Source organism: Martes martes, assembly GCF_963455335.1.
Source record: "Martes martes genome assembly, chromosome: 10".
Lineage (NCBI taxonomy): Eukaryota > Metazoa > Chordata > Mammalia > Carnivora > Mustelidae > Martes > Martes martes.
The window spans coordinates 60917397-61058031 of record NC_137898.1 but is presented as its reverse complement, the minus strand read 5'-3'; the positions used below and the strand labels follow the sequence as shown (position 1 = coordinate 61058031).

At 53.0% G+C, this 140635-nt stretch overlaps 3 protein-coding genes across 3 annotated transcripts; 2 read left to right on the top strand and 1 right to left on the bottom strand.

The window, feature by feature from the left end:
- The first annotated feature begins 23238 nt into the window (after positions 1-23238).
- GDPD5 (glycerophosphodiester phosphodiesterase domain containing 5) lies at positions 23239-106076 on the top strand. The gene is made up of 17 exons (XM_080815847.1): positions 23239-24015; positions 53577-53660; positions 64381-64557; positions 79561-79664; positions 82748-82841; positions 83472-83531; positions 89733-89831; positions 90140-90233; positions 90588-90733; positions 95307-95389; positions 96427-96577; positions 97093-97311; positions 97766-97923; positions 98161-98308; positions 99550-99632; positions 102377-102489; positions 105076-106076. The coding sequence occupies exons 3-17, from the start codon at positions 64441-64443 to the stop codon at positions 105222-105224; spliced, it is 1818 nt and encodes a 605-aa protein (XP_080671973.1). The 5' UTR covers positions 23239-24015; positions 53577-53660; positions 64381-64440; the 3' UTR covers positions 105225-106076.
- Positions 106077-111376: 5300 nt separating this feature from the next.
- On the top strand, positions 111377-118889 carry KLHL35 (kelch like family member 35; the record flags this gene model as incomplete). Its single annotated transcript, XM_080817721.1, has 6 exons — positions 111377-112269; positions 113433-113617; positions 115246-115364; positions 115975-116163; positions 117544-117732; positions 118701-118889. Exons 1-6 carry the CDS (start codon positions 111401-111403, stop codon positions 118887-118889), a joined length of 1740 nt encoding a protein of 579 aa, XP_080673847.1. The 5' UTR covers positions 111377-111400.
- Positions 118890-130114: 11225 nt separating this feature from the next.
- RPS3 (ribosomal protein S3) lies at positions 130115-136074 on the bottom strand. The gene is made up of 7 exons (XM_080815701.1): positions 135956-136074; positions 134647-134777; positions 134112-134205; positions 133627-133721; positions 131538-131725; positions 130883-131079; positions 130115-130189 (listed from the first exon to the last, which is right to left on the bottom strand). The coding sequence occupies exons 1-6, from the start codon at positions 135983-135985 to the stop codon at positions 130886-130888; spliced, it is 732 nt and encodes a 243-aa protein (XP_080671827.1). The 5' UTR covers positions 135986-136074; the 3' UTR covers positions 130115-130189; positions 130883-130885.
- Positions 136075-140635: the final 4561 nt, after the last annotated feature.

The following is a 140635-nucleotide window of genomic DNA, read 5'->3' as shown; positions in this document are numbered from 1 at the left end:
ACTGACTTTATGTTATCAGTAAGTCTTCTGATCAACAATAAGCTATTCGTAGTTAAGTTTTGAGGGAGTCCAAAGTTATATGTGGAATTTTTGACTGTGAAGGTGTTCAGCACCCCTAGCCCCTGTGTTGTTCAAGGGTCAGCTGTATACAAATGCATTACGTATTCACACATTTTTAAAATTTTAAATTATTTGTGTTCTTTTTGGGAAAAAAAAACAGCTTTTTGGAATTTAGCCTAGGGAAATTATTTTTGAAATATGAGCCTAGGAACATATACAAAGATGCTCATTACAGCCTGTGTGTGTAAGGGCCAAAAATTGGAGACAGTGTCAGTATGGGACAGACTCTTGGCAGCCATCATAATGGGGGAAACTGTTTTAACCCTCAAGCAGAGAAAGACAGCTCAAAGGATTTGGTGGATTAAAAAATAGAGCAGCTGGGGCGCCTGGGTGGCTCAGTGGGTTAAAGCCTCGGCTCAGATTATGATCCCAGGGTCCTGGGATCGAGCCCTGCATCAGGCTCTCTGCTCAGCAGGGAGCCTGCTTCCCTTCCTCTCTCTCTGCCTGCCTCTATGCCTACTTGTGATCTCTGTCTGTCAAATAAATAAATAAAATCTTTAAAAAAAAATAGAGCAGCTTATAAAACAGCATGTTTTTTTTTTTTTTAAAGATTTTATTTCTTTATTTGACAGACATAGATCACAAGTAGGCAGAGAGGCAGGCAGAGAGAGAGAGGGGAGGAAGCAGGCTCCCTGCTGAGCAGAGAGCCCGATGCGGGGCTCGATCCCAGGACCCTGGGATCATGACCTGAGCCGAAGGCAGAGGCTTTAACCCACTGAGCCACCCAGGCGCCCCTATAAAACAGCATGTTTATGAAAATTCTCTGTGCAGAGGGACAGATGTGTGGAACTTTGTTCACATTACCCCGAGAAGTCCACTCTTGGTATTAGATTATTTCCACTTAATTTTTAAAACATTTCTGCTGTTCAACATTGTCTTATTTACTTATTTTTAAAAATTTTATTTTTTAATGTCCGTATCCAACGTGGGGCTTGAACTTATGACCCTGAGACCAAGAATCCCATGCTCTACTGACTGAGCCGGGCAGGCATCCCTGAAGTCATTTTATTTTTTTCAATGAATGTGTGTTAATAAAAAATATAAAGAAATGTGTATAAAACTCATAGAAAAAGACCAGAAGGAAATACTCTTAAATGGTTTAATACTGTTCATCTTTGGAGATAGAAGTATACATTATTTCTATTTTCTTCTCTCTGCTTCTCTGAAAATTTTCAATAGCATATATCATTTCTATAGTCAGTTTCTAAAAATCAATAAAGTGAATAGGGAAGAAACATCCAGTGGGAGGTGAAGCCTGACCTGAAGGCCACATCTGAGTGGGGGGCGGGGAAGTGCAGGCCAATGGCCAGTGGGCTCAGGGCCCCTCACTGCAGCTCTGGGGAGGATGGGAGGCGGGGGCTGGAGCTCTTCTGGCTAGGCCTGGCATTTTCCACCCCCACCACTCCAAGCCTGCTGGCTTTAGGCCTCAGGCTAAAATGAGCTAGATCCCAACAGTACTTCATGGGAAGCCGCCAAGGCAGGCAGAGAAGGTCCTGACAAAGGTTACTATGTGAGGGGTCTGGAGTATGTGTGGGTAAAGCTGCAGAAGATGATGGCCAGCTGGGAGTATCCCAGGAGCTTGGGGGCGGGGAACTTGGAGCTTCCTCCTGAAGACAATTTAGCAGGGAACAGACAAGGTCAAGTTGGTGTTTTTGAAGATTTTATTTATTTATTTTAGAGGTGGGGGAGCAGGGAGGAGCAGAGGAACAAACAGACTCGTTGAGCCAGGAACCAACGCAGGGCTCAATCTCAGGACCCTGAGATTGTGATCTGAGCCAAAACCAAAAGTCAGGTGCTTAACAAGCTGAGCCACCCAGGCACCCACACCTTCTTTTTTTTCTTTCTTTCTTTTTTTTTTTAAGATTTTATTTATCCATTTATTTGAGAGAGAGAAAGAGGTGTTTTTAAAGTAGTTCTCTGCCTGCTGCGTGGAGAGTGACAGAGGCCAGGAGGAGAATGTCACAACAGTCCCAAGCGAGGTGCTAATGCATGCACCCAGGCAGGAATCACAGGACTGGAGAGGTCCTGGTGGCAGACTGAGCATGGAGGGGCCAGGAGCAGGAGGAAGGAGGGCTCTGGGGCCTGCAGCCTGGGGGAATGGGTGGCCCATGGTCCCCTTCCTGAGATGGACCCTGGAGGGAAGGTGTTTTCTGTAGCTTGGAGAATCTGGGAGGCTGTAGCATCCATTATTCTGGCGCTCAAGAGAGAAGGCCAGGCTGGAGAGGACGATTTAGGAGTACCGGACATCACGGGATGGGAGGTGTGGGTGAGGGCTGGTCCAGAGCGAGAGAAGAACTGAGCCCGGGGGAGAAACAGGGCCACTCCAGGCAGAGGGGCCTTCCCTGCCACCGTCAGGAAGGAGGATCTGAGTGGAGCTGGCCGGGCCACCCTGAAAGGGGGCCGGGGGTCGGGGAGGGAGGTAGTGGGAAGAAAGCCTTGCAGGATGCAGTGGAGAAATCGTGCGATGGTCCCCTCCTCCCTCGCTGGGAATGCCGAGGGAGGACCGGGCTGCCCCATTCCACGGCGAGTGGGGTGCGTCCGAGCCGGGATCTGTACACTCGGCCCGACCCCATTGGCTGGAGGGCGGGAGCCGGCGCAGAGACACGCCGCGCTGATGCAACGTGGGCCTATGGTTGCCGGCCCCGCAGAGGGGATGCAGCTGTGCAGGCCTCGGCCCAGAGGTTCCAGCGGGGAGGGGGGACCGGCTCTTAGGGGGGCCGGGGGAGAGGCCAGAGCTCTGGGACTGCAGCCCAGCCAGGCTCCAAGGCTGTCTGTTGTGCGTCTGCTCTGACTCACGAGGGAAACACGCCTTTCATGGAAGCACTCAGAGCCCTCAGCTGGGTGCGAGTGCGTGGGGGCGCGGGCTGGGGGAGGGGCCGCGAACGAGGCGCACGCTCCGCAGTCCCCCTCCAGCTCAGCATTCCTGAGGCCAGATGCGGAGGAGGGGAAGGGGGAGGGGAGAAGGGAGAGAAGGGGGAGGAGGAGGAGGGGAGGAGCTGGGCACCTGCGGAGACCAGGCTGAGCAACGGGTCTTGGGTTTCCATCTGTGCTCAGCCTCTGACTCTGCATGTGACTTCGGGCAAATCCCTCATCCCTCTGAGCCTGTTTCGCCATCTCTTTAGCTGGGACAGACAGTTATGGAAAAGGACTTGGAGATTCGCGGCTGGAGCGGGAAGGGGGGGTCACCAGGAGTAGAGATGACTAGTCCGAGTCCCCACACCAGGCACAGAGGAAAAGGAAATGGCATTTATGATGCCCACTGTGTGCCTTCTCTGTTAAGTCCCATAACCCTGCTGTGAGGTAGGCCTTTTTAATTCCCACTTTACAGATGGGGAAACTGAGCCTCAAAGAGCCCAAGAATGATAGAGCCTGGATTTGAAGCCAGGTTTCCCTGCTTGGGGTCTGGAGTTCTGTCAACTCTAACAACTTGGGTCGTGCCTGAGGGCATCAGGAGGCTGAGGCTGGCTGGCATCACTGATGACCGGAACTCAGAGTTGCCCAAATCTTGGACACTTTCTGTCCTTAAGCAATGAGCCTCACGTGGGATGCTCAGAGGTATGACAGAGGGGGACAGGGAGAGGGTATTAGAACCCAAAAGTACCTAGCCCCATGCAGGAATGAAGGGCAAGGAAGACTTCCCGGAGGAGACTGCCTGGGGTTGAGAAGGCACTCATAGCAAGCTCTGAAGGCTTGGGAGGGTGAGGAAAGTGAGGTGCTCACCTCAGGTGCACAACTGATGGCAACACCCAAACCCACAGTAATCAAGGTAAGTAATATTTTCAAAAATCAAAATCAACACACACACACACACAAATCCATGATGAACAAAATATCAAAATTTTAAATAAAGCCAGAACCAAGCCAACATCATGAGTGTACAACCTGTGTAGTCTCCAGGGGCCCCACACTGTTCTGTTGCCATCTTGAAATTCCAAATAATTTTTGAGGAAGGGGCCCCACACATGATGTAACCCGTCCTGGGCGAGAATAGTAAAACAGTCCTGTGTCCCACTGTATTGGAGCCTGAGCCCAAAGAGGAAAAAATAAACATTTCTTTTTGCATTAACTTTGATTTTTTTTTTACAAAAACTGTTATTAAAAATATTGCAAATGTTATTTCTTGATTATTGAGGGTTTTGATGCTTTTATTTTTATTTATTTATTTATTGAAAGGTTTTCTTTACTTATTTGGCAGAGAGAAACAGTGAGAGAGGGAATACAGGCAGGGGGAGTTACCCCGGGATCATGACCTGAGCTGAAGGCAGAAGCTCAACAACTGAGCCACCCAGCTGCTCCTCTGACGCCCCTTTGAATTTGCAGCAGCCGGGTGAGTGCCTCCTGGCCTCCCCCTAGTCCCACCCTGACTAGAAGTTGAGGAAGGGCAGCTGGGGTAGAGGGAGCCGCAGGGCAGTGGTCAGAAGCCGGCCCGGCCAGCAGAACTAGCCTGTGAGGAGTTTTGGCAAGGCTGGGGGGGGGGGGGTGCGGAGGAAGCTGGTGAGCCACAGAGTCCTTGCAGGAGAGGCACCTGGAGGTCTCCCTGCCTTGCAATCACTGTCTAGAGCCTTAGTGCCCTATCTGGGAGGTGAGAACAAGGCTTCCTTTCAACAGCCCCTCTTCCAGGTTGTTCTGAGGGACAAAAGGAAAAAAAGTCACCCTGTAAATGGGAAAGTACATGGCCAAGTTCGGTGTTGAATGCCACTCTGCTCCCACAGGCAGGCTTGGGACCCTCTCCCCTCCTCCCCCATGCCTCAGACCCTCTGTCCCTCTGTCCCTCCATTCTCCTTTCTCCCTCTGCAAAGGCAACAGCGCAGCAGCATCCTATCTCCCCCTCTCTCTGCCTCCTGTTGTGTTATCACATCTCTTTCTCTGACTTGAACCCCTGTCCCTACCTCCCTCCTACAGGGACCCATATGGTTGTGTTGGTCTACCAGGGTAATCTCCCTATGTAAGATCCATAATCGAATCACCCTTACCATGTAAATGAACATATCCAAGATAAGGACCCAGATGTCTTTGGGGGACCATTGTTTTGCCTACCACAGAGGCCAACCCTGTAAAGGCCTTTGAGGAGAGGACAGCAAGCCCTCCAAGCAGAGGGAACTGTGTGTGCAAAGTCTTCAAGGCTAGGCATGTTCTCAGAATAGCAAGAAGGCCACCCTTCTAGAAAGTCTTGTTCCAATTAGCTTGATTCTAATCAACTTCATCCATGAGGTCAGTCCCACCTCTGCAGATGAGTGTGTTGTGCTCCAGGAACCCTAAGCATCCAGGACAACCCCTACGGAGCAGTCCCTGGGCACTTCCGGTCATCTCCTCCATCCCCTGGCTTCTTGCTGGCCAGCCGTTCACATGCTTAGAATGAGAGCCCTGGGTGTTTGAAGAAGGGTCCTGCCTGGGCAGCCACCTAGAGCTGGAGGCCACACTGATTCTGGTCAAGGAGTAGGCCTAGCCTCTGGTACTTGCACATAATCCTGCTTTTTCTTCCCTGCTGAAGGCCAGGGTTGTGTGGCTAAGGGAGGAGGGGGCAGGAAAGGCTAGGCCTCTAGCAGAGGCAGCGGCCTTCAATGGTCACACTGTTAGCTCTGGACTGTGGTAGGGAGGGCGCCGGGGTCTGGCTGAATGAGGCATCTGTGATCTCTAGGTCAGGGGTTCTCCTGGAATATACTTTCCACCCCCTACCTCTGCCTGTACAGTTGGTTTCCTTAGCATCCCTCGTACTGTCCCACAGAGACCACAGCTGCCTCCTTGGGCCACTGGCTGTTGGATGGTGGTCTTTCCTGTTAGAACTGAAGCTCTGAGAAAGCCAGACACTGTCTGTCTTGAACACATCAAGGCCCAGCACCCAGCCCAGGGCTTGGTTCAGGGAAGTTGTTCCATAAATGTATGGAATGAATGAATGAATGAATGAATGAATGAATGAATGAGGGACTGTTGCCATCCTTGCTTCATCTGATCACCTCTTCCCTGGACCATTGCACCAGCTTCCTCACCAGTCTCCCTACCTCTAACCCCTGCTCCACACCATTTCAGGGGGTGATGCTAGCATACCTAGTTAAAACCCTCCAGAAGCTCCCGAAACCAGCTAAGTAGCTGCCAGACTCACTAGGCATTCACCCGCTAATTCTCTTCCCTGCTCCTGCACTATCCGCTGAGCACACCAAATACCTTCCAGCCTGTGTGAGCTTCCATTTGTGGGTTCCTAAGCCCAGATGCCCTTCCTCCTCTTCCCCCCACCTGGGTGACTCCTACTCATGGTTCAGGAGACAAGCTCCTCCAGGAAGCCTGCCCTGACTACCCCCAGTTTCCTCTGGGCTCCCATAGCCTCCCCATTCCACTCCGTGCTTCCCACCATCTCAGCACCAATTCTGTCTCCTTCTCCAGACCCTAAGCTCCTCAAAGGTAGGCACTGAATCTGACCTATGTTTTTGTCCTAGCAAGGGCCCTGGACAGGGTCAGGCATGGAGCAAATGCTCAACAAAAGTTTGAAAGCTCAGCCTCCAGAGCGGGAGGCCTGAGGCCTGACTAGTGGGCACTTCTGCCCTCTGGTGGCCATCTTGGATCACTGCGCTTTTCTGTGTCCTATTTATGAGCCTCACTAGGGTAATGGACGGGCTCCTAAAACAGTGGTTTTCGAAATATGCCGCCAGGGGGCGCCTGGGTGGTTCAGTCTGTTGGGCATCTGCCTTCGGCTCACGTCATGATCTCGGATGATCTTGGGATCTTGGGAGCCTGGGATCCTGGGATCCAGGGATCCAGCCCAGCGGCTAGCCCAAATCGGGGCTCCCGGCTCAGCGGGAAGTCTGCTTCTTCCTCTACCTCTGCCCCTCCCCCTGCTGCTCTTGCTCTCTCTCTGTCTCTCTAAGAAATAAATAAAACCTAAAAAAAAAAAGAAGAAGGAGAAGAATGTGGCCTCAGGACCACAGCACCAGCATCACCTTGGAACTTGTTAGAAATGAAAATTCTGGGGCACCTCACTGGCTCAGTCCGTGGAGCATGTGACTCTTGATATCAGGGTCTTGAGTTCAAACCCATTGTGGGGCATAAAGCATACTTTAAAAAAAAAAAAAGTGGTGGGGGGGAGAAATGAAAATTCTTGGACTCCACCCCAGACCTATGAATCAGAAACCCTAGGGGTGGGGCCCAGAAATCTCTTTTAACCAGCCCTCCAGGGGCTTCTGATGAAAGCTAGTTTGACAAGTCACCTCCCAGGAGCCCCATGCAGTGGAGTAGACAAGGGGACCTACCTGTTGGGGCTGCCAGCTAAAACAGAGGACTCCTGCTTAAAGGTGAATCTCAAATAAACGATGAAAGATTTTTATTGCAATGATTGCACCAGACACATTTACTTTTTATTTTTATTTTAAAGATTTTATTTGTTCATTTGACAGAGAGAGAGACACAGCAAGAGAGGGAACACAAGCAAGGGGAGTGGCAGAGGGAGAGGGAGAAGCAGACTCCCCGATGAGCAGAGAGCCCGATGTGGGGCTCGATTCCAGGACCTGGGATCATGACCTGAGCTGCAGGCAGATGCTGAAGGACTGAACCACCCAGGTGCCCCACACCAGATACATTTATACTGAAACATTGTTGTTCATCTGAAATTCACCTTTAACTGGGTTTCCTTCGTTTCTCCCCCTTCTAAATGTGTAGGTTTTTGTTTTTTTAAAGATTTTATTTATTTATTTGACAGACAGAGATCACAAGTAGGCAGAGAGGCAGGCAGAGGAGAGAGGAGGAAGCAGGCTCCCTCCGGAGCAGAGAGCCTGACTTGGGGCTGACCCGAGCGTAAGTCAGAGGCTTCAACCCACTGAGCCACCCAGGCGCCCCTAAATCTGTAGGTCTTAAGCAAAGAACTCTTCTCTTGGTTTAATGCTCTGGTGTCATCATCTTGAAATCCTTTTTTTTTTTTTTTAAAGATTTTATTTATTTATTTGAGAGAGCACATGAGACAAAACATGAGAGGGGCAAAAGGAGAGGGAGAAGCAGGCTCCCCACTGAACAGGGAGCCCCATGCAGGACTCAATCGCAGAACCCTTGAAGTCTGGAGCCAAAAGCAGCCGCTTAACCGACTGAGCCACCCAGGCGCCCATGCATCTTCCAATTCTTAATAATTTTTGGACATGGGGCCCTGCATTTTCATTTTGCACAAGTATTGAGTCATAGTAAGGACCCTTGCAAAGCCTTATCCAGAATATTCAGAACCAAGAGCTCAAAGACAGAAGGGGTCTGCCCTCCAGCCGCTGAGCCATACCTCTAAGTTTTCCCAGACACCCTGTCTCCCACATCCCCCTTTGCTCCCTGGCCGGATGGGTCAAACCCTCATCTTCTCTCCCCAGAGTGTACTGTGTGTCTCCTCATTGTCTTGCTGTCCCCATCCTTACCCCTTCTCTTCCTGGTTCCACTCAGTGAACTCCCCCAAATGTTTGCCATGCCACCCTCCTGCTCAAACTTTTCTCGGGTGTCTTCTAACCGCTGTCTTCATTATACCAGCCACCTGCCATTAAGAGCACCGAGCTGGGCACTTTGCAGCCTCGTTTCCCATGTTCAGGGCAGGAATCCTGCCTCTGGCCCAGGCCTCCAGGTGGGAGCACTGTGGGAAGAGCCCTGCTGTAGCCTTGACTGGAAGGCTGAGTTTCATCTCCAGCATAACAGGAGGGTTGTTGCCTGGGACAGCAAGAAGAACAGGTAGAGAGGCTCCAGAATGACTTATCGAGCACCTCCTTTGTGCCTGGCATTGTTCTGGGTACTGGGAGAGAGAAGGAGAGAGAGAATCTTAAGCAGGATCCAGAACCAGTGCAGAGCCTGTCACGGGGCTCGATCCCACAACCCCAAGACTGTGATCTGAGCCCAAATCAAGAGTCAGGCGCCCAGCTGACTGAGCCACCCAGGTGTCCTGCACACGTTTACTTTTTCAAAGTAATATTAAGACTCCAAAATCTGGGGCGCCTGGGTGGCTCAGTGGGTTAAGCCTCTGCCTTCGGCTCAGGTCATGATCCCAGGGTCCTGGGATCGAGCCCCACATGGGGCTCTCTGCTCAGCGGGGAGCCTGCTTCCCCCTCTCTCTCTGCCTGCCTCTCTGCTTACCTGTGATCCTCTCTTTCTCTGTTAAAAAAGAAAAAAAAGACTCCAAAATCTTTCTAGTCTAGAATGAGACCCTTCCTTCAGGCTAGTCTTGCCTCAGAGATAGGAAACCTGGAGAGAATGCTGCTCTCCTACCATGACCATCTCTAGCTACCCATGGTCCCTCCAGAGTGGAGAGCAGGTGGGAGAGAGGGCAGAAGAGGCCCTCCTTGCCTGACATGTTGTAACCTGGCCTGGGAACCCTCTGGCCATGGTGGATGTCCCAAGCTGATCTTAACTCATGGGATTCTCCTGGAGATTTTTCAGGAAAACTCCTCCTCTGGGGCCCTCTCACTTAGATTTCCCCTGATAAAGTAGGGCCTCCACCAGTTTGGCACTTCCCTGTTGGTTTCCAGCTGTCCCCACTCTGTCAGGATCTCACCCCCCCACCCAAAGTGGTCCTCAGGCAGCGGGACACCAGCTTCGGTGGGCAGGCCTCATCTGGTCCCCTGGAAAATCAGGCGTCCTCTGCCTAGTCTACCCGGGCTGTGAGCCATTCCCAGCGGGGCTGCGGCTCTCTCCACTTTGCCGTCGCACACGGCCCCTTCCTGTTAGATGGCGCGGCATATAAGAGCCCTTTTGGTCCCAGTGTCTCCCAGACTCGAGGCACCTAGGTCAAGCTCTCTAAACAGTGTTCTGGAAGACCCCTCATTTGGCTTCAAGGAGGGAAGGGAAGCAGAACAGAAAGACAATTATCTCTTAATCAGCCCCTGTACCACGGCTGGGTGATGGCTTGAGGCTGGCCGGACCAGTCTGGGAGCCTTCCCTTTGCCGCTCCTGCAGGATGGGCTGGCACTCCATTTAGGACTCTGGGTGCTGGGGACCTCTTGTCCTCAACTGGAGCCCTTGGCGAGACACCAGCCATAGTATGAGCCGCATTCCCACCCCAGCCTATCAGGTGATAAGAGAACCCCCGACTTAGTTGCCAGAGGCTCCTCCATCACCTGGGCTTGCCTGGCAAAAACTTGCTCCTCCGCAAGCCTCCAGTCAAGCTCTGCCTCCTCCAGGATGACCTCCCTGATTGCCCCATGGAGCACACTGAGACTCTCCTCCTCCCTGGGGCTCTCACCCTACCTTGTTCTCTCCTCCTATAAGAATTGTTCTAGTTCCTGTACTTTTGAAATGTCTGGTGTCATCCTTCCGCATCAGATTGTGAGTTTCTTGAAGAATATCCCTGGATGACTTCTGGTTTGTCTCTGGGTCCCTGTTATCCAGCACAGAGGCTGCCGGAGACCAAGGAGTAGTAATGCAAGAACGGCAATGATGACAACCGCCACTGAGGGTTAATTGCATGCCAGGCCCTGTGCCAAGCTTCATGGTGAATTATCACCTTAATCCTGTTGGAGTCTTATGTAGTAGGTACTATTATCCCTGTTTTACAGAGGAGGAAACTGAGGCTCAGAAGGGGAAGTCACTGGCCAAGGTTACACGGCTTGAAAGCAGGAGAGCCGGGAGTAGACACAAGTCCTCCTGGGTGCGGGGCCCCTTGTGCTATACTGAGTTGGGGCTCACTCATGCTTGATAGGCACCGGGATGGGGCAGGGATGGCTGGGCCCCCTTAGGTCAGCCTGATGGCCTCAGAGCCCGCCATGCCAGGACTCTGTGCTTTCTTGGGGGTCGCAGGACATGCAGAGAAATCAGTGGATACAGAAGGGTCAAGATGGGCGTGGGAGCTGCTGACTTCTGAGGCCAGTGCAAGGTCAAGTCAGGGATCCTGGGAGGGAGAAAACACATCCCTGGAAACAGACAGCTTGTAATGGCATAGGGTCTGGGTGTCACAGTGCAGCGATGGGGGTTGCCTGGGCCGCAGTTCTGGGTGACCACCTGTCTGGGTTTGCCCATGACTGAGGGGTATGGGGCTTCTAGGACTAGAACTGTCCAGGAAGCAGTTGTCACCCTGCAACTTTAGATGTTTCTGCTCATTAGATGCTTGTGGGCCCTGGAGGAAACACTCCTGGGAAGACCAGGTGTCAGTGCGCACAGATCAGTCGGCCTGGCTGTGGCCCCAGGGGCTGGTGGAGAGAGCAGGACCAGCTGTCAGAGCATTGGAGGCTGACACCCACTTCAGCCTTACCCCGGTCAAGGGCCTTAGGCCACTTGCTTAAATGACACCCCTGAGCCTCCTTTCCTTTTCTCTCCAATGAGGTGGGTAACATCCACTTGGTGGGGCTCTTGGGAGGATGTAAATGAGATAACCTGGCAAAAGGCAGGCATCATTGCAAGATCAGGTTCAACTGAGAAGAACAGATCTCCAGAATTGTTCTGGCTTAAACGAGAGTTCATTTCTCTCTCAGATGCAAGTCTGGAATAGATGGTTCCAGGGTGGGGGGAGGCTCTACTTCATTGAGTCCTTGGGCATTCAGGCTCCTTCTAGCTCATGGCTCCTCCAACACTAGGTTATGGCCCTTGTCTTCAAAGACAAAGATGGCAGCTAGAGCCCCAGGCATCACATCCATGTTCCAGGCAGCAGAGGAGGGAAGGACCAAAGAAGGGCACATCACACTCCCTTTAAGGGTACTTCCCACAAGTTGTGCGCAGCAATTTCACTTACATTCCACTGGTCCTAACTTGAGTCCCAAGGTCACAGCAAGATCCGTGAGATGTACTTTTATTCCAAGGGGCCTGGTAAAATCAGGAGTGCTATTTTTTTTTTTTTTTATTTTACTTGTTTGACAGAGAGAGAGAGAGATCACAAGTAGGCAGAGGGGCAGGCAGAGGGGGAGAGGGAAGCAGGCTCTCTGCTAAGCAGAGAGCCTGATGTGGGGCTGGATCCCAGGACCTGAGATCATGACCTGAGCCAAAGGCAGATGCTTAACCACCTGAGCCACCCAGGTGCCCCGGGAGTGCTATTCTTATGGAAGAAGGAGGGTGCAGATTTGGGGGAAGTAGCAGAAGGGCTGACTGCATGCACCTGGTACAGGGCCTGACTTACATCAGAAGGGCTCAGCAAATGTGAGCTCCTTCTCTGCAGCCTGAGAAAGCTTAGGGCTCCAGCTCCCAAACTAGCACAGAGCCTCCTGGGTGCCTCAGTGGGACACGGAAGGAGGAGAGCAGAGCTGGGACCGGCTGGGATGTAAGAGGCAGGGACATCCCCAGGTACCACAAGGCTCAAACTGTGTCCCCCCACATCTGAAGGCCAGCCCCCTAGGAGCTCAGCAGTGGGGTTCTGGGGGGCAAGGAGCCCTCATAGCCAGGCCAGAAGCTGGAGGCAGGAGATGGTCCAGTAAGGGGAAAGGGCTAGACCAATGCCAGGCAGGACACCAGAGTCCACCCATGTGGCCTGAGATCAGGGCAGAAAGGCAGCGGGCAGGGGGGTCCCTAAGAGCCAAGCCTTTACTGATGGCCACCATAGAGGAGGAGAACACCGCAGAATCACATTTGTCCGGTTTTATTTTAGAAGCAAGCTAACAGATGTTAAGTCATCTAGGAAAAGCAGCATCTGCCAAAAAACAGACCCCAAAATACACGGACAGTGAAACCAGTCAGGGAAGCCCCACACTGGCTCTTGCCCCGGAGATGGGAGTCTTCTTCCTAAGGACGCGACAGGGATACTATCCGTAGTATTTATGGGTACAGTAGGGTTGGTGGCATGTAAGATCTTCCCAAAGAGAGGCCGCTGAGTGCCCTACTCCCCACACAAGCAGTTTGGAAATGGAGGCAGGGGAGTTTTGCCTAAAGATGTCAGTCCAGTCTTGGAAGCTTGAGATGTGCTGGGCACATTCCTTCTCCTGGACACCAATCGGCAGCATGTCATTTATTCCCCGAGCTGCATGTCCGTCCACGCCGTGTTGCCTGGCCCGCCGACCAGGGCTGGAAGAGCTGGTGCTCCCGGGCAGGGGCCTGGGCTTGGGGCCCTCCAAGGCTGCCTGATGCTTAGTGCATGTCTGCTGATCCCAGGACCCTGCAAGTTTCCATGCACGCATACCAGGGCCTGCCCTCCCAGGCAACAGCTTCTGCCCTCCCATCTCCAAGACCCCTCCCCCCCCCACCTCCCCCCTTATGGTCTTGCCTCCTGAGTCACTGAGAGAAGGAAAGAAAATGGACATTTTGCTCTCTCCCACCCCTTCAGCTCTCCTTTCCTCTAGATCCTTCCCTTGGGTGTGCGCACGTTCTAGTTCTAGCTCACGAAGGCCCTCTCTGTTTCCCTCCTTCCCCCAGTCTTCCCTTTCTCCAACAGCAGAACTCCTCAGAGGAATGGTGCGGACCTCTGTCTCCAGTTCCAGCCTCCTCTTCTTTCTTATGCCTGCCCTAACCAGCATTTCTCCTGTCCACCGAAGGTCCTTCCAAGGTCACTCCGTACTGTGGACCCAGTATGTGACTAGTTTGACGCTGCTGCCTGTCCCTCGTCGGGAGCCGTTCCTCTCTTAAGTCCTGGGACTCCACATACCCTACAGTTCCCTCCTCCTCTTCTCCCAGACGCCCCCTCTCCATCTCTGTTGTCTGTTCCTCCTCTTCCCCTGACATGGGAGGCTGGGGCTGGTCCCTAACCTTCTCTCCAGCATCCACCATTTCCTTGTTGGTCTTATCCCACCTCGAGGTTTTAAATACCTTTTCTTTGCCCCAACTGCCATGTTTCTGGACCTCTCCCAGACTCTAGACATGTATCTCCAACTGTGCACCCACCATCTCCACTTGGATTTCTCAGAGACATCTGAGAATTAGCACATCCGGATCTGAATTCTGATCTGACATCCCAGAATGTGACTCCCTCTCACACTCCCTGCTGGGGCCCTCCCCTCAGCCACCTGTCCTTTGACTGTCATATCTGCTTCAACCCTACTACCTACCTTGGTATGTTTCACACATGAGGCAAAAACACTGACAGCCTCCTGCTTTGAACTCTGCAGTGCCTTCCCAGTTCAACTGGATGGAGACTTAAATTCTTACCATGGGCTCTAGGCCCTCTGTGCTCTGATCTCCGTGACCTCATGGACCCACCTTTTCCCTCCCTGCCCCACACCACCCCCTCCATCACCTCCTTCTTTCAAGACACACTGGCCTCCTGGCTTGAACATACTAGCTGTGCCCCACCTCAGGGTCTTTGCACCTGTGGTCAACTTTGGGGTTTTTTTTTTACTCAAATGCCACCTTTCCTGACCACTCCATTTAAAATGGTAAATCCCCTGTTCACCTTTCATGTTCTCCTCTGTGTGTGGTGTTCTTTCTTTTCTCCATAGCACATATCCCATTCTCTTTTTTTCTTCTTGCTTATCATCTACTTCCTTCCACTAGAAAGTAAATTTCATGAAGGTAGAGATCTTTCCCTGCTGTACCCCCAGCATTCAAACAATGCTAAGCACAAAATAGTCACTCAACGTGAACGTATTTAAAGAATGAAGAAAAGCAAGGAGCAGTGACTATGTGAAGGAGTTGCTCTCCCTGCCCAAGGGGGCTGGGCACTAGAACGGGGGTGACAATGACTATTGTTGAGAGTCCCAAGATGTACCAGGTCCCGTGCTGGGGGCAGGGTGTGGCAGACACAGACACTGACAGTTACAGAGACAAGTGATAAATGAGGGGACAGAGGGAACCCCCAGAGAAGCCTGTGGCAACCCACAGGAGAGCTTACCCATGAAAGACTCCTCTGAGGAGGGGACCCTGAGCCCTGCCTGAGTCCTACCTGGCCACTCTCTGCCCAGCTCTCCTCTAAGCCTCCTGGAAACTCTGAGGGAGCAGTGAGATAAAGCTGCCTCGATGTGGGATCTGAACTACCTGGGTTTCCATGTTGGTTTCCCAGCTAGGTGGCTTTGGGCAAAGCACTTCCCCTCACCAAGTCTCGGTTTTCTCCTATGGAAAGCGTGCCAGCTGCTGACCGGAGCTTCTCCTAGATTCCTTCGGACGTCAGACCTCAATCAGGTCATGGAAGCTGGCCACTCAGATCTCCGTTCAAGAGAGCCCACAGCACGGAGTGGAAGGAAGCCCGGGACCTCTTGGCCAGGGACAACATCACCCATAAGACTGACGGACCATTCGCAAACTTTGATGTTTACAGTTGAAGAAACAGACCAAGCGGAGTAAACTGTCGTTTGTTCTCCATTCTTCCTTCTACTGTTGCCATGGTCCACCGAGAGTAGAGGTACGTCCTTGCTCTGCTGACGTTGGCTTGGTCGTGTGACTTGCTTCAGCCAGTGGCATGGGGCTAGAAGGGACCGGGCGACTGTTCTGAGCCCAGGCCTTAAGAGGCATCACGTGTTTTCACTTGTACCCTGGGAGTTTCTGTCATCCACCTTGAGGAAAGCGTGCTCTGGGGAGCCAGCAATCCCAGAATGAGAGGCACGTGGGGCAGACCTGAGCCTGAAAGACAGCCGGAAGCCTTCCCTGCCATCCCAGCCCACCTGCAGACTGTGAGCAGGACGGAGGAACGTTGCTTATAAGCCACTCAGAGATTTAGTTTCCTGTTATGTGGCTTTATCGTAGCAATAGCTGACCGAGGCCCCAAGGTAAGAGAAGTCCTATCGCAGAAGGCCACACTAGAAGTCACAGTGTGTGAATCTGATCAATGCTATGCATATAGAATTGTTTAGTAAAAGAAAAGTTCAGAATATTATCAACAAACTTCATTGTGACTGAACAAAAGACCCGTTTGTGTCCTGGTCAGTATGGGACCAACTGGGCAGAGGGTCTGCCAAGCACCTTGTTTCCGAGATTTGCCTCTGCTCCTCCACCCACATTTGCAGACAAAAACACCACAGTCCTTTGCTCTCAACCTCTATGATGAGAAATGAGGGCATAGTCAATCTAGGCCACATGCCTTCTTTCCAAGAATTTTGGAACTAGGACAGAGATAGAAAACTCAGTTTCTCTTTGCGGGGGGGTGGGGTGGACCATAATATTAATTTAGGACCTGTTTGATGGCCCTGTTTTTGCCTCATCCTGAGGCCTGACAGCACCTCTGCCCTTTGAGCTTGGGGGACTCCCCAATAACCTTCCACTGAATTCCCCTTTGGGCTGAAACTTGTTCTATTACAGAAACTGAATCAGAAGAAAACTCTGTGGGAAGCAATAGGGGGCATTTTGAGTTGATGAAATTTTCTTTGGTATAGTTATTACTATGATGTGGTATGTCTGTTTACCCCCCACTAAACCGGACACTCCTTCAGGGTGGAAGATGGGGCCTGGTTCCATTCTGCATGTTCCTGTTCCAGCTTCAGGTCTGGTGTGGTCTGGGTGCTCAGCAAAGTTTCATTGAATTGAGTCATTACAGGAAGCCACAGCTAATATCACCTTTCCTGTGGTGTTGGCTGGTTGAAGGATACTTTTATTCCCATGGTCATAGCGTTACACCCAGCAGCCAAAAGGTGGAAGCAACAGATGAATGGAGAAAATACATACAGTGGAATATTATTCAGCCCTCAAAAGGGAAGACAATCTGATCCATGCTACAACACAGGTAAGCCTTGAAGCCATCATGCTAAGTGAATAAGTCTGTATGACTCCACTAATATGAGGTAACTAAAGTAGTCAAATTCATAAAGACAGAGCAGGGAATGGTAGTTGGTAGGGACTGGGGGTTGAGGGAATGGGGTGTCGTTGTTTAATGGGTACTGACTTTCAGTTTGGTAAGACAAAGAAAGTTCTGAAGACGGATGGTGGTGATGGTTGCACAACACTGTGAATGGACCTCATGCCACTGAACCGGACACTGACAGTGAAACACAAATTTTATTTTATGTATATTTTACTACAATTTTTAAAAAAGGAATAAAATGCTTGGGCCAGTGCCTAGTACACAATACGCACTCCAGAGCAGATAGGGGAACACTTTCAGATCCAAACTCCTTTTGTAACGATCCTAAGGTGTCCTTTGCCTTTTTCACTGGGGTGATGTTTCACAGATGGGGCCAAACAAGGGGGGTGTGACTAGGGCTGCCCCCACACCCATCAGAGTGCCAAACTGTCCTAGAAATAGCCATATGCTTTGCTGCCTTGCCCTCACAGTAAAACACTGCCAACATCACTCAAGAAAGCAATAACATTATTTTATTGATGAAACAATAAAATGTATCCAATTCATTATATATTGAACCTTGAATATACACCTTTTTAATATTCTGTGTGGCCGGGGCGCCTGGGTGGCTCAGTGGGTTGAAGCCTCTGCCTTCCGCTCAGGTCATGATCCCAGGGTCCTGGGATCCAGCCCCGCATTGGGCTATCTGCTCGGCGGGGAGCCTGCTTCCCCCTCTCTCTGTCTCTGCCTGCTTCTCTGCCTACTTGTGATCTCTGTCTGTCAAATAAATAAATGAAATCTTTTTTAAAAAAATTCCGTGTGGCCAAGAAGAAAGTATCATAAAACACTTCCGCTGTAGACAGAAGCATCATGGCCGTCTCTGGGAAAAGCGTCTGTGCCATTGTTAGAATTGTGAGCTAAACTAACCACTTTTTTCATGGAACAGCATTTTGACTTGGAAGAAAAATTGACAGGCAAATTATGGTCACGCTGACTTGAGTATCTGGCAGGCAGTTCTCAAAAATGAATAAATGAGCCTGACAGTTCGAGGTAGACTGACAGTATTTGCTGCTAATGATAAAATTCAACCTTTCAAATGAAAATTAGAATTCTGGAAAACTTGTGTTTACCAGTGTAAGCCTGACAGCTTCTCAATCTGTAAAGGTTTCTCTGATGAGATCTGCAGTGATATTCATGAATATGATTTTTTTTTACATTACATGCTAAAATTTGTCAGTATTTGAAAGATAAATTGATAAACTATTTTCTCCCCTAACGGCCAATGCATGCTCTTACAAAATCATGCATGGGCAAGAGATACATTCAAAGTGCAAAAGAAGGGCACGTGGCAGGTTCAGCTGGTAGAGCATCGATCTTGGGGTCATGAGCTTGAGCCCCATGTTGGATGGAGAGCTCACTTAACCAAAAATGCAAAAGAGACCAATGAATATTCATGTAACTGAAGAAGAAAATTTCATTGCTATGATTTCAGATTCTAATAGCAACTGTCAAGAAATTTATGGAGTTTGGGTTAGCATCAAAGAAGAATATGCACAATTATTTGAAAAGACCATGAAAATACCTCTCCTTTTCTAGCTACAAATTAGTAGAAGCCTGTATTTTCTTTGTAAGCTTCAAATAAAACAACATATTGTGCCTAATTGAAGGCAGAAACAGGAGAATCCAGTTGCCTTCTATTAGGAAAGCATTAAAGAAATTTGTAAACCTATGAAACAATGCCACTCCTGTTACTAGTTTTGTTGTTGTTTAGGAAAATATATTTTTCATAAAAATATGTTAAAATTTAATATGATTGTTATTTTAAGTTAATTACATAAATATTTTTAAATGTCTGTTTTAATTTAGAACACTGGAAATACCAATATAAGCCACATAAAGAGAAGTTCCGTGGAGTCCTCAATAATTTTTAGGTGTGAAACTGTCCCTGAGATCCACAAGTTTGAGAGGGAGAGCGCAAGTGTCAGCCCTTTGAACAATTATGCTGCACCAACCCATATCAGACACCAGGAGGCAGCAGAGACAGTCAGAGAAAGTTATCCCCCTTGTCTGTCTGTAAAGCTATTAGGCACTTTTTGGGTGTGACCCGTGCCATTTGCTGCTGAAGACACAGAAGAAATCCAACATGGATTTCATGGTCCAGTGGTAATGCAGTCGACAATGGGAGAGCCAAGATCCCCGCTCTTGTGAACATCAGGAGGTGCTGGTAAAGTCATAATGATCCCGGTTATTCCCACTGTCGCGTGGCAAGGCCTGCCAGAGGGAGGGAGCCCACAGGATCTGGGGTCAGAAAGGACCCTGAAGCTCCCCATCCTTTCAAGGCTGGAGCCAAGGATCCAGCAGAAGGAGAAGCAAGTCAGGTACAAGTTTTTACTTACCCGAAAGAGATACTGCCCAGAGCCATCCCCACTCCCTTCACCATGTGAAAGAGGCCCGCACAGATCTATGCCTCTCACCTCTGTCTCCCTTCCACTTTCCACGGCCACGCTTCCCAGCCTCCCGCCTTGGCTCCTGCTTCCATGAGGCTTCAGGCCTGATCATCCTCACCTGCCCGAGCCGCTCTAGCCACCACCACCACCACCTGGAAGCTGGGAAGTGCTGTGTCTCCTGAGTCTCTGGTCAGTGCCCTGTCTCTTTCCAACACTGCTACTCCCTCCCCTCACGTGGCTTTAGGCTTTAGGTCCTCCTCCGAAAACAAAAACCCAAAGCCTCCAACTCTACCCCCTGCCCCAGCTGCCACCCAAGTGTGACCCCCCCTTTGCCAGCGACCCTGGAAAAGGCTGCCCACACTGTGTCCAGGTGTTCCTGCCTCCGCCTCTCCCGGAAACCACCCTCAGTCCCCAGCTGCTGACCCTAACGATTCAGCCCAGACGCTCCTAGCCTGTGCCCTTCTCCCCTTCTCTGACCAGTTTTTCCCTGACTCTGTCCTGGCCTCCATCCCCTGTGGGGTTTCCTGTGGCATCCTTGTGAACCACATTCCCTCCCTGGGGTGGTCCCCTCTTACCCCAAAGACAGGCCCAGACCCCAAAGATTCTCTATCTCCCTTATCTCACATAGACACCACCAGTAGCTTGCCTCTTCCCCCCTAAATGTTCGTGACCCTCCATGCCCACCCTGAAGGACGGAGGAAATTCCACGGCCAAGGATTCCAGGCTGGCAGAGGCAGAGAGGTCCAAAAGCAGCACGTATGGGGAGTTCGGCTGAGCCTCCAGGACCCACCAGCAGGAGTCCCCCAAATCTGGGGACAGCGCCTGTACGTGGTGGGTGCCCCACAAGGATTTGTGGGAAGCAGAGCTCATGAGGTGTGAAGTCATATAATTTGGTGGCCTTGTGTTTAAGAAAAAGAATGCAAGATTCCTACTATAAATGTAGGCATGAAAGTGAGTATTTGTGATGAAAATACAAAGGATCTGTGCAACAGAGTGGTGGCTACAGCGGCTTCACTGTCACGGTCCTCTGGTCAGAAGGCTATGAGGAGGATGGGGGGCTCGGGGAGTGCCGGAGCACAAGACTGACAAGGTTAGCCTCTCCTGTCAGTGCCAGACGCCCAGGTTCAGAGCCCGCCTCTGAGCCCTTAATCACCCTCCCAGCCAAGCAACCAAGACCATGACTCTGTCACCCTTTGTGGGCCTCTCTGGTGGCAAAATGGCCCAGATTCTCCCAGCTCAGGAGACTTCCGTCCCCTTGGGAGGGTAGCCAGAGGACGCATGTGGGTGTCTGAGAACTCTTTGCTGGTCCCCTCCTGGTGACCTTGGGCTCTCTTCTCCTGGGCCTCAGGGGTGATGGCAGGGCTGTTCTGAAAGCCTCCTTTTCATTCTGGCATTCTGTTCATCTGACCCGCCTGGGAAGCTCTCCCAGCAGGGGCAGCCAGAGAACGGAGCTCTGAGAACCTCATTCATTCCCCAGGGCTGAGGTCTTCCAGGGGCCTGCTCCACACTGCTGGCTCCTGGTGGGTGGGGCCACATGGCCACAGAGGTGCTCCCAACCCCCATGGGGCCAACTAGACAAGAAATACGTCACTACCACAACTTCCAGCCAAGAGATCTTATACCAAAGGCAGACTCCCTGGAGGAGTCCAGGAAGGCTTCTCAGCAAGGTGACACTTGATTTGAGAGATGGAACATTTACTCTACCTTTACTTCCTGAGCACCTACTGTGTGGCAGTCTCGGGGCTAGGGTCTAAGGATATAACAGGAAAGAGGCCACGTGGGCATTTGCCCTAATTTGCCCTCTTTGGTCCAGCAGGGAAGTAGAAATTACTCAGGAGTGAAAAGGGGGATGGGGTCCCAGGCAAGAACAGTAACAGCAACCCCGTCGAAGGGACAGACTGTATCCTGCTTGTGCACAGAGCTGAGAGTTTAGTATATTGGGTGATGAGGCTGGTGATGTTGGCAGAGAGCAATCATGGAGGGCCTCTAACACCAGACTAGGGATTTAGGATTTGATCATGCTGGCAACTGGGAGCCATAGAAGGTTCTGAATAGAAGGAGAAGTCGAAGGTTTCTTAGCAAAATAGCCTCCTCGCAGTCCTCCTGCCACAGCCACCAGTGTGAGCTTCCTGGGGCCAGCCTCCCCACCCTAACCCCTGGACTTCGCTAAAAGAGGGTGCCCCTCCCCCAAGCCTGGACTTCAGCCTTCAGCTTACCCTCTTCCTTGTTCCAACCAGACTCAAAGGATGGGGTACTCTCAAGAGGGGATGAGGCAGAGTCTCTGGCTCCAGACCTCCTTGAGGACTCCAACCCTTCACTGTGTAGGCTCCAGAGGATTTGTCTCCTGGGGGTGTTAAATGTTTTCATGCTACCTGGTTTCCCTACAAAGTCTTTCCCATATCAATGCCTGGCTTAAAAATTTCCAGGACACCCCTCTGACAACCAGTAAGTCCAGGCTCCTGCTGGCTTCGGGATCATGAGCAAGATCCCAACAGAGTTCTTGGACTCCTGCCTTTGCATATGCTGTGTCCTCTGCTAGGAATACCTTTCCCTCCACCTCTTAAGTCTGGTGCCTGTCTGCCCAGTCCCTGCCAAGTAGCCGCATCTTTAGATCCCTTTTACAGATGAGGAACCAGAGGCTCAGAAAGGTCAAGTAACCTGGTCAAAGCCACACATCTCTGCCCTAGAAAGTGATAGTGATGAGTGGCTAGAATCCCGTGCCAGGTATATGGTCTTGGGAACATCACTTGGCCTCTCAGTGGTTTGGTGTCCTCATCAGTGCAACGGGGTACCATACTGTGCAAGGTTGATACGGGGCTTACAGAAAAGCTGTCCTGTGTGGCCTCCATTCCTTTGCTCCCCAGACCAATTAGTGGCTCTCACATGGCCCCAGCAGCATGTCCACGACTCATTCATTCGTACCTCAATAATCTCCAACCCCTGCCCTGCGCCCTGCCCAGTCAACTGGAGACTCTTGGAGATAATCAGACACAGCTCCTGCCCATGGTGCGGGGGAAGGAAAGGGAGGGGAGGAGAAGGGCTGGAGCAGACGGCAGCTCCGTCACTACTGGAGGAGAGTGTGTGTATCTATGTGTGTTATCCTCACACACTGCTAGTGACTTGATATTTCCTTTTTTTTTAATTTTTAAAGATTTTATTTATTCGTTTGCTAGAGAGAGCAGAAGCAGGGGGAGCAGCAGGCAGAGGGAGAAGCAGGCTCCTCACTGAGTGAGGAGCCCGACATGGGACTTGATCCCAGGACCTGGGATCATGACCCCACCCAAAGGCAAACGTTCAACCAACTGAGCCACCCAGGCATCCCCTTGACTTCATATTTCTAAAACTGACAATGATTCTCCTTCCCGCGGATGAGCGCTGGGAAGGGGGTAATGTTGACGAAAGATCCGCTCTTAAGAAAGAAAAGATCCGCTCTTTATTTTAAAAAACTTGTTTTTCACCGCTTCCTGAAATCTGAGTATTTCACAGCTTCCAAGATTCACCTCCGCGCCCTGAGCCCTAGAAGCTGAGGAGAGGGGAAGAGTCATGTGAGGGCGCTGTCCCAACCACCCCGGAGAGGTCCCCTATTCCTGGGAGACTCCACTACCCCCCAATAATCCACCTGACCTCCATCCAGCTTCTTTTCCGACCCCAACCCCTGTTCTTACCTCCTGACTCCCCACTCCTCAATACACGGCAGCCCCCACGCCCCCATCCCACACAAACCAGCCGTAATCGCCTCTGCCACCATCCGGGTCCCCAGCTGACCCTGTACCCTGTTCCACTCTTTAAAACCCCCCCACCCCTCCATTGTCCTCTCCCCAGCCGCAACCTCGTCCTTGTCTGCCCCGCCCTCTCCGGGGTAGAGTACACATTCCGCTGAGCGCCGCTCTTTTCCCACTCTCCCATTGGCTCCTGCTGCCGGACTGAGCGGGGGCCGGAGGAGGGGTTCTGGGTCGTGCCCGCCCCCTGCCCGTGGTCCGGGCGGGGGCGGGGCCACCACTGACCCCACCCCTTTCTGGTGGGGCCGCGCCGACTGGCGCTCAGGCGCTGGGCGGCGCTGCCACGGTTGGGCTGGGCTCCTGCTCGGGCTGCAGCTCCTGTGGGGGTGGGCCGCGGGGATGACAGCAGCGGGGGTGGCAGCGGCTGCCGCACGGAGCTGAGCGAGCGGCGAACGAGCCGGGGGGGAAGAGGAGGAAGTGGAGCCGGAGCCAGGAGCTTCGGAGTCAGCCGCCGCGCCGAAGTCCGCCCCATTTTGCAGAGCGAGCCGAGTCCGGACCTGGGAAGACTTCCCCGCGGGGCTCCGGCCGCGGCGGCTGCGAGCGTCCTCGCCTGCGCCTTGCCCTGCCCCGCCTGCCCCAGCCAGAGGTTCTGCGCCGGGACGCTCCCAGTCCCGCGATCCCGGGCGTTGTGGCCGGGACGCCCTGAGCCCCCGACCCGATTCAGTGCACCTGGGCGGGACGCTCCCGGCCCACCATACGGGTCCACGCTTGCGGGCTCGTTCCCAGCCCTTTCTATAGTGTGTGTCGGAGCCCTCCGCCCGACACCCGGGTTGAGGCAGGTGCCCAGCAGCCCCCCGGCTGAGTGCAAAGGGGCCCAGAAGTCCCCAGTCTCGGGCTCCCGAGACCTGAACCTTCAGCTGCCTTCGCCCCGGTGCTTCGGACTTGGGACTGTGCGAACGCCCAGGAAGCCCCGGCCCGGCTCCAGCGCCCCGTGAGGAGTCCCAGGCGGGCTGGGCAGTCGGACTGAGCCGGACCGAGCTGGTGCTGCGAGCCGAAGCTGCCACCTTTTCTGCCGCCTCGGACGAGGGGCTCAGCGCTTGCCCCGAAGAAGGGAGCACCGGGCTCCCCACCCTGGCGCGGCGCCGGCGAGAGCCGAGAGCTGCAGGTGAGAGAGCCCCGGATGCCGGGTAAGGGCGGCCTTCGACCCCAGCGGGAGAGCGCCGGGGCCAGCAGCGGGCGTGTACCGGTCACTAGCTGGGGCTGCAGCTGGGTAGGAGAGGGCGCGGGAGAGGGCGGAGGAAGGGAGAAAACAGGCACTTATTGAGCGCCCATTGTGTGCGGGTCCGCGCCCCACCCTTGCGCAAATGGTCCCTCCTGTGCGGCTCACTACTACTCCGCGAGATAAAAAGGTGTTGTGTATTGTTGCGGGCTCTTACAGATGGCGAAGCTGAGGCTCAGCGGGGTTGAGTGACCCTGCTCTTTCACTCTGAGGATGAGAGAGGGTAGGAGGGTTAGGGTGGAGAGGGAAAGAAGCAGGGAGAGGAGAGAGAAAGGAAGTGGATAGCTGCCAAGCAGGAGGCGATGGGGAGGGGTCAAGGTGGGGCCACTGGGGCATCCAGAGGCTTCCTCTGACCTCCTTCCCTCCCACTCCCTGGCCAAGTCACGTCTGGGGAAAGGTGACCCAGAGTTGAGGGCAGAGGTAGGAAGCTTCCCAGTTCCACAGCTTCCCTCCTTGTGGGCCCCAGACCAGGGAGCCATGGCCCCTTGCCCCTGTGTGCCAGACTCTAGGGTCCTTAAGACATGGTGCCATCCTGAGATGCTGCTTACATGTTGGGAAAACTCACTCTAAAGGTCCCCAAGTCAGAGCCCATCAGAGCTGGGGAGGTGAGGTCCCAGCACGCACCAACTCCCATCCTTCACATTGTCCATGGGACATGGGAGGCTGGTGGGGTGGAGGGCCCCAACTGCCCTGGAGCCTAGAGTAAGTTAGTGGTTGAGGCAGAAGTACACTTTAGGAAGCCTTCCCAGACATCCTTCAAGGTATCTACTCCCACCTAGCATCTTCTGGGTGGGTGGCTGGGGTTTTCCCAGCCCTCATGTGAGGTCAGGGTGACCACTTCTGAGACTGCTTTGAGAGTCTTGTGTGGTTGTTGCTGGGGTCCAAGACAGACCAGCAGCCTCATTGCCTTTGGCCCAGACTGGAGGTCCGACCTCAACTACTCCTGGGCAGGGGAACCTGCCAGACATCTCTGGCCCTGGAGGGGAGGGGCTTGCTCAAGGTCTCAGGGCTGGGACTGCCAGTCTGGGGGCACAGTCCCATGAGTCTGGATTCCCAGGCAAGGGCTCCTTCTGTTGCCCCTTGGGGCTGTGCCGAAAGAGGGGTGTTGTGAAAGATAGCTTGGCATGAACTCTGTGGGTTCTTGTTCTGAATCGGGAGGGGGAGGGAATGTGGCCTTGGTCTAAGCCCTGTGGCCTTGGCTGGGACTAGTTAACCCCTGCTGTGCCCAGCTTCCCGGAGTCTAGGGGAACCACCCTGGAAAGCCCCTGGGAGGTGGAGAAAGGTGGGGAGATCAGCTGAAGGCTGGAATCTTGGTCGAGGGGCTGGAGGGGTTGGGGGTACCAGAAGAGAAGGTAACTGAGGGGCTTAGGATTACCCCCACTCCCATCGGTCAGGATTCAAATTCTCATAATAATCCCTGCATCTAAACAAAGCTCCTCTTTGGTGAGATAATTTCACACCTGTGATCTCATTTCATGGCATGGTGGGAAGAACCTGGAACCTGGAGTGAGTTAGAATGGGGGGCTGGGGAGGCACCTGGGACCTCTCCGATGCATCCATGGCTCCAAACCTCACCTGTAAAATGGGGTCAAGGCAGGCTGTTTGTTATGTGCTCAGATAATGGGGCCATCACAGCTGGCAAACTGTCAAGTGCTCAGGAGATTTTCATGTCTGCCAAGACTGGGCTTGTTACCAACGGCTACCACGTGTGGGAAACTGAGGCTCAGAGCGATGAAGCCACTTGCCTGGGACCTTTGAGTTTGCTTCAGGAACTGAGTGTTGACTCATGCCAGGTGCTCTGGAAGCTACCCAGATGGAAAAGGCAGTGGGGCGACTAGCTCCCAATTGGGTGGACTAAACAGCGCCGGCAGACGCGCTAAGTCAGACAGACCGGGTGGGCGTGAGTCCGAGCTTCTTCCCACTCGCCATGTGGCGCTGGGCAGAGCTCTTCACTCCTCAGAGCCCCTAGCTTCTCTGTAAATTAGAATTTCTCCTTTCCAAGGCTGTCCTGAGGATGAAATGAGATATAAATGTATATAGCACTTGGCCGAATACCTATTTCCTTCCTAAAGGAAGGAAGCTTGAATTTTGACCAGGAAATCCTCAGGCTTGCCTTAGATTAGAAGGCTCTGTTGCAGGCTCACAGACTTGGGTTTGCTCAGCTAGGACTCCTGTATGGGTCACGCTCCCCTGTTCCGCAACCCTCTACAATCTGCTTGGGGACCAGGCAAGGGGCCTCTAGATTCTGAGCCCCTCACCCCAGGGCTGTTGGCTCCTGGGGTTGGGGGCTGCTGGTACTCATTCTGTCTGTGGCCCATTGTCTGGCCTCCAGGGCACAAAGGTGTGGTGAATAATTTATGGCTCCCCTCAGGAACTGGGAGGCAGGATCAGGGAAATTGTGCTCGGAGCTTCTGAACCCCTCCAGAGCAGGTGGGTGGTTCCTATCAGTGGTGGAAGAAGTCTTGGGTATGGGGGGAGGGGAGGCAGGACCCCCAAAATATGACCTATCTTCAACCCTGGCTCTTCTCTTATTGGAGGCGGGGGCAAGGTGGACCCGTAGGAAGAAACAGAAGCCAAGCTAGAAGAGCTAGGATCAAGCTGTGGGCCTCTGATGCCAAGTGGGTGGTGGTGGCTGGCAGGGAGAGGCCCTTGAGGACTGGAGTAACCCAGAAGGCTTCATCAAGGAGGAAGGTGTCTGGGCTAGGACAAGAGGCAACTTGCTATGGCGAGTAGGGGTCCCGACATTAGTTCAAGGTTGAAACCTGGCTGTGTGAGATGGTGAACAGGACACCGACCCCGCCATACCTCCGTTTTCTCCTCTGTGAAATAAGCGTAGTTATGGGTCATATCCATAAAGCACATGGTGTGATGGGTACTTGGTGAAAGGGTGCTTCACTGTGAACTTGAAACATGGGGTGGGCTTGCAGAAGGGCAGACGAGATGGTGTAGTGAGCAGAGAGGCAGGGAGAACTCTGGGGTCATGGGCTCAGCGAGGGGTGTGGAGACGAGGAGCAGGTGGCCAGGGCCTTGAATATCAGACAGAATTCACCTTTCAGAAAGCCCTATGCAGCCCCCGTCTTCATCTTGTCTGTAAGATGAAGGCCCCTTTGTTGTGCGTTTAAGCCCTTGGCTGGCACAGCCGCTGCAGGGACCTCTGGCTTAGTGCTCATCACCGGCTCCTGGACCTGTCCCATGGAGGCCTATCCCTGCCCCTTTGCTGCTGCTTTGCTCACCTCCCTGTCTCTCTAGGCCCAGCTCCAGTCATGATTTCCCCCAGAAACATTCCTGGATTACCTAAGCCTCTGGTCACATCTCCTCTGAAATTTTAACACTTCCTGGGAATAGTAATAAATAATACCTACCCCTGCATCACATTTTGCAGTGTGTAGGGTGTCTCTCCGTACTCATAGCACTATACTGATGCTATTGACAGTAGCTAATGCCCTTGAGTACTCTCCATGAGCCACTGTGCTAAGCACTTTGTAAAGATTTTATTTATTTATTTGTCAGCGAGATATTGAGCACAAGTACACAAGCAGGGGGATCGGCAGGTGGAGGGAGAAGCAGTCTTCCTGCTGAGCAGAGAGCCCAATGTGGGGCTCAATCCCAGGACCCTGGAATCATGACCTGTGCCGAAGGCAGAGGCTTTAACCCACTGAGCCACCCAGGCGCCTCCATGCTAAGCACTCTATAGACACTCTCATTCACAGCTCTGGGAGGTAGCTACTGTTATCACCCAGAAACTGGGTTCCAAGAGGTACCCTGTCTTGTTCAAGGTCACACAGCTAGACAGCAGAGAATGAACAATCAGCCTCCTATCTGGCACTGAACAAACGTCCTGTCCCCTCAACTTTCCCCAAGAACCTCGAGAGCATACCTCACATGTAAAATGCCTGGAAATGAGCCTTATTCTCAAGGATAAGGAAGGGCCAGGTGTCCAGGCCCCGGGTGTGTGACTGGGTGTGAGTCGGCCCTCCTCTGGGTTCCTGTTTGCCCATTTGTGTGGGGTGGGGTGTTCTGAGCCCCCAGGGCTGCAGCCTTCTGCAGTGTCCTCTGTGACTCTGGAAGGTAGAGGAGGAGACCACAGCAATCAGGGCCAGAGGATGTGGTGTGACAGGCAGCTGTGATTTTTGGCCTGGCCACTGTCTGGGCCAGCAGGCTCTGTAGTTAGCTGCTGCCTCCCCTGAAGGAGGGCGGCGGCCTGGGCTACCGGCAGCACAGTCATTAGCTGGACGGAGAAGACCCTGTGATTGGGAGCCGATGGGGCCATGCCAGGCTGGCGGGGCCACGGCAGGGTCAGAAGCAGGGCAGCCGGCCGGGCAGCTCCTTCTTCTTCCTTCACGGCCTCCAAGGTGGTAACAAGTACTCACTGGGCACGAGAACTTTGGAGGCCAAGGCTTGCCCTTCTTCCTATTGTGGTGGTCATGGGAGTAGAGCAGTGAGGATTCCAGCCACGCCCAAAGATGCCTCCTCCTAGAAGCTTCCACGACTTCCCTGAAGCAGGGGGAATCTGAGCTGCCTTTTCTGCAGACCCACGGCCCTCACTCATGGACTGTGGTCTACGGAGGGGGGCTGTGCACATCTGCTTCCCTTGCTGGCTTGTCAGAACTAGATTCTCCACCTCTCCAATTCTCCCCTGCTGACTGAGCTCCTGGCACAAAGTAGTGACCCCCTAGTCAGGGGAGGCAGCCCCTTGGGCAGCCTGCTCAACCCCTATACCTCTGGTCCCTTCCCTGTAAAATGGGGATAATGATAACAGTGGGCGGGGGGGCGCTAAATGAGATGATGGAAGGGAGGGACCCAGCCAGGTCTGGCACTTGGGCCCGTGCTTGGTCAACCTGAGTCCCCTCCCCTGTCCCCTGGGTAGCCCTGTGAGGGAGTGAGTCAGAAAGAAGCTGATTGAAGAGTCTGGCCAGGAATACCAGGAGAGAGGGTGGAGGACTTCCAGAGGAGGACATTCTGCTGCCTGGGGGGAGGACTCCGTCAGAGAGCTGGAGTTCCTGTACCTTCCCCTGGGGGCAAGCAGCTGTCACACACCAAGGGCCCGGAGCTAAGTTCAGGATAGGTGGCAGCACCGGGGGCGGGCAGCAACCTGGTTCTTCTCAGGCCTTAGCAGCAGCAGGGGCCCAGTTGGCAGGAGCTGTCTGGGTCCTACAAACTGGACCCTACAGGTAGCAGAGGCTGGGCAGAGAGCGAGTCCTTCCTTAAATGGAAGCAGTGTTCATTTGGTCTGTTTCGGGGCTCTCTGTCTCTGCCTCACACATGCACATCCAAAATGTGGTTCGATTGTTGGGGATTTTCATCTGCGGGTAGTGTTGTGTGTGTGTGTGTGTGGTGGGGGGGACACAGATACTAAACAAGTGGGCACACAGATAGAGTGAAGGGTGAGCTCCTGGGGCAGGGCCCATCCCATCTGTGTTTGTGGATGGTCATAGTCATGCTCAAACCACAGCCTGAGTGCACATACTCATTAACCATGTGACTTGGGGAAGTGATTTACCCTCTCTGGGTCACAGTGTCCCCGTCTGTAAAATGGGGACAATTATAGCACCTGGTGCATAAGGTTAGGGTGAGGAGTAAAGAAATTATGTGTATAATGCACTCAGAAAATTACCAAGCACGCAACAAGCACTCGAGACCTGCTATTGTTAGCTCTATCCCCAGCACACAGCAGGGAGTTTGACGGAGATCAGGAACAGCCTGTGGAAGGAATCCCAGGCAAAGGGCAGGTGCTCTGTGGAATGAATGAATGAATGGCCTGGGAGGGAGGGGAGGACACAGGAGCAGTGACAACATAGCATGGGATAGAATGTGGCAAGGAAGGCCAGGGGCTGCGGTTGTCCAGTGCTGGGTGGGGAGAGTATCAGGAAAGGCTTCCTGGAGGTGGTGTCCCTAGAGCTGAGTGTGAGCATATCCTTTAACACACACAAGGACCACGGCGCCATGCACTTCCTTCAGAGAGGAGAGACTCCTGTCCCAGGGGAGCTGGCGGGGGCAGAACTTGGGCAGAAGACCCCACAGGCTTCCCTCTTCCCAGGACCACATGCTGTCTCACCACCTGTGACATTCTGCTTTGAGGGCACGAGGAAGGCAGGTGCAGAGGATGTGTGGGCTGCCTGAGAGTCTCAGCTTTTCCCAGGCCTGGGACAAATCTCCCATGGAAAAGAATAAACAGGTTTTGCTCAGAATTGTTTCCTCTTCTTGCCGCCACAGCACTCCCACCCCTAGAGGTGGTCTTGCAGCATTATCACTCCGGCAGCTGTTTAGTTTTTAAATAAGTGGACGCTTCTAAAGGAAAAAATGCCGTGAAGAATTTGTCTCACCCTCCCATGCAAGAGGCTCAAAGACACTGACAGAAGCCGGGATCTCCAAGTATTGTAAAGGAGTTCGCCCCTGAGATGTCCTGAAGTCAGGGGTCCCTGGGGCTGTCTGAGCTCCTGGTTGGCTGTGGGGTCTTGAGGACAAGACCTCACCCTTGCTGTGAAATGGGCTCTGAGTAATAAAGCCTTTCTCTTCTTTAGGAGGCAGGCGAGGAACTTGTCGGGTGGGAGAGGCTCTAGCGGGCATCTGGGCCCATGACTCTCAAATTTTGCTGCACACCAGAATACTTTAGGAAACTTTTAAAAGTCCTGCCTGGGCCAAAGACCGAGGCATGAGAAGTTTTTAAAGCTTCCTGAGTGATCTCCACTCCCCAGGCTTGACAACCAGCCACCACCCTCTGGGGCCTGCGTTCTTCTTTGGGGTCCTCAGAGGGATACCTGCACAGCCCTGTGAGATCAAGCTCATGGCTTCCACTCTATGCCCTCCCCGGGAGCTCCCTGCCTGGAGAGATGGAGGAGAGAGAAGACTTTGCAGTCTGATAAGTCTGGGTTCCAACCCTCCTCTGCTCCCTGCTTGGCATTTTCTCTGAGCCTCTGTGTCCCCCCTGCCCCAACTAGTGCTCTTCCTCCTGCCCCAGCCACCTGAGGCTGGGTCTCTTAGATAGAGGTGTGAGGAGGGACCCACACCCTGTCTTGGAGCCCTTGCCTACTCCTCCTTCTCTAAGAGATAAGACAAGGCGGCAAGCATTTTGTTTTGCTGGGGTTTGTTTTAATGGCCAAAGCGCCAGACCCTCTGTAACAATGAAGCCTTGTCCGAGTCTGCTTGTTTTTCCAACCTGGACACCCAGCTGCACCGCCCGCTTGGGGCCCTGTCCCACCTGGGAGAACTGAAGAATGTCAGAAGGTTGTTTTTTGTTTTTTTTTTTTTCCAATCTAGGGGAGGGTCACGGGGAGACATTGGAGGCCTCTGTCTGGCCCTCACCAATAATTGACCCCATTTAAGTCAGCTGTCTCTGTTGGAAGCCAGTTCAATGAAATTATTTCAAGGGAGTCACCAGCATGGGTTTTGTAGGCTGAAGAACTTGCATTTGCACTCTGTCTTTGTCGGTCACCGGTGGCGTGACCCTGGGTGCGTCATTTCAGCTTTTTGAACCCCGGTTTTCTTCTCTGGAAAATGCCTAAATAGGATGTCCTTCTTGGGCTGTAGTGAGACGTGAATGAATGGCTCGGTGCCTCCTGCAGAGTGAGCACTCAGAAACTGTCCTCGATTGTCCTCCTTTGGAGCCCAACGCTGCCTCCTAGGCCTCCCTCCCTGGGCCTGGCCCCACCCCTGCCTCCTGCTTGCTCCCTGTGCTGGGACAGCAGAGGCCTACGTGCTCAGTAATAGTAATGAGTCCCCCTTAGCTGCCCTGTTCCCCTCGTTCACCCCTTGTGTATTTAGAGGCAACTTTCAAGGGCTGTTCAGGGAGAAGGCTGCAGAAAGAGGGTCGTCAGGGGTGGTGTTTGGTCTCCTCTGTTCTGGCCCTGCCAGAGGGGGTGTCTCAGCCCAGGGTGAGCTGCTCGGGCGAGAAGTAGGGGCGTGGCAGACCCGTAAAGCGGTGGGCAGCACTCAGAGCTCACAGTCCCCCGGAGTAGTCACTGCCCAGGGCTGAAGTGGGCCAACGTGGCCAAGGGAGGAAGTGGCCAGTGATAGGGACTGGGGCTGTGGCCCGCAGTAGAGGGAGTCAACCCCGGAGACCCATGGTGGTGAGGTGGAAAGCCTCAACTATCTCTCTTCCTTCCTCCAATCTCCCACTGGGGCTCCCCCATGGGTGAACCTACCCAGAAGCTGATGGCACGGAGCCCAGTGCAGCCCAACCCCTGGGGATCAGGCTCCCCGGCCCCATGGAGTCCTGTGGGCCCACCCTCCTCAGGAAGCAGTTTAAGGATCATGTGTTGTTACTTGAGCATCCCCCTTCTGACAAGGATCTCAGCCCCCCACCAAAGATGAACCAAAGCATTCCACCTGCCGCAATCCTCCCAGAGAGGGAGCTCTCGGGGGGAGCCCATCTTTCCATCCCTGCTCTTACCAGTGGTACCTTAGCCCGCCTTTGAGATTGGCGCCTGGGCCTCTGCCTACTGTGCCTGCTGCTCTGTTGGGCTCCACCCCCACTGGTCCCGGGAGGCTCTGTTGGGCTCCACCCCCACTGGTCCCGGGAGGACCTGGCTCTGAGTTTTGTCCAGCCTGATCACCTGAACAGCCTGTGGCTCTGTCCCTCCTTGTCAGGCAGTGTGGAGTCGTGGTTAGAACACAGGCTCCGAAACCAGACTTTCCTGAAATCCTGACTCCACCATAAAAGCCTGGAGAATGACACATTGTGCCCCTTAATCTCTTATGCCTTGGTTTTCTCAGCTGTGAAATGGGGGTAACAGGGTACGTAGGGTTGCTGTGAAGAACAGATGAGTGAGGACGTGTGAGTACTCGGGACAGTGCCCAGCGAGCAGGGAGTGCCCAGGAAATGACAGCCTTTACCTTGATCACAAAAAATACAGCGGGAGCCCAGAGCTCACGGTGTGGCTGGACCATCAGTGAGAGGACAGGGACTGTCACCGCTCTCAGTCTAGACTCTGCTCTAGTGACAAGGCTCTCATAGGGTCATGCAGCCTGGCAATACTGTGGACACTCATGTATCAGCTATCCACCCCCCCACCCCCAGTCCTCGGCTGCAAACCATGCCCTGTGAGAAATGGCTTCTCATTCTGTCAAGCCTCAGTTTCCCCATCTGTGACAGAAAGCAGTTGGACTGAATGTTGCCAAGTTGTGCCCCCAAGTCCATCTGTGTCAGAAGAGGAATCAGGTTGTCCCTCCCACGGAGGATCTCTTGGGGGGCGGGCAGGGGATGGGGTGGAGGCAAGTGGTCAGGACACAGGCCAGTTCTGTTCGTCATGGGCGGGCTGGGTAGCCATGAGCAGGAGGCAGAGGAGAAAACAGGAGCTAGAAGAGAATGAGAGAAATCAGGGGGGCTTCATGGTAAAGTGGGTATATGAAATGAGTCCTAAAGGTAGGCTAGGCCCTCTGTTGGGCCAGATTGGAGGGGAGTGAATGCATGGCCCTAGGGGAGCAGTGAATGGGGTGTGCAGCTACCAGAGCTCACAGCAGGGACCCAAAGAGAGAGTGGTGTGGTGGGAAATCAGGCTTCTGGATTTAGGCAGACCTGGGTTTGAATCCTGGCTCAGTTTCGTATCGGTTCTTTGACGGTGGACGGGTGGCTTGGCCTCTCTGACCCTCCATTTGGGGGGAATGCGGGCTTCCTGTCAAGCAGGGAGCTGGAGGCATGGTCAGAAGGAAGATGTGTTCGGGTACATGACATGGAAGAATGGAAGACACCTGTGAGGCCCCCAGCGCACAGCATCTTGGGGGCGGCTGCACAGGCCTGGGAGCAGAGCCCTTCTTTGCATCCAGCCTCCCCTGAACCCTCCCTCCTCCCTGACGGAACGCGGTGCCTCTGCCACAACTTGCCCTGGGTGTCTGAGGAGGGGGGCTGAGATGCCCGGAGTGGGTGTGGTAGGGCCTTGATCCTCAGAGGCCTTCCTGAGAAGGGAGGTGTGCGGCTTCCGAGTCTGTCCTGGCTGCAAGGCCCAGCTCTGCCTCTTTTAATCAGGACTTGGAAGACACCGGGCCGGTCACTCTACCTGCCGGAGCCTCGGTTACTCACCAGTGAAATGAGGGCACCAGCTCTTACCTTGCAGGCCTGTTTCACTGCTGAAATGACCCTAGTGGGTGAGCTCAGGCCTCTTGTGTTAGATGGGACTCCGCAGTCTTCCTCATGCTTCTCCCCCTCCCCCGGTCCGTTCTTAAGGCCGCCTCAGGAAGTTCTTTCTTATGTTTGACTCAGAGCCATTGTGCTGTAACTGGAACCTCCTCCCTCTTGCTGAGGGCTCCACAGAGGTGGACTGAGCTGGGCCTAGAGGCCTGGATCCTGGTACCTACTTGACCTATCTTGCTGTATGGCCTGGAGCCAGTTAGCGACCTCTCTGGTGAGGATGTCTGTGCCCGGGGTTCAACTCTCACCCGTGAAGATGTATGCAGTTCTGCCTAAAGACTGTGTTCTTACCTCTCCCCCGACCTGGGCCCCAGCCACCTGGGGAAGCCAACAGGTTAGGGTCCTGCTGGTGCTGGTAAAGGCCGAGGCCACTCTCAGATCAGGGCTCCCAAGGGCAGCTAGGGAGTTCAAGTTTAGATGGGGGATTCCTGGTGAGTGGGGTAGCACCCTCCTCTTCAAACCAGGGATTTTGAGAGCCTGGATCTCCTCCTACCCACCCAGCTAAACTCACTCAAATCAAGGTCAGTCACATTTCTTGAGTCCCTCCTTGGAGAGTATCTTTCCCTCGTGAAGTCTGCTTTAATCCCTTATGTTGTGGGGGGAGCCTGAGGCTCAGAGAGATGAGAAGACTGGCCTGGGCCCCACAGCCTCTCTGTGGGGAGCGGTGAGGGCGCCCAGAACTCCTGATTCTGCCCTGGCGTCCCCCCTGGCACCTGGGCCACTCTGTGTCCTCTAGGTCCTTGGCCGGGTAGAGCACCGGGGAGCTGTTTCTGGTCTGGGATGGGGGCTCTGGGAAGAAGTTGGCCAAGGAATGGAGGAGGCAGAGGGGTCGAGAGCCCAGGAGTCCTGAGCTGCGGCCTGTTCTGAACGCCCCTGTGAACTTCAGTGTTTGGTTTCATGGAGGAATCAAGATTTGTTTCTTGTTGGCTTGGGATACCTAATAGTTTACGTTTTTTAAAGCACTTTGATATCCATGGTGTCACCAAATCCTCAGTAATCAGTGAGAGGCAGCCTGGGACTTCTCCGGGAGGGCCAGAGAAGGTGAGCTCTGGAATCTGACAAACAGGGGCTTAAATTCCAGCTCCCACCAACTCTCTGCCCTCGAGCAAGTGAGTGAGCAGCTGAGTCTCAGTTTGTTTATCTGTGAAAGGGACAATCATTCCCCGCAACAAATAGCAACAGCTGTCTGGCTGGCTGTGCCCGCCAGGGTGGGATAACATCTGTAACCACTGGCCCAGCGCCTGGGGCAACATCACAGTTTTCATGGTATTTAGTATCTCCCCACTTTATAGACCAGAAGATGGAGGCTCAGGGAAGGAAGGTGACTTGCCTGAGGTCACAAGGTCATTTAGCCTGGTCCTCCAGACTTCCCGTCTGGCTTTTTCCTCCTCCAGCTCTTCCCTTTCTGTTTTCAAGTGACCTCACACCTCATTTACCCAGTCTTCAGCGTGATGCTATCTGAGGAGGCCCTGAGTCCGCCCTCCCCCACCCACATACCTAACAGTGCTTGCCTGGCACACAGTAGGCACTTTTAAGATGTTTTTCCTGTGCACAAATATGTTGGTAACTTGGTAGGAAAACGTAAGAAGTATTTTTCCAGGCAGCTAAGCTTGTGTCCCTAAAGTTTCCTTCTGCTCCCTTATCCCTTTTAAAAACAACCTTTTAATAGTTTGGGTTGGAAACCTTTATAAAAAGGATAGATCACTTCCTTTCCCTGCACAATGCCGACCGGCATGGTTAACCTCTCAGGGACGGGCCTGGGGCATAGACTGCGTTGCTGCGAGCGCCAAGCCCCGCTGACCCCTACACCCAGCAGCCGGGGCTACTGCACCTGCTCCATGAGAGTGTCGGCCTTGGCAGGCTTCTGGTTCTTCTCACCCTGACCTTCATTCTGCTGCCCACAGACCAGCCTCCAGCCATCCGGTACCTTTCTTCCCTGTTGCGTGTGCGTGTGCATGTGTGTTTCCTTTCTGATTTACTATTTCTACCAGTTGGGGACTAAGAGATGCGACAATTGAATTTATTGGATTCGTTCATTCATTTGTGTGTTCATACCTTTTCAAATAGACCCATTCTGGGTCTTGCTAGGGAATCATCCATCCGTTTATCCAGCCACCCTCCCTCCCTGATCAAGGACTTCTGCAGTGTCTTGTGATCAATCCAGACGTGACCACAGCCTCCAGGCAGTGTATGCGGGGCGAGAGCGATGTACCTCACACATGCCGGTACAGGACCTCTGGTTTATACCCTGCCTCTGCGTGCATCAGCACACTGAGTCTTTGCAACAACTCTGAGAATAGCATTCGCCCCGTTTTGTGCACGATTAAAGCAGAGCTCAGCAAGATGAGGTCTCCCGCCCGGTGGCCAGCAGTGAGCACAGAATTGCAAGGGGAGCTCAGGTCTCCAGCTTGTCCCGTCCCCTGTTCCTTTTCCTCTGTGTTCCGTTTGTCAGCTGGATGATGTCCCTTTCATTCTCTGCTTCTGTCCCGAAAGATGGTTGGTGGTGGCTTAGGTCAGACCCATGCCTCTGTAAAAAGGCTGGTGCGAGGAAGAGTGCCCTTTAGTGCCCATACCTTGTCCTGCAATAGATCAGCACAAACCCTCCGGGCCACACTTCCCCAACTGTGCTCTCAGGAGCCCTGCTTCCCTGTGATGGTCGGGGTCCTAGGACACACGCGCACACAAATTCGGGAAACGCTGGATCACATTGGTTGAACTAGGACTTCTCAGGGCTTTCAACGTGTTGATGTCAATTAGGGATCCCAACAGGCAGTACAGTAGGCAGCCAGCCTTCCCCAGCCTGCAACTCTTTCGTCACAGAGCAGACTCTGGGACTCATCGCCTAGAGGGGACACTTGGGGAACCGCTGATCTACAAACCCTCGCTTTCCCATCTTGTACACGAGGCCTCCAGCTAGAGCGGCTTCCTTGCCCGAGGCTGTTTGCATTTTGACAGAGGATCACAGGGAGCATGGTTTAGCCCCAGGAAGGAATCAGTAATAACGGCAGAGTTTCGGAGAGAGGAAGTGCAAGGTGGAGACCCTCTCATTCTTATTCTTTCATCCTCCACAAAACGTATCTCAGACATCTACCGTGCCGGGCGCAGAGCCAGCATCTGGAAATGCCAAGATGAGTCTGACTAAGAAGCTTCCATTTCATTTCCCCGTGCCCGCCAAGGGTTTTTAAAGAAAGCCAAATTCAAGCCCTAAAAGGAATAAGTAATTCTTCTCGTTTTTCAGGGGTCTTTGTGGTGGGTGTGGGTTGACGCTCTCTTCATCTGGGCTTTAGTCCTGGGTCCTGAAGGGCGTGAGGGAGCCGCTTCCAAGAGCAGTTACCCTGGGCAGAGGGCGCAGAGTTCATCAGGGAGGGTAGGAGTGTGGGGAGGTCCCGAAGGGGGAAGGAAAGAGGGAGGAGTACTTCCTCTGGGATTGAGCTGGGGAGGGGGCAAGGCGGGGGGGGGGGCTGTGGGGAAATCCCCAGAGAGGCTCTTGAAAGAAACACAGAGGTTATCCTGGGAGTTGTCAGGGTGGCAGGCTCTGGCGAGCTGGGAAGAGCATTCTTGGAAGACAAGAGCCTGAGCAAAGGTAGAAAGGTGTCAACAAGTGGGGTACGTATGTAGCCAGGGTGATGGGGGAAGAGGGAGGAAAGGGGGTTTGCTGGAGATGGGGCTGAAGAAGCTGCCTGGGGGCAGATCAGGAGGGTCTGAACACCAGCTGAGGGGAAGCATCTGGAAGCACCGGACCACGTCACGTTCATCCCGGTGTCCCCTGTGCCTGGCGGTGCCCCGTTTGCAGACTGGCTGGACCCTTCCGCTGTGTGACCTTGAACAAGTCCTCCTGTCTGGACCTTGAGTCGCTCATGTTCATGTCAGGCAAAGTCACCTAGCACTTCCCTTCCAGCTCTGAAGGACTCTCAGGAATTCTTGACGTGTGTGCAGGGCAAGGCCAGAGCGTTTCTCCCCTCCCGCTGAGGTCCACTGGGCTGCCCCAGTTGGGCACAGGCCAGAGGCTCCCTGGGTATAGGGCAGCCCATTTGCTGGGGTGGGGGTCAGGCTGGCTCTGCTGGTGGAATTCGCTCCTCTCTCCCCCTTCAGCAGTTGGGCAGTGGGCTCAGGACGAAGTGTCTCGGTGCCCTCCCTGCTGGATCTTCTCAGTCCCCAGACTGTGCTCTGGGACGAGGGGGAGTTGAGCCAGCCTGGGATTGACGGTTGTGCACATGAAGCAGTTTGGTGCAGGGTAGGAAGTTCTCCTCCTTCCCTCTTTGGAAAAATGGCTAAGTTACTTAACCTCTGAGCCTGTTTCCTCATCTGTAAAATGGGAACAGTCATAATTCCCACTCTGGCCTTTTGTGAAGATTCCATGAGATAAAGTTTATGGAAATGCATAGTAAACTCACTTACCCCACACAGGTATAAACCATTTTGTCAATAACATGTATTTGTCCTATTTCCATGATCCCCCGGGGCCTCTGGCCCACTCACTTCTTTCCGGAAGCCGCTCCCCCCCCCCCCGCCCCCGTACCTGCTTACTATTTACCATGCAGTTTCTCCTGCTGAGTACATTTTATCCAGGCCAAAGCGATAGGAGCCCATGAATTATGTACAAGCAGCACACACAGGCCTGGGCTATGTTTGCACTCCTGTGCTGGCGTGCATTCCAGCAGGAGGAGAGACAGCCCTGCCCTTCCTGTGTGCTGGGCCCTGGACCAGATACAGCCCCCTGCCCAGCTGCCTCCCAGAGGTCTGCAGAGTGTTAGGTCCTGGGCCCCGGGGAAGGGTGGGGAGCACATGTAAAGAAGTCCTTCCCCCCAGCTCACCTGTGCTATTCAGGAGGCTGGATCCCATAGGTCCTACAGGAGACTCTGGCCTGTGTCCCTGGGTAGGTGGGGGGGAGGGGAGTGGTTGGGGTCCATGGGCAGAACGACAGTCACCCCTCCCTCCCTTCCACTTCCCAGAGGGTATCAGGAGGTGTCAGTCAAGGTGGCTCTGATCGCTGGTGTGGATGCTGCTTTATTTCTGGGGGCTAGGTGCCCACTCTGGGGGACAGCCTGCAGCTTGTCACACAGATGCTCGGTCAAAGCCACTCTGCCCGTGAGGAGGCACAGGGGGAGAGGAGTGGGCTATGTCCAGCATCCCTTCCCTCAGCGTTCTGAGGGGCCTTCTCAATGCTATGGTTCCTGAGAGGCTCCCAGATGGTGTCCTGGCTCAAGTAGGGCTGGGGTCTCCTGAGACAGCTGGACTCAGCCAGCACCCAGGGGTGTCACAGACGCTCCCTCCGCTTAGGTTGGCGTGGGGGCAGGGGAGCAGGAACAGGCAGGCAGAAGGATATAATGGAACAGGAACGTCAATTTAAGCAGTTTATTGAAAGAAGAGCCGGGAAACATAAGCATCAATTGTCCCCCATCGTAAAAAGGCCTGACACGCCCCAGTTCCTGTCCAGCTCTATCCAGTGCCTCTGCAACCTTGGATATGTGACACAGGCTCAGCTGGAAAATGCTGATGACAAGGCCAGCCTCACAAGGCTACTGTGAGGTCAGATCAAAGCCCCCAGCAGGTGGGACATTCAGTAAGGTGCCGGGCACATAGTAGGCCACCAATTCACAGGGAGGATCTAATTGTGGCCCAGAGCAAAGAAATCGGATTTTTAGATACTCAATGTGGTCTTTAAGCTGGAGAGAGAACATTCCATTAAAGATCCTTGGAAAGGTCAGCACAGCTTAGATGTGTTCTCAAACCTACGACCCCAGCAGAGGCGCTTCTAAGTCGCCGGGTGTCGGGGAACTTCCTTCTGGGACCAGGCCAGCCTCTGTGGCCAGGTCGCCCAGGGTGCGAGGCCTGACTCGGCGTATTGCCAGTGGCCCAGGGTGAGTCCCTAGTCTCCCCATCTCCATGGAAGGAGGGGAATGGGCACCTAACTCTCTGAGTGGTGAGATTCAGGTGAGAAATGATCGGTAAAACTCTACTGGGAAAAAAAGCACAACGGACACATGTGGGTGCTTGGGGGCTTTCTGCAGGAAGGTGGCCCCAGGTGCCGGCCAGCGGCTTGGGGCAGAGAACCCAGCCTCCGCTTCCTTCCTGGTGTCATGGCTGTGCTCTGCAGCCCCCCCTCGGTCTTGGGCTCCATCCGGGTCAGGGGCTGCTGGCCACCTCATGGTCACAACTGACCCCCAGGCCGGCACCCCAGGGCTAGCCGTGCTGCTGGCAGCTGGCAAGGCACTAGGCCCCTGCTCAGCTAAGAATAGAAGGCTTTGTGTGAATTAAGCAGCAGCCAGATCATCTCAGTCCTCCTAGCCCTGCCCACGGGGCTTTATTAAGCGGGATCTGGGGCCATTGTGGGTCCTCCCAGGTGGAGGAGGGAGAGGGTGGGTGAAGGGTGCTTGGGCTGCCACAGGCTTCCCCAGGACTTCTCTCATGTTTCCACGTGAGGATGATTTGATTTTTTTCCATAAGTAAGGCTCACTGCTCCTCCCTTCTCGTCCCTGGGGCTGGCTGGGGAGCATTACCCAGTGTTCCTGGGGGAAAATCTCTCTGAGATGTGTTCAAACAAACAAGCTGGCCTCTGAGAGGAACAAACGGATCGATGAAAGTGGCTTTGTCTTCAAGGAGAGCTGATGACGGCGGTCATTTATTGAGTGCCTACTGTATGCCAGAACCCGGGCTCTGCATTGGGGCCCTTGGCTCGTCTAACCCTCACAGGGGTGCTGCGGAGAGGTGTCCTCATGCCCACGATGTGCCAAAGATACCAAGACCCAGTTAGTACTTGGCAGAGCTGAGATCAGAACCAAGGTGCGTCCTACCTTGTGAGTTGGGGGGAAAGGTGAGAGTCCCAGTTCCTGGAAAGAGCCCTGGGCAGGGAGGACTTCATCTCGGAGCAATGACTTGTGCTTTACTTTACATTACTCCAGGACTGGATGGGGAGGACAACAGAGTAGATGCAGGCACCTGTTTGTTGAGTTGGAATGAAACCAAATCCCGTGCATCTCAGGCTCCCCTTCTGGGAAGTGGACAGAAGCTGCTTGGGGCAGGTTCATGAGGCCATAGCTCCATATTCCTGGTGTTTTGATCAGTGAGTGTCCTGGTCCCCCCTTCTCTGCAGGGCCCTGGTGCCTCCCAGCTCCCTCAGTCCTTAGAGATTACTCCCAGTGTGAAAACTGGAAGGAGTCTTAGGTCATGCTCTGGTTGTACAGGTGGGAAGGCTGAGTCCCAGGAGAATAGAGACTGGGCTGAGGTCATGAAGTAAATGGGGTGGGAGCACACAGTAGGCGTTTAAGAAATCCCTTCTTTCTTCCAATGCTTGCTTCCTTTGGGCTGAAGGGCTGGAGTGGAATGGGGGATAGAGTCAGCCTGATCCTAGGAGGGAGGGAAGGAGGGAGGCAGGGGCCAAAGCTGCAAGCCTGTAATCCCCCAGTCCCATCTGTGCTTGCCCAAACCTTGTCTAACTCAAAGCCCCCTCTTCTGTGAAGACTGCCTGGACTCCCTCCCCTAACTGCCCTTATAACCTCCCTCTCTACCCTGAGAGTGGGAGATTTTTTAAGCTGTGGTAAAAAAACATATAACTTAAAATTTACCATCTTAATAGTTTTTTCTACTGATTTTATTTATTTTTCAGAGAGAGAGAACAAGCACAAGCAGGGGAATGGCAGGCAGAAGGAGAAGCAGACTCCCTGCTGAGCAAGGAGCCCAATGTGGGACTCGATCCCAGGACCCTGGGATCATGACCTGAGCTGAAGGCAGAGGCTTAACTGACTGAGCCACCCAGGTGTCCCCCAACTTAATAATTTTTAAGTGTACAGTTCAGTAGTGTTAACATTATTCACATTATTGCACAACACATCTCCAGAACTTTTTGGCTGACAAAACTGAAATACCCAGGGCACCCGGCTGGCTCAGTCATTAAGCATCTGCCTTCAGCTCAGATCATGATCCCAGGGTCCTGGGATCCAGCCCTGCATCGGGTTCCCTGCTCAGTGGGGAGTCTGCTTCTCCCTCTCCTTCTGCCCCTCACCCTGCTCATGCTCTTCCTCTCTCAAAAAAATAAAATCCTTAAAAAAAAAAAAAACCTTAAATACCCACTAAACTACAACACCCCATTTCCCCACCCACCAGCCCCTGGCAACCTCCATTCCATTATGAATCTGATTATTCTAGGTGCTTCATATCTGTGGAATCATACTGTATTTGTCTTTTTGTGACTGGTTTATTTCACTTGGTATAATGTCCTCATGATCTGTCCATGTTATAGTGTGTGACAAGATTTCCTTCCTTTTTCGTGGCTGAATAATATTTTGCCATAGGTGCATACCACATGTTTATCTGTTTGTCTGTTCTTGGACACTTGGATTGTGGTGAAGAGTGGGAGTTTTGAAGGTGAATGGGCCTGGTTCGAACCCTGGCTTCCGGCATCGTTTGAGCTGTGAGTCTCAGTCCTTCGTCACTCACTGCTGAGCCTGGTAGGGTTGCAAGGATTAGAAATCATGCACGTAAAAATGCCCACCAAAGCAGGTTCCCAGTTGGGGTGGTATTCATCCTCATTATGCACTTTTCATCTCTGGATGGATCCCTTTTGGGCTTTTTGGGACCCACATACCCAAGCTCACCTTAACCCTCCTCCACGAGGCCAGCTCAGCATTTGGTGGATGAGCAGCTGGAGAGCTCCTGGGCCCAGAGAGGGGCAGAGACTCACACAAGTTCACGCAGTGGGTCAGTGGCCATGCCAGGATTACACTGAGGTCTCCAGCCTTCCCACTCAGGGAACTTCCTGCTGCGATCGCCAGGCTCCAGGAGCCTTGTTCTCTGGTGGGCCTGGCTCTCCAGGGGCCTTTGTATAATCCTGCAGCATGCAGGGCTGGGGAAGGCCAGGAGCAGGAAGATGAGCATCTCAGGCTCCTCTGTGTGGGGCCAGAGGCTGGTGGCATCTGCCAGGCTCCTCTGATGGCCACCTTCTCCCAGGGCTGCAGACGGTAGTGCCACCCCAGTGATGAGGGGCTTGTGTCTGACTCCTGCACAGGAGGCTTGTCTGAGGCTCAAGCTTGTCTGAGGTTCTGCCTTGCACCTGGGAGCTCACGCTCTGCTTTCACTCACCTGTTCATTTGCTTACTCCTTCACTCGGTCATTTATTCAGCAGCCGCTCCCTGAGGCCTGCCGGGGGGCCAGGTACCAAGCAGACCTTGAAGGCAGTTAGTACAGCATAGCAGTGAATATCGTGCTTTCTGGGGCTGAACTGCCTGGGTTCAAATCCGGACCCTGACCATTACCAGCTCTGTGACCTTTGCCAAACAGCTTAGCCTCTCTGTGCCTCAAATTCTAATTCCCTAAAGCAAGGATAGTGATGTTCCAGTTGCTATTATTACAAATCAAAACCACCTCAGAGTTTCATGACTTTATAGAAGAACAACCATTTTGTTATCTCAGTGTGTATAGGTCAGGAATCTTAAGGTAGACTCAGCTGAGGGTTTCTGGCACCAATACAGTCAGATGGCAACTAGGGCAGCGAGGAGCTGGGGCATCTGGTGGTTGGCTGGGCCTCTCCCGTCGCAGGGCTCTGTTCCTAGCTGTGGGCTCATGTGGGCTTCCCCATGAAATAGTAGCTTTGGAGTGGTCAGGTGGTCCTCACAGCGGCTCCAGCAGGAGTATCCCGGTGAGGGTGGCAGAAGCTGCATCACATTCGATGAGCTGGCCTGGGGAGCCTCATGGTGTCCCTTCAGCCATTAGTCCGAACTCCCCGCCCAGATTCAAGTGGGGGTAGCATAGACCCTACCTTTCCCTGGGAACATTGTAGAAAGAGCATGTAGGATGAGATACTGCTGCAGATGTCTCTGAAAATACAGTCTCCCATGGTTGTGAGAGTTAGGTTAGTCAAAACATAGGAGCCGTCTAGAACACTGACTAGGCATTGTAAATAAGTGATAGCTATATATAATCAAGGGTGATTTTAACCATATGCAATTTACTCATGGAGTGCTGACTTTAAGACCTGATGCCCAATACAGAAGCCAGTTCACTGAACTGCAGCATTTCCCACTTGGGTGTTGAGGGATCTATAGGAGTTTGATGCACAGAGGGAGATAGCTGTGTAACAGTGTGGAGTGTGGTGTTCCTGGGGCAGAGACTTAGCTCCAGGTGGCTGGGGCTCCCCTGAGATGAGGTGGGGGGGCTGAGAAGGTGAGAAAAGCTTTGCATGTAGGGCTTCTCCCAAGGGGTTCTTGGCTGTTTCTCAGGCAGAGATATGAAAGGCTGGAGAAGGGGCCTGGCTAATGAGGGAGCCAGTTCTGAGGTATAGTCAGCAGGATTTGGGAAGGTGCTGGGCTTAGGGGGTACAGGGAGAGGACAGGGATGTTGGGGTGCATGCCCAGGTGTTTGCACAGGGCATTTGCATCCATTTTGCATGTGATATGTATACCCACCCTCACTTGCCTTTTTTTCCCCTTCTGGTATATTGGATACTTTGCAATTTTCCTCTGCTGCAAGGGGAGATGGAAGGGTGGGAGGGTGCCTGCCTTGGCAGAGGGGTCTGGGGGAACCTAGAAGCTAACCCTAAGGAAGCCGGCAGGGCCGGAGAACACCCAGTGGCCTCAGCCCTGCTCCTCTCCTGGCCTCTCCTTCCAGCACCCCTTCCTACTCTGCAGCCTTGCAGGGTCTGAATGGAACAGATCCTGAGGGTTGTGGTGTCCTCCTCCCGCTCACATCATGGATGGGGAAACTGAGGCCTGGGGACTTGCTCCACATCCCATGGCAAGTTAGTAAAGGAGCCAGCCCCAGATGCTCCATGTGGCTGCCGCACTCAGGGTGCCTCTGATTCTGTTCAACAGGAATAAGAGCTCTGTAGGCCTGGGTTCCTTCCTGTGAGCCCCTCCAGCCTCTGCTCTGCTCCTGCAGCCTCCTGCCAGCCATTCTCCGTGGCCGTGGCCAGTGCTCCGTCCTGAGGGCGGGGTGGCTGGGCACAGGATTTCAGTGAAAGAAAGAGAAGAAGGGCTTAGCAGTCATGTGGCTCTGGGAAAGTCACCTGTCTCTCACCTGTAAAGGAGAAGCCCCCCATCCACCCCCCAGACCCTTCTGTCCTGACGATCAGATGGACTTGCCAAGGCTGGCTTCTGCCTCTGATGTTGGTGCTGCCTCTGGGGAAGGGAACAGCCAAGGATTACTTGGCGGGGCATGTGGGCCGCCACGGGGAGGCAAGGCAGGACCAGGGCTGGGAAAGGGGACTTAGTCCTGATCCTAAAAGCTCTGAGCTATGACCAAGCTGGGCCAGCCCTTCCCTTACATGGGAGAAGGGGCCCAAGGGAAAGATCAGGGTGGGATCTGAGCGGGATCTCCTCTGGGGGCCAACTCCCCACCTAGCACTGAAAGGGCGGGCTTCCTGGAGGAAGAGGTTATGGAAACTGAGGGGGAAAGAAGGGCCGAAGCTGCAGAACTGTGTGCTATTGCCGCCGCCCCCTGTCCCAGGCCCCTGGTGTACGGAGGTGAGAGCCAGCCCCGAGCCCCAGCCAAGCCAACCTTGACTCTTGGCACCCATGGTGCCCATGAGGGAAGCAGAAGCCCAAGCCCATGCTGCTTCCAGGATGCTGCGTCTGTGGGCCTGTCTACACCTCCACGAGCCTGTGTTTGTGCGCGTGCGTCCATGTGTATTTGCCCGGGCTGCCTGTGAATGTGCGCTCTATATTTGTGTGTGCCTGCATCTATGTGTTTGTGCATGTGCTCACACATGGATGAGAGGGGCCCCTTGCTTTCCTGCACGTCCTGGGGAGTCTCGCCTTAACACGGCAGACAGGTTAGACTGTGTCTACAAGGGGCTGTTAGAGCTCCTGGTTTTAAGCCCCCCGGGGGGGAGGGGCAGAGCAGAGACAACCTTTACCCTGGGAGGTGTGCAGGTACAGGGTGATCCAGAGCTCGCCGATGGGGCAAATTCAGCAGAGAGATGAGTTCCCCAGGTCTGGGGACTCTCTCCCAGGGGCTCTTGTGTGTAGAACTTGGGCGGGACGCTAGGACCCACAGTCAGATCAGGCACTGCCTCTGCCCTTCCAGAGCCATACGGGGGCGTCAGGACGCAGCTGGACACAGCGTGGCTGCCGAAGCGGGCTGTGCAGGGCTCACAAAAACAGAAAGAGGCATGCCCGATCTACCAGAAGAGTCAAGGCTTCCTGCAGGAGGAGTTCAGACTGAGACTTGAGGGCTTTTTGGTGGGAGCTGAGGGGAAAAGGTTGGGGAACGGGTCTCAGGTAGGCCTAGGGGCTTGAGGAAGGTGGGTGGGAAGGGTGATTCTCATTTGCCAGGCCTGGAAGACTGGAGAATGGAGGTTTCTTGAGATAGGGACAGGGGTGGAGGGCGCTTAGGGGAAGGTGATGAGTTCCTATTGGGCCACCACGGGTATGAGGTTCCCAGGCCAGCATGACCAGGGGTCACTGAATACTCGGGCTTTGAGCTTGGTCCAGACAGTGATGGCACTGCTGGATGATCTTGCACAAGGAGAAGGTGAAGGGCAAGGGAGGACAAAGGGCTTGGGAAGAAATGCTGCATGAGGCCTGGGCAGAGGGAGGGGCCTGGAGACAAGGAGGGAAGCCAGAGCAAGTGATGTCCTGTATGCCAGTAATGAAGGATGTTTCCAGAAGGAGGGTGAAGCCCACCATGTCAGAGAGGACTGAGAGCTGCCCAGTGGGCTCACTCACGTGGAGGTCATGGTTTAACCTGGCAGGAACAGAGGGCTGTGGGTTTAGCAGCAGGTGGGAGGGAGGAAGAGGGGACATGAGTGTAGACAACTCTTTCAGAGGTTTGGATGAGAGGGAAGGAAGGAAAGAGAGTGTAGGCTGGAAAGGGGTGGAGGGGAACCAACTGGGTGAGACTCACGCCTGTTCATTGCTGCCTGGAAGGAGCCAGCCCAACAGAGGTTGGAGGGAGGAATGGGTGAGACTGGCTGGGAGCACCTTCTTTAGTCCTCTGCAGGGGTCAGGGGTTTTTCCTGAAGGGATGGTTGCATGGAGCGGGGGAGAAGGAGGTGGCAGCCCTCAGTCCTGCCCTGAGCTCTGCCAGGCTCCAGGACCTCCATCCACCTTGGGGGTGGGAGGATCGGGGAACCCTTTCCTGCGGAGACTTTTGGCATCCTAGGAGGCAGGAAGCCCGCAAACCGAGCATCCTCATAAAGCAGGTTCCAAGTCAGCGATGACGCTCAGGGCGGGGCGGAGTTGCGCTCCCATGTTTTTCTGTCTCAGGGCTCTAGGGTGACTTCGGAGCTGCTGCAAACAAGAAAAGCCTGGGAAGGTCAGGGCAGGGATCCTCGGGCTTCCAAGGAGGACACACCCGGCTCCCTGGGGGAGCCGGGGTGGGGTTGGCCTGAAGGGAACTGGAGCAGGTGTTCACAGCCCGAGTCCCCCTCCTTGTCCTCCTGTCCTCCCCGTACACCACCTCGGGGCTGGCTCCTTCCAGGGGCAATCAACAGACGAGTCTCACCCAGTTTGTCCCCCTCCAGCCCTTTCCAGTGAGCACTCCCTTTCTTCCCAGTGACCGGGAAGTTCTTCCTCTGGGTCTAGCTGAAGTCTGTCCTGCTGCGTGTTCCCTTCTGGTGAACTTGTTCAACCCTGCTCCATGGAGCCAAGCTGATCAGCCGGCCTCTTTGAGTGGCGGCCAGTGTTTTTACAACTTGTTTTCATAAAGTTGGTTTGAAGTCTCCCTGCATTCCCAGAATGTCAGACCCGCCCTGATTCACAAGGATTGACCAAAACAGGATCTGAGCCAACCAGAAGAATCTGAGGACTTAGTCATTCTCCTTGGATCATCTACAGATCCTCCTGCTTTCCTTCTAATAAAAAAAATGAAAGTTAGCTCAGATGGCCGGGAGGGGACAGCGTTGAGGGCTGTAAGCAGGTCAGACCATGCTGGCTGGTAGAGGGGTCAGGGCTCAGGCTTTGCCCATCTCAAGTCCATTTTGCTGCTTGCCATATGGGGAAGCTTTAACAACTCAAAGTCTGAGCCTCAGTTTCCTTGCCTCTGAAATGGGAAAATTAATGGTACCGATCACCTAGCTGTCTTGTGTTGGGTGATCTAGAAGCAGACCATGAGGCAAGGATTCAGGTGAGAGTGATTTATTAAGAAGTTTTCTCAGAAAAGAAGCTGCTAAGGGCATAGGGAAAGTAGAACCAGAAAGAGGAGGAAAAGCAAGAGGGGAAGGGTGCTTGGCTCAGTCTGCATGGGAGCTCTGGGGACAGGGGACCAGAGCTGACTGCCAGAGCAAGGATGCTGGAGAGCTCAGACCTTTACCCAGGTGGTCGTGGTAAAGGGGGCCTCAGGGAATGACTATGACCACAAACAAAGGGATTCTGGCAGGCTCTGGGTGGTCTGCCCACACACTTCCATACATGTTGGCCGCTAGCAGGGATCATGCAAGCCGGTATGCCCCTGAACGGTAAAGGGATCCAGGGAACGTGGGTGGAGCATGACAGAGACCTCTCCTGAGAATTCGTCTGTGGATTATATTCCAATAGAGCGTATATGGAGCTGATCACCTGGAGTCTGGCCCAGAGGAAGTTCCAATAAGTGACAGCTCTTCTCGCCTGTTAGAAAGGGGGGTGTGGAAGAGGTGCCACACGACAGCGTGGTCCGCACGACACGGGGCCTTCTGAGAGCTTCCTTGTGCTTCCACTCTTCCCTCAGGCCCACGTGCTCTCTCTCGGCTTCCAGAAGTAGAATCCCACAGAGCTCCCCAGCTGGGAGACCTGGCTCCAGCCTCCAGCCCTGTGTAACTTGGAACCTGAACTAAGTTCACCATGGTTGGGATGGACTGTGCTGGGTAGCCGAGTACTCCGTCACTGCTGTTAATCACTAGCACATCTGACAGCCGTCTGTGGGGCTCTGTGCTGAGATGCTCAGGGTCTTATTCTCACCAGGCTTAACGTCTAGGGCACTGCAAGACCTATCCTGAGGCCCCGGCTCCTCCCCGCCTGCTCGCCACCCCACCCTCCCTGCCACCGCCCCGAGGAGCAGGGGGTAGACAGGCAGGCCCTGTGCGAAGTGTGCAGGGCCCAGGGCAGAAATACAAATAGAGGCCCGTAGATCTCTGTTGGGTATTTGAAGGTTATAAAACAAGCCCAGACAATTAATTTGATTTTCTCACCTTGACAATTATATCTTCATGATAGAAATTGAAATATACATGTAAAGTGATGATTTTATACAACTGAAATTGACAAAATAGCAAAGAAAACTGAACGTAATTATAAGTACACATCTGGGTGTTTCGTTGGTAGGCCAGTGATGTTTCAATGAGAGGTAAGACATTACTCCTTATTCATTTCATAAAATATATTTGTTCATTTTAGCAAGATTGCCACAGGTATAGTGTTATAATCAAGACTTGCACATCATTTGAAAATTAGGTACCGATAGTAACAGTCTAAAGGATCAAAACAAAATGCAGTTATATTTAAGGTGCATGGAATTTGAGTATATTTCCATCAAAAATGTAAATTAAATGCAAAGAAAGGAGAACTTGTCTCTTCAAAAATAATTTTTATGCCTTGAAATTATGTATGGAAATCAAAACTATACACATTATAATCAATGAATATCAGATTTTAAAATAAAATAATTTGAATAGAGATGAAATATTCAACTTTTTGAACATTTATAGAATTGAAACCATTCAGTCCCAGCCTTTCATGTCAATGTAAAGAATTTGTGTCCCATTTCATGTCACGTTAATCAGAGTGATGTGAATTCTAAGATACCGTAGCATGTTCTTCATCCACTTTGTGCATTTATTGTGGGTACCACCCTTTTAGAACCACGAAGTGAAACAGGGAGAAAAGCCAAAAATAAATAAATAATAAAGTTGCTCGGCATTCCTGGGAAACAGATACTCTGTTATGCAAGAAGCCATTGCTCATTGCAGTCTGAGAGAAAGGATTAGACAAGTTGAACTTGCCCCTAAACCTTCCTGCCTCTCGGTCCCCTCCCATTCCCCCTGACCTGGGCCACCACCACCTAGTGTCCCTCTCCCCCATCAGTAACAAAGTGACCCAGAGTTCTTCACCTGGACAGAATCACTTTTTGTTCTTCATGCCCAAGGAATGGAGAAGGGGTTTAGAGGAGTCTGAGTGGCGTGAGGGGAGCAGATGACGCCTGCGCGTCCCAGGGATATCCCATGGCTTCCGTATGCTCTCTACCGTGTTCATTTGTGAGCGTGTTTCTGTGATGTGTGGGCTGTGGGCAGTGGCCTTTCTTCCCTGTGCCTCAGGGTGATTCAGGGGGTGGGAGGAGATCTCATCGGTGAGATCTCTATCGTACAGCTAAGAGCAGATAAATGATGGAGCTTGTCCTTTGGCCGGCGTTTCAATCTATGTGTCTTCATTACTCATGCCTTCCTTTCATTCATATATGCATTTTCTCATTTATTTAAAACCCATATTCGCTGGGCGCCTGGGTGGCTCAGTGGGTTAAAGCCTCTGCCTTCGGCTCAGGTCATGATCCCAGGGTCCTGGGATCGAGCCCTGCATCAGGCTCTCTGCCCCGCAGGGAGCCTGCTTCCCTTCCTCACTCTCTGCCTACTTGTGATCTCCGTCTGTCAAATAAATAAATAAAAAATCTTTAAAAAAAAAAACAAAAAACCATATTCGCTTCCTCCAACCCTTCGTTTCATTGTGGAATGCCAGGCCATAGGCAGTCTTGTTTTTTGTTTTCTTTTAAAGATTTTATTTATTCATCAGAGAGAGGGAGAGCACATGCATGCATAAGTAGGCTTCCTACAAGGAGTCCAACGGTGGGACTCGATCCCAGGGCCCTGGGATCATGACCTGAACTGAAGGCAGACGTTTAACCGACTGAGCCACCCAGGTGTCCATTTAGGCAGTCTTGAAATGCTGCCCCACATCCTGCAGATGAAGGAATAAAGGCTCAGAGAAGGGCACTGATGTACCTAAGATCACATAGCAAAAAAGCCCCTGGCCACGTTTCACAGTCCAGGGGATGGACGCCATGTTTGAGTTTCAGGTAAAATCCAAATAGGTGTTACTGTATCCCAGGCAGCTTCTTCAGGCTCTGCTCCCCCAGCCACTTGCTGCTCAGGGCCCTGGGGGATCCTGAAGGGGTTTTGAGCTTGAAGAGCCACTTCCTGTTTGGGGCCAAGCACTTCCTTGAAGTGACTCATGGGCTCCCACTGGCCCCGTGCTGGGAAACCAAGGTGGGGGTGGAGCCGGGCCCAAGCCATGTCCCCTTCTTTCTGCCTGCCACCCCAGCTGGGGTACCCCGAGACCACACAGTGCCAGAGACTGGAGGTAGGAGGAGATGGAGATGGAAGGAGGCCAGCGGACTGTTCTCACCCAGCCTGCTGGGCAGGGCTCTGAGAGTGCAGGGAAACCCGGGCCATGGCGGGCAGGCAGGCAGCCTCCACATCCCGCCATTCCCACATCTGGCTTCCAGGCTAGCTACCAGCCATGTGCGGGCTGACAGCAGAGGCTGGGACCCCTCAGAGAGAATCTGTGTCACTTTCTCTTCAGTGCAGAAGGACGGTGAGGTGGAAAGAGCATGAGGCTGGGAGTCATCAACCTGGATTTGTGACACCAACTTTCTCATGAATTTACTCCCCACCCTTCTCTGGACCTCAGTCTCCACGTGTGGAGGAAGAGTTGCTGGCTGTGGCGTTCTGTGATGGCTCGGTGTCTCAGGATGCGTGTGAAGAGATTTGGGGTTGAATTCTGGCTCTGCCACCTTGCTGGCTGTGTCCGTCTCTCAGAGTCTCCATTTTTAAATTTGAAAGAAGAATCACTTTAAGCATTTTACATAATGTAATCTTCACATCAACCCTATGAGTCAGGTTTAATACTGTTGTCACTGTTGCTATTTTATAATAAGGAGATGGAGGCACAGAGAGGTTAGGTAACTTGCCCAACGTGACACAGTAAGAGTCAAGATTCTAACTTGGACAGTTTGACCCCAGTGCGCATGCATTAACAACGGTGTTCTTGGGGTGCCTGGGTGACTCAGTTGTTAAGCATCTGCCTTTAGCTTGGGTCATGATCCCAGAGTCCTGGGATCAAGCCCTGCATCAGGCTCCCTGCTCAACAGGAAGCCTGCTCCTCCCTCTCCCACTCCCCATGCTTATGTTCCCTCTCTTGCTGTCTCTCTCTATATATCAAATAAGTAAATAAAATCTTAAAAAAAAAATGGAGAATCTCAGGTCCCGGTCTAGATCTCCTAGAAAACACTGTGTCAGACTGCGTTTTAACAAGGTCTCTAGGTGATTTGTTTGCACGCTGAAGTTTGAGAAGCCCTGCTCTATTTATAGTCCATCTGTCACTTAGGGTCCTAATGGGAGACGCAAGAAATAAGAAAGCTTTGTAGATGGTAGCACTGAGAGAAAGCTGGGGACTACAGGTAGAGGGAGGCAGGGTTCGGGTGCCCGGGGGGTCTGTGTCTCAGGAGCTCAATGTCACTTCTAAGCTCCATCCCCCTCTGGTCTGAGGCTGAGCCTTGGTCGTGTGTTTCTTGCCAGCGTGTGACTCCAGGGCCCGATCGCATCAGAGAGTTCCCATGTTGGCATGGGCTTGGGCAGCCACCCCTGTCGTGGGTCTGCACAGCAGCAGGAGGCCAAGGTTCCAGGCCTACCTCTGCCTCTGACTCTCTGAGAGGCCCAGGGAGGCTCCCAGCCATGCCAGCTCTTGTGGGCGATGTGGCCGCATCCTCGCAAGCCTGCAGCACTGTCCCAGGGCTGCCTCCCCTCTCCTTTTCTTGCCACGGCCTATTGGTACTGTCTCTCCTCCCAGTTCCTAGACAGGAGGGCTGCCCCACTGGCTGTAGGAGCTGGGGATGGGGGAGGCAGCGCATGAGTCAGAAGTTAGCCATATAATTGCGGTGCCCCAGATCCCGCCTCCAGCCCCCCAGCCCTCCCTCGGTAGCTGGGTTAGAAGAGCAGCTGGTTCGGTGACTACCTCCAGAGAAGCAGGTCTCTGGGCTGCACAAAAGGACCTCAGCCCCCTCACCCCAGGAGCCACAAGCAGCCCCAGTCTCTCACCAGGGCACCTGGGACTTGGATTGCTTTTCTGTGGGTTCCAGAGGGGGCAGGAGTGGTTTGGGGTACTGGTTGCCCTGGGTTTGGGGTTAGGGCTGATTTGTGGGCAGCATGCGTGGAGGTAGGATTGCTTGTGTGGGGTCTGGTGGCTCACAGCTGGATCCCCCCGTCAGCTCGGCAGCTTCGCTGGGCAGCGACAAGGTGTGGCCCATCCCTGGGGCCCACACTCAGCACAGGGTGGGCACGCGTGGGGACTTGCAAAGGGTCAGGTGGGAGAGGAGAAGGCAGGGTGGACTGATGAGTGATCTGACTGGGTTTGTCCCCTTGTCCCCTCAGCTGTCCCAGGGAAGTGACATCACCACCTCCGTGAACAGGACATCCTCAGGAGCCCCGGTCACAGCCACTGATACCTTCTTCCAGGTAAAGAAAAGCGAAGGGAAGTGTGGTGCAGGGAGGGGGAGGTTAGAGACAAGCTACAGAGGGCAGCACGCTGGCTGCTAACGGGGACAGTGCTGTGCAGTTTACAAAAAAAACCAGAGTAATAATAATCAGAAGCCCTCAGTAGAGCTGTCTGGTAGACCATTCCTTCCTGTGTACCAGGGACTTGCCTAAGCCCCTGACACATATTAGCTCGTTTCATCCCCACGACAACCCATGAGGTGCTATTATTATCCCCACTTTATAGATAAGGAGGCTGAGGTCTGGTGGTATTATACCAATTAGTAGGTGGTAGAACTGGGTCTCAAACCCAGGCAGACAGGCTCTCAGTGCACATTCTCAGTCCCTGTGATTTCCTGCCTTTAGAGCCATATATTAAACTAAGTTTCCTTGACCTTCAATTTGGGAGTTTAAAGGGCTCCCATTTCCAGGAGAGATCGGTATTTTAAAAGGTAATCCTAGAGAAAGTGATGCTTCAGCCAAAGGAATGAATAGCAAATGGTGGAATTGGAGGTCTTGAATCATGGAACTGGCATGAACCTTCAAGGCATGCTGGGCCAGCAAATTCCTGCAGCTTTCTTCCTCAGCATTCAAGTAAGTCCAGTTTTCTTTGGTTACGGAAGGGAGACCTAGACATTTGAAAGGAGGGAAGAAAAGGTTAGGCCCCGGGTTCTCAGACATCCTGGAAGTAGAGGGGCCCCTGTCCTTCACAGGACACCACGATGAAGAGAGACAGAGTGACAGGAAGTCAGTATTCTGTGCTAAGGCTGAGGTCATCTTGTTCTAGACCCAGAGCAGATGTGTGTAAACAGATCTCAGGGGGTTAAGCAAAAATTGTGGGAGAAAATACTTAATTGAGACTTTTTTTAGTAACCTTTTTTCCTGTCAGTTGGGAGAGGCTAATTATTCTTCAGGAGCATAAGTGGAAAGGGCTCAGAAACGGCTGCGTGGTTGCGTGGTTTAAGAGGCTCTGATCTCCTTTCCTTCCGCTGCACATTCGACCAGCTTTTCCGACTGACAGATAACCCCGCGGCCTCCTTGGTGCCAGGCCCAGCGCAGAGACACAGGCCCCCTGCACAGTGACTCCCCTCGCGGGGATGGGGACTGGGGTATCTTGTGTCCCCGTCGCCCCGTGCAGGGTCACAGACACTGGGCTCCTCAGAAAAGCTTGGCTAAATGGTTCTGAAATCTCTGCCTGGTAGGCAAGGCAGCTACGGAAGCAGATAATTACTGGGCACAGAGGCCTGCCATCATGTCTGGAGAGTTCTGCCAGATGACGGGAACACAGAGACAGGAGGCGGTGGGCTTCGGGGGGGTGGGGAGGCGCGGTCAGACTGAGCTTTGCACAAGGTCCGTTTGTTAAGATGGATAGGACTTGAACTGGGGTTGTGGGGAGGGCTTTCCTGACAGAGGGCCCAGCCTGAGCAAAAGGTGTGGAGGTGGGGAGACGGGATAATGTGGTGTGCTTGGAGCAGAATGCTGTGAAGAGGAGTAAGGGGGAGGAGAGGCTACGCAGGTAGATATGAGGGGAAGGAAGCAAGAGAAAGATTCCTTAAGTGGTAGGCCTTGCTTCTCTTCCCAACCCCAAGGGCCCGCTTGGGAAGCCCGTTTGTATGATAACTGCTGTTTTACATAAATAAATAAAATAAATCATTGCTCTCCATTCCCTCCGGGGGTAAAAACTGGGCAGGGACAGATTTGCTCAGTGCAAGTCTCTGCCAGACTCAGCTTTCTCCTTTTCCTCCCATTTGGGTGCCCCCCTTCATGAGGACCCAGGGAGAGGCCTCGGAAAAAGTCAGCCTAGTCCCTGTGATTGAATCACCGTGCTCCTGGGAGGGACTGGGGTGTCAGCCGAGATGAGAGGTTGATGGAAGGCTCCCCCTCACCAAGCCCCCAGGCTGATTCTTGAGGCCCTGCCAGAAGCCCTGAGAATATTTGCTCACTCTGCTTGCTCCAGGGAGAACCTGTCAGTGCCAGTGGGTAGCAGTGGTAGGGGTCCCGGCAGCTTCAGCGGGGGGAAGAAGTCAGCCCTCCAGGGAGGGAGGGGCCTGTCACAGGATGTATGCAAGCCCATGCAGGCCGCTGTGCTGGGGAACCACCCCTAGGAGCTGTACAGGGGATTTCTGCATGAGAAGGGTGGCTGGATGGAATGTTCCAGATCTTTCTCTGCTGACATTTGAAATGGTCTGAAATCCAAAGATAGTCTGAAAATCCAAGGATAGTTCTTAGATCCCTGTTGAACTGCACCAGAATTTCGTGATTGTATGAGTCTTGAGTGAGTCTATTCTAAGACCCTGGTTTTGAGAGCTTGAAGCTAGAGATTTTAAGTTCCGAAATGCTAAGCTCCACATTCAGGGCAAGGCCAGGTCATTCCCGTGAACTACTCAGCCCACACACATAGTCCCGACTTGGGAAACAGTGGTCCCGCCTATGTCAAGAGAAGCCGGGTCCCCCAGGCAGGGTCCATTCCTGGCTCCTGTCCAGCCGCATACACGCCCCAAACCCCCGCCTCTGTCCCTGTAGGGCCTTCACTGAAGCTCGGCACACCTATCCAGGCCTCCACCAGCCTCTCCTCCCCACCGGTCCGTAAATCCCGGATCTGGCCAGATGCTTCCCTGCGGAGCTGGCCAGATGCTCTGTGAGCGGGTGTGTGGAGGCCCGTGTGCGCTGGAAAGCCCTGGGCACAGGCTCTAGCTGTAGCTGCCGTTTGGGCAGCATGCTTGTCTCCTCGAGAGGAAGGTTCACATCTCATTCTCTGTGAATCATTCTTGGCTCCCAGCGGGGCCTGCCACAGAGCGGAGGCTTCTTAAGCATAGACTGAGGGAGCTCAAGAGCTTTAGGTAGGGGATAAATCGTCCCTGAGGCCACAGTTCCAAGGAAGCCATCCCATCCCGAGGGAGAAGCAGAGAGCCCTTTCTGCAGGAGGACGGCCAAGAGGGGCGGAAGAACTGGGAGCCCATCACCGGGGTCTGGAGCCAGCCCGAAATATCAGTCTGGCTTGGCCTGCTGGGAGGGGAAGGGAAATCAGAGGTCTCCTGGCACGGAAGTGTTGGATAAACAGGCAGCCCTGGCACCACGGTGGAAAGAGACGAATAATGACCCTAATTACGACCTGATTGATTCTTTGAGCCTCCTGCAGAGCCCAAGCTTTGGCCACTGAGCCAGAGCCAGGGATTTGTCTCAGTGGGTTTGGGTTTGGTATCTTGATGGGTGACCTGGAGGTGCCCTGCTACCCCTGGGCTCCCAGAGGGTGAGGAGTCTCCTGTTGGCAACAGCCCCCCCTCCCCCAGATGGTGCCCACATGGGGCTTCACTTGCTGGCTGGAGCCTGGGGCCACCCTCAGCCCTGCTCATGCCTCTCAGCCACCAGGCTTTCCTTGTGCTGTCCCCCTACCTAGAGCCCCCGTGTCCCCCCACTTTGCCACAGATCCTTCCTTATTTCTGAATTCCGCATAAGTCTGCCCTGTCCTAGAAGTCACCCTGCAATGATTAGCGCCGGGATCTGAGGAGGCACAGGAGTTAGTGAGACCCAGAAGAGACCCTGACGTGGGCAGGGAAGGTTTCCTGGAAGAGGGGTTTTTGAGCTGAGCTCTGTAGGAGTTTTCCGGGCCTTGAAGATGGGCAGAGGGGCCCAGAGCAAAGGCCGTAGACAGGCACACCTGCACTGGGCACAGGCGATGGACGTGGGGCAGTGAGGAAGGACCACAGGGAGGCTGTGTTCCCTGAGGACTATGGGGAGGCGTCCTCATAGCCCTGTGCCTTTTATGCCTGGGGTTTTACTCTAGGAGAATGTTGGGGTCATCACTGTGAGTTACCAAGCCTGTGACTACCTATACCATGGTCCTCGTCAAAGATGGTGGAGGCATGTTGGTGAGGGCAGCCCTGGCCTGGGGCTCTAACCATGTCACAGGCCTTCCTGCAGCTGTCATTGTTGTTTTGACTGTTCTAGTCAGCAGCCCGCTCAGGGCTCCCAGCATTACTCTTGGGAAGGGAGGGGCCTCTTCTCAGACTGGGCAAGGACCGTGGGGTTTGTCTTTCCCTCCTTCCTGTCCTGCCCTGTCTCCGGTTTTCTCCTGAGGCTGAAGAGAAAACAAGTGGTTAAAAGGCTATCATCTGGTGTCATGTATCCCGAGACAGGAAAGCCGAGGCCAGAGGCTTGTGGGGTCACCCAGCTTGCTGGTCACCCAAGGCTAGGTTGGGGTTGAGGCCAGTGAGGGCAGCTGTGGCCAAGGAGAAAGGGGGCTGTTCCTTGTGCACTCGTGTGCCCGGCCTCCCTCCCCGAGGCCCTGGCAGGCTGCCGGAGAAGCTCAGGTCTCCTCCTCCTCATCAGGGGTTTCCCTTTTCCTCCCTTGGGTTCTCGGCCCCATTCCCTGCCCCTGCTCCCCTGGTGCCAACCAAAATATTGGGCTTGGCCCTTTGATGTGCAGTTTCCTGGGCGTCGTGGCCGGCGCAGACATGGAAGGCAGCAGGAATGTGGACAGACCTTCCCCCTGGGGCTGGGGCCACGGAAAGACTTGACAGTCCTGGGTTCACATCTTCCCTCCTTCCCAGTTAGCAGTTTGGCCTTGGGTGAATTGCTTAGTCTCTCCCTCCTGGCTATCTGTCTATTCATCAGTCGACTGATATAGTTATCAAATTGAATGCATAGGTATTTAATTAATGCCTTTGGGAAACATTTTTAGGTTTACGGAAAATCGATCACAAAGTAAAGAACTGCTCTATACTCTCCCCTCCTCCCCCCGCAGATGTCCTCCTTATTGACATCCTATGTTGGGGTGGTACGTTCGTTCCAACTGCTGAGAGAATGCTGACACAGTGTCATTAACCAAAATTCTAGTTTCCACCAGGGTTCACTCGTGCTGTGGGACATTCTATGGGGTTTGACAAATGTCTGATGACATGCGCCCATTATTACGGCATTGTATGGAATCGTGTCATTGCCCTAAAAATCTTGCGCACTTCTCCCGCCCTCAACCCCTGGCAACCTCTGCTCTCTTTAGTGCTCCCACAGCTTTGTCTTTTCCAGCGTGTCATGGAGTTGGAATCGTGCAGTTGTGTAGCCTTTTCTCAGACTGGCCTCTGTCACAGAACAACACGCTGTTAAGATCTCTTCATGCGTGTATGTGGCTCGATTGTGCATTTCTCTCTGTCACTGAGACTGATTCTGTTGTCTGCGGGGGACCGGTTTGTTCATCCATTCACCTAGGGCCCATGTTTCCAATGCATAAAAGAAGGCCATGGAGCTCGACTTGGGAAGATTGTCATCAGGAGATGACACAGGTATAATCCATGTCACTTTCTGTGACTAGCTTCTTTCACTCTGCCCTGTGTTTTCAAGATATATTCCTGTTGTAGCATATATCCAGGTTTTGTTCCTTTTTATTGCAGCCTTGGATCCTTTTTTAAAAGAATTTAAAAAAATTTTTTTAAGATTTTATTTATTTATTTGACAGAAATCACAAGTAGGCAGAGAGGCAGGCAGAGAGAGAGGAGGAAGCAGGCTCCCACAGAGCAGAGAGCCCGATGCGGGGCTCGATCCCAGGACCGTGAGATCATGACCCAAGCCGAAGGCAGAGGCTCAACCCACTGAGCCACCCAGGTGCCCCATTTTAAAAACATTTTAAAGATTTATTTAGATGGACGCCTGGGTGGCTCAATTGGTTAAGGGGCTACCTTCAGCTTGGGCCATCATCCCAGGATCCTGGGACAGAGCCCTGCATCGGGCTCTCTGCTCAGCAGAGCCTGCTTCTCCTTCTGCCTGCTGCTCCCCCTGTTTGTGCTGTCTCTCTCTCTGTCAAATAAATAAATGAAATCTTTAAAAAAAAAAAAAAAGATGTATTTATAGAGAGCGCAGGGGGAGGGGCAGAGTGAGACAGAGAGAGAAGCTCAAGCCGACTCCACGCCAAGAGTGGTGATCGCTGCAGAGCTCAATCTCATGACCCCGAGATCATGACCTGTGTTGACATCAAGAATCAGACGCTTAACTGACTGAGCCACCCAGGTGCCCCTGCTTGGGTCCTTTTTGGTGTCATTCCATCTAGTCCCCCATTTCTCAGGCAAGTAAAGTAAGGCTCAGAGAGAGCTAGTGAGCCATCCAAGGTTGCAAAGCAAGTCAGTTGAAGACCAAGGTGGAACCTGGGCACCAACAGCTGGCCTGAAATTCTTTCCACTCTCAGGAGAGAGAACAGGCTTGGGGGCTGCAGGCAGCATGGTCCTGGACAGTGAGGGTAGTAGTCATGTGAGGGAAGAGCAGGGACGAGGGTCAGGTCTGTGCCCGAGATGTCAAGATGGGAGAGGAGCCTGAAGGTGTCAGTATCATGCTCCTGCTCCATTAGCAGGGGCTCACTGCATCCCAGGCCCAACCCCTTGCAGGCCCTTCCATGTATAAAATAGGAGGCTGTAAAAGTTCAGGGCAGGGGCCAGGAATTTGGACAGAAAATGGAACTTTGGACTGAGGGGTGCCCTTGAACATCAGGCTCAGAGGTGAGGGCTTTCTCTTATCCCAGAGCCAGGAGGAGGTCCCAGCTAGGGATTTCTTGGGAACTTGGCTGGTATTAGCAGTCCTGGAGGTGTCCTGGAGAAATCGATCAATCCTAAGTAATGTCATTAGCCTTGGCAGGAAGGGGAGGTATCGGGGGGAGGCTGGGGAGAGTCTGGTCTCTGGGAGCATGTCTGACTGCTCAGTGACTGAACAGCACACCCCTGTTAGCAGAATTTCCAGGCCCCCACAGGAGTCCAGTCCGGAAGGTCCCCAGTGCCCCCCACCTCTTGTGGCTGGTCACTGGGGACATGGGCATAACTCAGGCCATTCCCTGGGGAAGGCAAGCCTGTCAGCCATGTTTGCCCAGGGTTCCTGGGGAAGACTGAGGGATACTCGGGACTATGGGAAGCTGGGAAGCCCTGTAACCAAAGCTGGAGCTCAGGGGAGACTCCCTGGAGAAGGTTAACATCTGAGCTGAGACTCAAAGTGTGGGGAGGTGTTCATTAGCAGAAGGAACAGCGAGTTTTGGAAGGTGAAGCTGGGAGAGTCAGAGGCCAGATCCTGGCCATTTGCCTGTGAAAGAGCTCACTCTGGCCACAGGGCAGGCCTTAGACTGGTGGGGTGTGACCCCCCCGTAGGAGGCCAGAGGATTTCCTATTGAGAGAAGAGATGAGACCCAGGCTGGACCAGTGGCCAAAGGGCTCAGGAGAAGAGGCTATGAGGGATGTTAGAAAAAGGCCGAGGTGGTAAGGAGGTCAGTGTGGCCTGTGCTGGGTCTGTAGGGCCTGGGGGACACCCCTGGAGGCAGCTAGGAGCCACTGGCTGTCCCAGTCAGGAGGGAACGATTGAGTGGTCTTGGCCACACCTGGTAACTGAAGCCCCGGGAGTGGACGAAAAGGTCCCCGGAGAGCATGCAGAGGAGAGAGAAGAGACTTGCCTCCCCAGAATTCCCCTGCAGTGATGAACAGTGTGAAAACTCACGGGGCAGGGGGGCGGGGAGGGGAGGCAATTCTCAGAGCCACGATCAGCTGAGCCCTGGGCTGAGGCCTAGTGCAGGCAGTTCTGCTTCCCTAACATGAAGTGGAATTTCCATTCCTGTGCCTTGTAAGGCTCAGTGTGTGGGAGCGGGACAGGGGAGGGCCGAGGACATGTGGGAATCAGTTCTGGGCTCTGGGAATCCCGGGGAGCCTGGATGTGGGCTCCTGTTCACGGAATGCCCACCTGCTGTAGCTTGGTCCCTGCAGCCATTTGCTCTCCTGGCACCCTCCCCCCTGTAATCTGGCCTCCTATAGGAGTCCTGGCAAAGGCCATTACCCATTTTACAGATTGAGAAACCAAGGATCAGGGAGGAACCCCGGAGGCCCCAGCTACAGAGCAAAAAGGTGAGACAGATATGATTGATCTGACCGGTAGAGGCCTCATCTTGGGGTAAGATTTGGCCTTCTACCCCCTCTGCAAGGCTGCAAATGCGGGAGTACATTTGTGAGCACACACTCCTTCCGGAGCTGAGAGCACCACCCCACCATGGTCCCTCGCCTGTCCCCATCCCCATGGGACCTAAATCCCCAGACTGCAGCCGCACACCATCCATACTGCCCTTAAGCGCTGGGCTGGGCTTGGCTCCCAGAGCCCCGGGCTGCTGCACCATGGTCCACAGGCCTCCCCTGGGAGCCACGGGCCCAGAGGCTACATCACACAATTCCCAGCAATTAGGAGGCTCCGAGTCAGTCAGTCGATATTCCCAGCAAAGCCCTAATGTATTCCCCACCCCCTTTGCCAAGCCGAGGCTGTAATCCCAAGTGCTGAGGTGAGCATTTGGTGGGGGGTGAGGTGGGGGGATGAGGGTAGGTAGAGGCCCTGAGTGAGGCCAAGGTGGAAGTAGTGGGTGGGCCTGAGGCCCAGCCTGCCCCTCTGGCGAGGCCCCTGGGGCACTTAGAGACAGGCCTCAGCCCCTGGCTGCCTCCTGGAAGCGTATCCTGATCCTCCGTGCACAATGCTAAGTGCCTACAACCTGCCTTTCCTTTCTCCAGAATACCAGCTCATGAGCCACTGTGGCCAGCCCGGAGGCTGCCAGGGTCAGCAGACTGCCCCCAGCAGACTGCCCATCAAGGGCTGGGCAGTAAGTTCTAGGCTTTGCGGGCCCTTCAGTCTCTGTCACAACCACTCCCCTCTAGAGTTTCTGTTGCAGCAGCCATAGACGATATGTAAACGAACAATGTGGCGCAGCCAATAAAGCTTTATTTATGGACACTGAAACTTGACTCTCCCATAATTTTCATGTGTCACAAAATATTGTTTTCTTTTTTTTTTTTTTTTTTTTTTTTTTTTGCCCCTGAACTATAGAAATAGAGAAAAGTCATTCTTAGATTGTGGGCTATACAAAAACAGTCGGCCACTCAGATCTGGTGCCTGGGTTACACTTTGCCAACCCCCGGGTTAGAGCAAGGCCCCTGGAGCCAGACTGACAGGTTCTGCTGTGTGACCTTTGGCAAATGGCTAAACCTCTCTGTGCTTCAGATTTCCCATCTGGAGAATGGGGGTGATAATGATGATATATGGGGAATGTAAAATGGTATGCTGCTTTGCTGTTTTTATGAAAACGACTCTTGGCCGTTCTCCAGAAGGTTAAACATGGAGTTGCCGTATGACCCAACACTTCCGTTCCAAAGCGTGTGCGCACATGAGAGGAAAGCACGCTCACACGATAACTTGTTCATTAGCGGTGTTATTCCTGACAGCTTGAAAGTGGTAATAGCCTAGAGGTCTCACAGCTGATGAATGGATAAAATGGTCTGTCCATTCACCTGAGTGTCCTGCAGCCCCTGAGGAGGAAGGCAGCACTGACTCCCGCTACGACAGGGTGAGCCTCAAGAACCATTAAATGAACGAAGCCAGACACAAAGGGCTGCTACTGTATGACTGCAATGACAGGAGAAGTCCAGAAATGGCAAATCCATAGATGCAGAAAGTACATTAGTGGTCCGGGGGAAGAGGAGAAGGGCGACGGAGAGGGGGAGAGGCGGTAAGTGCTAATGGGTCTGGCTGTTTTGCTGGGATGAGGAAGATGCTTTGGAATCAGTGGTGATGGTTGTATAACTTTGTGACTACACAAAAAACTGAATATGCTAAATACTGAATTGTACCCTTTAAAAGGGTGAATTTTTTGGCTTCTGAATTTGATCTTGATAAAAAGCTAATTCCTCCCAAGGTCGCTAGAAGAGCGAGAGGCTTTGTCTGTCCCTCACTGGCCCTGTGGGGCCCTGAGGGCATCAGTGTGCCTGTTGCGCTCACGTTGTTCACATTGTCCCCAAGACCGAGGACAGGACCCCATACGTACCATGTGGCTTGAGTCTCAAGTCCCACGGACCCAGGGTTGAGTCCTGGCTCCTTGGGAAAATCACTGGGCTTCTCTGAGCCCCAGGCCCCTTGTCAGGGTGTGTGAGGCACCCGAGCCAGAGGCCATGTGGCCGAGGCTAGCCCCGAGTGGCAGAGCCCCCAGCAGGCATCTCCAGGGTGCCAAGCAGGGCTGGGCCAGTTGCTGCTGGTGGCAGCGACTCAACCCACAAGACAACTCTCCTTGTTCCCACAACCACAACAGGATTCCCTGAGCCCAAAGCCGTGAGCACTGTGAACGAGAGCAGATTCTCAGACCGGCCCCAGCCCGGAACTGGCCTGCTTGCCCGGCACCATCCCTTTCTCTCCCTGAGCCTCAGTTTGTCCAGTTATCCATTGGCTCCAGGACCCAACACCTGCCATGGGAGGCATACCAGGGTCACCCCATGCCTGGCCTATTTTCAACCAAGTACATCGGAGGCCGTGACTGAGAAAATAAAGCTGAGGATGGCTGAGGGCCTATGGGAAGGGGTTGTGGTTTTACAGGAGGGGGCCTGGGAAAGCGTGATTGAGGAAAGAACATTTGAGCAAAGACCTAAGGAGAGGAGGGGAAGGATGGCACCCTGTGGAGCTCGAAGGGAAAGGCATTCGGGGCGCAGGAAGCAGCAACAGGTGTGGGGCAGGTGTGGCTGGGAGTGACTGGGTCTGGGGTGAGGGGTGGGAGACCAGCCCGGGGGCGCGGCCAGTGTGTGGGACTCCAGCTGTATAGGCCTCACGGCAGGGCCCTGGGCAGGGACTGGCACCTAACTGGGTGGCAGAGATTTGGGCTGTGTCTGGGGCCAAGACCCTGTGCCTCCCCTTCCTCACAGGCCTGTGCTTCCTCCCACAGGAGCCACCAGGGGCCTCCATGGGCGCCTGAGGGCCGGGCGCCGGGGCGGCAGGCGAGAGTATGGTGAGACACCAGCCGCTCCAGTACTATGAGCCCCAACTGTGCCTCTCCTGCCTCACGGGCATCTACGGCTGCCGCTGGAAGCGCTACCAGCGGTCCCATGATGACACCACGCCGGTGAGCCACCCTGGGATGGGGCGGGGGACCTGGGGTACCGCAGTGCCTGGGGGAAGGCTCTCAGCTCCATCACTCTGCCACGGGGCTCCAGACAGGTCAATGCCCCCCTGAGTTTCAATTTTTCCTTCTGTAAAACAGGCCCATGGACATTTCAGAATCTACCTGACTAGGTGGGCAGGGAAGTAGGCCATCCTGTCCCAGATGGAGCCAGTGAACTCTCCTCTGACACCTAGGACCTGGGCTGCTCGTGAGGTCTGGGCAGAAAGGGGCGCACCTAGGAGGGACACTCCAAGAGGAAGGGCTCTCACCCCCACCTGCCCCCTGCTAAGGTGAGCAGAAGTTTTCAGCTTCCTGGCAGCTAGGCAGGTGGGCAGGCAGGTGGCTGGAGGGGAGGGTGAGGAGGTGGGCCGGGCCATCCCGGAACCTGGGAGCTGGCAGGGCCTTGGGGGTGGGCCGGGCCATCCCGGAACCTGGGAGCTGGCAGGGCCGTGGGCTGGCACCAGGGCATGGTCACCTGAGCCACAGGCCTGTCCAAGCTGGCAGCCGGCACCCCAGGCCAGACCCTCAGCTGAGCTGACGCTTCCGTCCCTGGGGCACTGTGAGCCACCGGATCTAGTTTCTTCCCTGAAGGAACCCAACTCCTTCAAGAGGGAAGGGAGGGAGATAAATAGTATTTATCTAAAAGCTTTGCTGCCTGGAAAACAGCTCTCCTCCTCTCTCCTGCTTGTCTAAACAAAGAACCCAGGGTCCAAATTGAGCCAGACTTGAAACAGGCTGGAGTGGCCACCAGTGTGGGTGACCCAGCTGAGGTCAGAGGCCAAGTATCACTGGGGGCAGGGGGGCTCTCTAGATTGGGGGAGCATGGGGAAGCTTGTCTACCTTCCTGCCCTCCTTCTCTGCCTGTGCTGGGGACCAACAGAGCCTTGGCCTGAGTCAGGAGCCTGGGTTCACAGTCCCCAAGGGGTAAGAAGCAAGTGCTACCTGGTGAGCACACGGTCTGACATTACCACGTCCCCACTCCAGCCCGGAGAAGGGGACATGCCAAACAGAGGCAAGGGCCTGCTCCAGGCCACTGGGCAGGTCCCAGGGACAGGGGCCAGCAGCAGGTCCTCCCTGAGTCGGGAAAGGCAGGAGTCCAGTGAGCGGATGGCCCCAGGTGTCTGTGCCGGGTACAGTGCTGAGCCCTGACACGGCCCCTCTCGCTTCTTCCACCCAGCCCTGGAGTTAGATGTCATTGCCACCGTTTTGCACAGGGAAGCAGAAGTCAGGGATGCCAGTGAGGGGGCAGAGCTATGATCTGGACCTGGGGCAGTGACGCTTAGGGAGGAGGACAGCTGAGCTCCCCAGCAGTGAGCAACTTGGCTGTTGTCCTCATCAGAGTAGCTGCTGGAGGAAGGCAGAGCCCCCAGGACATCTCACAGCCCTCTATGGGCCCAGGGCAGGCCTATCCCAGGCTTCAGAGTCAGGAAGTGATAGGGCCTTGCTGCGGCCAGCATGGGGCCCATGGTGGAGGAAGTGGTTGGCTGAGGCCGGTTTTGAGCTGACTGGGAGCCCAAGCGGGGCTGTGTCTGCAAATGCCAGCATCTGGGGTGCCAGGGATGGAGCAAGGGTGGGAGGGGCTACAGGAGGCCCCAGGCCAGCTTGGCTGCGAGGGGGTTTTGTGGCAGCTCTGGGTGTCAGGGCCTCTGCAGACTGGGGTGAGCTCCCCTCAAGCGACCCACTGAAGCTCCCAGCTGAGATGAGCCTCCTCCTCCTTCCCTGTCACCCACCTCATTCCGCTTCCCCACCCACTTCCTGGGTTCCAGCTTCAGCCTGCTCATCCTTTCTCTCTCTCTCTCTCCCCCCATCCTCTTTCTTCCCAGTCCCTCCTTAGATGCCCGGGTGGAGACCATGATGAGGGCTGGGCCCTCTGGCCCGACACAGGGAGGGGAATAGTGACCCGGTGTTTCAGAGTCGGGGCTGGGGCTGAGCAGGTGTTCCATAAGCTTTGCTGAACAGACAGGCCCGGGAGTGAGCTCTGGGGGCACAGGCTGGGTGTGAAGGGGCATTGCTAAGGCAGTAGAGGAAAGGCCCCCAAAAGGGACAGGGGCTCCACCTTTGCCTATGTCTCTTCTCATCCCCACCTTCCCTTGGTAAAGACCTTGGGGACCCCTCTCCTCCGCCTGCCCAGGCACTGCCTCCCCTCAAGTCCTCTTGAGGGAGCCTCCCTAGCACCTCCCAACTCAGACAAGCCCTGAATCAAGTTCTTCTGTGAAGCCAGACCTCTCTGATCCCCATCTGTGAAATGGGGCGACAGACTGGTGGTGAGTCACAGGAGTCTTTCATCATGGCCCTGCTCAGGCTGGGAAATAAAGCCCAAGAGTAACGGTTAACACTTATTGAGTACCTATTGTATGCAGGGGAGCAAGAGCTTACAAGAGTTGCCCTGTTAGGTCTCTGCTGTGGGGCGGGTTTTACCGTGATGCTGATGGAGAATTTGAGGCTTCAAGCCACGTCACACCTGGAGTCCAGGATAGATTTACGAGAGGAACCACAGGAAGATGAAGGCTGGAGGGGAGGACATGCAGGTTTTGCGTATGTGATTAAGTGAGAACTTGCCAGAAGGGGAAGAAAGGAGGGGCAGGAGGAGGATTTGGGAAGTTGCCAGAGGGAGGAAGAGCATAGGACCAGGAGCCCTACAAGTGGGGCAAGAGTGGGCGTGGCCTGAATGCCAGACTGGGAGTCCTCCAAGGTTCTGGGATGAACAGGGACCCCGCCCTACTGGAATGGATCCTGCGGGCGGCCTCCTTCCTGTCCCCCCAGCCTGATGCAGTCCCACCTCCCCTGAGCCTTTGCTCTCACTGTCCCCTAGCCCCAGGACTACACACTGGACACATAAGGGAACAGGAAACTGAGGACCAAACGGGAGAGGTGAAATGCCCTCTTCTGCCCCCAGCCCCTAGGGAGCAGGAGGCTGGCTCACTCGACAGCTAGGAAGGGGAAGTGAAGCTTTTTATAACTGGAGATAATTAATTGGTTGTTGTCTGTGACTCATTACTCTAATACTGCCAATTAAGGACTGGGTAGGACAGAAGACAGTTCTCAGGCTGTCCCCCAGGGCTCCGTGAAGACTGTGTGTCTGGGGGAGGCAGCACAGTGTCCAAACCAGCTTCTCATGTTATCGAGGGGCATGCAGGTCAGTCACCTGGGGAAACTTCCCAGCCCAAGATGAGGAAGGAGACGGACATCAGCTGTCATCTCTCTTGTATTTCTGTAGTGCATTTGCCTTTCGAGGTCTGTTTTAAGCTTGTTTGACCCCTCTGTCTCCCAGAGAGGGCTCCAGGAAGAATAAGTGATCTGTTCAAGCCACAGGGTTGGAGGCCAGGCATGCGCGGCCCTCTGCTTGCCTCCCCAGGCCTGTGCCCCCCCCACCTTGGGCTCCACACCAGCGATCTTGTCTGGGACGCACCAATTCCAATTCCTATTTCCTCAACAAGAACCAACACAGCCAGGCCACCCAGGGTGCTCACTGCTGAGGCCCAGGAAAACCCCAGACAGGAGAGCTGGCCTGAGCTGCTGTCTGAGAGTTAGTCCTGTCTAGCCGGATGGGGAAGTGTTCGAGGCACGGGGTGCTGTGGGTGCCAGAGCTTCTTGTGCTTGGGAACTGAGAGCAATCTGGCCTCCGTGTGGCTCTGTGTGAGGAGGGAGGTCGTTGCTAGGCGCTAGGCGGTGGCAGCCTGAAGCTGTGCTGGGGAGCCTGCTTCCCATCCCGGGCAGAGGGAGCACAGCCAGACTCAGGCTGGGCAAGGACCAGTCTGGTTCTCTTGTGGAGAGTGCGCGGAGATGCTGGAGGGGAGGTGGGGGAGCAGGGAGCCAGATAGCGGTGCTGAGGCCTCACCTGGGGGAGGCATATGCAGGCTCCTGGCAAAGGGAGGGATTCTAGAGACGCCTGGAAGGTGTAATCAAAAAGCTATCTGTGGAAGAGACTGAGGGAGTCCTGTATGATGCCTCCCATCACCTGATTTCTAGTCTAGCCAGGTGAGGCCATTCCAGAGACCAGAGATGGAAATGGGAAAGAATGCTGTGTCCGGGGGGGTGATTGGGAGGGGAGAGTGGTCTCCACAGAGTCCAGGAAGAGCGTAGTGGGGGTGGGACACAAACAACAAAGTCCCCCCACCCCCAGTGGCCTAGATCCTATGACCAGAGCCCCTGCAGCCACACAGGAAGACCCCTGCTGGGGGAAGTCCATCATTTCCCCCCCCACCCCAACCCCTCCCAGGATGGCCTCACCTCTTCATAGCACTGGGCCTGTACTCAGGCTGCCCTCTCGCTTGCAATGCCCCTTCTCTCTTTACCTTGTGAGGCTTGTGGCAAATGCCTACTCCTCTAAGAGTTATCCCCTTAAACAAAAGAAAGAACCAGGCCCCCTCCCCTGGGCTCCCGTAGCACCTCTGGCCTGGGCTGCCCCCATGGACTGTGACTTTCTGTGTCTCCTAAGGGACTCAGTGTTGTGGAAGCAGGGCCCAGGTCTTGGGGCAGGGCCAGCAGGATGACTGAGCTGGGGAGCAGAAGAGTAGCGAGGAAGCCAGTTAGGGACCAGGCCTGCCATCCTGCTGACTGCACCCAGAGGGACAAGGCCTCCGGTGAGCTCTTGGGGATTGGGTGGTCTGGGAGGGGGCGAGCATACACTTGTAGACAGGTGCATACTGCCTTCTGGTGCTCCTGGCTGTGGTTGGCAGATGAGGGTGTGGGTTTCACCTCGGGACCTCCCGTGCCACCCTGGGAGCAGAGACTGGACCCTGCCGGCAGTGTGCAGGAGCCCCGGGGGTGGAGACTTCCCCAGCTGGGTCCCCTCCTCACTGTCCTAGCCCCACCAGGTGGGCCTCGGGGGGAGAGTGTGTCCCACTCGGGAATCAAGGTGGGGTCCCTGGATAAAGCCGCCTTTGCCATAGGCTCCAGGGTGTCACTGCTGTCAGCTGAAAGTGCTTGGGTATCCCTGGCCATGGAGCTGTGGCCTGAACTCCACCCTGCCTCCATCAGCGACTTAGTGTGGGACTCTAGGCAAGGCCAGACCCTCTCTGGGCCTCAGCTTGCTTATGGGTTAGATGGAGGTGCAGAGTCATATGCCCCAAGGGGGTACCAGTGCACCTCACATCTTGTACAAGGGAGACCGCTGTCCCAACCTTGGTGAAAACGTGTTCACCCTATAAACTTCCCTGTTCCCTTTTCTGGTGCTTTGGTGAAAAGGGGCTCAGCAGGTCAAAGGGGTACCTTCTGATCTCCAGTTTTCCCACTCCTAAAATGGGGATTTAAAAAAATAAAATAGGGGCACCTGGGTGGCTCAGTGGGTTAAAGCCTCTGCCTTCAGCTCAGGTCATGATCCCAGGGTCCTGGGATCGAGCCCCGCATCGGACTCTCTGCTCAGCGGGGAGCCTGCTTCCTTCTTTCTCTGACTGCATCTCTGCCTACTTGTGATCTCTGTCTGTCAAATAAATAAATAAAATATTTAAAAAATAATAATAAAATAATAAAACAAATAGAGTGGGGATAAGACCTGTGTTATCCTCCTTATTGCAGCAATAAAGCCACACCCGTCTTGGCCTTCCGGAACCCCGACGCTCCACCCAGCTCCTCCCTGGCCAGTGCCCAGGGTGCCTGGCAGTGTGGCAGCGTGGCCGTGCGCACTCCAGGGGAAGCGGCTAACATTCTGTGACCATCGTGAGTGTCTGCTTAGGGAGCCCAAGCAGGGCGGGAGACAATAGGGGGCACTGGCACCCAGCACTCTGCAACCCTGGCATGGCCCTCTAAGAGTCTGGGGTAACCCCTCCTAAGGTCCCCCAGCGCTCCCACTCCCGTCTCCCCATGGGCTGGTGTAGCCCACAGGACGTGTGCGGAGAGGCCGGATGCTGCAGGCTGGGCCTGGTTCCACCGTCCCGCCTAATGAGCCGCTCTCAGTGGTCCCCAGCAGAAGCAAGGGCAGTCAGAGGCCTAATTGCCTGGCTCTCGGTAACCCAGAAAAATCAATACGGCCTCTTGGGCTGTCAGGAGCTGGCTGTGGGTGGGGACTCTAATCCCTTTCCCTGCTTTGGCCCTAATGCTATAAATCTTCCCAGGCCACCGGCTCCCCCCAGATCTCCTGGGTCAGGGCCAGAGTAATCCTGCCAGGGCCTGCCTGTTGTAGGGGGGTGGGCAGAGGGGGGGCTCCCCACACCCTTCCCAGCTGACATCTCCCAGGCTTTTCTGGTACATTAGTCCCCCTATTTGGCACATGGCATGGGTGAAACAGGCTGATGACTGGAAGAGCTGGCATGCCCGAGACCTAACCTGCAAGAGGGCAGACTCCATGGGTAGGCACCCCTCAACCTCTCTCCTGGCTCTGCAGGGCCATGTGGTGCCAAAGACCTTAAATCAGAGTGGGGACCCCAGGGGCGGCACAGAGTGCAGACCTCAGCCAGGCAGCGCCAGGCAGCGCCCACCCACGGGGAACGGGCTGCTCTGGGACAGACTAGAAAGCCTAGAAGCAGCGCGCGCACATCATGAGCACGGAAATGATGCCAGACTTCACAGACCGTGCAGGGACAGCTGAGGCATCCATTTGGTGGAAGTAAAATTAGATCCCTGCCTCTTACCTCACACCCAAATACATTCCAGATGGATTAAATTGTATTTTTTTTCTATTTTTAAACTCCTCTTTTCTATTTAGGAAGTACACATTTGTTGAAAAAATTCAAATGACTTGGAAAGATGTAAAGTAGAAGGAATTCTAATCTTAACATTTGAGAGAAATGGCTTTCCAGCCTCTCTCTGTGCACGCATACGTCCACGTGGAGCCATAGACAGAAGCAGACAGAGAGCTGGGCAGATTACAGATTTGAATGTAAACAACAAAGCCAAGAAATTACCAGTATAAAATACAAGTCAGATATATAGACTTAAGCTACCTTTCTTTCTTTTTAAAGATTTTATTTATTTATTTGACACAGAAAGAGAGGTCACAAGTAGGCAGAGCAGCAGGCAGAGATAGAGGGGGAAGCAGGCTCCCTGCTGAGCAGAGAGCCTGATGCAGGGCTCAATCCCAGGACCCTGAGATCATGACCTGAGCCAAAGGCAGAGGCTTAACCCACTGAGCCACCCAGGCACCCAGAGCTACCTTTCTTAAACACAATACCAAAGACAAAACCTATAAAAGAAAAGGGGGTAGATCTGACTACATAAAAATTTAAAAAAATTTTTTTTTAAATTTTATTTATTTGAGAGAGCATGTGTGTGAGAGCACAAGTCGGGGGGGAGGGGCAGAGGGACAAGCAGACTCCACTGAGCGTGGAGCCCCATGCAGGGATAGATCCTCAGACCCTGAAATCATGACCTGAGCTGAAGTTAGACACTTAACTGACTGAGCCACCCAGGCACCCCCAAAATTTAAATTTTTATACAAAAGTCATAATAAAGTCAAGGCGTCTGGATGACTCAGTTGTCAAGTGTCTGCCTTCGATTCAGGTCATGATCCCAGGGTCCTGGGATCAAGTCCTGCATTGGGCTCCCTGCTCAGTGAGAAGCTTGCTTCTCCCTCTCCCACTCTCCCTGCTTGTGTTCCCTCTCTCGCTGTCTCTCTGTCAAATAAATAAATAAAATCTTTTAAAAAAATCATAATAAAGTAAAATGATCAAATAAGAGAAAATATACAGTATAGATGCAAGCAAATACTCTGACATAGAGAAAGCGTTTATATGCCCATAGGAAAGGAAGCCAGTTCCCCCAAATAAAAGCTGCTGAGATCTGCGCCATCATACTTCTACTCCCTCCCTCTGCCCCAATCCAGGCCCCCTGACCTGTCATCTCAGCAAGCCCTTTCCTTCCAACTTTATTGTAGGCATCTCCTCCTCCAGGAAGCCCTCCAGACTGTCCCCTCTCCTGTAATTGGCTGTGTTCTCCTGAGCAGCCCTATTCACCACACTGGTTCCTAGGACTGGAGTTGCCTGCTGTCTGCTCAGTCATCTGTGGGGGTTGCTCCAATGGGATTCCAAGCCTCATTCACCTCCCACTGTGCAGGGCTCAGCACGCGTGTCTAGGGTGACTAGAAGAGAGTGGTGGCAAGGACACAGAGGGGGAGATGCTGGGATTTGGTTTGGTATGGAGTGTGAGGTAGGGGTCTAATTTTTTACCAAATGGATGTCCAGATGTCCCAACACCATCCGTTGAATGCGCCATCCTTTCTGTACTGACTTACCATGTCTTGATCTTGTGTCCTTGCTTCCAGGCTATTCCCCTTCTTCAGGTCTCAGTTTCTCCATTTCAGAATGGAGTCTGTAGAGGATGAGGCGAGATGGTCTCTGAATTCTTTTTTAACTGAAATTCCAGGGTTCCTGGCCTGGCACTGCCTATGACTCATTTGGTGAACTTGGGCCAGGCCTTGCCCCTCTGAGCCAACTTCCTCCTTGGTCAGACAAGGATAATTACCTGTCCTACTTACAATTGCTCTGGGATAGTTGGAGCTGAAGGCACTCAGACCTGGGTGCAAATTCTGGCTTCACTCTTAGGGTTGCCCTTTGTGGCCTTGGGCAAGTCACTTCCCCTCTCCAAGCCCTGCTTTCCTCCAGCTCTAGCGCCTGCTTTGCAGAGCCGAGAGAAGAGAGGGTGAAAGGAGATGGAGCAGGCAGGGGGCTCTCGGGAGCACCCTGCCCCCACCCTGTGAAGAGCTCACGCAGGGCTCTGTCCTCCCGCAGCTGGCACTGTGGGGCTGGGAGTGGGCACGGGGCATCCGTGCACCCCGCCGACCCTGGCACCCACCCTGGGCTGGGGGCAGGTGACCTACTGGCTGTCCTCAGCAGCCAGAAAAAAATCTGGTGTAGAGCAGGGGGCGGTGGGGCGGGGGGGAGTCTTGATCACTGTCTTCACATAATTAAAGGGCTGTCAGATGTGAAATGATAATTAAAGGAACGACCGTGGATTTGGCAACTTTCAGCTTACATCTGTAATCACATGCGGGCCTGGCAGCCCTCCCATGACGTGGAGGTGATGTCATCCCCATGAACAGAGGAGGAAGGTGAAGCTTGGTCCTAAGCTCGCAGCACACAGCCCGAGGCTTGTGGGGAGGAGGGCTGAGAAGTACAGTCCAGGGGCTCTTGCTTGCATTCCCCCCACCCCCTGGCCATCTGACCCCGATATTTCTTGCCCTTTGGCTGGACTTGTTCTGTGTGGTATCAGAGAGCCAGCTTCAGGGAGGCCGCGGAGGGGGCAGAGGTCAGTGGCACCTCAGGGAGGGACAGAGGGACATGCAGGTCCTTGCGGGTCTGTGCTGCCTTGCCAACCTGCTGTCCTCATTTTACGGTGCAGGCAGCTGGTGCTCAAGACAATAAACATACGTCTTCTCCTGGTGGCCAGTCTGGGGTCTGAAGCCAGTGTTGCTGGGCTCCCAGAGGCAGCGTGTCCCTATTCGGCTGCTGTCTCTGAAGGAAGGACATTCAATTCAGAGGGAGAGCGGCCACCCTTGGAGCTGCAGGAAGAGACTCAGGGTGGGCACCTCTCCTGGAGGCTCAGAGGCAGTCTCTGCCCCGGGAAAGGGGGGGGGGGGTGGTGACAGCTGGGGAACAAGAGGCCAGCACCCAGTGCTGGTTCTGCCATCCTGTGACACTGAAGTCTGTGGCCAAGCCAAGGCTGGCTTCTGGACCCTGGGTGGTGGGGAGTGGGGGGGTGGTTGAGGGGGTGCATCCTGGCTCAGGGCTGCAGCGTGGGGCCAGCAGGGGCCTGAGGTGAGCAGCAAGCTGCAGGGCCTGGGCCCACACTTCCTGTGCAGGGGATGTGGCTGCAGCCCAGGCTTTGTGGCTGCGTGAGCCCCTGCTGCTTACAAGCTCTTTCGGCAAGGCACGTTTTTCTCTGAAGACAGAAGGCACTGGGGTGGGCGGGACAGACACAGAGAGGGGTGAGGAGAAGACGTGACCATCAACAGGTGACAGCGAGGAGGAGAAGTGGCCTCTGGGAAACTGGCACACTGTGGCTTGGTGCGGGATGGAGGGACTGGCCTTCCTGGGGGGGAGCGGGGGATAAGCATGGGAGGAGATGAGGCAGGGGGCACGGGGCTGGATGCCCTGGCCTCTGGGCCTGGGGCCTCTGCGGTTCTCTCTCCCACTGCTGCCAGCTCAGGGACGGAGCAGCCTAGTGAGCTCACAGCCAGGGCCTGGCCCCTTCTCCAGCTGCTCTCCACTTCCCCTTGTGCCCGGTCAGTTCAGGGACTACCTGACCTTTGTTCTGCTCCGGCAGCAAGAAGGTTCTGAAGGAAGGCGGCTGTATATCACAGGACCTCCTTCCCTTGGTTCCTGGAGGCCTGCGGCCTCAGCCTGAGGCTACGTCTGGGTTGGTGATGACCTTGTCCGCTACTGGCCCGAAGCCTCTCTGGGTCAGTCATGCTGGCACCTTCTTCTGTTCTTCACACCAGGTCCGAATGCCACCTGTGTTCTGTGGGCCCAGGTCACCCAGACCTAGTTCAGCCATCCCTGCCCTAAAGGAGTCCACAGCGCAGGGAATGGTACCCTTCTATGTACCTCCCCTGTGCCACTGACCTATACCATCTCACTCAGTATCAGCCCTGCAAGGTAGGGGGTTATTTTCCCATTTTGCAGATGAGGAAACTGAGGTCCAGAGGGATTCACTTGCCCAAGAGGCAGAGACTGGTCCATCTGCCTCCTGAGCCCAGGCTCTTTCCATCTCCAAATTTCAAAATAGGATTGAAGGCCAAGTTGCTGGATACCGAGAGTCTGTGCAAAATTGCTCAGGAAAAGGTCTTCAAGGGCTGGAGGGATGGGGGCGCTCCCTGAAGGACAAGGAGATTTGGCCCAGTGTGGAGCCCAGGGAGAGAGGAGCGAGGAACCACAGTGACCCACATTGGGCAACTATACCGGGTCCCAGCTGGCAAGGGTGGGTTTGGGGGAGAGGTGTGCAGGGCTGGCTCTCAAAGGGGACCCACAGAGGACTGCCTCCATCAGGACGCCTGGGTTCAATCCCACCTCCAGCTTCCCCTACTAGGTGACCTTGGGTATGTTGCTCAACCTCTGACTCCCCTCTACTCATGCATATTTGAGCCTTGGTGAAATTAGCAAAAGGCTGCCCTCCTCCAGGGCCATGTCCAGTGTCTGCTGGGAAAGGGCCATGATAAAAATACACACTGATGGTAAGCATGACGTGAGTGCCCCTTCTTAGCGATGGGGTCCACTGCTCGCTCAGCTGTATGTGCTGGCCCTTCTCCGAGGCTTGGGGTCTTCATTTGCTCTTTGATGGGGATAAAAACCCACAGATAGAGACCCCTAGGCCCCATACAGACTGGGAGAGGTGAGGGAGGGCCGGTGGGTCCACCATCCCTTGCAGCTGGCCATGACCCCAGAGCGCACACCTCCTGGGAGGAGGCCCAGGAATCTCTCCTGTTGTAGCCCCGACAAGGGACCTGTGCTGCTGTCTGGAGCCCCTTTGTTGGTGGAGCTGCTGCTGCCCGCCTCTTCCTCCACCGGTTCCTGGCCTTCCCTTCCCCTTTCTTCCAGCCCCTACCATCCAGATTTTTCCTCTGATTGTTCTTACAGTGACCTGCCACCTCCCCACTGGGGTTGGGCCTCTCCATCCCCATCTACAGGCTCCTTGTGGCCTTGGAGCCCCTACCTTCCAGCTCCCAAGATTTTCATCTCTAGGGGGTCCCCAACCCCAGCTTATGCCTGGTTCTGGTAATGGGGTTCCTAGCTCCTTGTTGCTTAGGCCTGGCCCCCATCTCCACCGTGTCCTGGGTGTCTCACCCACCTGCCATCTCAAGTTTTCTCATCCGGGACACTGTCCAGGCCCAGGCAGGGTAGTGCTTCAGTCCTGCTCTGTCCTCCCTGCCCCGCTGTCAGGATCTGGCCAAGTGGGGACAGTGGTCCTCAGTCCTCCTGTCTGCTGTGGACCCCCCAACCCCTGTGGTCTCCCTGGCCACCTGTCGGAATTGCTCCTGGGTCCTGCATCGAACCTCACCCTAAGCCCCCTTCCCAGCCCCTGGAGTGGGTTCTCTAACCTGCCATGGTCCCTGAATTCAGGCTGCTTGCCTGGGACAGGACCCATCATCAGCTGAGGCTCACCCCTCACCCAGAGGCCCCTCAGAACATGGTCTACGGACCACAGGTTGAGGTGGACGATCTCTGTGGACAGATGGCCCCCCCCACTGCTGGCAGCTAGGGCTGCACAGAAGCCCACGGGTCCCTCTGTGGGGGATGGGTGGTTAGCCCCCAGTGAAACTTCTGGGCGGGTGTCCTCATGCCGGAGTGGGAGAAAAGGTTTCTCAGCTATCGTTTCCTTATCAAATCTTTCTTGTGCTCCCACCCGACCCTGGGAATGTGAGGACCACCCAGACCTTGAAGGTGCTTACGGTGGAGCAGAGAAGACCCACAGAGGCAGTTACAGAGCTGCAGGGTCTCTGCCCGAACAGACATGGGGGCCAGGGTTCTGGAAACTCTGGAGAGGAGGTTCTCCCTGCTGGGACAGAGAAGGCTATAGGGAGGAGGAGGGTCGCCCCGTGAACCAGAGACGGCTCGCCTTCTAAGTGGAGGGTATGGCTTGTGCAGAAGCATGGATGAGGCCTGTGTGAGGAACTGGGGGCAATTCGGTGCGTGGCCTCTAAGGCCCAGGTGCGGGCACAGAGGACAGCTGAAGCCAGTGAGACTCGAGCTGGGGCATGACCAGAGGTGGCTCGGTCTTAGAAGACCGATGTTTAAGCTCGCCTGGGACCAGCCAGCTATAGTCTGCAGGAAATGGGGGGGGGGGGGGGTGGCGGCGGTGAATGAATTCATATTTGTGAGCAAATGAGGACTGGAGGCAGCAAGAAGAACTCTGAGAAAGTTGAGGCCCAGGGGATGCTAGGCCTGCCAGGCTGGGGTGCGGCTCCAACAGGGCACTCCATAGCCCTCAGCCCCCATGGCTGAAGCCTGGCCCTTCTCTGTTCCCTAGAAGTGTGCCAGCCGTTCATGGGTGGCTGTCAGGGTTCCAGTGCTCCAGGAAGACCCATGGCTTGCCCTGCTCCCATCTGGGGTTTCTCCATTCCTGAGCAAGGCTGAGCCTTGTGGGCCTGGAGCCAGGGCTCGTGCTGCTCTCTGGGCGGGACAGACACAAGTGGTCACCTGTCTGAGAAGCCACCACCTCCCCACTTTCAGGGAGCTATGACCTCCACGGCTCTGTTTATGTACAAAGTGGGGCGAAGCAAGGCAGCCTGAGCTCTGCATGTGACAGTGAATGGAGGAGGCTGCTTTCACTGTCACCCAAACTCAGACCCTCTTGCCCAGGGCGAGGCATGGATTGGGTGCTGGGAGTGGAGCGTCACAGCGCCTCCGGGTTCGAGGGCCTTTCCTGCATGCCGGGGAGGCAGAGTGTGCTTAAAGATGCTGCTGGAGCACTGATGGCTTGAGGGCCTGGTTCTGAGCACTTGGCTCCTATTATCTCATTTAATCCTCGTTCAACCCCATGGCGTATGTACTCTCACTGTCCTCGCTGCACACGCGAATAAACTGAGGCACAGAGGGGTTATGCCTGCGCTGATACAGCTTGGGAGACAAGGAGTCTGGCTCCAGACACTGTACACACAGCCGCCCCACAGTGGTGTCTCTTGGTGGCACAGGATGGAGGGGTCCTAGGCAGTGAACGATCTTTCCCTCCTCTTGTATGTGTTCCTGCCTGCAGTCATAAATTATAAGGGCATGTATCCTTGCAGACCCTGCGGTTGATTGGGAGACCTGGTCCCAGGAGCAGCTTGCGGCACACAGGGCATGAGTTTAAAGACAGGGGCTCTGATGCTGCGGGAGGGAGCAGTGTGGTGGTGGAGGTGGAATCCAGGAAGACTTCACAGAGGAGCTGACATGTGCGCTGACTTGAAAGGCGAATGGGAATGTCAGGCAAGTAAGCCAGGGTGAGAGAACTGGTAGAGGAAGGGGATGCAGCTAGGGAGGTAGGTGGAACACCCCCAGAGGGGCCTCCCTGCTTGGCTAAGCAGTGAGAAGCCATCAAGAGGTTATACCATGGCTAGAGCCATGCCTCTGGGCCAGAAGGGTCAAAAAAGCCTAGAGGAGCCGCAGGGAGCCCGCAGGAGTTCCGGGTGGTACCAGGCGAGAGACACCTCGGCCACTGGAGCCCTGCAGCCCCTCAGGGTGGGGGTGGTCTTGGTTCTTTCTCTTCTGCACTGACTTCCTGTCACCGGCTGCTGGATTGTTCTGATGACCTCAGCAGTTTCCCGGAGAGCAGGATGTTCCCAGCTGGTTGTGCTTCTGAGATAAGGGGACAGACGAAAGCAGGGGTAAACCTGAGGGCCCAGCTGGAAGTGCCTACAGACCTCTCCGGAAGCAGCCGTGTCAGGGCCTCACCCCCATCCCTGCAGGAGACGGGGGGCTACATGGCCCAGGTCCAAGGGGCTGGCACCTGGTACGGGGGGGGGGGGCAGAACCCTCTGCTTCAAGTTCAGAGACTGGGGCACTGGTCTTTATGCCTCTGCTGGCTTGCTGTGTGACTAGAACAAGTCACTTCACTTCTCTGGGCCTCCATGCATCTATGGGGAGCATGGAACAGAGGTGGGAAGGAACACCTGCATTGCAGGTGTATGTGGGAAGGGAAGGTGAGGGATATGACCTCACAGACTGCAGAGGACCATGCCAGTGCAAAGGCTTAGGGCAGACATGGCCTTTGCTCCTGGGGGCCATCGCCAGAATGGGCATACTGCTCCTGGAAATGGGCAGAATGGGCAGATATGCTCCCTGGAAAAGCTCAGCCAAAGGGGCAGAGAAGATCCCTGGGGCAGACCCCTGACTCCACTCCTAGCTCCCTACCATTTTGTGGCTTTGGGCGCTGTGGTATTGGGCAGGTTGCTTCCCGCTCTGAGCCTCGGGTCCCCATGAGGATGAAGAGGCTAGTAATCTCTGCCTGGCAAGTGTAGCCATAAAGGGGGAGGCAGGAGGAACATTCTAGGTGGGAAATGACCCAAGGATCCAGCCCCTGACCTCATTTGACCCCTCTCCTTGCTCTCTCTTCCAGTGGGAACGCCTCTGGTTCCTGCTCCTCACCTTCACCTTTGGCCTCACACTCACCTGGCTGTACTTCTGGTGGGAGGCCCACAACGACTACGATGAATTCAACTGGTGAGTGGGGGTTAGGGAGGACGGGGACACAGTGCTGGGGCCCTGGGCTGGAACTGGGGGGCTTTGGTTTGAACCTGTCTCCCAGGCTGGCCCTCAGAGCTCTCTGTGTGGCTTTTGGGGACAGAGTCCTCTGGAAAGCACAAGGGTTATAGGAGCAGAGACCGGCTGGGGGAGAACAGGGCTTCCTTCCGTGTGCTCTCATAGGAAACAAGAACGGAAGACTAGGGCAGGGCTCAGCCGGGGTCTGGGGCCTCTGGACCTCATCGTAGATAAGAACGCCAAGGCCCAGAAAAAGACCAGGGCCTCAGCAGGGGAGGTGATCCCAGATCCCAGGCATCTGAAATCCCTGTGCAGGACCTTGGGCTGGGCTGGCAGATGCTATGGTTCCAAGATAGCTCAGCATCCTTTATGGGCATGAGCCTCAGGTCCAAGGGCAGGGCTTTCTGAGGCTCGTACCTGGATACACAAGGGCATCTGCTTCTTCCTCACCCCCTCCGTGGCCTGCCTTTGTCAGACAGTGGAAGGCACGAGAAGGGGAGCAGGTTCCCTGGGTTCTAACGGGGGACTCCCCCACAGACAGGTGTGGAAACCAAGGCCCCACGTCACGCAGGTACTGGGAGCAGAGATGGGGCTTGGAAGCCAGGCCTCCTCGCTTGCCATCCCCTGCTGTCTTTACCTTCCTGCTGGATGTTCAGCTCAAGCTCAGTTCATTGTGACCGTGAGCACACTCAGCCGAGCCCCTCTTAAGCTCAGTTTCCTCTTCCATAAGATGGATTAACTCTCCCCTCATCAAGTCTTTCTGAGGATGGAACGAGACTGTGGCCATGGGAGGGCTCAGAGCTCCATGTCACCCTCAGGGCCACTTCCTGGGAGGCCGGAGCTCCAGCTGGAAGGCGGCCATGAGGTTAGAATGTGGGATTTCTAGGGCTCTGAGCTTCTGATGGGCTGTGGTGCTAGGATTCTGGGCTGATCCTATTAATGAGCCAGTAATGGAGTCTGGGGATCGACTCTCCTCTGCACGGCATGAGGCTGTGGCCCTATCATTAATGAGTACAATAAAGGATGTGCTGCTGTCCCCCTGCAGCCTGGCAAGATAAGCCTGGGTCCCAGAGGTGGCCTCTGGCCTTTATTAAATGCCATCGATCAATTATTCATCCTCCCAGGTATCCAGAGCATAGGCTGTGTAGTGCATGGCTGGAAACATTGCCTGCCGGCCCTCCATGGCAGACCCTGGACAGTTCTCCTGAACTGGAGGGTTGCTGCCTGGGAGATCATTGTCGTGTACACCTCTGTCGTGTACAGATGGGGAAACTGAGGCCCCGAGAGGGCAGCACTCACCCACAGCTGCAAAGCCAGTTAGTGCCAAAACAGTTTGGGGACCATCTGAGGGGGCTGAAGCTTAGAGAGGTTAAGTAAACTTTCCAGAGTCACACAGCAAGATGTGGGCAGATCTGGGACAGGGACTTGCGTCACACTGTCCACAGAAGTTCCTCACTCTGCCCAGGGAATAAGTGCCCTGTTACTGGGCAGTTCAAGCAGAGGATGGGTGTAGGGGGAGAGTGTAGGGGGAAGGCCTGCCTGGGACTTAGGGAAGGCCTGGAGACCCACAGCTCCCTCACCTGTCACTGTGGCTTCTTAGAGTCAGTGCTGGGATCCAGGAGACCCTGGCCCGGCCCTCCGACAGTATCTGGGGATCATTCACGCAGTGAGAGGATGTGAGCAAGAAGCAGGTGGTCAGGGGGGGATGTCGAGAGCTGGGGAGCGACCCTGTGGGCTGTTGCTCTCCAGGAGGGCTCCCTGCCAAAAGTGAGAGACAAGTGCCACCAAAACCTCTTTCAGGAGTCCTTCCCAAGGAGCAGGTCCTGCCCGTCTTTGGCCTCGGTTTCTCCAGCTGTATGGTGAGAAGAGTACACTCAGTGGTGTAAGCAGTAGGTTTTCCTCTGGAATCTGAAGATGAGGGCGGGGGTGGTGGTGGTGCCGGGGAAGGCAGGTGCCCCCAGCTTGTCCTCCTGGTGTCCCCTCCCAGGCCCAAGATGGCAGCAAGCCAGAGACTGCCTGGTGCCGGCTCACGTTCTCTGATTACCCTCAGTGCACCGCGCCTTCTCTGAGCCTCAGTGTCCCCAGCTCCAGGGAGGATGTCGGTGGTTCAGGCTTTCTGGAGAGCAACTAAGCAGCACCTTCCAGGAGCTTTAAAAAGGGCATTCCATTTGGCCCTATAATTCTATTTGTAGGTGCCTATCGTAAGAAAATAATAATACAGAAAGCTATGTGCAAAAAAAATTGTGTGTGTGTGTTCATTTATAAGAGTGAATCATTGGAAACTGTTTTCATTAGTAGAAAGTTGGCTACATATGGCACATTAATTCAGCAGACCACACGGCTGTTCAAAAGTCACGCTTCCTCAGGATTTTTACTGACATCAGTAAATTCTTGGGTGAATAATGAGAAGAGAATTGATTGAGTACTTACCACGTGCCTTGCCTCACTTCGTGCTCAGGAAGCCTGGTGAAGGGCACTTTGTTCTCTCCAACCTATAGACGAAGAAACAAAAGCTCCAAGAAGTCAGGGACGGTGATATCTGAGCAATCCTAGGACCCCCAAATTTTAATATTTTAGCATTGAAATTGAGATCAGTGTCACAGTCAGTGGCATCTTCACCTTGGGGAAGCCTGTCCCCAAGGAACCCTGCAGGGTCCTGCAGTGAGAGGCAGAGTGGGGATTGGAACCCTCACACCTCCCTCCAAAACCCAAGCTGAGCACATGTGCTGGGCATGACAGGGTCCTGGCTTTGCTGTTTTACAAATGTATAAAATCAGGGGAAACCCACGGAAGAGAATTCTACAGAGTCTTGGTGATGGTTGCTTCTGGGCAGTAGAATGATGGTGAATTGTTGTTTTCTTCTTTATACCTCTGGGCCTGCCCGGGTGTCCACTGGCCTGACCGGTGAGCACGGAAACTGTGACAGTGTCACAGAGTGGTCCCAGCCTGGTCACTGACCCTGGCCATGAGAGTGGATGGCCCGCTGGTCCCCCGGGAACCTCCTGGCTCCCTGGTGCAAGTCTGACCCCTCCCACTCCCGGCAGGTACCTCTACAACCGCATGGGCTACTGGAGCGACTGGTCGGTGCCCATCCTCGTGACCACTGCTGCCGCCTTCACCTACATCACAGGCCTCCTGGTACGTGCTGCTGCCCAGAAGGCAGGCGGGCCTGCTCCCAGGGCGAGGGTGAGCCACCCTGGTCAAAGGGGAGTAGCTGGCTTTTCCCAGGGCCTCGTAGTCTCCTGCACCGCTGGGGCTTGGTCTCAAGTTGGGAGGTCATCTGGCTTTTGCCCCATCCTGGAATGTTTTCCTCCTGACCCAGTGAGAGCCATCTTGCTGCTAGGGCCCACTGCAGACTGTCTCTTCCAGAAGCTTCTGCTTTGGTTCCTGTTCCCAATTCTCCAGTCCCTCAGACTCAGGTCAGTCCCCAGGCTGAACTAGAAGCTCTCGGGGGACTAGGCTCAAGTCTGCTTCAGAATCCTGGGGCCTTGAACTCCCAAAACACTCACTGGGCAGCCCAAGGGCAGCAGGGCCCAGTGAACTCTCAAGGGAGAAATTGTAGAGGAGGAGGAACCTAGAGGCCTAGAATAATCTGGGAGGTGGCCAGGCTTGGGCTAAGCTGGGCACTCCCATAGCCTACAGGGAGGGTTGGTAGATGGTTCTGAGCCAGGCTCAGAGTGGCAGCAGGCAGCAGGGTGTCTGGGAACACATAGAAACCTTCGGGTCACACATGGGCCCTGACTGTTCCCCTGGGGGCCCCCTCTTCAGGTCCTGGCACTATGTCACATCGCTGTGGGGCAGCAGATGAACCTCCATTGGCTGCACAAGGTAAGGGCTGCCCCTGTTGGGTGGCTGGGGGAAGGGAGACGGGGCTAACGGCTGCCGCAAAAGAGGAAGAGCTTGGATGCGCCATCCTTGCTCCTCGGACTTGACGCTTGTTCTAGTGGCTACCAGAGTTCCCATAGACTGGCCTCTGTTAACTCATTTAACCCTCCCAGTAGCCCTATGATCTCGGTAATGCTATCATCCCATCTTACAGTTGGGAAAACTGAGGCACAGCAAGGTTAAGAAACTTGTCGAGGGCCTCCCACTTAATAAAATCCTAGCTCAGTAGCTGCGGACTGGCCAGCACAGGTCACAGCCTCAGCCCCCTCATTCTTCACTGAGCCCCCAGTGTAAAACTCGGCCCGGTGATGGGACTCCCCCCTCAGAGCCCTTCCCACCACTCCCCTTGCTCCCTTGGTGATCCCACTGCCCCAACTAGCACTAAGGCCCTGCAGGACCTGGGCCCCGCTCACACCTCCCAGCTGCTGTGTGGGATGGTCACCTCAGCTTGTGCTGCATGAGACAGCCCAGGCCCTCCCAGCACAACGGCCTCTTCTCTACTTACCTTTCTGCCCTTGCCTCCCTTTCTCTTTCCTTTGGACTCCTTCCTTGGTTTGCCTCACCCACCTACAGGCTGCTTAAGATCCCCCAGCACTGGCAGGCTCCCCTGCCACAGTCCTGAGCATCTGTGCTGTCCACTTCCACCTGGCTTCCCCGCCCCAACCCTCCCCAGTCTGAGAGCCCCCTGCAGGCCAGATGGAATTTCCCCATCTCTGTGGCCCCCAAGCCCCACTGAGGACTGGGCCCATACATACATTCCGAGCCTCAGCACTCAGGCCGTTCATTGCACGCCTGGTACCGAAGGTACGTGGCCAAGGTCTGCCCTTCCTGGGGCCTCAGTGGGCATGGGGTGTGGTAAAAGCCGAGCAAAAGAGCCTCTCCTTCTCCAGAGCACATGGGCCTTGGAGGGAGGCTGGACATTTCTTTTTTCCCAGAGCCTGGCTCAGAGTGAGCATGCCATCTAGGATGGGGCAGAAATGTACAGAGGTAACCGTGAGTCCATGAGAGGAGTGCAGAGTGACCAGGGGAGGGGCTCACTTCCTGCTAGAAGGGGGACACGGAGCAAGAACAAGAGGACAGAGCCAGAAGCTGGACTGGGCAGAGGGGGAGGTGCCAGTGGCCATCCAGGGGGCCTCCGAGGTCAGGCGCTAGGGAGTCAGAGCTGGCGACTGAACCCTGAGAGGCCTGAAGACTGGCCAGCAGCCCTCCCTGCTTCCTCCCACCTGTCACTCTCTCCTGAGGTCTCCTCTGGGCTTCTGAAGTCCCCTCACGGGGCACTTTCTTCTTCTGGCTGGGCAGCTGACACTTGAAAGAACTGCTCCAGCTGGCACGCCGGGGGCGGGGGGGCACCCACTGAGGTCACCTCCTCCAGCTCAAGTCTGCTTCTCAGCAGGCCAGGTCACACCTGCTTGATCCTGGTGGAGAGGCCCAGAGCCAGCCCTGGGGAGCAGATCAGTACAGGGAGTCGTCCCCTGGGGCTGGAAGGATCAGATCCTTCGTGAGCACAGCGGCCAGCTCCTGGGGTGCCAGTCCTGCCTTCCTCTCCCCTCAGTCTCCTCCCATGAGATCTCAGCATGAGCAAGGTCTTTCTAGGCAGAACTGATCCGCAGCTGAACCTGACGCACTGGGAGGGGGGGGTCCCTGGGGGGCTGGGAGTATTCAAGCAGGGATCAGAAATTCTCCTGTTCTGCTTCGAAGATTCTGTCACTTGATTCTAAAATTGTAAAGAATCCTCTCCTTTTTTTGTTTTAACCAATGTTTGACCATCTAATACATTGACACAGTTCAAAATTAAAAAGGAGCTAAAAAGTATGCAAGGCAGATCTCCCTATCTTCCCAGAGATACTTTAACCATGTGAAAATATACATGTATATTTCCTGTTTTCCTTCTCCTTTCCCCTAAGCAGCCTGCTCCCTCTCTTCTGCACCTTGGCCAAACCAGAGCTCCTTGCCCTTCATGCACTGAGAGCGTTGCCATTGGTGTCCACCCCTCGCACCTGCCCACCGGCTCCTCCCTGGTTTCCCACACCCTCCCTTCCTCACCAGCACGGTGTGGCAGCCAGCGGGGCGGAGTTCTTGTGACAGAGCCTCGTTGCCCTGTGCCACGGATCCACGCCCCACAGTCAGGGCTTAGAAAACATCCTCGCCATAAAGCGTTCACCAATTTCTTTCTTGGCTTTGGCCAACCTGACGGGTGAAGATGCCGCTCATTTGAACATGCATTTGGAGTCACTTACCTTTCCTTTTCCATGAACTGGCTCTTCCTCTCTTTTGTCCATTTAGCGATGGGATTTGCTTTTTGCTTATTGATTTGTAGGACTGCTCTATAGATCCAGAAAATTAGCCCTTTGGCTGATGAACTGCAAATAATTTTTCCTGATTCATCTTTTCACTGGGCTTGTGTTATTGCCATAAGAACTTTTTTATTCTTCAGTGTGTGAATATATCATCTGTTTGATGTCTTCGGGGTTTTGTGTCAGAGTTAGAAAAGTCTTTCCAGAAAAAAATGTCTCTGCTGGTATCACTTGGTAACTGTAGGTTTCTACCTTTTTTTTTTTTTTAACTTTTACCTATTTTATCTTTCTGGAAGTTATTTAGGGATATAGTGTGATCTTTGTTCTTCATTAGATGGCTTCCCAGGTCCTCTCTGTTCAGTAATCCATTCCTTCCTTCTAATTGGAGATGACACTTTTATATTAGACTAATTTTTTAAATGTATTTAGATCTGGGGGCGCCTGCGTGGCTCAGTCAGTAAAGCATCTGACTCTTGATCTCAGCTCAGGTCTTGATCTCAGGGTCATGAGTTCAGGGCCTGCACTGGGTCCCACACTGGGCATAGAGCCTACTTAAAAAAAAAAAAAGAAAAGAAAAGATCTTTCTGAGCTTTTTATTTACTTCCACTTATCTCTCTGGTCTCATGCCAGTATTGTCTTGCTTTACCTCTGACAGTTTGATGTTTTAATCATTAGCTTTATTTTGAGGCTCTCTGGTTCCCCAGGTCGTGAGTAGGGCTGGCTGCAGAGCAGAGGGCCCGGGATGGTGCAGAGAGGGAGCCATTTGGGGCAGGCAGGGTACCGCAAGCAGATCTGGGTGTCCACTTGGGGACCTTCCCCCTTCCTCCCCAGTCTTCCCAAGGCTTCTGTTTCCCAGAAACAGGAGCCAAGTCCAGGGGCCCAGAAGGTAAGAAGGTCGAAGTGTGCTTGGGGCTTTCCAGTTAAACAGAAGGTCCTTTCCCTGAGATGCCCCGTTCCCGCCCCACCCTCCACTCCAGAATTGGCTCTGAGGCCACTGCTGCGAGGGGCTTTGATCACAGCTCCCACCTTCCCAGGCTGTTCCCTGTCCTGACACCGCCATGCCCCCATCTGTGGCCTTGTCTGACTCCTCTACCACAGCGGCAGCAGCCCCCAGCCTAGGGCCTGCCTGGAGGAGGTGTCTGCCAGCGACTCAAGCTGCAGCCCAGGGAGGAGGGTGGGGCACCTCGCAGCCACACCACCAATTACCAAGGGAGCTGCGCCCAGCCTCCCCCGCATTCCCTGACCAACCAGGCCAGGGTCCCCAGTTCTTCCTGGTGTCCAGCCCCCTCCCTGTCCAGCTGCTGTTCAGGAAGGCACGCTTGTGCTAGGTGCTGCTCCTCACGGTAGCCGTGGCCTTGTGTCCTCGGCGCTCATTCTGTGTGTCCGACACTTTCCACACACTATGTCGGTTACTCTTGGTAATAATCTTGCTCATTTGGCATAATGCCCGCTTTTCCAAACGCTACCACTAACACTTAGCAAGCATTTACTCTCTGGGCGCTGATCACTGTGCTTACGAGCACGCCACCTGCTTTCTGTCCCTTGTCCCCACACCCCTTTCAGGTGGGCACTCTCTCTTCCCATTGCACAGCTCAGAAGATGTGCTTCGGGAGGCTAGCCTCTCCCCATAGGGCTGCAGAGTTGGGGTCTGAAGGATGGGACCTGCAGGGCCCCGAACCCTGGCCTGCCATGGGGACCGCAGAGCCCAGCGTCCAGTTGCCCCTGGGAGGCTGCCCTGTGACCCTCTGCAAGCCTGGCTTCCAGCCCCTTGCTGCCTGGACAGGCTGCCTGTGTCTCTGTCCCTTCCGCTGTCCTCTCAAACCATGGTCCCACCTGTGCAGGTCTGTGGGGGGGACCCCACAGACACTGAACAGCGCAGTAACGCCTCTAAGCATAATGGTTGCCACGACAGCAACGGCAAGACTCGGAGAGAATAACAATTTTAATTGTGCTAGGATTATGGGAAATCAGCGTTACTGCAAGCCTTTCCACTAGTAGTTAAATGTAGTAAGACTGTCAGAAGCAACCCTCCAGAGACCTTTGCGGTGCCCAGGGCTGGCCTGGAGGGGGCAGCGGGGCGGGGGGCAGAGAGCCTGTGTGTGAAGCAGGGATTCTCAGGGATGGCCAGCACACCCCTCGGCCTCCCTCCACGGCGGTGTGACACCCCAGAAAGAGCACGACCTCTGGGACAGGCAAGATGGGGTTTGCTTCTGGACTGCCCCCTCAGAACTACACAACACGCCAGCCCTTGTGCTGAGCGGTTTCCCTGCGCGTAAAATCAGGGTGATCATGACCTCAGGGACATCAGAAGAATAAACACGAGGGACGCCTGGGTGGCTCAGTTGGTTAAGCAGCTGCCTTCGGCTCAGGTCATGATCCCAGCGTCCTGGGATCGAGTCCCACATCGGGCTCCTTGCTCGGCAGGGAGCCTGCTTCTCCCTCTGCCTCTGCCTGCCACTCTGTCTACTTGTGCTCACTCTCTCTCCTCTCTCTCTCTGACAAATAAATAAAAAAAAAAAAAAAAAAAGAAAACCTTTAAAAAAAAAAAAAGAAGAAGAAGAATAAACACGAGGAAAGCAGGACGTCCCTCCCCTGGCCTTGGGCACACAAGCCCTCTGTCTACCTGTGCCTCCCCTCTTCCCGTGTCCCTCAGGCCAGTACGTTTTAGCCATAAAGGCCCCCGCCCATCTCAGCCTCATCATTGCTGCTTATGGGAACGTTCGTCTCCAGGCTGATGGGCTGCAGTGCCAAACCTCCAAAGGAAAACTTAATCCCAGGAGGAATGAATCTTCCCTGGCTGGCAGGGGACGGAGATGGATCCACCGCTGTCTCTGCCCTCGCCATCCGGGCTCGTTCAGTTGGTGGAGGGCTCTCAGAAGGCTGCTGCCTCAAGAAGATGCTGCAGGAAGGGGGACAGTGGGGAGACAGCAGCTGGAGGGCAGGGTGGGGCCTTGACTGGCGCATTATGGAGAGGGGGTTGGGGGATTTGGGGAAGAGGTGTGACTTGAGCTTAAAGGTGCCAGGCTTGGCAGTGAGGCAAAGGTGGCTGCGGGGAGGGGGGTGGCAAGTAGTTAGAAACTGGGCTGCACTTAGTTTTGGGGGAGCATCTGGCTTTGCATGAGATGTTCCATATTCATCTGTCCCCAGAGCTCTCTGTCCTGTGGAGGTCCTGTGTTGTCTTCCCTTGGAGTCACACTCCTTGCTTCCTCCAGGAGACAGCTCAGAGGGCAGGCCCCCCCACCCAACCGCCCCAGAAGCTAGAAGCTCAGGGGCGGGGGCTGGGAGCAAGCCTTGGCAGTGGGGCCGGTGGGGCTGCACCCTGCCTCACTCCAGCTTGCTCCAACCTCCGGGGCTCTCAGCTCCTGCGGGGACCCAGCTCCTCCGCCTTTGGCCCCATGGCCTGGACAAGTCACCCTTCACCCCAAGAGCTGCTGGCTGGGCTAGGAGAGTGACCAGCTGAGCCCAGGAGATGTCCCCACTGGCCGGATATCTTCCCTCCTCACACCCTCAGTGGGGCTGAACACTGGGCTGTGCCTCCGCCTCCCCCCAGCTTCCTCCCACCTTCTCTCCTCTCCAGCCTCCCTCCTGTTCGCTTGAGGTCCACCGGCCTCCTCCTGCCTCTGTCCCTCACTGTCACTTCTGGCTGGCCGGCTCTGGCTCTCTTACAGTCATGCCTCTTCTCCACTTCCCCGCCTCCCTGCTTTGTGGGTCTCTCTTGCACTCTCCATTCTTCCCTGTGTCTCTCAGCCTCTCCCACCACCTCTGCTCCCCTCTCAGACACACTGGGGACACTCTGGCTGTCCAGGCACACCTGTTCTGACCCTCTGTCTGGTGACTCTTCCCCTTCCAGATAGGGCTGGTGGTCATCCTGGTGTCCACAGTGGTAGCCATGTCGGCCGTGGCCCAGCTGTGGGAGGACGAATGGGAGGTGCTGCTCATCTCCCTGCAGGTGAGTGGGGGGTGGTGGTGCTGGGCAGCCGCTTCCTCAGAACCTTCCAAACAAGGCAGTGCCTTTTCATGGCTCATGTCTCTCCAAAGGCCCAGAGGGAGTAGGGAGTGGTCTGGGTCACAGAGTAAGTCAGAGCAGGAAGGAGGCTACACAGCTCGGGGTTTCTGCACCCTGAGTGTCCTCCACTGAAAAATGGAGACAGAGTTGCCTGCCCCATGGATAGAGACAGGCTATCAGGATGCTGGTGACCAGAGGGAATGGGCATGGCTGCGAGCCAATGGTCCCTCTTGCCCCTTCCCATACACAAGGGCACAGCACCATTCCTGCACATCGGGGCCCTGGCTGCCATCACTGCGCTCTCCTGGATTGTGGCAGGACAGTTCGCCCGGGCAGAACGGACCTGTAAGTATGACTACCTGCCCTCACCTAGGTGGCCTGGGGACAAGGTGTCGCTCTCGGCATGGAGGGGTTCTGGTTCAGAGCAGCCCACACATTCCACTGAGGACAGCAGCCCCAGTCGGCCCTGCAGGTCTCCTCTTCTGCGTGCCTGTCTATGTGGGAGTTAGAAGTCAAGCTCACCTTCCCAATGGCAGCTGCCCATGGTGCAGGGTCCCCATAGAGTGTCTGGGTCCTGACAGGTGGAGGGAAGAGAGGTCCAGCATCCCCCCTGCCTCCGACCTGCCCACAGTTCGTGGGTGGGCCTCCTGGGAGCCACATGGCTCACCAGACAGCCTCACTCATGGCCTGTGTCTGCAGCCTCCCAGATGGCCATTCTCTGTACCTTCTTCGCCATTGTGTTTGCCTTGTACCTGGCACCTCTCACCATCTCCTCTCCCTGCATAATGGAGAAAAAGGACCTGGGCCCCAAGCCTGCCCTCATCGGCCACCGCGGCGCCCCCATGGTGAGTGCCACCTGAGGGTCCTAACAGAGTTGGGGGGAGGAGCTGCCATTCTGGGGGAGACAGGCCAAGACTAGCTCCTTGTAGGGAGGACCTTGTAGGGAAAGGGACAGAATAAGCATAGTGTAGCAACCGCAATAATCCCTTCCAGAGGGTATGTGGGAGAACTGGTGGAAAAGCTGGGGAGCTTAGATGGGACCGGATCCTGAAGCATCCTGAAGGCGTCTTGCTAAAAATATTTAACTTTTATCCTGAGGGCCCTGGGGAGACACAGGAAGGCTTCAGGCCAGGGCCAGACCCAGCCAGGTTGTGGGTTGGGAAGGTCCAGGAGAGAGAGTGCCTGGTGTGGGGAGAACAGCAGGACCCTGGGTTGCAAGAGCCAGAAGGAACACCTTCCAGGCTGTGGGGGGCGGAGGGGATGGGTGCAGCTCAGAGCCCATTGCTAATCGGAACGTAGCTGAACAGGGTTGAACTGGAGAGAGGAAGAAGTCAAAGTCCGAGCCCTGTGACCCCACAGTAGACCTTCCACTTGAGAGGACGGGTTCGGAGGCATGCTTCCTTGGCCTTTTGGCAGCTGTGGGAGCCTGGATCAATCCCTATCTGCTCCATGCCCATTTCCTCATCTTGTGTCCTGGGCTAATGGAGAGTGTCTGGGCCGTGTGAAGTAGGACTTAGCACATGTGAAGGGCCCGGCTATGAGCCTGGTGCAGAGACAGTAAGAGGGAGACATTCCTGCTTTCTGGGGCAGGCCCTCTCCCTTCTCTGGACCGGGGGTTCCTTCAAGAACACCCTGAACTTGTGGTTCTTAACAGAAGCAGTACCACTTCCCACCCCCAGGGAGCGCTCGAGGACTTTGTGAGAGCTTTTTCTTGGTTTTTGCAGCGATTCAGAGTTCCATGATGTTACTGAATTTCAGGGTAGTCAAGGTGGCCTCCCAAAGTAACTTTTAAAAGGAGGTGTTGAGTCCAATGGGGCTGTGAATCACCCTTAGGTTCTTCCTCACTACCTGTGTTGAGTGTTACTGTGCCCATTTTCTAGGTAAGATTCAGACACCTGTGCCCAAGCTGGACCCTGGAGTCCTCCCAACATATATCCCTTCCTGGTCCCAGCACCTGGAGGAAACTAGCTGGAAAGGCCATGGCTGTGGAGTCAGAGGGATCTGGGGTTGGGGTCCAGTTTTGCCCCATGTTGCCTGTGTGTCTCACCAGTCCCCTCTGAGCCTTATGCTACAAAGGATTATGAGCAGAGCTTAGAAGCACAGCCCCCTCAGGTGGGTGGAGCCCAAGATTACAGCCCCTCCTCCGTCCAGGACCCAGATCACCCACCCGCCTGCTCTAGAAATCCAGGGACAAGCTCGTGCCCTGAAGGGGTGGTGCTCAGCCAAAGGGAAGGAGCTGGGTGGCCCCAGCATGGATCATTTTTTTAATAGGAAAAATTTCTATTATTTATATAAGTTGCAAGAATGGTATAAGGAATCCTAGAAACAAGAATAGTGTAATGACTCTAAGACCACCTTCAACATTTATCAGTACTCTTACCACTCTCGTTTTATCTGTCTCCCTTTTTTCTTTTCTGCAATATTTTATTTTTAAGATTTTTAAAAAGATTATTTTAGAGAACACAAGTAGGAGGGACAGAGGGAGAGGGAGAGACTATCCCAAGCAGATGCCACACTGAGCACTGACCAGATGCAGGGCTCGATCCCACGACCCCAAGATTACCACCCGGGCTGAAACCCAACAGTTGGATACTCAACTGACTGCACCACCCAGACACCCCTATTTTAAGATTTTGTTAAAAGTATATTTATTTAAGCAATCTCTATACCCAATGCTGGTTTTGAACTCATGACCCTGAGCTGCATGCTCAGGACACCTGGGTGGCTCAGTCAGTTGAGCATCAGATTCTTGGTTTTGGGTCAGGTCATGATCTCATGGGTCGTGGGATCAAGCCCCAGGTCAGGCTACGCTCTTCCCTCGGCATGGAGTCTGCTTAGGATTCTCTCCCTCTTTTTTATTTTTTATTTTTATTTTTTTTAAAGATTTTATTTATTTGACAGAGAGAGATCACAGGTAGGCAGAGAGGCAGGCAGAGAGAGAGAGGGAAGCAGGCTCCCTGCTGAGCAGAAAGCCCAATGCGGGACTCAATCCCAGGACCCTGAGATCATGATCTGAGCTGAAGGCAGCGGCTTAACCCACTGAGCCACCCAGGCGCCCCCCCGATTCTCTCCCTCTTCCTCTGCTCCTCCCACCCCACATCCTGTGTTCTCGCTCCGTCTCTCAAAAATAAATAAATAAAATCTTTTAAAAAAGAAAGCTTCATGCTCCACAGACTGAGCCAGCCAGGCATCCCTCTGCTGTAATATTTTAAAACAAATCTCAGCTATCCAGACATCATATTGTTTTGCCTATACATACTTCAGGATGGATCTCTAATCCATAAGGACTTTTTTTGTTGTTGTTTTAATATAATGACAACACAATGCTGCTGTTACACCCAACCAAATTAATAGTAATTCTTTAATATTATCTTATACTGCATCCATGTTTAGCTTTCCTTTGTTGACTCAAAAACTCCTTTTTACAGCGGAGTTAACAATCAGGATCCAAACGGGGTCCACATGGCGCATCTGGCTGACACGTCTTCCCAGTATCTTCTAGTATATGGTGATCCCCCTCCCTTTTTTCCATATGCTGTTTATATGTCAAAGAAACGGAGTCACTTCTCCTGTAGAATTTCCCACGTTGTGCCTCTGGCTGATCGCGTCCCCAAGGCGGCTGCGGAATGGCTGGCACACGTGTCTGACACGGCCCCGTGTCACTGTGCCTGCGTGTGTGTTGGGGTCTACATCCGAGTGTGTCACTGCTTCTGGACCCATGCATCTGGGTGTGACAAGCCTGAGTGCACACTGCTGTCTCCGAGAGGGCATCCGTGTGCCCTTGGGTGTATGGACCCGTTTGTGACAGTCACCCCCCATATACACATTCCTGACAGCAGAATTCCAGTTGGGCTTAGGCCTGAGGCATGTAGGGATGAAGATTCACCCTGAAATCCTGTGTGCTCCTTGGAGCCCTTTTGGGGTCCCCAGGCTGGCCAGAGAGGGCCAAGTTTCCACAGCTCTTTCTCCTGGGGCCAACACCTACCCCAGAGAGACCTGAGTTTACAAAGCCTCTGCCCTTCCCCCTCACTGCCTCTGCTCCCCAGGGGTATTTGTTGCCCCTGCTGTGCTCCTTTGTGTCTCCCCACAGTCTACCTTCTGCAGCTGCAGCCCACAGAGGAGCGCTGGCACCCCCCAGGGGGTCACCTGTGAGAGGCCTGGCCGCAGGGCATTTAGAGGCGGGAGGGGAAGGAACTCCACCAAGTCCATGCCTGTCTCTGATGCCTCTGAGGCCCTGTGCCACCTCTGGGTGGGGCCTCACACAGCCCACCTGACTGGGAGAAGGGAGCCCTGTCCTCCAGAGCTGCTCTGCCCCAGGGAAAGAGGAAGAAAGGAGCTCAGTTATAGAGACTGCTGCTGTCTCTCTTCTCTCCTATGAGCTAGATAACATTAGCCTGTTTTACAGCTAGAGAAGCCAAGGTGCAGAGGTGAGGTGAGAGGGAAGTGGAATCATTCCTTCTCAGCCCCACAGCCCTTGCTGTACCAGGCTGCCTCCCAGAGGAAGGGGATGTGTTACGTGTGGGAGCAGCATGGCCAGAGAAGATGGGCACAAGTGTGTCTTGGTGGGAATGAGATTGGCCCATCCCTTCACTGCCAGACCTCGCTTCCCCTTCCAGCTTGCATTGCTCTGGCTCCTAGTCCAATCCTTGGTATGGTTGTGACCCCCAGTGGTGACACAGGGTATGACAGGGTCTTCAGACCAGACAGACTAGGGAGGGAGACTTGGAACTCTGACTCCCAACTTGAAGGACAAGTGAATTCAGAGAACACTGAATATACACCCCCAAGGGGAAAACAGGGAAACTGAGGTCCATAGGAGAAAGAGATGCACCAATGGTCACAAAGCTATGGCAGGGCCAGGGCTAGAACCAGAATGTTCTGATGTATATGCTATAGGATTAACAGTAGTTAGTCCCTTATTAAGTAAGCACTTACTGCATATCAGGCAACATGTTGGGGGCTTATAATCCATGTAACCGTCTAGGAGATGATCTTGTCATGTCTGTACAGATGCGAAAACTGGCCACCCTGTGGAAACTGCCATCCTGAGTACCCTCTCCTTTCTCTCTGGGATCTCCACCCAGACCCTGGGGGTAACCAGGAAGAAACACAGCTTCCAGCCCAAGACTGCCACAAGGCAGAGAGCTGTATAAGAGCCTTTACACTCCCACATTTATGTACATCAACACTAACCACCCCTGCCTCCTCCCCCGCCAACAAAACCTGTGAGGCAGGCATGATTTAACAGATGAGGAAATGGAGTCTTGGAGAAGCTGCATGGGTGCCCAGGGTCCCGCAGCTACTGCCTGGATGAGCGGGAACTAGAAGCAGGCCTACTCCAGCCTCCCAACACAGAAGGTTCTGCGTCAGCTGGGGAGGTGTGTATCAGCTAAATTTTGGCTCTCCTTTCCTGCCCAGCTGGCCCCAGAGCACACGCTCATGTCCTTCCGGAAGGCCCTGGAGCAGAAGCTGTATGGGTTACAGGCTGACGTCACCATCAGGTAGGTGTGGGTGTAGGGAGGACCACAGTCCCCCATCATCCCTGCTGCATCCACATTTGGGACTCTGCTGAACCTCAGGTCCCAGAGCTTCAGAGATGGGAGGGCAGAGGCTTGGATAAGCCACTGAGGGCCCACACCCTGTTTGTGCCAAATGCCAGGATTCAAAATAGGGAGACAGATAGGTGCTCATGGTTCAAGCAGAGGTAGGGGAGTGGGATCTAGGGTCCCGCCACAGATGCAGTTGAAGGAGAAGCCAGCTGTATGTGGCTCAGCAAGACGGAGCTCGAACACGGGTAAGGGAGATAAGCACACTGCAGAGCGAGACAGTCACTGTGATGTTCAAAGACCACATAAAATGATTTCTATGTTCTCAACGTGGAGATTATAAAAAGCACCTATCAGTACAAAGGTTGAGAAGAATTCATAGCCATCTCACAACAGAGGAGCTCTGAGAAGGGGAATGTGGGGGCTACCACGTGCAGTGAGTGAGGGCACCACGCATGTGAGGCTCTGAGTGTAGACACCACAGAACTGTGTGTTCATCACTTTCCAGCAGGTGGTGGTAAGATGCCCTGAGGAAGGGGGCCATGCATACCTCTTCTAAGATACCACATGGGCTGCTGGCAGCCCCAGTGGGGTACAGGAGGAGGGCGGTAAGGGGGAATGTGTCCAGGTGGCCTGCATTTGTCCTGTCCTATTATGGCATCACATGGATTGGGTTCTCATTAAGTTCTACCACTCTCTGGGCTAGTGGGCTTAAGCTAGATAATTGCCTTTCCCAGCCTCAGTTTCCCCATTATCAAATGGGGAATAGAGTGCTACCCTACTCTAACCCTCACAGAAAGCCAGAGGGACTCACCCCATCCACCCTGTGCACAGAGGGAGCCTGAGGCCCAGAAAGGAGAAAAGCCCACTTGGGTCCCATGGGCGCTGGTGTAAGTGGGTGGGAAGGAGTGTGTGGAGGTTGGGGAGGGATCACTGACAGGCAGGTGAGGGACCTGGGTGGACAGTGACATGGGGGTCCCACCTTCCCGCAGCCTGGACGGCGTGCCCTTCCTCATGCACGACAACACCCTACGGCGAACCACCAACGTGGAACAGGAGTTCCCGGAGCTCGCCCGCAGGCCCGCCTCCATGCTCAACTGGACCATCCTGCAGAGGCTCAATGCTGGCCAGTGGTTCCTGAAGGTGTGGCTCTACCTGTCCCAGCCCTAGGCATGGACCACACAGGCAGGACCCCATGGAGTGAGGGGGCCGGGGGCAGCCAGCAGCTCAGAGGACCGCTAGTCCTTTAGCAGCAGGGACTCGCAGCCAGACCAGTTAAGAGGCCTGCTTGAGCTCCCACGCGCTGGAGCCCGGGTGCCATGTGGCGTGGTCTTCACTGCTTGTTCTGGTTCTATCTTCCCTGTCAGAAAAAGTTGACGATGATGATGAGAGTTAACGGGTAAAAACTGTGACTCTGTCAAACTCCAGAGGGAGACTGGTTCCTATGAAATGCTACTAAAGGAGAATGTGCAGGCATCTGGGAGAAGTCCTAAGCAAATGACTTCCAGAAAACCGGGGTGGCGTGGAGAAGCTAGGGTTGGGGTCTCCTAGACCCCCCGGAGGGCCCCAGCCAGCAGGTCGCCTGACCCCGTGCCCCAGCAGCCCCTCGGTGCTGGGGGTGCCAGTGATGTAGCCGTGTGTACCCCTGTCTCTGCCAGACGGACCCCTTCTGGACGGCCAGCTCCCTCTCGCCCTCCGACCACAGGGAGGCACAGAACCAGTCCATCTGCAGCTTGGCAGAGCTCCTGGAGCTGGCCAAGGGCAATGCCACCCTGCTGCTCAACCTGCGAGAACCGCCTCGCGAGCACCCCTACCGCAGCAGCTTCCTCAATGCCACGCTGGATGCCCTGCTGCGCTCTGGCTTCCCCCAGCACCAGGTGAGGCCCCCGCCTCCGAGCCGCCCGCCCAGACCTCCACTTTCGCCAGGGCAAGAAGGGGGAGCACACCCCTTGCCGTCCTGACAGGTCAGCCCAGGGCCCAGAGGGAAAAAAGGAAGGTCTTCAGAGTGGACAGCAGGCAGGAGCAGGCTCTCTGGAACACTGCTATTTCCGCATCCTTGCGGCCTCACACTTGGAGATCAGAGAAATCAGAAACCACCTCATGGCAGCACACGGGACTGGTGGCAAGCTGCAGAGTGGGTTATCAGTCTTGTGACAGGGTCTGGAGGGGAGAGCAGTTTCACAGGCTTGGCCAGACCACGTTGTCCCCTGTAGATGCTTATTACACGTGAGCCTCACCGTGGGCCGCGTCCCATCGCCTTGAACCCTCCCAGGGGCTTTAGGAGGGGTAGACGCTGTAACCCCAGGTGAGGCCGCCCACTCCCACCTGCAGGTCATGTGGCTGCCCAACTGGCAGAGGCCCTTCGTGCGGAAGGTGGCCCCTGGTTTCCAGCAGACATCGGGCTCCAAGGAGGCGGCCGCCAGCCTGCGGAGAGGCCACATCCAGAGGTTGAACCTGCGCTACACTCAGGTGTCCCGCCAGGAGCTCAGGTGCCCACCCCAGCTCACACGGTGGGGGTGGGGGTCCGACGCGCTGGGGCTTGTGGTTCAGAGAGTAGAACTTGAGAGTGTCAGGCAGGTCTGGGTGTTCTCTGAGCTTGGTCCCCTGGGGATGGAGACTCCTTTCTCAGGGACAGCTGTGAGGACAGTGGGTTCATAAAGGGGTCCCACGCTGGGCCCGGAAGCCCCCCTCGGAGGGCTGACCACCTCTGTCTGCCTGCTCCACAGGGACTACGCGTCCTGGAACCTGAGTGTTAACCTCTACACGGTCAACGCGCCCTGGCTCTTCTCCCTGCTATGGTGCGCGGGGGTCCCCTCCGTCACATCCGACAACTCCCACACCCTGTCCCAGGTGCCTTCCCCACTCTGGATCATGGTGAGTTGGGGAATGGTGGGGGGTGGGCAGCGGGTCCCTGGGGGTGTGTCGAGAGAGCCTGGGGCATGAGGTGGGAGCAGGCTCCACGCTTGGGGCTCTCTGGTGAGGTCTCAAGTGGGGAGCAGCATGGGAGGAGGATTTTCACGACCTCTGGGGTCTGCACTGAGGCGCTAGGGGGTGGGAAGAACCTGCGCCCAGCCTGTGGGGAGAACATCATTCAACGGCCCTAGAGAAGTAAATTACTACTTGGGGTTTGGGTTTTGGGGATTGATCATGTTGTGTTTTAAAGGAAGGGAAGGCATTAGAAAAAGAGTAACAACAGAACAAGGATAGGGGACATTAAATGCTGTTCTGAGAGTACAGCAAATAAAACCAATTTCTACCTGGCTGAGTGAAGCTCTCCTGATAGGCCTGAGCTCCAGTCCCAGCTCGGCTACTGGGGGCTCGGGGCACCCCTGACCTCCCCGCTGTGCTCCACTGCCACCTCCCTGAGGATGTGATAGCCAGTCCAAGGGTCTCGTTATGGTTGAGACAGTGTCAGGCTCACTGAACCGAATCTAGGTTAGGGACGATGTATCCATCCACCTGCCCACTATCCTTACAAACCTTCAAGGGCTCTGCTCAGGACAAGGTGAAGTGACTTACTAGCAGCAGCAGCAGCAATGAGGACACTCGCATTTTCAGGTCACAGGAGCTGACCAACAGCAAGGACTCCAGGCGCAGCCCGGTCCCTCCCCCAGTTTACCTGAGCTCGAGGGCCTGGGAGGCCTGGCCGCACTGGAGGCTTTGCCCTCCCTGGCCCCTGAAGGGGGAGCGCCTGCACTCCACACCCTACGGTGACACACATACTCTTACACCCGCACAGATGCCGTACACCTCTCCACACACACCCCTGCATACCGGCTCGTCATTTACACCTCCACATTCAGCTGTCTGCCTTCCATTTATTCCCCTTCCACTCGGAGTTCCCTTAAACACACAAACCCTCCAAGCTTATTAACACATGTCCCCTCCACGCTGACCACTGTGTCTCTTATGCTACATACACACAGGCCCACCGTGCTCAGAGCCCACGCCTACAAAATACTATCTCAAGGCCCCAAGCCCCCAAACCCCCTCTAGGTCCTCCGTAGCCCTTCCCTGATGGTGACGTGGGGTCGTCCTCCCCACGGACCCTCAGTCTGGAGGTCTGGTATGAACCAGCCAGGACTAAAAACTGGCCACGGGCCATCTGTCCACAGCCCCCTGATGAGTACTGTCTCATGTGGGTAACCGCGGACCTGATCTCCTTCACGCTTATCATCGGCATCTTCGTGCTCCAGAAGTGAGTGGGCTCTGACCCCCTTGCGTGCCCCACAGACCCAGCCCCTGCCCCAGCCAGGTAACCCTCCTCCTGAGCCCGTGGCCAGGAGAAGCCCTGCCTGGGCAGCCTGTTCAGGGTAGGACTGCCCAGCGGGGGCCCCCCAGCTCCTCCTCCTCAGCCAGCACGGGTGACTTCTGGAATGAGCACCCAGCTGGGAGCCCAGAGCCAGGCTCGGCCATGACCTGCTCTGGGGACTCTGGCGGGTTGGGCTCCTCTCTGGCTGTGTCCTCACCTGTTCCCCAGGGTCTGGGCTGTCACTAACACTCAGCACTCAAGTGTGCCATGCTGGAGAACTCCTGCCTGTCAGGGTGGCAGCGGGGACGGCGGTGCCGTCGGGAAGTGGGGTTGGTCCGGGGGAGGGCTTAGGGCCAGGCAGGGGCCCCTATCCGGCCACAAACAACTGGCTGTTTTATTCCTGACTGACGTTCTTTCTCTGTCACTCACCGCTCTGATCCGGCGCATGTCCCTCCTCTCTCTCCCCACCCCCCTCTCTGCTGCACTCTGGCCTCTCACAGCTATCACTTGATCAGGTAATTCTGGTGTGGTCTTCCTCTCCTGCTCCTCTTTCTCCCTCCTCCTCGCCATCCCCTTCTCCAGTTCCACCCGAAAACCTGCTGTGCACCAAGCCTATGCCTGGGTCAGGGTCCCTGGTGGGCCACCCTCCCAAAATCCTCCCCTCGTAGCCTGATGCCTCCTGCTGTCCCCTGCACTCCTCTCCCCATCTCGCCATGTGTGCGTGGCCGCCCTCCGGTCCCCCTTGCTGTTTCTGTGGATGGAAGGAAGCCAGTGCTTCCTATCAGGTGGCTGACCTGGCCTCTCTCAGCACCAAAGCAGCTCCCTCCGGGGAGGGGCTGTGCCTGGCCACCCCTCCCAAGGCTAGCACTTGCAGGGGCCTTCACTACTGCCCTGAGCAAACCCTAACAAATTCTGTCTCTCCCTTCCCATCTCTCGGTGTCTCCCCTTGGGCTTTGCCTCTTGAATCGTTGCTTATCTTTCTGTGTGTCTCTAATCTCTCTCACTCCCCATTTCTGCCTCCTACCTAACTCCTCCTGCCTTATACACACAGCCTCCCTGCTTTCCCCTGGGGGAACCCCACAGTGGTTGAGCTTCCTGTCCTAGATGTACCTGGCTGCAGAGACCCTGGCATGACTCCTTCCTTCTGGGCTTACTATGAATTTCCAACATGAGTCCTAGGTCTGGAGGATCCAAGCCCCCACCTTGGTCCAAAGCCTTGGCCCTCCTGGTGACAGCTTCCTAAACTGCTCCCTGGCTGAGGGACATTGCCCAGCGAAGGGACACGTACTGGTCCTTCCTTCATCCTCTCCGTCAGCAGACACCCCATGTGCTGCTGCTGTGCTGGGCCTCTAGCGAGGAGCCAGGCCTTCACCGTCGGAGCCCCAGGGTGCTAGGGGGCAGCCGAGGTGGCCCAAGTGCTGGGATGGACAGGACAGGCCCACTCAGTGTCCAGCCAGGCTATGACACAGTCTTCATGGGAGTCAGGAGAGGACTGACAGAGGAGGGGACGTGAGGGAGGCCATTCCCTGCAGGCCCCCTTCCTCCACTCATACACTCAATAGATACCCTGGGCACCTGTCACACAGCAGGTACTAAGGTTGGTGCCAGGGACGCTGTGACAAATGAGAGACCCAGTCGCTGCCCTCAAGGACATGTAGGGCAGCCAGCCCAGCCAGACCACAGGCTGCCTTCCCCTCTGCTTCTTGCTTTCCCCTGTCTGTCTGCTCTTTTAATTCACCCACCTGCCTGTCCATCTGTCTGTCCATTTCTGCTGTGCTGACCCCATCTGGAAACACCTGATTTCTCATGGAGTCTCGGCTCCCCCTCCCACCCCAGCAGGACTCAGTGCCTGGGGGGTTGGGTTCTTGTTTCCAAGCTGACCCCTGCTTCTCTTGGTGGGAGTGGGGGTGGGGGTCCAGTGAATCTTTCGGTCTTGTCCGCAGGAAAAGTCTTACATTTGGACACCAGGGATTTGGGGCTGGTTGAGAGGAACTGCAGGGCAAGACCTGTTGAGGCAATACCTGCCCTGGGCACAGGACCCGTCCCCAGCTCTGCCTGGCCCCTGCATGCCCCGCACAGCCCCATCTCTTGCCCACCAGCCTCCTTTTATTCCTGGTCTCCCCACGAGGGAAGAGGCCCCTCCTCCAGGGCTGCTGGAGCAGAGCAGCCTATGGCCCAGACACCCTTGCCTCTGAACCTGTGAAAACAAGGCCCCCACAGCCTCCCCTCCCTCCCTCACTTCCCCTCTGGCTTCACTAGCCTGGCCCTGATGGGGGAGCTAGAGGATACAGCAGCTGGAACTCCCTGAGATTGGTGTGTACCCCACAGATGGGTGTCAAGAGTCATACCTGCTAAGCTCTCCCCCAATTTGTCCCATTCAGAGTCTGTGTGCAACTGTGGGCACCTGACACACAACTCCCCAGCCCCAAACAAACCATCTTTAGGGGCAAGGGGACCTGATCTTGGGTTCCAGGGACAAGGGGGAGGCTGGAGAGCTCTGGCTGAGAGTCAGCAGACTCCGATTCAAGCCCTATAGCTCTGCCCTCATCTGGGCCTCTGTTTCCCCATCTGTAGTCAGACAAGAGTCTTGCTGGTCTCTCAGGCCAAATCCAGATAGGCTCTGGGACTGGGCAGGACCCTGCTCCAGGGAAGGGTGGGAAAGGACCTGTGCCCGTGGGCCATCTCTGCAGGTGGCGCCTGGGCGGCATACGGAGCTACAACCCCGAGCAGATCATGCTGAGTGCTGCAGTGCGTCGGACTAGCCGGGATGTCAGCATCATGAAGGAGAAGCTCATCTTCTCAGGTAGGCAGCCCTGCAAATTGAGGCAGGCCGTGGGCTCGGTTACCTCTAGCCCCCCATGTGCACACACACCTGCACGTGACACATATAGGCAGGAACGTGGCATGGACACACATCTGTGCCCCTGGCTTCACAGACACAGAGAGAAGCACACACCCCTACTTATGCGGTCATCAGCTCCAGACCCCGTGGCTGTCAGCCCCACGGGTGGTGGGCAGGGTGACGTGCAGTGGGGGTGGGGGGTGCTGCTTTTATGGCTCACCTCCCTCTGCTGGTTTATACACCGTAAATATTGATTTTTCACTCTTGCTGGCTGCCAGCCCCCATTGACATTCCAGTCTGATGGAAGAGGGAGCTGTATAAATAAATACATAGAAAACTGGGTGCCACTAGAGCTGTAACAGGCATGCTGAGCCAGAGTGGGGTACAGAGGAGAGTGGTCAGAGATCTCTGGGGCAGTGAGGGTCTCGGGGCCCACTCTGCAGGGTGACCTAGCTGGAATAGGAAGGACGCACAGGAGGGGCCTGGGTGGTGAGTTGGAGGTGAAGGCTGACCGAGCAGAGGAAAGGAAGTGTACTCAGGCAGGAACAGCCTATGTTCAGAGGTAGTGAGGGGCTATGGCTTACTGGGGTACCAAGAACTATCCACCACTCCATATGGCACGAGGGGTGGCCTCATGCTCGCTTACCCCAGCATGGCACTAGGGAGGCACTCAGGCCTCACCCTGAAAGCAGAGCGGGGTCATGGGCAGGTCTGTCCTTGTTACAGTAGGGCCATAACAAGCACCACAAGTGGTGGCTTAACCAACAGAAATTTATTGTCTCCGTTCTGGAGGCTGGAAGTCCAAAATCAAAGTGTTGGCAGGGTCGCTTAATTCTGAGGGCCATGGGAGAAGGATCTGGTCCTTCTCTCCTTGACTTGTGGATGGTCCTCTTTGTGTTGACATGGTGTTCTCCTAGTATGCATCTATGTGTCCAAATCTCCCCTCTTTATAAGGACACCAGGCAGACTGGACTGGGGCCCACCTTAATGACTTCATCTTAACCAATTACCATCTGCAACAACCTTATTCTCAAAGTCACATTCTGGAAGTACTGGGGGTTAGGACTTCAACCTATGATTTTGGGGGAGAGCACAATTCCACCTATAACAAGTATGGATGGTGGACAAGAGGGGGAAGCTGGAGGCAAAGAAACCAGTAACTCGGGAGAGACTGAAAATGGAAACACAGAGGAGAGGAGAGATTTGAGGGATATTTAGAAGCCAGATGGGCTGGGGTTCAAATCCCAGCTCTGTCCCCAACTAGACAGGTGAACGAGAGCACGCTGGCATCAGACTCTTCTATAAAAGGGACTGGCACTCCTTCACAGTGTGCTTGATGGTTAGAACCATGCCTGGCCCAGAGGTATGCTCCGTAACACTGTCTGAATGAATGAGACCCCAGTGGGGGTGACTGATTTAGGGGCTGGTTTCCGGGACTGTGTGAACATCCACTCATTCATTTACCCCTTTATTTACTCATTCCTTCAACAGATGAACTCGTCACTGTGTTAGGTGCCTAGGAGTCCCAGATTCTTGCCTATGGGGCACTTGTATTCTCCTGCCTTGGCTCAAAAGGAGCTTCCCTGAGCACTAAGGCTGGGTTGGAGTGCCTCCCCTGGTGGCCCACAGCCCTCTAGCCACACTGGGGAGCTCCTGGGACGAGGGGCCAAAGCCACCTACCTGGGTGTCCAGGCTCCTACAGCTTGGCCCAGAGAAGTCAGAAGGGGCAGGGAGAATGAACAGAAAAAACAGGCGAGCCCCTAGACTTGGCAGGTTCTGCACCTCCAGGACCCCCATCCTTCAGTGCCAAAGGCCATTCATTGAGCACCTTCTGAGGGCAGACTCAGGCCAGCCATAGTCCTCCCCCACCCTGCCCACTCCAGGCTGAAAAGTCCTTTACAGAGACCCTCAGCCTCCCCTCCCCTCCCCTCAGGGTGGGCTCAGCTCCACTCAGCAGACCTTTTCTGAGCCTCTGTTCTATGCCCAGTGCTGTACCAGACAGGAAGACACAGATGCCAAGACCTCACCCCTGTGCTGCATGTATTCCAGCTAGTGGGGTCACAGGTAGGGATGATAGAGGAGGTGATGGGGCAGGGGGAAACAGGAGCTAGGGGGGCTGTGAGAAGGCCCCATTCCAGCCTGAGGGGGCTCAGGGGAGGCTTTTAGGAGGTGGTAATAACAGAGATGAGAACAACTGAGCCAGGTTTTAAGAAAAGGAGGTGTTGACAGGGAGGTCACTCTCAGGAGAGGGGCCAATGTGTACAAAGGCCCTGAGTAGAACAAACACACAGGCACAAAGGTCAGGAGGGGACAGATAGTTTTCTGGGGCTGGAAGGCGGAACCACAGAGGAGAGGAGACTGAGTGTCTGCAGATTCCAAGGAGGGCCTTGAAAGCCAACTCAGCAGCAGACCCAAGCCCAGTGATCTCATGAGCCTCCAAGTGCCTGACCAGGACTTGCTGCAGGGTACTCTTCCCACTGCATCTGCCAGCCATCCTCATTGACCCCACTCTCCCCACTCCCATTCTGCCTCCCTCTGGCCCCACAGAGATCAGCGACGGCATGGAGGTCTCCGATGAGCTCTCGGGATGCTCAGACCACAGTTACAACACGTACACCACCAGTGCTTCCACCCCTGCTGATCACCGAAGGAGTGGCAGCCGCACCAAGACTCTCACGGACCGGAGTGGGCGTTAGCTGAAACCCTGTCTGTCCCAGCCTGAACCTAACGTGGAGATCAGGGAACCCATAAGAGCTGGCAGAAGCATGTCTGCATGGGGAGTGCACTGGGAGCTGGCTCCACCGCCTCCTCGTTGGCTCCAGCCCTCTGTCAGCCATGGCCTCCCCTGGAGGGGGCTCCCCTCTCTCCTGAGGCCCGCTTGGGTCAGGACTCCAACCTCGCAGATGCCCCTGCAGGCCTGGGGCTCCTTCTGGAAAGTTTGGGGCCTGGGGCCTGGCCCTCCCCTGGAGGCCTTCCCTTATATCCTGATCTGGAAGGTTGCTGAGTCACTGGGCTATGCCCTGGCCCCTGTGGCAGCTGAGAATGTGGATGTCCACATGTCTATGCTAAGAGGCAACTGACTTCTGCATGTCTCCTGCCTTGAGGGCCTGGGCTAGGCCTCTGCCCCCAGCAGCTCTGTTCTTCATGTCGGTCTCAAAAGCACAAGGATTTTCACCCCAGGAGGAAAGCCTGCTGCAGTGGTGGAGACACTCCTCCCCAACCGGCCTCATACCACCACTGGCCCTGCTCTGGGAGAAGGACCGAGCCAAGTCCCCAGGAGCAGCTAGAGATGGCCAGAAGAGTAGGCTTAAGGCTGCTTTTACAAACCCTGACCTAAGTTTCCAGAAGGTCTCTAGGGCAGAGAGGCACAGAGACCCAAGAGATCCACAGACTGACACAACCTCAGGTTTCCGCATCAGTGGCCACAGGGCAGTGGTCATGTGGGAAGAGTGTTCTAGGCATGGCCAACGGTGGGCATGTGCCCAAGGAGGTCTATAGCAGAGCGAGCCTGAGGGCCTTGGCCAATATGATTAAAGCTGCCATCTTGACATGTGTCGTCTCTGAATGGTCTGTGGGAGGGAAGGGATAGGGTTTGCTGGGTTTGGGATTCAGTTTGGGGCCAATGATTTGAGGAGGAAGCATTCTCAGAAATGAATGGAAGAGCGCAGGGTGCTTGGACTCCTACCCAGCATCACCAGGACACCGTGACTTCATGAACAGCCTTGGGGATGGGTTCTAGAATCCCCATATTGTGGTGGGGGGAGACAGTCCTGGAGTGGTAAAGTGACCATCCAAAGTCACACAGCTTAGTATGGGCAAAGCCAGAAGCCCACCTAAGCTCTGGCCCCAGAGTGGATGCTTGGCCTCTGTAACCAGCCAGAATGGCAAGGCAGATGGGGAGGTTTCCTGGGTCGGATACAGGGCTGGGTGGCGGAACTAGCAGGTCCCCTCACAGCCACATGGAGGCTTTCTGAGGTGCTTCCAAGAGATTTATCTCTTCTCCAAATAGGGGTCTTCTGGATAGAATTCTTGGGGTCTGAGCAATTCTGGCACCTTCTTGGACGAAAGGAAAAGAAACCCCTCCCAAATGCTGGAATTCAGACTGGGACCCCGCATTAACCTCTAGGACTGCCATCTGGGAACTGTGAGGGGATTCACCCTCCTTTCCTCCTACTGAGCATCTGCCAAGTGCATCCCTTCCTGGGACAGAGGTCAACTCCCCCCTCTCCCTGGGCATGAAGTATAAGGGGAATCCTGAATGGCTGGATCAGGGATGGGGCACACTGCTCCACCCACAATGCCTTAGTAACTGCTCCAGCCTCTGGCAGACCCACCCAGGAAAGTGGATTTGACCTTTCATTCCAGCCTTTCCCTGTCCCATCAGTGCTCCTGGCCAGGCTATCCCAGTCTCATGGCCACACTTGGGCTATCTGAGATATCCCTAATCCTTCAGGGATCAATACCGCTTGACCTGAAGAGTTACTGAGAACCCCACCTTCCTGATGCCATCCCCCACATTCTCCACTTGTCTACGGAGGGCAGACTGACTGCCTTGTTTGCAGGAAAACCAGAGATGGGACCCCTTCCCTTCCCACTTCTTCCCTCCTGCCTTGGACCTCAGGGGTGCAGCCCCTACCAGGCAGAGCCTGCCCTCCACCTGCTCCAGGGCCCTCCTTCCCAGATACAGATATAAAGGCCCAAATCTCTCTTGTCCTTTGACACCCAGCAACACACACTCCTTTTTTAGGGAGAAAGCAGATATACCATTCCCCGGCATGGCGTACACGAAACAGACACTGCCCCTAGGCCTCAGGACACACACTTGGCCAGCATCACAGTGACCCTACCACAGCTCCTTCCACAAACTCAGCCCATCCAAGCTGGCCAGGCCATGTTCCTGCAGCACCCAGGCCTCACGGACTCCACACAGCACAAAGCTTTCACTGACAAACCTCCCCTTGAGGGTCACAACAACCCAATAAGATACGGCAGGGCAGGAACTGCGCGCCTTCCTCCAGCCAAGATGAAGAGCTGGGCCAAGGGATGGGCAGTAATCTGCCTAGGGCTCCGTGGCAGGGCATGGCAGTTCCAGGACCAGACCCCAAGTGCCCCGGGCCTATCTAGGCTCTCGTCAGAGTAACCTCCTCCCAACTGCTGTCCTCCTCCATGAAGGCAAATCTTACTGGCCTCTCAAACACCAGGCCCTGTGGCCCTTTGTGGAGGCAGCAAATGATCTGGGACCAGCATATGGGGTGACCTCCTCTGGCTCCTGGAGGCCAGGCCGGCCCAGAGCTGCCTTCTCTCATCTACCCCAACCAGGCCTGCTCCGTACCACCACGGCCCCCCTCACTGAGTCCCCTCCAACACGGGTCCATTGCTGAAAACCACCTCAACTCATACCATGCCACGGACGTAGGACACACACGGGCCACAAGACAGAGCCCCCTGTCCTGCACAGACAGACCTATGTGATCACACACAGGATCACATAGACACAAAGAGGGACACACCGGACAGACAACCAGACACATGAAGTCCTACTATGACAATGTCTGCTATCAAACAGGAACACAGGCAGAGTCTCACAGAGGCAGGAGGGAATCTGAGACCCCTAAGCTACCCAGCCATGGTGTTAGTCACACCTGCAAACACACAGTCACACCCACCACGTCCCTGCGTGCTCCCACACTCACATACAGGGGCCCTCGAACACTGGCACCCTCACAACCCCCCAGAAACACCCCGACTGCTTAGGGCAGGCCCCCCACACACCTTCACATCCATGCATTTATTCAGGGGCATGGCCAGGGCCAGATCACCCCCAAACCAGGTACAAAGATCCCTGAGATGCATGCATGGTCAATGCCATGCTTACTTTCCACCTCCTTCCTTCCCTCCCTCCCTCCTGGGGCTGGCCCAAGAATGGAACAAAAGCCCAGCGTCCCCTCCTCCCCCTCCTCTCCTCCCCCCGCCCCCCTGGCGTCCAGCCCCTTTGTCCTCCTGCAGCTGAGCTAGAACAGGAGTCCAGGCAGAGCGGCAAGGACACTGGAGCCCAGACTGCCAGGGTGCAGCAGCGGGACGTACAGGAGTGGTCAGGAGGAGAGCAGCAGCTGCAGAGCACCTGGGTGAGGCCATGGCCAGGTAAGTGCCAGGTACATCCGGGGACTTGGCCCCTGAACCAGCAGGGCTGTGTGGTGTCTACAAGGCTGAGTATGTGTGTGTTTGTGTGCGTGTGACTGGGTGTGGGTGTGAACAAGTAACAAGGGGGCATGCCAACTTCTAGGGGCAGGACCTCTCAGTTTGCATCAGGACTCTTGGCTGGAGGTACCTAAATTCTTAGCTAGGACGGGAGAATGTCCAGTGGAGCCCGGCCTTGGAATCCCTACTGTCCACATTGCAACTGGGTCCTCTGGCCCCCAGACTGGGAATCCCCAGGATGGAAACTGTCCGAGGTCCCAGTGTGACCACAGTGCCTGGCACAGTAGACAGCAGTAGAAAGAATGAAAAAGTACTGGTGCACTTCCCAGACGACTCCCTGTCCCTGTCGTGTCCCCCCCCCACCCCCGCAGCCAGCCCCTTGTGTTGCAGGAAGAGGCCCCTCCTCACCCCTAAAGAGACCTGCCCTCCTAGATCTCAGCCTAGGGGCTGGCTGCTTTCTTGGCAAGCAGCCAGCACAGAATGGAATGAAGGCAGCATGCTCTAGGTGTCCTCATAAACCTCCCTCTGTTGGTCCTGGGCTGCTGCTTAGGAGATGCCCTCACCCTGGCAAGTATGGCTGAGTACCTAGGCATGCAGAGTCTGGTGCCAGGTGGGTTCAGGGCCCAGCCCCTCTACTTGGGCATAGTTAGCTTCCTGGGACCCTGCCCACCAGGGAGCTCATTTCTATAATCCTGACATGGGGATCCACCACCCAGGATGACCAGGGCACGAGCAGTGAAATCCAGATCTGACCTCCAGGGCAAAGCAGTCTCAGAGGAGGCAGAGCACTTGGGATCAGGAGATGGAGGGAGAGGCAAGAGGTAGAGGGTCGAGCTGTGCTCCCCTAGAGTAAGCTCCCACACAAAGAAGTGAGCTCCCTGTCCCAGGAGGTGTGTAAGCAGAGACTGCATATTCATAATGATCAAATCATAACCAGCCCAGTACCATGTCCTAGTCTGTAGAGTGCTTTCACAAACACCCCTCCTTTGATCCTCAGAGCAATCTCTGAAGGGCCAGTTTCCTGTGTGCTTCTTTCCTTAGGACAAACTTAACAAAGGGCGGGGGCATCTAAGGGTTGTGAGGATCAAACGAAATTATGTACATAAAAGCCAGTACACCTGGTGTTCTACCTTCCTCTTGTGTTAGCTGAGTCTGTGCTATGTACCTAGCACTTTTCATATTCCACTTCATAAGCAAACGTCGCAACAATGCTGTGAGGTGGCGTTGCGATCCCATTTCAGAGAAGGAAACTGAAGGAGAGTGATTTGCCCAGTGAGTCAGTGACAGAGGCAGGTATAGAACCCGGATTAGTCCTTAGAGACAGCTCCTTCTATCCCCCTGGCCCAGTGCTTCCTTGAGAACACAAAGAGAGCTCACTAGAGAGAGGGCTAACTTCGCTCTCAGCCTGGGTTCTAGTCTCCCGCCCTCCTTCCCTCTGGGCCTTAGCAAAGATTGTTCTCTAAATGGAGACGTCCTCCCTGCACTCCCTTCCCTTCTCCCGGCTTATTCTCCCTGTGCTTCTCAGTCTGAAGATTCCTCCTCAGGGCTACCTTCCCTGACTCCCCTCCAACAGGGACTAGTGCCCCTTTTATCGGCTCCCACAGTACCCCATGAGACCCCCACCAAGCTGTGAAATCCAGGAGAGGAGGGTCTATGCCTGTCCTTCTCATTACCTGGCACAGAAAAGGCTCTAAATACATGTCAGCTTAATACGTTCACTCAAGCTTAAACAGATATTAACTGAGCACCTACTGTAGGAGAAGCTGATATTAAATAGAATAATTGGGTGCACTTGGGTGGCTTGGTCGTTCAGCTCAGGTCATGATCTTGGGGTCCTGGGATCCTGCCCAGTGTTGGGCTCCACACTCAGCGGGGAGTCTGCTTATCCCTCTCTCTCTCCCTCGTCCGTCCCCCAGCTCCTTCATGGCACACACTAATAAAAATAAAAATAAAAAGTATATATATAGATATAGATATAGATAACTAATTTTTTAAAAATCAGGGTTTGGTCAGTGCGGAACACCTAAGGGGATCAGGAGACAAAATAGGGTGACAAGAGGGAGCACAGTTATTCCTCCCCACACCACACTAGGTCTCTGTGGGGTTGCCTGAATCCCTTCTGCAGCTCCTGTCAGGAGACCCTTCCTATACAGGTATTTTGTGCAGGTTCCTGTAAGCTCCCAGTCCTCCCGTTCCGGACCTTAAAGAGCTAAAGTCTCCCTGCTGTTGGCGGCCACGGGCACTGCTTTACCCCTTGTGGGAGGTCCTAAACACTGTCTACGTGTTTGTAAATCGTTCCCTTATTAGACTATACTCAAATTATCCCATTTGAGAGCTTGCCATCTGTCTCCTGCTGATAATGACGACAATTTAACGAGTCTGAAGAACAGAAAGAGTAATATGGCTGAAGTGGGTGAGGAAGGAGGTGATATAGCTAAGGCAGGGCCTAGCCCTCTAGTAGGCAGGGACTAGGTCACTGCAGCCATTAGGACTCAGATGAAGGGATGGAAGGAAGCGCAGCTGCGTAAATGAAAGCACGTGCGTCACATTCACACATGCCGGCTTGGGTAAACCAGGGAACAAACGACGGAACCAACAGATGAAGGGCCTCCTGCCCTCTCTCCCAACCCACCAGGCGGATTTCCGACGCTGTTTGTGTTCTTTACCTGGCAGGATGCTGGAGGGCCCAGTGCTGGAGGAGTCGGAGCCCGGCTCCCTGGCGCCGTGCGCGGGGTCCTGCCACGCGCAGCGCGTTCTACAGACTCTCAACGCGTACCGGCGGAGCGGCACCCTCACAGACGTGGTGCTGCGCGCCGGTGGCCGCGACTTCCCGTGCCACCGCGCAGCGCTCAGCGCGGGCAGCGCCTACTTCCGCAGCCTGTTCGCAGCCGGGCAACCGGAGCACGGCCTGGCCGTGGTGCCCCTGGCGCCCGTGACCTCGGAGGCGGGGCCGGACGCGGCGGCGGCGCTGGCAGTGGTCCTCGACTACGTGTACGGCGCGGGCGTGCGGCTGCGCGCTGAGGACGAGGCGGCGGCCGTGCTGGCGCTGGCCGAGCGGCTGGGCGTGGCGGGCCTGCGCGAGGCCTGCGCCAGCTTCCTGGAGGGCCGTCTGCGCGCCGCCAACAGTCTGGCGCTGCGCCGCGTGGCCGCCGCCTTCTCGCTTGCCTCGCTGGCCGAGCGCTGTGGCCGCGTGCTGCGCCAGGCTTTCGTCGAAGTGGCGCGCCACGCCGACTTCCTGGAGCTGGCGCCCGACGAAGTGGCGGCGCTGCTGGCCGACCCGGCGCTGGGCGTGGCACGGGAGGAGGCCGTGTTCGAGGCGGCCATGCGCTGGGTGCGCCACGACGCGCCGGCCCGCCGTGGGCAGCTGCGGCGCCTACTGGAGCACGTGCGCCTGCCCCTGCTGGCGCCCGCCTACTTCCTGGAGAAGGTGGAGGCCGACGAGCTGCTGCAGGCCAGCCGCGAGTGCCGCCCGCTGCTGCTCGAGGCCCGCGCCTGCTTCATCCTGGGCCACGAGGCCGGCGCGCTGCGGACCCGGCCGCGGAGGTACGGCTCCTTGTCCCCTTGCCTTCCACCCGCCCTCATCCCCGATTCTGCAACCATTCATACTTGTGGCACCCTTTAATTCAATCACTTAATCGTGCCTCTGGAATGGGCTTTGCTCATTCATTCAGCACAAATTTCATGGGCTTGATATTAGGAATTCTGCCCTTGGAGAATTCACAGCCCAGTGGGGGACAGGCAGGGATCTCACACCTTGCATACATCTTTCCTCTTGCCCATCCATCCATAATTCTGAGTGCTGCTCCTGTGCAGACCTTGTGCTGGGTGTCCCGTAATTGGAAATACCCTTTATCCTAAAAATAGGGCCTGGTAAAAAAAAAAATGAAAGAGACTTACTCTCCCGCCCCTGGAACACCAGACCAGACTTTGGGTGGAGTAGTCCAAGACAGGGTGTCATCATCCAAGGGATAGGAGACAGGATGCCTCTGTCTTAACACACTGTGTCTCCAACACTTAAGCCCAGGGCCTGCTACAAAGAAGGTGCTCAATATTTGTCAAAGGAATAGGATTAGGAAGCTGATGGCTTTGTTTGGAACTTCTGGTGGAGTCAGAAGCCTAGGGGTTGGTTAGTGGGAGGGGAGAATGTTTACCTGAAGGGGTGTGTATGCTAGTCCAATGGAATTAGTGATTAGGGAATGGGTTTAGGAAGTGGTTATAGTAGGAGGGAGGCAGCAGAATTAGCAGCCGGGGATGACGGGCAGAAAAGGGTAAATAGAATGGGTTAGTGGCAGCCAACCTGGGCTTGAATTCCAGCTCTCTCACTTATTGGCTCCATGACTCATGGCAAGCCGAAGTCTATGAGCATCAGTTTCCCATTCTGCAAAAGGAAGAAAACCCCTGCCTAATAAAACTATCCTAAGGATTAAACGAGGTGACTTCTCTAGGTAAGGACTCTGTAATGATCCTTTCCCTGTAATTTAGATGTCGGTAGATTGGGGTTAAGGATTGGTGACTTGTTTTCCCATCCATACTAGGGAAGGAGGTTGGAAGTGGCAGAGTCCAGCATGGGGCAGGCAGGCAGGGAGTGCAAAAGGGCATAAGGGCATGGAAGAGCAGCAGGATGGTACAGTGTGGTCAAAGAGAAGATGAGAGAGGGCCAAAACTTGGGTATGGGTCAACGGGCATTGGGCTTATCCCCACGCCAGATTCATGGACCTAGCTGAAGTGATCGTGGTCATCGGCGGTTGCGACCGCAAGGGACTCCTGAAGCTGCCCTTCACCGACGCCTACCATCCAGAGAGCCGGCGCTGGACCCCACTGCCCAGCCTCCCAGGCTACACGCGCTCAGAGTTCGCTGCCTGTGCTCTCCGCAATGACGTCTATGTCTCCGGTGAGGGCAGGGCCGCAGCGGGAGCCTCACAGGATTGGCTCTTTGCCTCATTCACACCACTCCCTTTTTCTCCAACGGGGAGGTGGGGGTGGGATTTTCCCTGATAACCTACAGCTATTGGCTGAGCTGGTATGTAGTCCTGCAGGGCCAGTCATTGGTAGGACCCCGACTGTCATTCAGCAATGTCCACTTCAATTAGTATTACTATTAATTACTTCTCTTTCTCTAGCCAGCTAGGTACAGAACATTATGCTACACAGCTTACATAAGTTGCTCAATTTCAGCTACAACCCCATTTTACAGGGAGGTTAAGAATTTTCCCATTATCTCAAAAATGGTTAAAGTTAGGAAGAACACAGATCAGTTTGATACCAATGGATTGTGCCCTCCCTGAGGGTCAGGCCCTAGAGAGAGAATAAAACAGGCCCTGCTCCCTTGGAAATGGGTAGACAGAGACTTCACTTTACCACCAGACTTTTCAGCTGGACCTTGAAAATCTGGAGGAAACAGCATAGGCAAAGGCATGAAGACAGGAATGTGAAGAAAGGAACCCCAGGTGCTCAGGTCTCCAAAGTGCAGGTTGAATGCTTCTGGGAACGGAGGGAAGGTATTGTAGATGAGGCAGGAAAGGGAGTCAAGTGCGATCAGGGGGGCTTTGACTCCAGGCCAAGGTAGACTTCACTTGTTGTAGAGAGCTATCTGTGTCTGGGAAGGATAAGGAGCAGCAGAATGAGCCAGAAAGGACTCAGGGACCATCCAGGCCACACTTATTACTGGACAACTTATCCAAGGCTGCAGATGGCCTGTGAACACCATGTAGGGCCTCTGCTGGGTGCTGGTGAGAATACACAGAGGCAAGGGCTAAAAACAGAGCTGGGGCTTAAGTCATGGGCTCAGGCTGAAGGATGCAGTCAGGGTTGTCCCTGGGAAGGCTGCTTCTGAGAGGTGAGTCGCTGGTCAGTAACTCCAGGAGGAATAGGGAAGAGTCCACAGTCTGCAGTCCAGGGCCTAACCCCACAGGGCATACCAGTGCTCAGCTTGGGAGACTAGAAGTTCTGGTTCTGGTTATTGAAAGGACCAGAGTGAAAGGCTATGGGGCCTTCAGCAGGGCCTTCCTGGTCTCTAAGCCACATCTGAGTTTCCTATCTGTAAACTGGGTACAATAATCTTAACACCTGAAGGGATGAGAACAGACATGAAATCATGAAGGTAAGGGCAGAAATGAGGCAGGGTTACTGAATCACTCTCTACCTTTTCTCATCCCAGTGCAGGTGGCTCTGCTTTCCCTCTGCCCCCAGCCCATTGCTGATGCTTGTTTTGGGCACACTGTTTACTTTTCTTTCCACCTGAATTCTAAGTGGCCCCCTCTTTGCTTCCCAGAGTACAGAGCCTGGCATACCACCATAAGGCACCCAGGAAAGATCAACTCCTTCTCCCTAAATCTCTCAGGCCTTTCCCTTTAAAACTCCCCACCCCTTGTCCTAATTCGCACCTTCCCACCATTTGTTCAAAGTACACTGTCTACCCTTAACTCTTCCTTTGGATCTGGGGGCCCTTGTTTCTAGGTCTTTAGAGGTGCTGTTGACCCCAAGAGGGTCTGGAGTCAACAGCTGCTTCTCTTTCCCCAGGAGGCCACATCAACAGCCGTGATGTGTGGATGTTTAGCACCCCTCTGCACACCTGGATCAAGGTGGCCTCGCTGGTCAAGGGCAGGTGGAGGCACAAGATGGCAGTCATGCAGGGGCAGGTAGGGACACAGAAGCTGCTGCCCTGTGGCTCAAGGCACAGATCAATGGACTTCCTGGGGAAAGATCCTATAAGACAGTCTCTCTGAAAGATGGGATCTCAAGCACCAAAAAGAAAAGATACTTGCCCGAAGTTACATGATAATGCTACTAATAATACTAATTACAGTAATAGCACAGCCTAGTAGTCAGGAGTCAAATTGTGGGCTGTGAGGCCGGACTAGTTGTGAATTTTGACCGGCCACTTAAAAAAAAAAAATCTATCTTTGTAAGCTACATCCTGAATTCAGAATATAAAAATGCTTCTTAGGATCACTTAAGTAAGGTGATACACTCTCAATAAATTATTAGCTATTATTAAGCATCAGCTTGGTGTCAGATATTTGACAGGTCTAATACCCATCCCGGAGACGGATATCATTACCCTCAGTTAATAGAAGAAGCCCGCTAAGGGAGGCTGCCCAGGCACTGGCAGTGCCAGGATGTACCTCCTGTGGGTCCGGTGATAGTTTCTCCATGCATAGCGGAGGCGGTGGGCTGAGACGCAGAGAAGGCCTTGAGCCTTCAGGGAGGCATCTTCAGCATCCCACCCTTGCTTGTCCTCATCTGCAGCTGTTCGTGGTAGGTGGCTTCGATGGTCTTCGGCGCCTGCGCAGTGTAGAACGCTACGACCCCTTCTCCAACAGCTGGGCGGCCGCGGCACCACTCCCCGAGGCCGTGAGCTCGGCGGCAGTGGTGTCCTGCGAGGGCAGGATCTATGTGATCGGGGGTGCTGGCCAGGACGGTGTCAGCACCAACAAGGTGGGCATGGACAGGGTGCCGGAGGCCTGCTGTGTGCTGGGCGCAGTGTTGGCACTTTCATGTTCTTGTCTGTTTTCTCACTCCCAACAGCCCTGAGGAGTTGACCCCCTGGGTTTCAGCAAGGAAGTGAGTTCAGAGACATGACCCCAAGGTCACACAGTGGGTCCAGACCCGAATATTTGAGCTGGTGCCATATGGGTTTCATAGATTTAAAAAATTAAGTTAGGGCAAGGGTGGGATCAATTAAAATGTTTTTCCTTCATTCAAAACAAACAAACAAAAAAACCCCATACACTATTGAAAACTTAGCACAGAGAAAAAGGAAAAAAATCACCCATGATCCCACCACCAAAGGATAACTACTATTAATATTTTGGTGCACTGCCTTTCAGGCTTCTTCTGAATCTACTTTTGTGTTTCTTTTAGTTGTGTGTTCTTACTGTTAGTAAATTTTGCGTTCTGCTGTTTATTCTCATTTAAATGTAAGCATTTTCCACATGCTTAGAAACTCTTCACAGCCATCATTTCAATGTGTAATAGACTATGGAGTGGATGAACCATAGTCTAGCACCAAATTTTCTGTTCCTGGATATTTAGGTTTTCTGTGAATGAAAATTAATCTTCATAGCAGCTTCCTCCCTCCCCTGATGGCCTCACAAGTCTGTGGTCCTGGGATTTGAATCTTTCCCTAACTAGGATCCCTCATACCTCCTTATTCCACACCTCTCCCACTGCCCCCCCAACACACACACCCCTTCCTGGGGCTGGCTGGGGGAACTGCCCTTTGGTGCAGCGCTGATAGGCCATTCCAGGAGTCTCCAAGAAAACAGGTGAGGAAACAGAATAAAGGTGAACATGCAGGTAGTAGAAGCCCTCGGAAACTCTGGAAGGTGTGAACAGTGGTGGGCCTGGGAAGCCTGTGGACAGCTGTAGGAATGGGGGCTGCAAGACATCCCAGCTGGAATCTTGTCATGGGCTCAGAGCACCAGAGGGAGAGAAGAGGGCTGACAGTGTGCGCAATAAGAAATGCATCTCTCTAGGCTGGACCTGTTCTCTGAGGATCTTCTATAGCACTAGTGCAGATGGTACTCCCACCTCCTGGGATGCAGACCTTTTCTGAACCCTGAAAGATGAAGACGCTTTGGACAAAAGGAGTCCAGGGTGGGGGCCAGAATGTAGAACCAGACTGAGCACACTTGAGGGCAGGGATGGTGGGCCTCCTCTGCCCTCCCCTCTACCCCCATATGCTAGCTCAGATCTGGTAGACAGAAGCAAACGTGCTGAAAGAGTCCCCCTGCTGGGGAGGTGGGAGGATTGCAGAGCAAGGCTATTGTGGGGGGGAGGTGGTGAGGGTTCACTACAGCCCCTCCTGCCCTTCAGGTGCAGTGCTTTGACCCCAAGGAGGACCGGTGGAGCCTGCGATCTCCAGCACCTTTCTCACAGCGGTGTCTCGAGGCTGTCTCCCTTGAGGGCACCATCTATGTGGTGGGGGGCCTCATGAGCAAAATCTTCACCTATGACCCTGGCACAGATGTCTGGGGGGAGGCAGCTGTCCTCCCCAGCCCTGTGGTAAGTAGAGGCTCCCGGGCACAGCCTTAGTATTGGTTCCATTCGGGAGAGCAAAGTCCTGGGTCTAAGAATGTGGAACTCAGAGGTTTTGAGTCTGTCTAACTCCATGCTAGGCAATTAGACATAGTTTTTTAGCTTTGTCCTCATTAGGATGATCAGCCTTGTGTTCCACAGATGAAGAGACCAGCCTTGGAGAGACTGAGGCCTTGCCCAAGGCTGCCAGGTAAGCCATGCTAAGGTAGAGCATGGAACCCCAATTCCAAGTGCTTTAGCCTTGGATGAGGGTCTTGGTCTAAATGACCCTGTAGTCTCTTCTCCTGAAGGCCACCAGCTGGGAGCCTGTTGCAGGGAGGTCAAGGTAGAGAAGAGACTTGGTAAGTTGTCCTGCTCTAGTTATATCAGAGCAGGGAGGTCCCAGCCCTGGAGGCTCTGGCCCCTGCATTCCTGGCCTCCCCCACCTCTTGTCCCCTTCCCCGAAACTCCAAAGAGACTACATAGGGGTGTGATTGGATTGGTGGTCCCTGCCAGTTCTGACCTTCAGTGATTCTAAGAGCTTAAGATTTCTGGCTTCTCTGAGTCTGGGATCTCAGGGCAGTAGTGGTGGCGGTGAGGATGATGGCTGTCACTGCTCCTGGAATGCTTACTGTCTTCCTGGCACTATGTAAAATGCTTCACGTGCTTAATACCATTAACTGTTATGGCAACCTTATGAAGAAGGTATGATTATTCTTCTTTGCAGGGGAGGAAACTGAGGCCCAGAGAGCTTAAGTGACTTGTCTAAGGCCATTTAGTAAGGGTTATGCCAGAGATTGAACTCAGATCCACCTAGTTCCTGCCTTTCTGCCGTGCAGACTGCCTGCTCGTATTCTGTGGGTCAAGGTTTTATTTTCTGGCCTGGCCCATTAGGGATAGAGGGAGCCCCCCACACTGGACCCCATAGCTGATTATCTTTCTGTTTGTCTATCCAGGAGAGCTGTGGTGTGACTGTGTGTGACGGGAAGGTCCACATCCTTGGTGGGCGGGATGATCTCGGGGAGAGCACCGACAAGGTCTTCACCTTTGACCCCAGCAATGGGCAGGTAGAAGCCCAGCCATCCCTACAACGCTGCACCAGCTCCCATGGCTGTATCACCATCATTCAGAGCCTGGGCAGGTGACTCAGACTTGAAAAGCCTGAGCCAGAAAGCAGGCTCACCACTGCTCTCCTCATGGCACCTCCATGTAAATAACCCTTAATTTATTGCCCCTCTTTCTTGTAGAAATAAAACCTCCTTCAAAGGTTGGGTCTATGTTCCAGCTCAAGCCTGCTTTGTGTAGAAAAATAATGCCCAGTATCTGCTCCCTGCTTTGACTCTTTTCAAAGCACCTTCATATGTTACCTCATTTACCTTCAAAATGGCCGTGTGGACATGTTTTTAGAATTATGAAATATTTCATGCATAGAAAGTATATATATATATTTTTGTACAGTTTAAGAATTACAATAAAATAAATATCTGTGTTTCTACCATCTAGCTTAAGAAATAGATTGTTACAGTCCACAATAGCCAAACTGTGGAAAGAGCCTAGATGTCCATCAACAGACGAATGGATAAAGAAGATGTGGTGTGTATATATATATATATATATATATACACACACATACAATGGACTATTATGCAGCCATCAAAAAATTGAAATCTTGGGGTGCCTGGTGGCTCAGTGGGTTAAAGCCTCTGCTTTCGGCTCAGGTCATGATCCCAGGGTCCTGGGATCGAGCCCCGCATCGGGCTCTCTGCAAAGCAGGGAGTCTGCTTCCCTTCCTCTCTCTCTGCCTGCCTCTCTGCTTACTTGTGATCTCTGTCTGTCAAATAAATAAATAAAATCTTTTAAAAAAAATTGAAACCTTGCCATTTGCAACGATGTGGATTGAACTAGAAGGTATTATGCTAAGCAAAATAAGTTAATCAGAGAAAGACAATTATCATATCATCCCATTGATAAGAGGAATTTGAAAAACAAGACAGAGGATCATAAGGGTAAGGAGGGAGAAATGAAACGATGAAACCACAGAGGAGACAAACCGTAAGAGACTCTTAATCTCAGGAAACAAACCCGAGGGTTGCTGGAGGGGAGGAAGGTGGGAGGGATGGGGTGGCTGGTAAAAGAAAGTTTAAAAAAAAGAAAAGGTGCCTGGGTGGCTCAGTGGGTTAAGCCTCTGCCTTTGGCTCAGGTCACAATCTCAGGGTCCTGGGATCGAGCCCTGCATTGGGTTCTCTACTCAGCATGGAGCCTGCTTCCCCCTCTCTCTTTGCCTGTTGTTCTGCCCACTTGTGATCTCTCTCTGTGTCAAATAAATAAAATCTTTTTTAAAAAGAAAGAAAGAAAAAAGATTGTTCCAAATGCCTTTGTAGATACCTTCATTCCCAAAACCATTCCTTCCCCACATTCCTCCCAGAGGTAATCACTATCCTTAAATTAAGTTACTGGCATTTTTTTAAACTTTTAATGAGCTAGTTATTAAGATTTGTATTTTACAGAAAAGGAACTAACTGCCTTAAAAGATGAGGAGACTTGCCCAAGATCATATACTTAGTAACTGGCAGAGTCCATAACTCATAAGATTTCATGAAGCTTCAGAATCCATGAAGCACTTCTAGTCAGGATGTTTCTCTTTCTAAACCACCCTCTCCAATTCAAACACTAAGTGATAACAGATAAAATTAAAAGTCAAACAAGTGAAAAGACAGAGGCTTGTAAGTGAGCAAACATGCCCAAGAACCAGAAACAATGGAATTATAAAACCATGAGGAAGGGAGAAGCTTCAGCTCTGGGTTTCAAACTCTAGGACAAAGCTTTAAAAAAAGGGATTACAAACCAGTCTCACTGCTAGAAGACAGGGCCAATGTAGGGCTCCCCACCTCCTCAAAGAAGCAGAAACAAAACAGAAAACTGTTGGGGGACACTGAGCAGCCCTGAGGCCAAGGCTTGCAGCAACTGCAGGCCTAGGGTAGTAGGAACCAGAGCCCCAGGCCTGAGAACCCAGCCGTCCCAGCTCTGCATCTGGACCTAGAGCCCCAATATCACCAGGGGGCCTGCGTCTCTCGTGCCATCATAAGCACCTGGGTGGCCTGAGGCTCCATGGGCAGCAACATAAAACTGCTAGAGGAGGAGGGATGAGTTCAGAGGAAAGAGGGGACAAAAGATGTCACATATTCTGTGAGGCAGAGACCCAGCAGGTTCAGGTCGTATGCCTGTGTTTCTGAGGCCCAGAGGAGCTGGCCAGGTCTCATCTGCAGCTCGCCATCATGTGCACTCAGACTGCCTTTTCAAGAGCTATAATCTACTCCTTGCATCCCCTCCAGCACAGGGCCAGCCCCATGCCCCTCCCTGTCTTCCGAAGCCCCAGGGCCCTATCTGTGGGGTCTCTCCAGCTGGGGCTAGCCCATCACAAAGGCCTGGGTCCCAGCTGAGCTGCTACCCTCTGATTATCTCAGATTAGGGAGCCTGTGACCATCTGGACACAACTGATAATGGCAGAGGGGAGGGGTGTGGTGGGGAGGCCCAGACCCTCAGAGTCTGCCTATCCCCACCGCAGGGGTAACGCCCAAGACAAAGCAAAAAAGGTGCTGTATTGTTTGACCACCTAAACAAAAGCCTAAATGGAAAAGGCAGGGGCAAATTCAGGGTAAGATTTGAGAACATGGGCACCTCACCTGGGCTGGGCACTTCCTGTATGCCAAGTAGACCACCCCATTTCCCCAACAATGACCATTCATGCTATCCCATTCACGTACCAATGCCCTTTCCTATTCTCTCTGCTTGGGCAGATCCAACACCCTACACTCCAGAGCTGACTACTCTCTCCTTATGCCCTTCCTTATCTATCTGCCCCTTTTCCCACCAGGCATATGGCCAGGCCTTTATATATGCCATCTCTAGTCTTCCCTGACATACCCATAGAATGCTTCTTGAGGCAGGAAAGGTGTCAGCTTGATTTCTCTACCCCCCAGTGCCCAGAACAGAAGCCCACCTCACCCCCACCTCAGTATGCTATACCAGTTTCCTGGATTTCTATTTTATAGAAGGTAGGTAAGGTAGGTACTATTGCCCCACTTAACAATGAGGAAACAGAGACTCAGAGCTGTGAAATGATTTGCCTACTAACATCACTGGTCTGGTGAGTGGTGGCAGAGCCAGGATTCCAGCCTGGGTCCAGCTACCTCCAAAGCCTGCTCTCTCCATGCGGCCTCACCAAGGCTCTGCTGATCTGAGAAAGCTAATCTGAGAAAACAGTGTTGAGGGTGGCACATGAGTTATTTAGAAGTAGAAAATATGGCAGTCCTCCCTTATCTGTGGGGGATACATCCCAAGAACCCCAGCATATACCTGAAATCACAGACGGTAGCAAACCCTGCACACACACTGTTTTTCCTATATATACATATATACATAGGATAAAGTTTAATTTATAAATTAGGCACAGTAATAATACATTAAAATAATTATAAAAATTATAACATACTATAATAAAAGTTATGTGAATGTGGGTTCCCTCAAGATACCTTTTTGTACTATACTTAACCTTCTTGCAATGATGTGAGTTGATAAAATGCCTACAGGATGAGATGAAATGTGGTAAATGACACAGACATCATGATGTAGCATTAGGCTGCTACTGATCTGACCTAAGTCACAAGGAGGATCGTCTGCTTCCAGAATGCGGTTGATCTCAGGTAACTGAAATTGCAGAAAGTGAAGCCACTGGTAAAGGGGTCGGGGGACTGCTGTACATCATCTCCACCCTGGGAAATCCCAGCCTCATGTGATTTGGTCCCTGCCCTTCGGGGCCTCCAGCTGGATGAGGGGGAGACATGGTTCATCTCCCTGGTGAGTGAGGCTCACAGAACACAATACAAAGGTATACCCCCATGTGTCCTAATTTCCTAGGACTGTGGGTTTGACCAAGACCATATATGCAGGGCCTCCCTGGCTTCTAGCCCACTGCTCCTCCCCGCAACTGGGCTGTCTGCTGAATGAGAGGGACTGTCACTACACAACAGGAAACCAGACCACAAGTTCTGAGTATATGACTCCTTAGCCACAGGGGTTTGCCATACTCTTCCCAGCTGAGAACACCCTTAACTCTCTGTATGCCATCAGAAGCCACTGGACCCAAACTTAGTTTTTGAGTTTCATTTTTAAGAAGTTCTATTTGTAAGGATCGATGTTTTATGACTGTTATTCTTAGTGGGCTTCTAAAAAATAATGAGAAATTTATTTACCTTCCAAAGACATAAAACTCATCTGGACTCATTAGATTCTTTTATAAATCTAAAATACATTATGAGATCATGATGAATTTATTTTTCCTGTATCTTGAAAAGCTTTGCTATTTCATCATCCTACAAATTATTTCATGTTACTCATCAGTGATTACCAAACAAGATCACGATGATAAAATGGAAGGATGGAATTGCCATCACATCGTCCTTCAGTTTCCATACTGAACTTCCCTTAAGTACTACAGATCATCTTTCAAGAAAGTACAAGAAGTCCAGAGACGTTGGCTAAGAATTCAGGGTTTTTCATTTTCCACCCATAATGACAAAAGAGAAGCAAACGGACAGAGGATCTTTCACACTTAATCAGAAAATGAATGAAATAAGAAAATGAATGCAGAGACACATGGTAGCACTCTAGTCTCTGAGGATGGGGAAATTGCTCATATAAACAAAATATTTCCTATGTGAATTTTTTTTTTAAGATTTTATTTATTTATTTGACAGACGGAGATCACAAGTAGGCAGAGAGGCAGGCAGAGAGAGAGGAGGAAGCAGGCTCCCTGCTGAGCAGAGAGCCCAATGCAGGGCTCCATCCCCGGACCCTGAGATCATGACCTGAGCCAAAGGCAGAGGCTTAACCCACTAAGCCACCCAGGCGCCCCCACATAATATCTTTTGACAAAGACCTGTACCATCCTGTTTTGTATAGTATTCATCTTTTAGGATGCCTATGCCCCCAAATTTACTTGATATAGTTTGTTACATGCCGAGGCAGTTGTGTACTAAGGTGACTGTAGGGAAACAGATACTGTAGATATTTTTAAAAATTCATTAGATTGGTCAAATTGATCCTTATACACCGAAAATCAAAAATGTTTTAAAATTATGGAGCAAAGAAAATGACTGTCCCCTCTTCAACATTATGAGCCATCAAAAATTTTTAAAGTATTCCACGTTGACAATGCAAGTGCAAAACTAAACAAAACCAAAAATCCAGAAGCAGTAAGCTAGAGCCTACTAGAGATATATTTGGAATCTGGGATCAGTAGTTATAAGATGCATACATGCCAGCTTCACACATGGTGGCTGATGAGCATTTAACTGCATTCAAGGGATGGTGTGCTTTGGGGGCATATATGTCTTCCAGGCAAGGAAAATATGAAACTGCTTGCTATTTTAATTTATATATATATATATATATGAATTATATACACAACAAGTATTTATTTTCATGACTATATGAATCACAGTTCTATTGAGATGTAATTCACATCCCATAAAACCCACCCATTTGGAGGGTATAATTCAACGTTTTTTAATATATTCAGAATGGTGCTGTTACTGCTTGCTAAAATTTTAGTATTTTCTAAGATTTTATTTATTTATTTGACATAGAGAAAGTGACACAAGCAGGGGGAGCAGGAGAGGGAGAAGCAGGCTCCCTGCTGAGCAGGTAGCCTGATGTGGGCCTCGATCCCAGGACCCTGGGATCATGACCTGAGCCGAAGGCAGTCGCTTAACAGACTGAGCCACCCAGGTGTCCCCAAATTTTAGTAATTTTAATAAATGAAATTTTAAAAAGATTTTTTATTTATTTATTTGACAGAGATCATAAGTAGGCAGAGAGAGAGAGGAGGAAGCAGGCTCCTTGCCGAGCAGAGAACCCGATGTGGGACTCGATCCCAGGACCCTGAGATCATGACCTGAGCCGAAGGCAGAGGCTTAAGCCACTGAGCCACCCAGGCGCCCCAATTTTAGTAATTTTAAATACTTGTTTGAATACTTGTAAAATTTATAAAATGGTTTTCCACTTTCCTTTTATTCTTCCTTATGTAAATTATCTGTAAAGTGACTTAAAAGGTAAGGTGTCTTGGGGCGCCTGTGTGGCTCAGTCGTTAAGCGTCTATCTTTGGCTCAGGTCATGATCCCAGGGTCCTGGGATCGAGGCCCACATCAGGCTACCTGCTCGGCAGGAAGCCTGCTTCTCCATCTCCCACTCCCCCTGTTTGTGTTCCCTCTCTTGCTGTGTCTGTCAAATAAATAAATAAAATCTTAAAAAAAAAAAAAGGTAGGGTGTCTATTAGACTCAAATGGTAAATAGCAATGGCTATTTTTCCTGTTGTACTAAGGGAAAACCATTGAGCGAAGACCCATTACCTCTGGTCTCTGATCCCTGAAGGGAAAAAGGCCCTCTTGCTGGGTCTGTGCTCTCCCTCTCCTCCCTCTAAAAAGCAAAAATATTCTTAATTAAAGGCCAGGGGAGCCCTATCCTCTCTCGGCAGTTTGGGATTCAAAAGGTCCAGCTCCTCTGGCTCACCATACAAAGGACTAGCAGGAGCAGGCCAATCATGAGGGCAGTCCCTGGCCAGCCGGTGAAGGTGGAAGGTGGGATGAACCCATAGCAGCAGCACTCCCCAATCAGTGGGCAAAGCCCCAGCTGCACTTGTATGGCTGTGCTGCTAGTACAACACAGGAATGAGCAGCAAAGGCGTGGTCTCATTTGAATTTCAGAGCCGCTGGGACTCTAGTAAAATGAGGGTTTAGAATCAGATAAGCTTTTCCCAACTGAGGGCTCCCTATTTGCTCTCAAACCAGAAATAGGGATCTTGAGATACTCTAAATATTTTCCAAAGCCTAAGAGAAATCACACATTCCCCTAAGATGTATGATATTTAACCCTAAGGTTAAAGCTGCTATAAAATGAAGTTAGTAATGGAACTGGCCCATTACAGGGATGTTGAGAAGATTAATGAAGTGTTTACAGCAAGCTTGGGCATGTAACAATTATTTTCTCACCAAGGTCATGTTGCTTATCAAGTTACACATGTAGGGGTGCCTGGGTGGCTCAGTGGGTTAAGCCTCTGCCTTCAGCTCAGGTCATGATCTCAGGGTCCTGGGATCAAGCCCCACGTGGGGCTCTCTGCTGGGTGGGGAGCCTGCTCCTCCTCTCTCCCTGCCTCTCTGCCTACTTATAATCTGTCAAATACATAAATAAAATCTTTAAAAAAAAAGTTACACATGTAGTTTCTATCAATAACAATAGGGAAATGGTTTGTTTCATAGATAAAGTAACATCAAAATCTCATGTTCCTGAAGAAGAAAAAAAAATAGTAAGAAAAACTGTCTTTAGAGGTTCAAAATGTTGACCTTCAAAGATACCTGAATGCTTTCCTGCCCTGATGTTGGCAAGCCCTAACATGAAGCAGCTACATTTATACATAGCCAACACTGGAGCTCAGAAACATTCACTAGGTGGAACATGGCGTGGTAAAAGGCCAAATTCACCACCTGTAAAATGTGGCAGTGAGACCTGACCAGCAATGCTCACTTCACACCAGAAGTAGAAAGCACAGTTTCTATGGTCAGAGCCCTTACAATTAGGATGGGTAGAACCCAATACCATGAAGTTAAGCTATTCATTCCCAAAAGGATATGCTGAAGTACTCAATGGTAACAACATCTCACATTTACTGAGGACCTCCGATGGGTCAGGCACTGTGCTATGAAATCACAGGCAGATGAGCAGAGGCTCAGAGATGTTAACTGATGTCCCCATGCTCATACTGCTAAGTTACGAACCTGGTTTTGAGCCCAGAGTCTGGCTGGAAGGCCTGGGCTCTTAACTGTCTCCAGAGATAACACACTCGATGATAAACACTACAGACAGGTATTGACGGTTAGGTCTTCTTCCAACAGCCCTGTGAGATACTGAGGACTGGAAAGATTCACCCTCAGTAGATCAGTGCTGCTGTCACATTTGAACCCAGATCTGAATGCAAAGCCTAGCTTCTCCCCATCACCTCTGAAGTCTCCTTTTCAAAGCACTCTGCAGAGAAAGGCATCCTCCGTCCTACCAAGCTTGAACATTCCCATAGCCTTTGGCTAATTTCCCAGCTAGAGGGTTGGCTGACTGGAGGTGAGGAGCAGATCCCACATGATCACCCTGCTGTGGGCTCCAGAAGGAAGATTCTGTCTAGAGGCAAACCCCCATGTCAAGACACCCTCCACCCATTGTCCTCTGATGCCACCAGTTTCTGTACTTCTCCTGGTTCTCCATCTTAACAGTGCTAGCCATGGGTTCTGGACCCTTGCTTGCCCTGTAGGCCTGTTTCCAAGTTCTCTCATTCCAGCAGCTCTTCTTTCTTTGCCTGATGGATAAGTTAATCTACCAATTTCTGCTTGAAGCCCCTGTCCTGGTGCCAGGAATCCTAATGACTAGACTTAACTCTTTAGAGCTTGGCAGCAAACTTTTGGTGACAAGCCCATGAAAGGATGTCATTTGCTTCCACATTGCCATCAGCCAGATTTCCACCAGTGGGTTCTGTGCACTGTGCAAGTCTGGGCCCCCCCTCTACTATGGAAACCAAAGGGGCTATCTTTCTCCCCACCTCAGGCAGCTGGATAGTACACAGGACAAGCCAGTCAGATATTCACACCTGGAATTTTGAAATTTAAAAGGACAGGAGGCAGTGGAAAAACTCACTTAAGTCCAAGGGAGGTGGTAACATCCTTTAAGACAACCTGCATTTCTTCATGGGCTGTAGTCAGTGCTTACCTAAGTTATGCATTTATTTCACATGGTTTTTTGAAATGGTTAAAAAAATACCCCAAAGCCTCTCCTTTCTTTACCTGAGTAATGGCTATCCAGGGGTGTTCATGTTGAAAACTCGAACTTTACATGTGCACACTAAATGGCATAGTATTCTGCAGGTCCATGCAATTCAGTAAGTTTTACTTTCCTTCCCCAAGCTCGAGCTTTGGTGCCTCCGTCCTGCTACAGCACCCCCTGGTGGGGACATTAACAGCACTTCTGAATCCAATAGACCAACTCCCAGTTTTAAGTTGACTTGAGTTGGGAATTTAAACAACCATATAACCTAATACACAAACACCTGTGCTAGTACCAGAAATTGAGGTCTTACATGACCAGAACTGCCTTCACTGGTTTCCAACACCCAGTATTCTGGATGCTCATACTAGCTGAACTACTTTCCCAACAGAAAAATCCCCTCACAACTGAACTACATTAGTCCAGAAATAAAAGAATTAAGCAGTCTAGTTCAAACACTTTTTCAGTAAAATTGCAAAACGCCATTCATTTTACCCAAAAGGGATATATAAAACCTTATGATAGCTGCCTGTATTGCATTAGGTTTGGGGTGGGTAGAGAATCATTTATTCAAGGCACTCAAATCTCACTTTACGCATGGGCAGTACTGAGGAACCAACACCAGCTTCTCCACTCAAAACCACCTCAACCCTCAGCCCTTCGAAGAAAACTTTCATCAGCCTGAAAAACTGTCACCTCAAGGTGAAGGGAAGCATGGGGAAATAAGGAACATTTACATTTTTGTATACTTGGTTCTACTTTGTAATACAGTAACTATAATACACACAGTCCACACTCCCTAGAACACTGTAAATGGTTAACACATCAGCTATGCCAGAGGCTAGAGACTTCTAAAGGGAAGTGTCTCTACTAATGGTAGGTATGTGGTTTCAGTTCCATTACCACTGACAAAAACAGTTAAGAGGTTATGGTCCAGACAGTATAAACATCAAAGGTTCTGGTAGGAGTGGGGGCAGAGATACATTTGTCATTGTGCTCCCAATGGAACTTAATCCCTATATAGTCATGTAGGATTTTCATGCCACTTTGTTCCCCATTAGTTTCACCTGAAGAAACCAGGAGGCCCCAATTTCTTTTTTTTTTTTAAACAAGATTTTATTTAACAGAGATACAGCGAGAGAGGGAATACAAACAGGGGGAGTGGGAGAGGGAGAAGCAGGCTTCCTACTGAGCAGGGAGCCCGATGCAGAGCTTGATCCCAAGACCTTGGGGTCATGACCGAAGACAGAGGCTTAACAACTGAGCCACCCAGGCACTCCAATTTCTTCTAGCTATCAATATAAAACACTTCAAATATGACAAACTATACACAATGTAAATGTTCTTTACACTTTCCTGGAGTATAATGGCTAAGAGGACAGAAGAGCTATACACTGCTTAGGAAAATCTACTTATTTCAGGCTCTTCAGAAGCAAAAGCATTAATCCCCTTTACACTTCAAAGATGCTCAGGTTGAAATGGAGAACTATGTAAAAACTACCTATAGTGTAGAATGACCTAAAATATAATGGACACGTATTTATTTTCTATGTGCAGTAAGATTTCCTTATGGGCACCTGGGTGGCTCAGTTAAGTGCCTGCCTTCGGCTCAGATTGTGATCCTGGGTTGGGGGACAGAGTCCCACCTTGGGCTCCTTGCTTGGCAAGGAGCCTGCTTCTCCTTCTGCCTGCTGCTCCCCATCCATGCTGACAAATGAATGAATCTTAAAATAAAATAAATTTCCTTATGTATTAGGAAAAGAAAACCATCTTAAATACATCCCTGGGGAACCTGGGTGGCTCAGTCGGTTAACCAGCTGCCTTCAGCTCAGGTCATGATCCCAGAGTCCTGGGATCGAATCACACTCCCTGCTCAGCCGGAAGCATGCTTTTCCCTCTCCCACTCCCCCTGCTTGTGTTGCCCCCTTCTGTCTCTCAAATAAATAAATAAATAAAAATCTTGAAAAATACACACATACACACACACACACACACAAATATATCCCTCTTGGGGCACCTGGGTGGCTCAGTGGGTTAAAGCCTCTGCCTTCAGCTCAGGTCATGATCCAGGGTCCTGGGATCGAGCCCCGCATTAGGCTCTCTGCTCAGCAGAAGACTGCTTCCCCACCCCCACCCCCGTCTGCCTACTTGTGATCTGTCAAATAAATGGATAAAATCTTTAAAAAAAATACACACACACACACACACACACACACATCCCTCTTCTAAACCTATAATGCCAAACTGAAGGTCAATTAATCGAGGTGCTGTCCTCTTAGCAATCAGCCTTCACTTTCACCAGATTTATAGGATATTACTCTGGTTAGCTCTGTTTGGGTCCTCCTGTTGCAGCTCTTGCCTCACAAGCACAGCCGAAACAAAGGATTTCAGGGAAAGCAAGCAGGGAAAATGAGGCAGACAGCCCTGAAAAAAATCAATCAAGTAATGTTCCCTTGGGGCAAAAAAATTCTCAGACCAAAAAGAGGACATACAGTCTGTTCACACCATGTATCTTTCTCAAAGATTTTATTAAAGGTCTTTATGGATTGAAATCCAGTCTCCAGATCCAGCTGCCAGAGAGACCCTGAAACCAAATAAAGCACAACAATAAGAACACAATTTTCACCTGAATACTGGGTTCTTTCATTTCCCACTTAGGATGTGCATGAAGAATATATACACACACACACAACACCCAGAAACAAACAAAAGGTGCTAGGCTTAGAAAAGGCTTGGTGTTAACTGTTTCGACTGATTAAGGGGCTGCTGAAGAACAGGTAACTAATAAGAGTTCTTGATTTTAAGCAAATAAGAGGAAACATCTTGTTTCAAACTCAGTGGTAAACATAGGAACTTCTTTAAGTTTTTTTTTTTTTTAAGATTTATTTATTTATTTATTTGACAGAGATCACAAGTAAGCAGAGAGGCAGGCAGAGAGAGAGAGGAAGAGAAGCAGGCCTCCTGATGAGCAGAGAGCCCGATGCGGAGCTCGATCCCAGGACCCTGGGATCATGACCTGAGCCGAAAGCAGAGGCTTTTAATCCACTGAGCCATCCAGGCACCCCAAACATAGGAACTTCTTAGGAGACCAGGGTATACCCCTCCCTACAGAATCCCTGGTTAAATGGGCCCCCCGCTCCAGCCTGCATTGTGAAGCGTCAACAAAGTACAGTCCGACATTTATGTATTAGTGCTTAGCCCAGTACGGGGCACACTAGTAGCAAGAAGACAAGACAAGAGGGTCCTACTCCATCCCAAAAGGCCCCTAGAGACACACCTGTTACGCTGTGGGTACTGGTTGTGGCATAGCAGGCGGCTCTGGCTTCCCACCCTTCTGTTCCGAGATGGGGGTGGTGGGCAGTATCTCATCTTTGGGTTCCACAATGCTCACATGATCCGGCAGGGGCTTCTTAGGGCCAATCTTACCACTTGGGTCCCAGGGAAGCATGATCTTCACTTTGATGCCCAGCACACCTAGAAGATGCCATAATTAGCATCTAGCTGTGGTTGTCCCAGTCCCAGCATAGGATAGGGTAGAAGGAAGACAACAGTAGGTTACTCAAGCACCCGAGTCTGGTCCCTTCTCAGACAAATGCCTCTAATCAATCAATGAACAGGACACTTTTGCAAAAGGAACACATGCACAGCACCACAGAACGTGGCACTGACAAGGACCAAGAGCAGGATGTGTCCTTTCTGACTCGTCATCGTGTCATCACTGAAGGGTACACAGGTGGCTGAGACAAGAGCAAACCAACTCTCAGATCTGACCGATCTCAGCAATTCAGTTCTTACACAGCTCATCAATAAACCCAAGTGGAGTATAAACATGCTCCACTTCTCCAAAATGAATTTCCCAGCACTAAAGTATGCACAAAAAACCACAACCATATGCTGAAGGCTCTTTGCCTCCAGAGCTCCCAGCTGCTCACCCTGTCTGAGCAGCACATGGCGCACAGCAGTGTCAACGTAGTAGTTAACAGGGTCCCCACTGTGAATCATCAGGCCATCCACAAACTTCATGGATTTAGCCCTCTGTCCTCGGAGTTTCCCAGATACCACGACCTCACAGCCTTTGGCCCCACTCTCCATGATGAACCGCAGCACACCATAGCAGGCCCTTTGGGAGAACAAGACAGATATCCACATGTTATCACAGAAGACAAGACTGTTCAATCCTATCCCACACCACCATGTTTAAAAGAGCATGAACACAAGACTCTAGTATGCACTATTTTCCATGTTCCTTTAATACAGAATGAATTTGACCAGAGCCTGTCAATTCTCTTTCGGTCCTATCGCACCTCATCTTAAGTGGATTCCTTAGGGAATATAAGCCAATTCCTTCTAACCAAGTGCTTCCCAGCCTTGGCTCCACATTACAGTCACCTCAACAAGATTAAAATAAAACAAAAACACCTGTGAAGTCGAGTCCTCACACCAGGCCAATTAAACGGGCAACTGTGGACTCAAGAATTGACTATTTTTTATTTGGGAGAGAAGGCAAGGATCTTAAGCAGGCCCCACACTTAGCACAGAACTGGACACGGGTCTCAACCTCATGACCCTTAGATCATAACCTGAACCAAAACCAAAAGTCGGACGCTTAACCGACCGAGCCACCTATGTGCCCCTAAACTGGCAATTAAATGGTGGGGGTGGTAAAACTCAGGCATAGGTTGTCCACTCCTTCTTTGCAAACACAACATTTCACAATCAGGATGGCAATCAATAAGAACCCAGAAATACCTCAGTCACTGAGTGGCCCCTTTATGGTTTACAATATATTCCTCAACCTCCAGAATTCACATTCATTAGGAACTCTACTACAGTAGGCTCCTAGCTCTCTTGACTGAGCACTGGAAAAAGATATTTCTAAGGCCTATAAAATTGACAATAAGCCTTAAAATATCATTGCCCACCCAACTCATTATTGCATACCCTAGGACATACTAAGAGCTAGCGGCCACCTTCAACAGGGAAGGAAAAGGAGGACCCACCACTCTAGGCTCCAGCTCTTTTGCATCACCTTATTTAATCACCACAAAAAGAAGTAGTGGATATAATGACTCCCATTTACAAATAGGAGATCCAAGGGCCAGAAGTTCAGTAAGCGGCTCAGGTCTCAGAACTTCCAAGTTAAACTTCAATGCACACATAAATAAAACCTTAAAAAGGAAAAAAAAAAAAAAAAAAAGGCGCCTGGGTGGCTCAGTAAGCTCAGGTCATGGTCCCAGGGTCCTGCGATCGAGCCCTGCTGAGCGGAGAGCCTGCTTCTCCCTGCCACTCTGCCTACTTGTGCTCTCAGTCAAATAAATAAATAAAATCTTAAAATAAACTTCAGTTCGTACAAAAACCACCTGGATCAAGTGGCTGGGCCACACCTCCACTTCCCGTTTTAGTGGGAGGAGACTGCGAATTTTTATTTCTAACAAGTCCTCTGATGATGGCAGTGATGCCGGCTCAGGAACCAAGCTTTTGAGGACCATGGTTCTAAGTGGTGTAAATGGCATTCAAGTCAGACAGGCAGTCTTTCTTGTACGTCCCTACCTATAGCCTTTCCTGCCACCCACCTCCCTACCAGGTCAACCTTCCTAAAGCACAGCTCTCATGTCCTTCCCCGGCTGAAAAACCTCCCCACTCTGCAGGAAGTGCCAACTAAATTTCATACACTGAGACAAAGCATTCCAATTACTTCACAACAGTGAAACTGCACAAAGAACTCCTACTGAGATCTCATCAGTAGGCCCAGCTCCAGACCCCATCCAGCTACCTCATGCCCTTTCTAGTCCACCCCTGCTCACATCACTACCTACATACTGCTTGCAGATACTCTCCTCCTCAGGACTACGTCTAATCTCTTTATAATCCCCACACTTAAGGAAGCTAACTTCAACAGGAATTCTAACCTCCCCTCTCTGGAGTTGTTTTTGTTCTATTCCCAAAGCACCAAGGAAGTACTCCCTTTACAGCACTGACCACTCTTTAAAACATAATCATTAAAAGTTTCAGGCCACTCACCTCCGCACAGCAAGGCCTCCTAGGAGCTTGTAACGCAGAGACTCTGCCTGAGCAATAGCACACAAACCTCTTGTAGCCACCTTTTCAGCATAAAGCTGTAAGAAAGAAGGCATACCCTTAAACCTGTTAATTTTCCCCAGTTTTCAATAAAAAAAACTTCACTCATCATACAAGCATGTACCACTGTAGCATCCCTCAAGTACTAAAACACTTCCACTACCCAAATGTAGCCTACACTTTGTGACATAGTCTGAATCTTTCCTTATTGTCCTTTTACCCTTAGCTCCTTCTACAGCAACACCAACTGATGAGGCAGCCAATGCACCATATATGTACCATTACTATTCCCAAGTTGAAAGCAAAAAATCCCTTCATCACCAGAAATGAGCAGAAAAGGACTATAAAAGGACTATAAAAGCTTATTAAGAGAACTTGAACAAAATACCAATCCACAGTAATCTCTGGCACAAGGCACAATCATTCACCTCTACACTGCCCTCGGGGAAACCAAACCTCTTCTGAACCACAGCAGTTAATTCTCGGATCCGTCGGCCCTTCTCACCAAGAACATTCTGTGTCCTGAGAAAAAAAAAACAGACAATTTGTAGCTCTTACAAAATTCCAAACATGGCTTTACATTTTACATATACGTAGTAAAGTGCCATTCACCTAACATACAAGATATAAATTCTGGATGACAAGAACTAGAGTTAGATTTAAAATAGTTAAGAAAATTTACATTTGCAGGCAGCCTGGTGGCTCAGGTCATGATCCCAGGGCCCTGGGGTAGAGCCCAGCATCGGGCTCCCTGCTCCACGGGGCATACACTTCTCCGTCAGTCCCTCCACCCCCGTCTGTCCCCTCACCCCGACTTGTGCTCTCTTAAATAAACAAAAATCTTAAAAAAGAAAACTTACATTTGCTAAGGCCAGTGCACTGATTGTCCCTGTAAGTTTACAGAATACACCATCCTAATATATACAGCAATTACAGGTGATAGCCAAGAAAATGAGTTTTCACCTGGTGGCCAAGATAATGATTTCTGTCCTGGTTGGTGTAACTCGGACCTCAACCCCGGAGTAGCCATCTTCAGCCAGCTCCCGAGTGAGGAACTCGTTCAGTTCAGCTTTGAAGATGCCATCAGCGACAAACTAACCAAAAGGGAAAATTCACAATTAGAACTTGGACGCAGGGTCATTTTCCTGCCTAGTCCTTCCGCCAATGCAACTCTCATCAACATTCAACACCTTGAAAAAACAACCCATCATCACTCTATTACCCTTGTTCCAACACTCATGTAGCAACCCTTCTCAGACAAATGCCTCTAGGTCGTCCTCTGGAAGTTACTTTAACCCAAGGGCCCTTAAAACCGCCACAGAACGCAGCAAGGAGTAGGGGCCACGTGGCGAAGATAATACCTCCAGTCAGACTCGTCATCCTCTCTTCATTGAAGGGTTTTTAAGACTTGTTTGTATGTACCTGCACATGCTAAACAAAAAGCGGTCCTCAAATGGCACATCCACAACTCATTCATTCATTAAGGCAGAGATGCTACCCCTGTAACTAACAAAAATAGACTGACTTAAGTAAGCAGTCTCAATTGTAGACACAACTTGGACCACCTGAAGACTGCCAGCCAGGTTATCTTGCCATAAAGTGCGCGTGTCTTACAAAGTCGGCAAGTCCTAACTCGAGTAAAGGTGCGAATTTACACGTTATCATGTCCACACAAAATGACAAGTCAGTTGCCTATTTCTAATGCATACGGATTTTTCCTCGCCCACGGAAAAGCGAAAAGTGGAAATTCGATGAAGTGCTCTTTCCAGGTCTCCTCCCTCCATTAGCCCATCAGTTTCCTTGGGGTACAGATGGAAACCGTCAGCAGCCTTCCCAAGCGAGCTCTCTGGGGTCAGAAGGCCGCACCCCGACTCGAAGCAAGCATGAGTATGCTGCTACCTCCCTTCCTAAACTCACAGTGAAATCCTGAGGAGAAACGGCTCAACCTCTCAAAGAACCGCGTTTACTGAAGCTATTCGCTGACCAAGAAATGCTCACAAGCGCTTTGTCCCGGGCAGGAGGGACACCCGATGTTCATCCCGGCTCTTCGCCTAGAAGCGGCAGCAATCAATCACTCCTTTCCGCCGCCAAACTGAGCTCGCCAGGCTCCGGCCCCGCGTTCAATCCACCGCCATCCGCGGCCCGCGGGAATGCCACGCGGCCCAGGCCGCTTCTCGAAGCAGGGCATGGAGCTGCGGGTCTCGCGACGGCGTATCCACAAACCCCGACCCGCGCGGCGCCAGTTCCCCGGACCTGGGCCCCAGGGTCTCACCTTCCTCTTCTTCGAAATCTGCACCGCCATCTTGTCGCCGCGCGCCCCGGAAAGAAAAGGAAGTAGTTCGCGGGCGGAAGTAGGTATAAAGAGCGCGAGCGACGAGTAAGAACGGCGCGACGTCGACGCCTGTACGTGCTCCTGGGAATTGTAGTTTTTAGGAAGGCATTAAAGGAAAAAAGGAGGGTAATGGAGACACCTATAGGCAGAAACAGGAAAGGGAGACGCTCAATCGGAACTTCAGAATTGCAAGGAAACCTAGAGTTCAGTTCTTATTAGCTTAAAAGTGAGAACGTGAGGCACAGAGATGGAAATTCCAGGTATAAGCTCACACAGTAACAGCATGGAACTCTGGTCCCTACCCTCTGCACTCAATGAAATTCGTTTAGGTCCAGCCCTTCTAATCTGTATCCATTTCCTCTCTTCCAAATGATGGCAATATTAATACCTAATATTTATTAAATATTCTAGGCACTGTTCTATGCCTTTATATTATGAACTCATTTACCTCTACCTTTCATAAAGTAAAATATGTAACGGAAGTCACGAAGTAGTGGTTCATGGATTCGCAATTATTTTTCCACTAAAAAAATTATCTTTTCCTAAGTCAATTGGAGAAAGACAACTATGATATGATCTCCCTGATATGAGGAAGTGGAGATGCAACGTGGGGGGGTTGGGGGTAAGAAAAGAATAAATGAAACAAGATGGGATCGGGAGAGAGACAAACCATAAGAGACTCTTAATCTCACAAAACAAACAGAGTTGCTGTGGGGTGGGGGGTCGGGAGAGGGTGGTGGGGTTAAGGACATTGGGGAGGGTATGTGCTATGGTGAGTGCTGCGAAGTGTGTAAACCTGGCGATTCACAGACCTGTACACCTGGGGCTAATAATACATTATATGTTTATAACAAAATTTTAAAAATTTTTAAAATTATTTTCCCTTACATTTTGAAAATTTCAAGCATACAGAAAAGTTGAAAGAATTGTATATATGCATCACCAAGGTGCTCCAATTAACATTTTTGCCTTAATTGCCTTATCATATATCCATCCATCTGTCTATTCACCCAAGGGTGAATCTTTTGATGCATTTCAAAGTAAGGTGCAGACATCAGCACACTTCACTCTGAAACATCTCAACAACAGTTTTATTGAGAAATAATTGCCATTCACCACTGTATAAGTTTAAGGAATACAGAATGATGGTTTGATTTACAAATATTGTGAAATGATGACCACAATAGTTTCAGATAACACCCATCATGTCATATAGATACAATAAAAAAGAAAAGAAGAAAAGAAAAAAAAAAAAGCTTTTCTGAACAGTTTTATTTTAAATTCGAATAGTTGACCTACATTTAAAAATCAGGAATTTTTGTTATAAAACTATTTTAAGCTTCTCTTAAAAATGTAGAAAGACCTATCAAAATACCAGGCTCATTCATGTTTCCTCATGGCAGCATTCTCCTTCCCTGTTAGATAGCAAAGGGCTTTCCAGTGTGCCAGAGTCCCTGGCAGTTTCACTCATTTATTGTCTGGCCCTAAAAGCTATTTGAGCTTTTCCCCAATAGTAAAAAGACTCTAATACAAAGATCTGTCCTATAATCATGGAATTACCAGAGTTCTGGGGGGAGCAGAACAGAGGGACCAGGGAAGATGAAAAGACGTGGATGGACTGGGATGCCTGAGTGGTTTAGTCAGTTGAGCGTCTGCCTTTGGCTCAGGTTATGATCCCAGTCAGGTTCTCTGCTCAGCGGGGAGCCTGCTTCTTCTTCTCCCTCTGCCCCTCTGCCTGCTTGTGCTTGTTCTTTCACTCTCTCTCTCTCTCAAATAAATAAATAAAATCTTAATTTAAAAAAAGAAGTGGAAAAAATAAAAATTAAAAATTAAAAAAGAAGTGGGTAGACCAAAGAGAGAGTAGGCTATGGACCTATGTATCTTGGTGATGGATTGACGTTGAGGGGGAATTGAGAAGGATACTCCAGTTTCTTTCTTTTTTAAAAAATTTTATTTATTTATTTATTTATTTATTTGACACAGAGAGAGAGCACGCGCGTGCACAAACAAGGGGAGCAGCAGAGGGAGAGGGAGAAGCAGGCTCTCCACTGAGCAGAGAGCCTGATGCGGGGCTCGACCTGAACCAAAGGCAGATGCTTAACTGACTGAGCCACCCAGGTGCCCCAATACCCCAGTTTCTGACTCCAGCGGTGGGCACTTGGTAAGAACCCTCACTGAGATGAGGAACACAGGATTGGGTCTTTCTTCCATGTGTTCTCTCCCTGTGCTCTTCACTCCCTTCCTCATCCAGCTCCATGATCCATTAATTCAGTGGTGCCAGGCTGATCAAGTATCCGCCCTAGTGAGTCTGACTTCTCTGTGCCCTCGTTAGGGATGTGGGTGCTGTGGGAGAGCAGCAGCCTTGTGTGCTGGGGTCAGCATATTTCCTCATTCAGGTATGCCCCTCATTCTCCCACAGTTCCTGTTCTAATCTTTGCCAAATCAGAATCTCTTCCTCACTCTAAACAATGAACTTGCCTACTAACCTTTTGCCACCAGGTATATTTGTGTATATCTACCTGGGCACAGAACCAGGTGAGAACTGCCTCTCACCTCTCACCATCCTATAATTCTGTGTGTCCTTGGCCACCCCTTCCTGCTCAGGAAAGAGACTCTCTTCTTGCCCAAGGTCAACCTCCCCTGTGCGTTTTGGTTCAAGTTCAGTTCTCTTTGGAGACCTTGCTCTTGCAGTCATACCTTCTCTTTCCTGTGATACTGTTCTTTGGCTGGCTCTTTCCTTCCCAGTGCTAGATATTCATTTCCTCTTAGTTGCTCCCATAACCATAACACCTCATCTCACTGGGTTGGAATGGCCTGCTTGTGTCCCACTAGACCACCAAGACCAAACCTGTCTCTGTTCATTATATCTAGAGCCTAGGATATGGTGTGGCTCAAACTCAGCGTCAGTAAAAGTTTGATGAGTAAATAAATCAACGCATGGATTCTGGTTTTAGATCATTTCCTAGTAGCATTGTTCATATGAATTTGCTTGCAAGTGCCATTTCTGAACCAAGCTCTGGAGACTCCAAGGTGAGCGTCAGACCATGGCTGGTAAATCCTGCTGGAGGCTCCGTGGTCGCCCATCTGCTGCCCTTCCCCAATGACACTAGGATGCTGCCCACCTGGGTATCGCCCTCTGGTTCCAGAAGGAAGCACACAAAGGAAGCTTTTGTCTTTATCCTGATGCCTTAAGTTTTATCTAAGACTGTTGGAAAAAGATACTGTATTACTCAAAATGACACCATAAAAATAATAGTGGTCACAATACATTGAAGTCTAATCCAAGCAGGAACTGTGAGAGTGACTTCATCTCTCCTTCGGTATCTGAAGTGTAGACAAGGCTTACTGTGTTGAGCCCAGGGCGCCACAGAAGTGGCCTCAGAAGCAGGAAGAGAGAGCCGTGTGCGTGTGTGTGTGTGAAAGCAGACTCTTAATCTACTTAACCAGGCCATGCCTGGGCTCTGTGAGTGCCACACGGGTGCTGTCCTGAAATTCCTGAAAACGGAAGGTGAGATTTGCCCTGGTTGCATGGTTTTGAAGACAGTTTAGTCACTTGAAGACCAGAACACTGAAATCTCACAGAAAGCTTTGAACTTACGTGGCTCCCACTGGAGGAGTTCGGCGAGAAAAAAGTGCAAGCGGGAGTACCCGGGTGGCTCAGCTGGCTGGGCAGCCAACTCTTGGTTTTGGCTCTGGTTGTGGGATCGACCACGCCCTTGGGCTCCTGGCTGGGAGGCAGCCAGGAAACTCTCTCTCTGCCCCGCCCACTCACACGCATGCGCACTCTCCTCTCCCAAATGAATAAACAAGATCTTTTAAAAAACAAATAAATAAAAGTGGGGGGGGGTGCCTACCCCCTGCTCCATGAGCACATCCTCCGAATGAGATGGACTGAGGGAATCTCCACCCTCGCAGATGGTCTAGGTCTCACCCCTCAGGGGGCAAACAGCTAGGCGGGCTCCGTGTTCAAAGATTTACGGTTTTTTCTACAAGACCCACAGATAAGCTTGTAACTCCATCTAGTGTTTGACCAAAGAACTGGAGATGCGTGCAGGCCTGGAGGAAAAGCTGAATTCACAGAAAGAAGGTATACCCGTCTCCACTAGAGCACTTCCTGAGGGATCATGTCGGGGGAAGGGGGCGGTGACAGTGACCATATTTAGTTATCACTCCCTTTAGATTCTAACGCCCCACAATAGGACGTGATGATGCTGTCACATTCTCGGTGATTTCATTAAAATTCAACAGTGACTCACTCTGGGCCTGGAATTGAGTCTCTGGATATGAACAGAAGAATACTGTAGAAAAAAATCTCAAAATAGGGGCGCCTGGGTGGTTCAGTTGTTAAGCGTCTGCCTTCGGCTCAGGTCATGATCTCAGGGATCAAGCCCCATATGGGGCTCCTTGCTCAGCGGGAAGCCTGCTATCCCTCTCCTATCCCCCGCCCCCCACCCCGCTTGTGTTCCTACTCTCACTGTCTTCCTCTGTCAAATAAATAAATAATATCTTTAAAAAGTTTTTTTAATCTCAAAAAAAATTTTTTTTTTCTGCTTTGGTATCACTATTAAAATCTGATACCCCTCCTTACAATACAAATTAGATCTGGTGTACGATGGAAAG

Bases quoted from the DNA above. Each gene is read 5' to 3' on its own strand.
- GDPD5 (XM_080815847.1), top strand. From the start codon at position 64,441: ATGGTGAGACACCAGCCGCTCCAGTACTATGAGCCCCAACTGTGCCTC. The intron at 83,532-89,732 runs GTAAGGGCTGCC...TTCCCCTTCCAG, and splicing joins ACCTCCATTGGCTGCACAAG to ATAGGGCTGGTGGTCATCCT. The intron at 99,633-102,376 runs GTGAGTGGGCTC...CCATCTCTGCAG, and splicing joins GGCATCTTCGTGCTCCAGAA to GTGGCGCCTGGGCGGCATAC.
- RPS3 (XM_080815701.1), bottom strand. From the start codon at position 135,985: ATGGCGGTGCAGATTTCGAAGAAGAGGAAG. The intron at 134,778-135,955 runs GTGAGACCCTGG...CCTTTTGGTTAG, and splicing joins AGATTTCGAAGAAGAGGAAG to TTTGTCGCTGATGGCATCTT. The intron at 134,206-134,646 runs GTGAAAACTCAT...TTTTTTTCTCAG, and splicing joins ATCATTATCTTGGCCACCAG to GACACAGAATGTTCTTGGTG.